A 132,043-nucleotide genomic window follows, 5' to 3' on the forward strand; every position below is an offset into this window, starting at 1 on the left:
TGCGTCCAGAGAGGGCTGGGAGGTTGCTCCCAGGCCGGCTGGTGCGCGCTCAGGGGGAGACCCTCGGAGTATTCAAGGCAGCCAGGCAGGCAGGTGGGGGCAGGGCGTGGGCGCGGACACACCCCCCGCAGTGCCCCCGGCGCCCGGCAGGGGGCGCCGCCCCGCCGGCCCACGCCCCGCCGCGCGCCGGGCAGGCCCCCTCGCGCAGGCGCGCTGCTGCAGGCGGAGGATCCGGGCCGCGCTTCCTCTTGCCAGGCCTGCAAGCTTCCTCCCAGCGGAGCCACGGGCGAGCCGAGGTTGGCCGCCGCCGCCGAGCCCGCCGCCGCCCTCTCGCTCCTTGTCCCACCCGCGCCTTGCCCGGAGGTCCTGCCGGGGCGGGGTCCGAGCGGGCGACCGCCCGGCCGCGCCGCCGTCCGGGCCGACTCCCGGCCCGCCGTCCCTCCCGCCCCAGCCAGTCTCTGGCCGCCGGAGCCCGCGGGGCGTGGGGCGCGAGGAGCCCCGCGGCCCGGATCCAGCGTCCGGGGCGGCCCCCGGCAGCCGGCGCGACGTTCCAAAATCAAACCTCAGTGGCGGCTCTCGGAAGCGGAACTCTGCCGGGGCCGCGCCGGCTACATTGTTTCCTCCCCCCGACTCCCTCCCGCCCCCTTCCCCCGCCTTTCTTCCCTCGGCGACCCGGGCGGTGCGGCCGTCCTCCTGCCTCTGCCTGGCGGTCCCTCCTCGCCTCTCCTCGCACCCGTACCTCTTTGTACCGCACCCCTTGGGGACCCCTGCGCCCCTCCCCTCCCCCCTGACCGCATGGACCGTCCCGCAGGCCGCTGATGCCGCCCGCGACGAGGTGGCCCGGACCGCAGTGCCCCAAGAGAGGTGAGTGCCTGGCGGTCCCGGAGTGTCCCCTGGAGGGAAGAGAGTGGAGGTCGCGCGTCTAGCCTCTGTTGCTGCCACCGTCGCGTCCACTCCCATGCCCCCCTCCCCCCTCCTTTACTCCCTGCTCGCGTTCGAATTCTCCCAGGAGCCACTGTCAGAATCCGGCTAGGAAGGGAGCGCACGAGGAAGGTACTGCCCTCCAGCTCCACGGACTTGTGTCCCCGCGTCATCCCGAGTCCCCCCCTTGTGGAGCTCAGAGTAGGAGGTGGCTGGAGTCTGGAGCAGAGGATCCGTATGAGCCAGGTCCCTAGAGAGTGGGCTGGACTCCCTGCCCTTCCCTGTCCAGGGCCTCCCTGCAGGTGCCCTGGCTTGTTTGATTCTGACCCCTTCCTCATTACCCCACCGGGACCCGGCGGGCTGCAGGCAACCCCAGGGCCCAGCCGCCTCGGGTGAGCAGTTAGAAGCCCAGGTCCTGGGACGGAGCCTATCACCCATGGCCTCTCAGAAGACCAGGCCTAAGCCAAGGGACCTGTGACATTTGGGTGGGAAACTGGGCAGGACTTGGGCCCGGTGGAGGTGACTGAGTATTAGCACCATGCCCCCACCTTCTGGCACTGTGGGCTGCACATTCTCCTTGGCTCTTTGTGGCCCAGACCAGGTGTCAGGAAGGGGTGTGTCTAGCCAGCAGATTTTTGGAGCTTAACTACCAGTTCACTTCCCCGCCCATTTTGTAGACCCAGAACTGAGGCTCAAAGGGAGAAATTGCTACTCCAGGCCTCTAGTGGAGTTAGGTGGACTCTCCTTTCATCCCCAGCTCTGCAGGGCTGCATGGCTGTGGATGAAGGAAACCAGGCAGGCACCGTCACCCACTGGAGACACAGGCCCCCAGCTTGGCCCTGGAGGGACCTTGTTGGGTGAACACGTGCTTCCCTGCAGAGGGCTGGAGGGAGTGAAAGGGCTTCCGGTCCCAGCTGTGGCTGGGTCCGCTAACAGGAGATGTGGGGAATGTGTGGTGTGGGACCATCTGTGTGGTGTGGCAGGAAGGCCTGGTCCTGGCCCCGGCTCTGAGTTGAAACAGCCTGGTGGTCAGTCCTCACCCAGCGCTCCTCATGGGCTTAGCTGACACAGGAGCAGCCAAGTTCAGAATATGAATGGGGTCAGGATGGGAAAGGTGGAAGCCCTGTCTCCACTGGCAGCAGGCTACAGAGTGGGGACACCCAGGGGGCCTATTTTAGGCTCCTAGTACTGGGAGTCCCAGTGTCTTTTCTTGATGTGACCACAGCAGGAACAGGGCAAGGGCAGCAGGGAGGAGGTTGGGCCCTGGCAGTATCCTCTGGCCCAGGAGAGCAGGCAGTGCCCTGAGGGGTGCTGAGCGGTGGCGGGGGCTCCCTTGGAGTTGCTGACAGTTTTGTCCTGCTCAGGTCCCTGCTGATGATGTAGGGTTTTCTTTTTGTTTGGTTGGTTGGGTTTTTTTATTTTTTATTTTTTTTCCTGGCTGTCCTGACATGCACAGTGGAGGGGACCCAGATGTCCTGGGACTGTGAGACTCCCCTCACATGGCCCCACACCCAGCCCTAACTTCCTTTTCAGCCTGAGGGGCTGAGGCTGGGGCCTGACTTGGTTGGCTCCCTCCCGCCCCAGCCAGCCATTTTTTTTTTTTTTTTTAAACCGACTGTGAGCTGTGAGGGTGCGGTCCAGGGTCCCAGGGCCTTTGTAGAAAGGAGTCTGGCTTCTGGCTAGCACGTGTACAGTGATGTGCTTTTCATCTGGCAAGCCTGGTGCCTTCCTCCCTCTCAGAAGTGGCTGCTCTTCTCTCTGCATTGGGTCAGGGGCAAGGAAAGACAGGAAAATGTTCCCTTTCACCACTGCAGGGAAGCCAGGCCCCAAGAGGCTGAGCCATACAGAGCGGCCCACCGCAAGGGTTGGAAATTTTGGGGACAGAATTCAGCTTCCTCCAAACAAGTACAGATAGGGATTGAGGCCCAGGATCTATAGTGTGACGTGGGTGCCCCCCAAAGAGGGCAGGCCCGCCTGGGTGTGATTCTGGGCTCCCATCTTTTGAAAGATTTTAAAACCTTGACTGGTTGTCTTCAAAGAACCAGGTATGTTGAGTCAGGGAGAGAGAAGGTAGGGACACATTCTCCTATGTCTGAGGGACTGTCCCAGATCAGTAAGGCATCCCCTGGCAGAAATTGTCCCAGACACCTGGGCCAGAGTTAGGGAGCAGGTGGGTCCCAGGGAAGTGAATCTGAGCTCATTATAAGGAAACTATGAATGTACTCGTTTTCTTGATTTAGAAAGTAACAAAACAGCACTCCAGAAAATTTAGAAAATGAAACAAATCACCCACTGTTTCTTCAGCAGGCAGTGCCTGCGTTAGAAGCATTTTCGGAGTTCCCTGCCAGTCTTTTCCCCATCTCTTTCCTTCATCGCTGTTGTCATTGGAGTGTGTGTGCCGTGACACCTTTTTTCATTTAATTCGGCATCTGTGGGCATTTTCTGTGGTGCTACACGAGCTAAGTAACGTTGCCTCTAAAAAGCTACAGAACAGTCCAAGCCGGCCTGCTGCAGTGCCATCACCCATACGCTGGAGAGTATGCGTTTTTCCTCTCTGTTGCTGTTGTGGTGGTGGTTACTCTGAGTCCCAAAAGCAGCCGGAGTGTTGCAGGGCACACGCAACTTGGTACCCTATTGAATATGGGTTCCAGGCCCAGACATGCCACTTAGGCCCAGGGTGGAGGGACCTTAGGTCACTGACCCGCTGAGCCTCCTTTATATAGATAACAGGATGGTGACACCTACTTCAGAGGAAAGTGTAAGGACAGTGTCAACTAACTAACCAAGGGACTCAAAAGTACCTGGCACAGCCCCTCCTCCACCCCCTCTGGGAGTAGGATTGGCATTGTTGACGGAGTGCCCACTGCTGGCTGCCTCAACCTATGGGAAGATGCCTGAGCCATGGGCTGATGTTGACTGACCATTCACCTGGCAAAGAGGTGGTCCCTGCCTTGGGAGCCCCTCTGAAACCCTGTGGCCCTGACGTTTTAGAATGCTATGGCCAGTGTTCTTCCCTGCCTTCCCTTCTTCCCGTCACCATGTGATTGGCTGGCCTAGGACCTGGGGCTGGCCCTGGGAAGATGGGCTACTGGTTAGGGTCCGGAACCTGACCTCACCCATTCCCCTTCCAGTCTCCCAGCATCAGAAGCATCAGAGCTGAATAGACAAGGCCTCTTCTGTTTTTGTTTTGTTTTATTTTGTTTTGTTTCTTTTTCTTTTTCTTTTGAGATGGAGTTTTGCTCTTGTTGCCCAGGCTGGAGTGCAATGGCACGATCTCTGCTCACCACAACGTCCGCCTCCCAGGTTCAAGTGATTCTCCTGCCTCAGCTTCCTCAGTAGTTAGGGTCACAGGGGTCCACCACCACTCCTGGCTAATTTTGTATTTTTAGTAGAAACAGGATTTCTCCATGTTGGTCAGGCTGGTCTTGAACTCCTGACCTCAGGTGATCCGCCTGCCTCAGCCTCCCAAAGTGTTAAGGATTATGGGTGTGAGCCACCGAACCTGGCCGACAAGGCCTCTTCTTTAAGAGGCTGCCTGCCCTTGCCTCCCATCTCTGGCTAGGCCAGCGCAGCTCAGCATTTTCCCAGAGGAAATAGAGGCCTACTTAGCCTGAGACTTGGACAAGGAACCCAGGCATTCTGAGCCCCAGCCTAAGAACAGCCATGCCAGCCTCATCTTCCCACCCTTTCCTGGTAGCCAAGGAAGGGAAGGAAGCTGGGGGACTAAGGGTAGGGGGATTCTGGAACTTCCTAGAACTTCCAGCAGGGAGCTCAACAGTCTACAAAGTCACTGGGAAACTCGTGTGTTAGCCTACCCCTCTTCAGCAGCTGTTCTCCAGGTCTAACCTGAGTGAGTGTGTATCACTCCTGCTTCCTCCTATTCGGCTTTTATGGAGACTGGGAGTGCCCTCCTAGAGCCACCCCGTGGACACTAGGAGGATACCAGTCTCTGCTTGGCAACCCTGGGCCTAAGAGACTGTAGCCCCAGATGACCCTAGGATGGCTCAGGACTAAGCTAGGAAGGGGTCCTCCCCCAGGTGGCTCATTCAGTACGGAGGGCCCTTGGGCACACAGCCTCAAACTCCAGCTGCCAGACTTTGGCCTGTGGAGTGTCTCCCTCCTCCCTGTTCTTAGTGTAAGGGAAGTGGGCATGACAACTGCCCTCCTGTCCCACAGCTTGGGCTGGGATGAGGTCACAGGGTGGGGTCTGCCCAAGAAGCTGGCCTGGCCTGGCTCAGATGAGAGCCCTTTGGGTGTTTCTCAGTTTCCCCCACCCTTGGTTGGGGACAGGATGGGCGGAGGAGCAGGCCACCCCCAACGCCCGGCAGGGAGCACTGCCTCCCTTCCTCCTCCCCTCTGGGTCCCTTCATCCAACGGCTGGAAATAGAATCCGCTAAGTAATGATTAAAGTCAAATTCAGACCTAAAAATAAAGAGCTGGTGAAGGAAGAGCTGGTGCTCCCTGCATGGCTGAGGGGAGAAGTGAGCAGGGAGAGACTGGCTTAGGGTGGCTGAGCGCCTGCTCCTCAGGATCAGGAATACTCCACCAGTTGAGGGGGCTGCTCTTTTATCTAGCTATGATGTAGCCCACAGTGCCTATTAAGTGTAGCCTGCACCAATCAGGGCAGACTAGCAGGACCCATTAGAAAAATTCCATTTTTCCCATGGGGAAACAGAGGCCCAGAAAGGAGAAATGGTTTGTCCGGCAACTATTTGGGAGCTACCCTCAGCAGGCCCCCAGGGACTGGAGAGCCCTGTGCAGCCCAGCCTGCCCTTTCTGCCTGCTCAGTTTCTCTTCTTGGTTTTGAGGTGCTGAGATGAGGGCAGCTTCTCATCACACACTAGCTGTGCACACACCCTCCAACCGCAGCTTCCCTCCGCCCCTCCTTCCGTGGTCTAGGCCCAGAGTTGAAGGAACAAGCAGAAGAGAGGCTCCTTGGTGCCCCCCTGGCTGCCCTCATCATGGCATGTTTGTAAGCCTTGTGGGCAGGTAAAAACCTGGTCATCATCTGCCCCCTGTGGACCCTGGCTGGTGCTTCTCAGCCCAGCCTCATGCAGACTCACACATCTATCTGTCTGCAGCTTGTGCTGTCTGCGCTGCAGGGAGACAGGAGGGAAGGATGGAGATCAAACCCTGAGAGCTCCCCTGCTGGCTGGCAGAGGAGACGAGGAGTCAGTGAGGGGAGGCCTGTGGTTCTCACTTCCTGGCAGGGCTGGTAGGAGCGCTGAAGCTGGGGATCTGCGTGGGCTGGGGCAGCCTGAAGGGCCTCCTGGAGGGGAAGGGCCACTGAAAGTCAAGAAGCATTTGAAGAAGCACTATGGGGACAGAGGTCCTTGTTTGGAGCTTCTGCCCTCTCTAGGGCTGCTGGCCATTGTCTGTGTGTTCCTCCACAGGCTCTTGGCCTCTCTGTGAGAGCGCGGGGTATGCAGACAAGCAAGAAGTGGGCACAGAAGTACCTCTGCTCCCTAGAGCAGAACAGCCAAGCTCTGGGCAGACCTCCCCTCAGTGTCCCCCACCTGTTCATTTTCAGGGTGTCATCTGTCCTGCCCAAGGGAAGGTGAGAAGAAAGGCCCCCTAACCAAGTTCAGACAGATCTGAGCTCAAGTCCCCAAAGAGATCAACAGTCCTTGCCCCATGGGGTGTTTTAATGATTAAGTAACTAATACAGTGCCCTGAACCTGGCTGGGACAGTGGGCTGTAACTCCTGAGTCCTCATTCTCAGCCCATTCTGCTGGAGGAGTGTGTTGGTAACGCCCTCATCTCCCTGAAGTGGTAGCAAGTCTGTCCTTTGTGTTGGTCCCCATAGCTTTACCTTCTGAGCTGTGTGTTCTGTAAGTCCTAGTTCTGAAGTGAGGAGACCAGAAATTTGGAGGCCAAAGTTCTAGACATCACATGGGCCTCCAGCCTTCAGTTTCCCACCTATAATGTGGCCAGGAGACTTTGGGGTGAGGGATAAGAACATTACTTTGAAGGGTTCATTGGAGGTTAGTGCTGAGAGGCTATATGTAAATGTAGGCAAATGAAGATGCAAAGACCACATCCTGTGCTTAGGGGATGGGGAGCAGAGTGGCCTGGGTTAGGGCCCTGGGGAGGCCCAGAGTCCCTGTTGCCCAGCGCTTGTAGGTAATTAGGCTCCTGAGCGGTAATTAGAAACCTTTCTGGGCCAGGAATGGCAGCCTCAAGCCGCAGCGGTGCCTGGGGAGGAGGCTCCCCATAAGCCTGCTCTAAACCCAGCCCCCACCTCTCCCAAACCACTAGATGGGATTTCCGGTCCCACTGAACCATTGGGGGCGGAAAAAAAAGCCAGTGAGTTGCCATAATTTGATGTTTTATCCATTAAATCTGCCCCTCCCCTTAGGTCGGAGTGCTGAAGGGAGCCCCGGGATGGGGGTAGGGCAGCGTGCGCTGGTCCAGAGCAGGCATTCTTCTGTTCCTTCGTGACCCCCTGGGACGTATAGGCATCTCTGAGGCCTGGTGTCCAATTCTGCTGCTGCCCACCCTGAGACTTGTACGGGGTGGTGGTGCTGAGGGACCACTGGCGTGGGCTGTGGGGGTCAGTGGAAGCCCTCCAGCACCCTTCCTTGCCTGATGTGCAGTGGAGAGTGTCAGTGCCATCAGCCTGGTGTCCTCTGCAGAACCAGAGGTGGGGCTAATTTTATTGCTGCCAAACTTGCCCAACTGCTGGTGGGTGCCCTGCCCTCCTCAGGTGCACTGCCCTTTCAGGGGCAGGCCCAAATCTGAAACTTAATTCTGTCTGTATCTGTACTATGACCATTAGGCCCTGCTCGGAGGCTCCCTGGGCCCGCATCCTGAGCCTTCTTCAGTCTTCATTAACTCACTCTGTACCACAGTTTGCAGTCTAAATCCAGGCCCACTCCAGGGCAACCTGGCGTGGGAATAGGGCAGCATGCCCTGGAGCCTGAGCAGGCATTCTTCTGTTCCTTCGAGACCCCCTGGGAGGTGTAGGCATCTCCAAGGCTTAGTGCCTAATTCTGCTGCTGCCCACCGTGAGACATCTGTGCAGAAATATGCTAAAATTCTTGTAGCTCCTTCTCCCCTCACCCTTCTTCCTGGAAGCCTTCCCAGCTGGCCCCTGTCTCGAAGTCTATTGAGGCACTGAACATACCATGCCATGGTTGACCAACCAGGAGGGCAGGAGCCAGGTCTGCATTTTGTAGGGGTTCCTAGCACCCAGCCCTGGCCTATACACAGAGTGGGGGCGGGTGAGTGGTGACCTTGGGTCCCCAAAGGCAGGACCTCCTGAGCCCTTTCCTTCTCCACCCATCCTGGTCTACCAAGCATGGCTCTGGGCACACAGGAAGGCTTCCAAAACACTGGGTCAAAGAATGAGAAGGCAAGGTGGACTTTGCTGATGCCTGTTGCCTCCAGTGGCTGTCCCCATCCCCCAGCGTTTCCAGCTCAGTCCTGTGGCAGCACTAGAATCTCTTGGGGCCATGGCCCTGAGTTCCCCCAGGTCTTTTATGTACTTCCCTTTTCAGTGGGTATTTTTAGCTGGGTGTAAACAGTTACTGAAGGCTCCCATGCCCCATTAGGCAGTAGAGTTTTGGGCCGGGGGTGGGGGCAAGGGAGCCCCTTGACCTCCCGTGGCCCTCAGCACGTGCCTGGCCTTGGGGGTCTACATCTGCTTCCAGGGTAGGAAAAGGGCAACCTAGGAGTTTCTGGGCTCCAGTTCCCCTTTCTCCCCACTCCTTGTCAGCCTAGGCTCCCAAGAAAGGCCTGCCTGAGGCTGCGGCCACTGACCTCAGCACTTGGGCACAAAGCCAGCCTGTTCTCGGGACCCCAGCACAAGGGCTGCTGGGAGCTGGGTTTAGGGCAGGAAGTCAGAGTGAAGCACTGGTCCTGCCACATCCCAAGCCCCTTGTCCCCTAGCTCTGCGGGGCTGGGGTGACAGCTGCTGTCCCTTTGGAGTTAAGTGTAGTCCCATTGGTTATGGGACCTCAGTGTGGTACTGCCAGCTTGGCTTCCTCTTTTGTCTGTTCGTTTGTTCATTCATTCAGTGCTCATTTACTGAGCAGCCCCTTTGGGTCCAGCCCATGCAGATGTGAGTCAGACCCTCACTTTCCCCCTGCAGAGCTCCCAGTCCACCCTAAACCACAGGCCACAACCAGTGAGGTTCTCACTGGAGCACAGGGATGTGTGAGGCCTTGGAGGCCTAGGCAGCCAGCACAGCTGAGGACCCAAGGAAGGCTCCAGGGAGAGGTGGTTTACAGGAAGTTTCTTATTTCTAATTTTATTTTAAGGGGGAATGTAATAGATGCATGTGGCTCAAAAAAAAAAAAAAAAAAAAAAAAAAGCCCAAAAAGACAAAATAGCAAATAAGCAGTAAAAAGTAAGTTTCCCTTGAACTTGATCCCACTCTCCCCTCCCATCCTAGAGGCAACCTCTGTTACCAGTTTCCTCTGTCTTTCCAGAGATAATCGTGGCATGTGTGAGTTTAGGGAGGTGTTGTACTAATACCTCTTTAAAAACACAACTTGTATTCCACGCACCTGGCTTTTTTTCACAGCCTTTTATTTTGGGTATTTCAAACCTACCAAAAAGTTGAAATGATAGTATAATGAATATTCATATATCCTTCATGCAGATTTGCCACTTCTTAACATTTTGCCACATTTACTCTACCTCTTCTTTTATATACATAGACATACGTGTGTATGTATTTTCTGCCGATTTGGGTGTTAGTTATAGGCATTGTATCTTACACTCTAAGAACTTCAGTGTGTATCTCTTTTTTTTTTTTTTTTTTGAGACAGAGTTTCACCCAGCCACCCAGGCTAGAGTACAATGGCACGTTCTTGGTTCACTGCAACCTCCACCTCTCAGGTTCAAGAAATTCTCCAGCCTCAGCCTCGAAAGTAGCTGGGATTGCAGGCACACACCACTATGTCCAGCTAATTTTTTTGTATTTTTAGTAACAACAGGGTTTCACCATGTTGGTCTCAAACTTCTGACGTCAGGTGACCTGCCCATCTCGGCCTCCCAAAGTGGTGGGATTACAGGCGTGAGCCACCGCGCCCGGCCACATGTATCTCTTATGCCATCACCATGTCATGATCACACTTTAAAAAATTGACATTAATTCCATGTTATCTATTCTGTCCATTTCCCCCGTCCCCAAGTGATTTTTAGAGCTCTCCCCCCACCCCTTGATACAGAATTCAATTCAGGATCATTCATTGAATCTTGTCATGTTTCTTTAGTGTGTTGTTTAATCTAGAACATTCTCCAGCCTTTTTTTTGTTTTGCTCTTTTATGACATTGACATGAAGAGTGTGGGCCAGTTGTGGATTTGTCTGATTGCTTCTTCCTGGTTGGAGTCAGGTGGAACAGCCTTGGCAGGAACGCGCCCCCAGGCGATAGAGTCCTCCACCAAGAGGTACTCAGTGTCGCCTTGCTGGTGATACTTCGTTGGATCACATGGTTCCGGGTGTCCGCACACCTCCCTGTAGTGCAGGTGTCCTTCCTGTTTCTGATTAGCCTGTGGGATGGGACTTGGAAGCTGTGTCTGCCCTGCTCCCCTGGCAATGACTTGCCATTTCCTGTGCTCTATCATGGGGGGTGTTCTGTATCGGCACCTGGAGATCTCCTCTTTCCCCATCACAACTAGAGCTATGCTGTCGCCTTGTAGGGATATCTTGTCATTTATCCACCCAGCCCCCCACTGATGGACATAAAGACTGCCTCCCCATCATCTGCTACTACAGACAGCACTGCAGGGACTGTCCTGCTATGTTTTTTTAAGGCATGGGTGCTCCAGAAGCAGTTCCTCAGCTTCACCCCCCCACAAGGTTGAGTGGAAATCCCTCTGTAAAGAAGGACAGAGTGGGGAGGGAATGGCAAGGCGAGGAAGGAAGCAGGGCGCAGGTGTCCTGGGAACAGCAGATGGGAAACAGGTCTGGCTGAGGCACAAGAAGCCAGCAAGTCCCAGAAACATCAAGTGACTTTCCCAAGGTCACACAGCAAGTTGATGCCAGAGTCGGGTACAGGACTCAGAGCCTCTGACACCCAGAACGATGTTCTTGCACTGCTCCTTAGAGTAGCCTGACTTTTTTTTTTTGAGATGGAGTTTCGCTGTTGTTACCCAGGCTGGAGTGCAGTGGCATGATCTCGGCTCACCACAACCTCCGCCTCCTGGGTTCAAGCAATTCTCCTGCCTCAGCCTCCCGAGTGGCTGGGACTACAGGCACGCACCACCATACCCAGCTGATTTTTGTATTTTTAGTAGAGATGGGGTTTCACCTTGTTGACCGGGATGGTCTCAATCTCTTGACCTCGTGATCCACCCACCTCGGCCTCCCAAAGTGCTGGGATTATAGGTGTGAGCCATCGCGCCCGGCCGCCTGACTCTTAAGTTTCAGTAATCCCAGGAAGGGCCCCCTCTCTGTGCCTGACCACCACTGGATTGTGGAGGCCTAAGTTTACAGTAGCTCCTCCCAGCCACTCTGGCTCTCAGCCTCTGATCTGGAGTGGAAGGGTCTCACCTTCTAGAGATGTTTTAAGGAGGGGACCCCAGCCTAGGCAATGGCTGGGAGGCTGCTGAGCCATCTTGGCTATGGCCACTGACCTCAGCACTTACGCACAATGCCAGCCTGTTCCCGGGACCCCAGCACAAGGGCTTCTGGGAGCTGAGTTGGGGCAGGAAGTCAGAATGAAGCACTGGTCCTGCCACATCCCAAGCCCCTTGTCCCCTAGCTCTGCGGGGCCAGGGTGACAGCTGCTGTCCCTTTGGGGTTAAGTATAGTCCCATGGGACCTCGGTATGATGTAGCCAGACTGGATTCCCCCTTTTGTTCATTTATTCATTCAGGGGCTCATGACCCCACCAGGGTGGAGCCATCCAAGAGCGTTAGCAGCTCCCACTCACAGGATGTCTGGCAAGGCAAGCACTGTTCTGGTGCTGAGACCACAACTCCAGTCCTCACAACAGCCCCCAGAGCCCAGGGTTATCACCAGTCCATTGCACAGATGGGGAAACTGGGTCCTAGAGTCATAGCCAGCAGAGTAAAGGTGATGAGTTGAGCCCTCTCCCCTATTTCCAGACCCTCTGAGGCCGTCAGAGCCCAGCTCCTCGAGGGGCCCACCCGGACCACTCCTGGGCTCACCCTTTCCTAAGCGCCCCCTGTGCCCCTCTCGTAACTGCTTCTCCCTCCTCCCTCCTCTCTCCTCTCTCTCTTCCCCCTAGGCTAGTGTGGTCCCCATGGCAACTCCTGGGGCATGTCAGGCAGGGAGGCACGGGGCTGGCTCGGCAGCTTAGGATTTTCACACTTGAGTGGGACAGGATGCTCACTCAAGGTGTGGCCTTCTGCACGCCCGCCTGGCCCCTGCGGGCCTCACTTGGAGTTCTCATCTGCAAAATGGGGATAATAATAGCTTCTCTGTCTCAGAGTTGTTAGAGGATGTGATGAGCCATAACGTGCCAAGGACAGGGCCTGGCACAGAATAAGTGCTCAGAAAACAGGACCTGTTATTATTTTTTTTATTATTATCAAGGCAGTGGGGAGGTGGCGGCAGTGGCAGCTGCAGGCCAGGATGGGAGTGTTTGCAAACTGACAGCTGGAAGGGTGACTAACAGCGAGCAGCCTCCCTGCCCTCCTGTGGTGGCAGGGAATTTGGGGAGGAAGCAGGGAGGCATGGGGATGTGGAATGCCAGCAGGGCCCCTATTCAGAAGAACCTAAAGGTTGAGGGCCCAGCCAGCCACAGTGGGACCCTAATTCAAGCTCTGGGCTGTCACCCCTAACTCGCTATATGACTTCAGGCAAATTCTTCAACTGGTTGAGCCTCATTTTCTGCTTCTGTAAAATGGAGGTGAGAGGGTAAGAAGAGCTCACAAGCCTCCTTCCCTCCCCGCCTCAGCTTACAATCCACGGGAGGCAGGGGTAAGGGGTGGTTCCTGTGTTCAGTGGTGGCTGAGTCGTGTGGATGGAGGCAGGTTCCAGGCCCATCCTCCTTGGGCCTCAGTGTCCCTGCCTACACAGCAGGAGCTGATAGGCTGGCCTCTGAGGACTAGAAGGGCCCTGTGTTCTGGGAGGAAGGGAAGCCTTTTTGTCCAGGGGATGGGGCAGGGGTGCACCAGACACTTCCAAGTTCAGGGTTTCATTCCAGCCCCTCCTCCGCCAGCTTGCAGGGGATCCCTGTTCTCCCCTTCAGGGTAAGGGACGTAAGGCTTAGAAGGGTTGAGTCATCCCAGTCACACACTCGACAGAGAGGTATTAAGCCCAGGCCTGACTATAGAGCCAGGTGTGCGGCCTGATAGTGGTGGTTCTCCCTGGCTCTCTCCTCCCCAGCTCCCTCTGCTCTCCACGATTGCATGTTCCCCTGCTGAAGCCCTCCAGGCCCCATTGCCCTCAGAATCAAACCCTGGTTCCTCACATTGGCAGTGGAAGTCCCCTTGCTGCCTAGCAGAGTGTATGCTGGGCCACTTGGAAATCATCCCCTACAGCATCCTCTGAGCAGTGGTGCTCGGGGTAGGCTCTGGAAGTTTGTGGGGTCCGAGAGCCCCAGATGGGCAGGGTCTGCCTCCTGCCTTCCCTCACCACTGGCTTCCGCCCAGGCCAGTTTCTCACACTGCGCTGGTCCCCTGCCTGACACCATTGCTCAGACTGCTACACCAACCCAGGGTGCCTTCCCTGGCCTGCCCTGTGCCTGTCTAAGCGCTGCAATCTTCAGGGCTCAGCCCCAGAGCTCCCTCCTCCAGGGAGCCTGCCTGAGCTCTGCAGCCCGTGCTCACTTCACACTCCCGGCACTTGCACTAAAATGTCTTCGCCCACGCCACTGCACTCCAGCCTGGGCAACAGAGCAAGACTCCATCTCAAAACTAATAATAAATTAAAATAAAATAGGCTTCTTCCACGGGGGTAGGTGGCAATATTTGTGACTATCAGCCTAACCCCAGACCTCATCCATTGTATCAAAGAGACCATCAAAGAGGCGTATGGAGGACTTTCTGTTCTTTTTTTTTTTGGAGATGGATTCTTGCTCTGTCACCCAGGCTGGAGTGCAGTGGCACAATCTTAGCTCACTGCATCCTCTGCCTTCAAGCAATTCTCTTGCCTCAGCCTTCTTAGTAGCTGTGACTACAGGTGCATGCTGCCACACCCGGATAATTTTGTTGAAATTTTTTTTTTTTAGTAGAGATGGGGTTTCACCTTGTTGTCCTGGCTGGTCTCAAACTCCTGAGCTCAGGCGTCCTCCTGCCTCAGCCTCCCAAAGTGCTGGGATAACAGGCATGAGCCACCACGCCCGGCCGAGGACTTTCTCTTCTAACACACTGTGACCACAAAGATGCCACTGGCCCTTTCTAAGCCTCAGTTTCCTCATCTGTAGAAAAGAAAACCGTAGTTCCAGGCCCTCTGCTTCCTGAGACAGGTCCAAGGGGACCCTGGGCTGGGACCACAAAGTATGTGTGTGCAGACAGGGGTAGGTTGCTGCCCTTAGGGAATGGGATTGGCTAGAGTAGCTTTTGTGGGGAGTCATCTTTCTTGAAGTTAATACACAGTTGACCCTTGAACAACCCAGGGGTTGAGGACGCCAGCCCCCTCCCTGCAGTCAAAAGCCTCACATGTTAACTTTTGACTCCTCAAAAACTCAGCTACTGATTGCCTATTGTTGTCAGAAAGCCTTACAGATAGCAAAGTTGATTGACGCTCATTTTGTTTGTTACATATATTATATGCTGTATTCTTAACAGTAAAGCAAGCTAGTGAAAAGAAAATCATATGGCCAGGTGCGGTGATCACACCTGTAATCTCAGCACCTTGGGAGGCCAAGGCAGGTGGATCACTTGAGGCCTCTAACTTGAGTTTGAGACCAGCCTGGCCAATATGGTAAAACCCTGTCTCTACTAAAAATACAAAAATTAGCCTGCTCTGGTGGCATATGCCTATAATCCCAGCTACTCAGGTGGCTGAGGCATGAGAATTACTTGAATCTGGGAGGTGGAGGTAGTTGCAGTGAGCCCTAAGTCACCCCACCACTGTACTCCAGCCTGAGCGACACAGTCTTGCTCTGTCTCAAAAAAAAAAAAAAAAAAAAATCATAAAGGAAGAGAAAATATACTATCCTTTTTTTTTTGGAGAGGGGGAGGGGACAGAGTCTCTCTCTGCCACCCAGGCTGGAGTGCAGTGGCGTGATCTTGGCTCACTGCAATCTCTGCCTCCCAGGTTCAAGCAATTCTCTGCCTCAGCCTCCCGAGTACCTGAGATTACAGGCACCTACCACCATGCCCTGCCAATTTTTTTGTATTTTTAGTAGAGAAGGGGTTTCACCATCTTGGCCAGGTTGGTGTTGAACTCCTGACCTCATGATCCACCCGCCTAGGCCTCCCAAAGTTCTGTAATTACAGGCATGAGCCACTGCACCGAGCCTGTACCTACTATTCTTTAAGTGGAAAGGGATCATCATAAAGGTCTTCATCCTTCATATTGAGTATGCTGAGGAGGAAGAGGAAGAGTCAGTCTTGCCATCTCAGAGGAGGCAGAGGTGGAAGGGAAGGCAGGAAAGGCAGGCACACTCCATGTAATTGTTATTGAAAAAAATCCAGCCACATGAGGTGGCATATGCCTGTAGTAACAACTGCTCGGGAGGCTGAGGCAGGAGGATTGCCTGAGCCCCAGGAGTTTGAGGCTGCAGTGAGCTATGATCATGTCACTGCACTCCTGCCTGGGTAACAGAGTGAGACCCTTTCTCCAAAAAAGGAGAAAAAAATCCATATGTAACTGGACCTGCACAGTTCAGACCCAAATTGTTCAAGGGTCAGCTGTACACAAAAAAGCGTGCCAGTCACAAGGGTGCAGCTCATGACTGGGCCCAGGCAGTCCGTACAGCCAACACCCAGAGGTCCCCTTGCGCTCCTTCTGGTCTCCTGTCACGGGAGCAGTTACCCTGACAGCATGGAATAGTTTGGCCAGATTTTGAACTTTATTCCAGTGGAATTACATGTATGTGCTTTTCTGTGTCTGGCTTCGTGGTTAGCATTTTATTTATTTATTTTTTAGAGACAGGGTCTTGCTGTATAACCCAGGCTGGAGTGCAGTGGTGTGACCTTGGCTCACTGTAGCCTTGACCTCCGCAGGCTCAAGCGATCCTCCCACCTCAGCCTCCTGAGTAGCTAGGACTATAGGCACGCACTACCACACCCAGCTAATTTTTGTGTCTTTAGTAGAGATAGGCTTTTGCCATGTTGCCCCAGGCTGGTCTTGAACTCCTGGGTTTAAGCAATCCACCTGCTTCGGTCTCCCAAAGTGCTGGGATTACAGCTGTGAGCCGCTGCACCTGGCCGTCATTATATCTAGCGATTATAAGGATTGGCCAGGTATGGTGACTCACACCTGTAATCCCAGCACTTGGGGATGCCAAAGCAGGTGGATCACTTGAGTCAGGAATTTGAGACCAGCCTGGCCAGCATGGTGAAACCCTATCTCTACTAAAAATACAAAAATTAGCCAGGTGTGGTGGTGCACACCTGTAGTCCCAGCTACTCAGGAGGCTGAGGTGGGATAATCACTTGAACCCAGGAGGTACAGGTTGCAGTGAGCTGAGATTGCGCTACTGCATTCCAGCCTAAGTGACAGAGCCAGACTCAGTCTCAAAAAAAAAAAAAAAAAAAAAACAGGAAATAAATTTGTCAGGGTTATAATGGTTGGAGTTTGTGTTTGCTGCTGTACATAGTCCCTTTTGTGAACATGCCACCGTTTATCATTTTCCTCCTGGTTGGCATCTGGGCAGCTCCCAGTTTCAGGTTTATTACAAGGCATGCCGCTTGTAGTCCGCCTCTGCCTGTCAGGTGGACACATGCCCTGTGTCCTCTTGGGTGTGTACCTAGAAGGGGGATCAGTGTACATTTAGAGATGCTGCCTGGGCAGGCTTTGGCAGGTGAAGGACCTGAGGGCCCACAGAGCATAAGGGACTTGCCCAGATCACACAGCCCCTTCTCAGAGCTGCCCCAGGGCCCCTTGCCCCACAGACCAGTAGCTGGCCCTGGGCCTTGGGCTGATGGGGCTGATGGGCAGGTGGTATAGTCCTGCTAGCCCTCTAAGCCCCCTTTGCTCCTTTCTGTCAGTCCTGGAAGGCCCCCTGTGGCCTTAGGGTTGGTGGCTCCTCTACCCCTGGCAATCCTCAGCCCTCATGCCCCTCTCTACCCAATGCCATCAGCCTGCCAGGACTGGAGAGAATGGCCTGTGTGCCAGATCCCAACCCAGGATGCTTTTGGCTCCTGTTCACACCGAGTGAGGAGCTGGATCTCAGTAGTTGGGGGGCATCTCTTTACACCCCTCCTCAGTCTTCGTGCTCTTCCCCACAGCTCTAATGGTACCAAGTGACAGGTCAGCTTTACTGTGACTCGGGGACGCCAGAGCTCCTGAGAAGATGTCAGCAATACAGGTACCACGGGGGTGAGAGTCTGAGACATGCAATCATTCCCACTGGCCTCAGGGGGGTGCTTAGTGGAGGAGAGAAGATGGAGCTTAGATCAACCCACTCCCCTTTTCCCAGCCCTCTGGCCCTGCCCAGGCCTTAATGAAGTCGGGTTCCAGCACTCAGTCAGACACAGGCTGGGGAAGTTGTGGAGTCTCAGCAGGAAGGGACCCAGGGCTCGTTCTCCAGGTAGAGCACCTCACCCAGTCTCACAGATGCCAGCTCAGAGGCTGTGACCACGAGGGTGTGCTGGCAGGTGGCTGGAGGGGACCCAGGCTGCACTTGCCCACCTGTCACCTGTCCTGCAGGCCGCTTGGCCATCCGGTACAGAATGTATTGCCAAGTACAACTTCCATGGCACTGCCGAGCAGGACCTGCCCTTCTGCAAAGGAGACGTGCTCACCATTGTGGCCGTCACCAAGGTAATCAGGTGCCGCCCACCCCACCCTCCCACTGCTGGGCCTTCCCTCTGCTGGGGGTGATGAACCTGAGAGCATGTCTGGGCTGTCCTCTCCACAGGACCCGAACTGGTACAAAGCCAAAAACAAGGTGGGCCGTGAGGGCATCATCCCAGCCAACTACGTTCAGAAGCGGGAGGGTGTGAAGGCGGGTACCAAACTTAGCCTCATGCCGTAAGTACCACGAGGCAGGGTTGGGAGGGAGGAGCATCAGGGACAAGGAGGGAGGCCAGAGTTGGGGGCTGGAGTGTTGGCGAGGGCTTCAAGAGGAGGTGCAGGGCATGGGTGTGGGACTTCACAGAGCAGGGCTGGGGGCAGGGGCAGGATCGTGGCAAAGAAGGGACAGGGAGCAGAAAAGGAGGGCCTGAAATGCCTGACTGAGCAAGTGCGAGCCAGGGGTGCCAAGCAGAGGGAGCTCCTTCAGAAAGGGGAGCCAGGGCCAGTACCTTTGGGCCACTGTGACCTCCAGCCCGGCTGCTCCCCAGTTGGTTCCATGGCAAGATCACAAGGGAGCAGGCGGAGCGACTTCTGTACCCGCCAGAGACAGGCCTGTTCCTGGTTCGGGAGAGCACCAACTACCCTGGGGACTACACGCTGTGCGTGAGCTGTGACGGCAAGGTGGAGCACTACCGCATCATGTACCATGCCAGCAAGCTCAGCATCGACGAGGAGGTGTACTTCGAGAACCTCATGCAGCTGGTGGAGGTGAGCTGGGCACCTGCGGGGCCTCGCTCCCACCCTCACACACCCTAACCCATCTGGGGCCTTTCTTTACACGTAGCCCTGGCTTCCAGCTCCAGCCCCACCACTTCTGCCTGGGAACCAGGCGTACTGGGCAGCTTCTGTGAGCCCTGGTTTCCTCACACCTTGGTGGAGCAGCTGCTGCGTGCCAGGACTCACCTTTGACCCCAGAGTGCCACTACGAGGAAGGGAGCCTTATCCTCATTTTATAGATCAGGAGTCGAAGGTTCAGAGCCGTTACAGGACCCACCTGAGTTCTATAAATTGGAGGTGCCAGGACCGGAATCTGAGTCTCTCTGATCCCAGAGCTAACCTTCCTGCAGCCACTCACAGATCTGCATGCCTAGAAGTGTGCAGAAACAGGAGCCATGCCCGTTGATCCCAGGGCTCCTGACTCTCCCGCCTGGCAGCCCTGGCCATGCCACACCTGCCATCCGGTAGCCACAGAGAGCCTCCGTGTCCCTCTGTGTTCACTCTTATCTCCCTCCCCTTCCAGCCTGGCTTGGACTGTTGCAGGTGAGGGTAGGGTCCTGGGTACTTGTGGCTAGAGGCTGGTGTCAGGACCAAGCCACGGGTTGCCCTTTGCATCAGATACCCATGGGGCCTAGAATGGTAGCAACAGCTGAGTGTCCAGCAGCCAAGTGTAGGGTCGCCTGGGAAATGGGCCATATGTCATAATCCAGGACTTCCCTAAACCCCTGCCCTGCCAGAAATCGGGAGCCCTCCCCACTCAGTGACTCCAGGCTGGGCGGGGCCGGCCTCTGCCGCCCTCTGGTGGTCAGGCCTGCGTGGTGCATATGGGGTACTTGGGGGCTGGCTCTGAGCACCCTGCCCCTACACCCTGCAGCACTACACCTCAGATGCAGATGGACTCTGTACGCGCCTCATCAAACCAAAGGTCATGGAGGGCACGGTGGCGGCCCAGGATGAGTTCTACCGCAGTGAGTGCACTCCACCCCAGACCTCCTGCCCACCCACCTCCTCCCACACAGGCTTCCTGGCACCGCCCCCACCCAGGGACCTCCAGAGAACCCCACGTGCCTGATAGTCCCGTAGGCCTCTGTCATCCCAGCCATGTCCCTCACTGGCCCCTCCCCACAGGTGGCTGGGCCCTGAACATGAAGGAGCTGAAGCTGCTGCAAACCATCGGGAAGGGGGAGTTTGGAGGTGAGCTGGGGTGGGCCGCCTAGGGGGCCGAGGGACTCGGAACTTGGGAACAAGCTCGCTTCTCTGCCCTCAGACGTGATGCTGGGTGATTACCGAGGGAACAAAGTCGCTGTCAAGTGCATTAAGAACGATGCCACCGCCCAAGCCTTCCTGGCTGAAGCCTCGGTCATGACGTGAGTGGGGGTGGGGGCGGGGGGCAGTTGGCCTGGGCTGCGGGGTGAGTGGTGGGTCGGCGTGGCCTTTCTGACCACCCTCATCCTGCCCCAGGCAACTGCGGCACAGCAACCTGGTGCAGCTCCTGGGCGTGATCGTGGAGGAGAAGGGTGGGCTCTACATCGTCACTGAGTACATGGCCAAGGTGGGCGCCTTCCCGGGACCCCCACTCACGCTTTCCAGCAGCTGAGAAACCCCGACTCTGCTCTGGGTCCCCTGCTCCCTCAGTCCCCCGACCCCACATGAGCTTTGAGTCACCAGGGCTGGGCTTTTTGTCCTGGTTTACTGCTTATTTACTGTGACCTTGGACAAATCTCATCACCTCCAAGCCTCAGTGTCATATCCAGGAAATGGAGGTAATAGCTGATCTCAGAGATCTGTGAGAATCACGGGCTAAGGCATGAACAACACAGCGGTGTCCTGGCCCCTCCCCACTCCTCCCCTCTCACACCTCCCTGGAGTGTCCCACTACCCCGCCCCAGCATGCTGTGTGAGAGGGCTACAGGGCCGTCTGACCTCTGGGACTGGTCTGTCCTTCCTGCCCCCAGGGGAGCCTCGTGGACTACCTGCGGTCTCGGGGTCGGTCAGTGCTGGGCGGAGACTGTCTCCTGAAATTCTCGCTGTGAGTGAAGCAGCCTCTTGGATGGGTAGGGTGCGAGGGATTACCCTGCCCTGCGAGGAGGGAGCCCTGGTCTGAGGGGACATGTGGCTGGACTATCCCCAGAGACGTCTGCGAGGCCATGGAATACCTGGAGAGCAACAACTTCGTGCATCGAGACCTAGCTGCCCGCAACGTGCTGGTGTCTGAGGACAACGTGGCCAAGGTCAGCGACTTTGGTCTCACCAAGGAGGCTTCCAGCACCCAGGACACGGGCAAGCTGCCAGTCAAGTGGACAGCCCCCGAGGCCCTGAGAGAGAAGGTGAGGCAGGCCTCCCCCGGGGCCTGCAGAGGTGGACAGGAGTCCTGGGTCACTCCCCACCCAGAGTCCCAGGATCTGATGCCGCTTCTTCCATCCACATGGCAGAAATTCTCCACCAAGTCTGATGTGTGGAGTTTTGGAATCCTTCTCTGGGAAATCTACTCCTTCGGGCGAGTGCCTTATCCAAGAATTGTGAGTATGGCCACTGGGTTCAGGGTGGCTCTTGAAGCCAGGGAGGAGTTGGCAGGGGTGTGAACCTCCTTGGGACCTGCCTCCCCAGTTGAGGCCTGGAAGCCTTAGGCCTGCCCTGGGGAGCTCACAGGCCACCCTCCGGGCCTGGGTCTGGGGCAGAGTTGATGGGGATCCCGAAAGGCTGCAGGGTAGATGTCCTCTTTGGGCCATGCCCTGGACTGACTCCTGCCATCCCCCTGGCCACAGCCCCTGAAGGACGTCGTCCCTCGGGTGGAGAAGGGCTACAAGATGGACGCCCCCGACGGCTGCCCACCCGCAGTCTACGAGGTCATGAAGAACTGCTGGCACCTGGATGCCGCCACGCGGCCCTCCTTCCTGCAGCTCCGAGAGCAGCTTGAGCACATCAAAACCCACGAGCTGCGCCTGTGACGGCCGGCCTCCGCCCGGGTCATGGGCCTGTGGGGACTGAACCTGGAAGATCATGGACCTGGTGCCCTGCTCATGGGCCTGAGCCTGAACTGAGCCCCAGCAGGCTGGCGGGCCTCTTTGCTGCGTCCCGGCCTGCACCCCTCCGGCCCCGTCTCTCATGAACCCACATGTGGGGCCTGGGGAGCCCACTGAGGGGCCAGGGAGGAAGGAGGCCACAGAGCAGGAGGCAGCGCCCCACCACGTCGGGCTTCCCCGGCCTCCTGCCACTCGCCTTCTTAGAGTTTTATTCCTTTCCTTTTTTGAGGTTTTTTTTCCGTGTGTTTTTTATTATTTTTCAAGATAAGGAGAAAGAAAGTACCCAGCAAATGGGCATTTTACAAGAAGTACGAATCTTATTTTTCCTGTCCTGCCCATGAGGGTGGGGGGGACCAGGCCCCTCTCTAGGGACCCCTTGCCCCAGCCTCGTTCCCCATTCCGTGTCCCGTGTCCCGTGTCTCCTCGGTCGCCCCGTGTTTGCGCTTGACCGTGTTGCACTGTTTGCATGCGCCCGAGGCAGACGTCTGTCAGGGGCTTGGATTTCGTGTGCCGCTGCCACCCGCCCACCCGCCTTGTGAGATGGAATCCTAATAAACCACGCCATGAGGACACCGCCGCCTGCCTCGGCGCTTCCTCCACCGAGCCTGCCTGTCCTGCCCGGTCGTCCCCCCCATGCCATCTTGTCCATCCCCCTGTCTCTTGTGAGCGGGGCTGGGTGGGGAGCATGGCCGGGAGATGTAGCCGCCGCTTTGTGTCAGCTGCACGAGTGAGTGTCCTGTGTCTGCCTTTGGGGAAGTACTCACCTCCCACCCCACTGTCCAGCCGGCTCTGGGGCCCCATCCACAGGATGCTGCTGAGGGTTCCAGCTGCCTCCCCTGCTGTGTTGTTCAAGCCCAAGCCTGCAGCACAAGGAGGGCCAGGCCTGCACAGATGGGAACAGGGTTCCAGTCAAGCCCCCTGTGCAGGAGTGAGAAAAAGCAATGGTTGGCCTGCTGGGCTTCCTCCGGTAGGAAGAGAAGTGTGTCCTGCCTGAGAAGAGGCTGACTGGAGGGGATGGGAGAGCTCCTCGGGCGTCTCCAGATTCACCCATGACCCAGTTTTGCCCTGTCCCCACCCGCCATGTGCCAGGCCTCGTGTCATACTGGACTTGGCAGGGGCAGAGGATGTGGGGCAGAGGGGAGATCCCCACACCTTCCAGTCAGGGGGAGTCCCTCCCTGCCCCAGCTATGGAGGCACATAGAGGGAATGTGGACCAGCCATGATATTTTCTCCCCTCACTCGGGTAGTCCAGGGTCAGTGGTCAGTACAGAAGCTCTGAAGGTGTGAGGAGGCTTCATGTAGCCCCTAAGACAGGCAGATTGGGTGTTCCCCCTTGTCCAGTTGTGGCCCTGACCCTCTCCCAGCCAACAGGATGTGAAATCCAGGGAGTTCTGACTGTTCCTCAGCCCCACTGTAGTTCCATTCACCGCGATCTGTCCTTGCCAGCTCCAATCCATCCTCTCTGCACACTGCCAGGCTAATTTTTCTGCATCCACACCATTCATTCAACAAATATTTGAATACCTGCTGTTTGCTAGGACTGGGGCTCAGCAGTCAGCAAAACAGATACTGTGGAGTTCGCAGTTGGGAAGGCAATCAAATAGTCACACATAGATGGCAACAAACTTAAGTGCTACACAAGGAACACAAAACATGGGAGTCTTTGTCCATCAGGGAGGGCTTCCAGGAAGAAGCAGCATTTAAGCTGAGATCAGAAGCAGAAGAGTGAACAGGTGGTAGGGCGGGAGTTAACATTCCAGGAAGGGATGCTGAGACTGGAGGGAGGGCAGCTTTGTCTCAGATCTCCAAGGTGGGTGAGGATGTACAAACAGCCAGGCCTGAGACGTGTGACTGTGGCAAAGACTTGGCTTTTATCAAACAGAATCATGGGAAGCCAATGACAAGTTTGATCAGGAGGCTGACTTGTCAGATAATTTTTTTTTTTTAGATGGAATCTTGCTCTGTCACCCAGGCTGGAGTGCAGTGGTACCATCTCAGCTCACTGCAACTTCCATCTCCCAGGTTCAAGCAATTCTCCCGCCTCAGCCTCCCAAGTAACTGGGATTACAACAGGAATGTGCCACCACACCTGGCTAATTTTTGTATCTTTAGTGGAGACGGGGTTTCACCATGTTGCCCAGGCTGGTCTCAAACTCCTTAAACTTTAAGTGAGCCACCACCTCGGCCTCCCAAAATGCTGGGATTACAGGCATGAGCCACTGCACAAGACCCAGATAAGTGTTTCTGAAATCACCCTGGCTACTGCTAGAGGAGTTTCAGAGAGTGCAGTGACGACTGGTCCAGATGAGAGACGGTCTCCAGAGAGATTAAGAGCTGGAATTGACTGAATTGGCTATGATTCAGTGTGAGGGTGGAGGAAAGGGAGGGGCCATAGCAAGGCCTGACTGAGCAGAAGGGATGCAGGGAGGGCAGCAGGGGGCATCCACCGAGCAGGGACAGGAGACTCATGCTTAGCAGGAAGCATCATGAGCTCTTAGCAGGAAGGGCATGTTAGGGTTTTTGTTTTGTTGTTTTGAGACAGGGTCTCGTTCTGTTGCCCAGGCTGGAGTGCAATGGTGCAAACACGGCTCACTGCAGCCTTCATCTCCCAGGCTGAAGCAGTCCTGCCTCAGCCTCCAAATTAGCTGGGACTACAAGTCATGACTAATTTTTTAATTTTTTGTAGAGACAGCTTCACCCTATGTTGCCTAGGCTAGTCTTGAACTCCTGGGCTCAAGCAATCCTCCCGCCTCGGCCTCCCAAAGTGTTAGGATTATAGGCGTGAGTCAATGCACCCAGTCACGTGTTGAGTTTTAAGTGAGGCTTTGAAACTGCCAAGAGCCCAGGCACAGTGGCTCACGCCTATAATCCCAGCACTTTGGGAGACCAAAGCAGGGGGGATCACTTGAGGTCAGGAGTTAGAGACCAGCCTGACCAACATGGAGAAACCTCATCTCTACTAAAAATACAAAATTAGCTGGGCACAGTGGTGCACACCTGTAATCCCAACTACTCTAGAGGCTGAGGCAGGAGAATCGCTTGAACCCAGGAGACAGAAGTTGTAGTGAGTCAAGATGGTGCTATTGCGCTCCAGCCTGGAAAACAAGAGCAAAAATCCATCTCCAAAATAAAAAGGAGGTTCACTATGCAAGTGCCACGTCATAAAAGCCAAGGGAAGAGAACTAGAGAACTTCAGGAGGAGGAAGCCACTAGGGTTGCCACCTCCCAGAAGGCGCAGAGACGGAGGCTGAGTCTGCCCCTTGGTTTTATTTTATTTTTATTTCTGTCGCCCAATCTGGAGTGCAGTGGTGCAATCTCGGCTCACTGCAACCTCCACCTCTCGGGTTCAAGCAATTCTCCTGCCTCAGCCTCTCAAGTAGCTGGGACTACAGGCGCGTGCCACCATGCCCAGCTAATTTTTGTATTTTTAGTAGAGACAGGGTTTCACCATGTTGGCCAGGATGGTCTCACTCTCTTGACCTCATGATCTGCCCGCCTCAGCCTCCCAAAGTACTGGGATCACAGGTGTGAGCCACTGTGCCAGACTGGTAGATTTGTTTTTAAGACAGCAGAGACTTGAGCAAATTTTGCTGCCGAAGGGAAGGACGTTGACCATTAAATTGTACTGAGTACTGAGAGTGAGGCAGGAGATATAGACAGGAGGGCTGATATGTAGACGGGAGAGCCTTCCTTAGAACAGGGGGTGGCTGGTGGGAACCCAGAACACAGGAACAGGCCTGAGATGGGAGAGGAACAGTCCCTCTGAAATTGCAGAGGAGGGAGACTCAGGCAGTGGTGCACTGGTGAATGTTTAATAACCAAATCCAGGGCAGGGGCTCAGTGGAGGAAGCTCTGATTTACAGCATTTGCTGATATCCATAGAAATAATACTCTCACCATGGTCATTGTCAAGCTGCCAACCTGACATCACCGAATACACAGGTGGGTGGGGATTCCAGCAATCAGCTCTCACAGCTGGTCCAAGTCAGCTGGGGGTCAGAAACCCAAAGTGGAGCCTGTGGCTATGGGGTCAGAGAAGTGTCCAGCCAAGCAACACAACAGAGATGGGCCAGGCATAAAACAAACGTAGTAGTGAAGGGACAAACAAAGGTAGTGAAGGGACAGGGCTCAACAGAGGGGACCCTGAGGGATGCAGGCCCAGGTAGCTGGATATTCTCATTTATCTTTCCTTTTTTTTTTTTTTTTTTTAAATCGAGATGCAGTCTCACTCTGTCACCCAGGTTGGAGTACAGTGGCATGATCTTGGCTCACTACAACCTCTGCCTCCTGGGTTCAAGCAACTCTCTTATCTCAGCCTCCTTAGTAGCTGGGATTATAGGCATGCACCACACCTGGCTAATTTTTGTATTTTTATAGAGAGGGGGTTCCACCATGTTGGCCAGGCTGGTCTCGAACTCCTGCCTGCCTTGGCTTCCAAAGTGCTGGGATTACAGGCATGAGCCACTGTGCCTGGCCTAGTTTTTTTTGAGGCGAAGTCTCACTCTGTCGCTCAGGCTGGAATGCAGGGTCGCAATCTCAGCTCACTGCAAACTCCACCTCCCAGATTCAATCTCTGTCTCAGTTTCTACTTGTTTTTTCCTTTCTTTCTCTCATCTCTCCCTTCTCTGCACTGGCCACTGGCTCATCTCAGATAAGCAAGATGTAGATCCTACCCTTAAGGAGCTTGTGGCCTGATGGGGAACCTTCTCAGGACTCAGTCTATTGTCCAGAAATGTGGGGCACTGCCCTCCGCCAGCACCCGGCCAATGGGGCAGAGATGGTGGGAAGTGCAGGGTAGCTTCTCAGACACTCAGAGAACAGGCAGGGACAGCAAGGGCATCTCTGGCAAAGGAAGGGCACTGCCCTGACAAACGTGGTGAGGTACGACAGTGTGCTGACCTCAGGCGCCAAGGGGTGTGGCCTGGGAGCCAGTGACGCTGAAGAGAAAGCAGGGAACCGGACCTCACCTGCATCTGTAGGCCCAATGAGGAGCTAAATTTTATGGGAACATAGCCAGGAGCATGGAAGGGCTTAGGACAGAGGTGTGGCATGGCCAGATCTGCATTTTATTTATTTATTTAGAGACGGAGTCTCGCTCTGTCACCATGTTGGAGTGCAGTGACACAATCTCGGCTCACTGCAACCTCTGCCTCCCGGGTTCAAGTGATTCTCCTGCCTCAGCCTCCTGAGTAGGTGGGATTACAGGTGCACACCACCATGCCCAGCTAATTTTTGTATTTTTAGTAGAGACCGGGTTTCACCATGTTGACCAGGATGGTCTCCATCTCTTGACCTCCTGATCTGCTTGCCTCTGCCTCCCAAAGTGCTGGGATTACAGGCATGAGCCACCACACCCAGCCTATTTTATTTTTTTGAGATGGAGTTTTGTTCTTGTTGCCCAGGCTGAAGTGCAATGGCACAATCTCAGCTCACTGCAACTTCCGTCACCTGAATTCAAGCTATTCTCCTGCCTCAGCCTTCCAAGTAGCTGGAATTATAGGCCTGCACCACCATGCCTGGCTAATTTGTTATGTTTAGTAGAGACGGGGTTTCATCATATTGGTCAGACGGGTCTCTAACTCCTGACCTCAGGTGATCCACCCTCCTCAGCCTCCCAAAGTGCTGGGATCACAGGCGTGAGCCACCACGCCCAGCCCAGATCTACATTTTAGAAAGACCTTTCTCACTGAGTCTGGGAGATGGTGGGTAGACTGCAGTCAGCAGGTAGGAGGAAGAGGAGGATGAAAGGGGCTGCTGTCCTACTGACCTGAGTGCTCACTGTCTGCCAGGCCCTGTTCTAAGTGCATTCCATGTAACTTTTCAAACAACTCTTAGAGGTATATACTGTTAAGGCAACCACTTTACAGATAAGAAAACTAAGGCTAGGCAAGATTAAGGAACCAGGTAACACAGTATGAGTGGCAAGAACAAATATAAGAACTTGCCTATGGCTAGATGTGGGGATGAGGCAGAGGGAAGGATGTGGGGGCAGTTCTGCTCTCTGTTGTAAGCGGGTGGTGCCACCCAAGAGACCTGAGACCTGGAGGAGGATGAAGGGGCTGGAGAAGAGGAATTCAGTTTGGAATTCCTGCGGGCCTTAGTGGCATCCAAGCAGAGATGTCCCCTGCAGAGAGATACATTCAAGTCTTCCAAGAGAAGCTGGCTGGAAGTAGATTTGAGAGTGGGCATGGGGATGTGCTTGAAGTCATGGGCATGGAGGAGCTTGGTTAGGGAGCGTGGGGTTAAGGTAGAGCAAGCCCTGAAGCTTAGGGGGGTAGGGAGGGAGAGCAGCTGGCACGGGAGTAGTGAAGGGAGCAGCCAGGGGTAGGGGGAGAAGCAGGTGGGCTCTAGGGAGACTCAGGGTGCAGGAGGGGTCAGGGAGAGCAGGTGGATGTCGGCAGCATTTCGAGCAGCAGAGACTGGGTTGAGATGTCTGCCAGGACAAAAGAACAAGCATGGCTGCTCAGGCCTTGTGAGAGCGTTTTCCATGGAGGGGTGGGGACAGGAGCGGGAAGCCAGGAGCTTGCGGGTCCAGTGGGGAGGCCGGAACGGGACCACCTATCCACCAGCGTGGCTGTGAAGGTTGGGGAGCAGGTGGAGGCAGTTGAGGGTTTGGTGTTGCAAAATGATTTCTTATAGCATGTCCTAACATTTCACATTTACAACCTTGATTTTAACCCACTTGTAGAGCTTCAGTCACTGACTCCTGCTGGGAACCTCCAAAGCACAGTAAAACTTCAGCTATCCAGAATTCCTGGTAAATGAGTCGTTCTGGAAAACAGACTTTTATTTGGATTAATATATTTGAAATATAGGATTTATTTCCTTCGAAAAAAAAATTTTTTTTTGAGACAGAGTCTCACTCTGTCACCAGGTGCCAGGCTGGAATGCAGTGGTGTGATCTCGGCTCACTGCAACCTCCACCTCCCAGGTGCAAGCAATTCTCCTGCCTCAGCCTCCCATGTAGCTGGGACTACAGGCGCACACCAGCCACCACGAGCAGCTAATTTTTTTTTTTTTTTGTATTTTTAGTAAGGACAGGGTTTCACCATGTTGTCCAGGATGATCTCAATCTCTTGACCTCATGATCCGCCCACCCTGGCTTCCCAAAGTGCTGGGATTACAGGTGTGAGCCACCATGCCCAGCCTCGAAAAACATTCTTAATGAAAATTCTCAAATATGTAAAAATCGGCCAGTGTTGTGGGCTCACACCTATAATCCCAGTACTTTGGGAGGCCAAGGTAGAAGGATCACTTAAGGCCAGGAGTTCAAGACCAGCCAGGACAACAAAGCAAGCCCTCTGTCTCTACAAAAATAAAAATAAAAACGTTAGCTGGGGGCTGAGCACAGTGGCTCACGCCTGTAATCCCAGCACTTTGAGAGGCTGAAGCAGGCAGATCACCTGAGATCAGTGAGATTCTATCTCAACAACAACAAAAAAAATAGCTGGGCACAGTGGTGGGTGCCTGTAGTCCTAGCTCCTCTGTGATCTCCCCATTGCACTCCAGTCTGGGTAACAGAGTAAGGCCCCGTCTCAAAACATAATAAAAGTAGAGAGAAAAGCCAGGCTCGGTGGCTCATGCCTGTAATCCCAGCACTTTGAGGGGCCAAGTCAGGTGCATGACCTGAGTTTGGGAGTTCGAGACCAGCCTGACCAACATGGAAAAAACCCCATCTCTACTAAAAATACAAAATTAACCAGGTGCGGTGGCTCATGCCTGTAATCCCAGCTACTCAGGAGGCTGAGGCATGAGAATTACTTGAACCCAGGAGGTAGAGGTTATGGTGAGCTGAGATTGCGCCATTGCACTCCAGCCTGGGCAACAAGAGCGAAACTCCGTCTCAAAAAAAAGTAGTGAGAAGATATAAGGAACTCCTGCCTCCCACCATCTGGCTTCAGCACTTACCAACTCAAGGTCAATCTGTCTCATCTCTACCCCACCTGCTCCCCACAAGCCCTGGAATATTATGAAGCAAATCCCCGACATTACAGAATTCATCTATAAAGCTGTAGTATGTTTCACCAAAAGACAAGACTGTAAAAACAATCATAAGCCAGGTGCGGTGGCTCATGGCTTTATTCCCAACTATTCAGGAGGCAGGAGGATCCTTTGAGCCAGGAGTTTGAGTCCATCCTGGGAGGCAGCAGAAGAAGGCACCACCTCTCATAAAAAAAAAAAAAAAAAAAAAAAAAAAAAAAAAAAAATTTAAAATCTAAAAATAACCACAACACCATATTAGTCCTAAATTTTTCTTTATTATTTTTTTAGATGGAATTTTGCTCTCATCATCCAGGCTGGAGTGCAATGGCGCAATTTCGGCTCACTGCAACCTCTGCCTCCCAGGTTCGATTTTCCTGCCTCAACCTCCCAAGTAGCTGGGATTACGGGCAACCATCACCATGTCCACCTAATTTTTTGTATTTTTTTTAGTAGAGACGGGTTTTCACCGTGTTGGCCAGGCCAGTCGCGAACTCCTGACCTCAGGTGATCCACCTGCCTTGGCCTCCCAAAGTTCTAGGATTGCAGGCATGAACCACCGCACCCGGCCCTAAAATTTTTAGCAATTCCTCCGTGTAGTCAAATATGCATTGTTCAAAAATATCCATTGTTCAAATTTCCCCAATATCTTTTCTTTTTTCCCAGTTGGGTTAAAATTTGGCTCCAAACAAGGTCTGCAGGTCGCATCTATTTGCTGTCTCTGAAGACCCCCTCACTTTTTTTCATGTAATGTGTTTGTTAGGGAACCAGGCTGCTTGAAAGCATGAGCCTGGGGAAATGCAGGAGAGAGAGAACGGGCAGGAAGGAGAGGAGGATGGTGGCCAGAATAGACAGGACATCCATGCTGGGGGACACAGGCAGGACATGGAGGCCTGTCTCCCTGACTGGGAGGGAAGGCCAAGGCTGCTGAAGGGTGGGGCCTGACCCTGAGCACCCCTCCTCCCCACTGCATCCAGCTGCAAGACGTGAGCCGAGATAGAAAGACAGCCTGAGCCAGGAGCAAGGGCAGACCTCAGGTTGTCAAGGGATCACGCTGCCCACGTCACACTGGAGGTAAGGGAGGGGCGGGACCTGAGACAGGCCTAGAAAGAGCAGGATGTCTATGCAGGAGAGGGAGGGAGAGGACAGTGCCACAACCCAGCTCCAGGCCAGTCTTCAGCTCCTCCCTGCCTGGCCCAATCTCAGGAGCCCCTCCCTGGCCTCCCAGCTATGATCTACCCCAGGGCCCAGACATCAGGCGCCTTCACAGTGCCGGCGGTCAATGGTCCAGTTTCCTTGTTCTGCCTTCTCCTCCTGCTCCTGACCCCCCACAGCCCTGAGGCGGGGCGTACTCCTCTTCGCAGGTTTGAATACAAGCTCAGCTTCAAAGGCCCAAGGCTGGCATTGCCTGGGGCTGGAATACCCTTCTGGAGCCATCATGGAGGTGAGGGGCAGGGGTGGGGACCCGCCATGCCCAGGGTCCCTCAAAGTGCTGGAGGGGCTGTGACTTGGTAGGGAGTGGGTCTGTCACGCCATCCTCTGTTCAGGGTGGGGCAGGGCCTGTGACAGTGCCAGGGGCCCCGGGACCTCTCCCAGGCTTGTCTCCTACTCCACCGCCTCAATACCCTCCACCCCCACCCAGGCTCAGTTTCTCCTCTGCATCTCTGCCCCAGGACTTCTCTCTTCTTCTCTGCCTCTCCTTGGACCCCTGGTCTTCCTCTGCCTCTCTGACCTGTGAACACACACACATGCTCACACACTAAGTCCCACACACAGGAACAAGGCAATGTGGACGAGCACAAACCTACACTCTCCCAGCTCCATCCCATCTGGCCTGCGGTTGTCCATGATAACTGGGGGCTACCTGGAGGGAGGCATCCTCATCCCAGCTGCGTGGGCAGCAGCCCTTCCCTGTATGTGGGTTGTGGGTGGAAGCAGGCATGAGAGCATCTTAGCCCACAGGTCTGTGATCAGGGCCTTCCAAACCCAGACCCACAGAGAGTGTGCCTGCTACCTGACCTTGTTCCAAAAGTATTTGTGATGACGAAACGACATGCTAGAGGGGAGCTTACATTAGGAGTGAGCAAGAACAATGAGGGTTAGAGTGGGGCCTGCAATAGTCTAGGAGCATGGCTTCTTTCCAAGCATACATAGTGAGGTCTACCCACCCCAGAGTCAGGCCATGGATTGAGTCCTGAGCTTCTTAGCAGGCAAAGCAAAGATAGAAAGCAGATCAGCTGTGGGTTTCTATGAGATGTGAGTGAGGAGAAATGGCATGATTCCTGACTAAGGCCAGGACAAAAATATCCCTTTTAGATGACAGAACCAGTCAGTAGGGTCTCTTCCGGTCCTCCTTCATAGAGATGCAGAAGGCAACAAAAGAGTGGGCTGTTTCTCACAGCACCAAGCCGGGCCCTGCCTCAGGACCCGGATGGCAAAGCCTATACAACACTCACTGCTCTGGGCCCGACCAAGTCTGGGTGTGACAGCTCATGTGAGGGAGCAGAGGCACCTTCTCCAAGGTCACCCAGTGATGTGTGCATTGTGTATGCATTCATTCTTTCACCCCGATGCTCCTCTGTGCCCAGCCCAGAGATACAGGGCCTCATAAGGCTGAAAGCGCAGTAGTCAGTGGACAATCCCTGCCTCCTGCAAGTCATTCAGAGGCAGTGGCAGCTTCCAGAGGCCCTGGGACCTGTGGCCTTGCAACTCTGCACCTCCCCACCCCCAACCCTGGCCTTTGCCGAGCAAACAGGCTGGATTAGCAGCCTCCGGAACATCCCGGCAGGGTCTGGGCCCTGGGCCAGGTTCCAGGCTGGCAGGCTGGAGGGAGGGGAGCAAGTTAGAGTAGGGCCTCTGAGTTCCCTGCCCCCAGTTCCTCCCAAGTCTGCCTCAGTTTCTCTCCCATTCCTCCTTCCCACCAGACAGAGCTCCTTCCTCCTCACCCCACCACCACCAGTGACAATCCTCACACACACGCTCCATCCTGCACTCTTTCTTCACCGGCCTGCGGGCCCGTTTTCACCTTCACACTTCACTTTCCCGCATTCCTCGCCTTGGAGTGTCCCCTTGGTCTTGTCCACCAGGAAGCTCTGGCCTCATTTGGCCACAGCCTGGAGTCCTGGGCCTCCCTGCAGTTACTCCCCCACTAAAGTCCTCTCCTGGGTCTCACTGTGGTGAGGTCTCACAGTCCTCTCTCTGTGGTCTCACATTGTTCGTAACCTGGAGTCCTGGGCCTCCCTGCATTTACTGCCCCACTAAAGTCCTCTCCTGGGACTTCCATTTTTGTCACAAGGCCTCAGTTTTCTCATCTGAGAGATGGGAAGAGTTAGACACAAATCTCTCTCATGGTGGAAAAAGCTTACACTTTGGAGTCATATGGAGCTGAATTCCAGCCAATCCACTTCGTTCCTTAACTTTTCTGAGCCTCGGTTTCCTCCATCTGTTAGATGGGGTCTTACAAAAACAGACCATACACACTGCAGTGAGGCCTCACCGATGCGGACGGTGCTGGCATTCATTGCCCTCTCCGGCAAAGGCCCCTCCAGCTGTGCCGGGCTCTGACTCCCAATTCCTATGCATCTCTGACTCCTGCTTCCCTGGCTGGCCTTGACATTGTCTATTCCCCTTCCAGAGCCCAGCCCAAGCCCATGAGAGTGAAGGGGGAGGGGATTTTAGTGGGGCCTAGAGCCTGAGCTGCCCTGGTCCACAGATGCCATCCTGGGCCTGGAGGAAGTGCGGCTGGCACCATCCATGAGGAACCGGAGTGGCGCCGTGTGGAGCAGGGCCTCTGTCCTCTTCTCTGCCTGGGAAGTAGAGGTGCAGATGAGGGTAACCGGGCTGGGCCGCCGGGGAGCCCAGGGCATGGTGAGTGTCCTCTCCCGGACCTGACAGAGCGGGGTGGGTCAGGAAGGCGGGTGAGGAGCCGTGGGGTCCCAGGATCCCTCACGGTCCCCTGAGCTAAAGGGCTGGGGACCTGCAGGCCGTGTGGTACACCCGGAGCAGAGGCCATGTAGGCTCTGTCCTGGGGGCGCTGGCCTCGTGGAATGGCATCGGGATCTTATTTGACTCCTCAGCAGAGAATACCCAGGTGTGTAGTGGTCTCCTACCTGCCAGCCCATCTGCCCGCCCACACCCTCCCCGTCCTGCCCTGCCCCTGGCTCAGTCTGCTTCTCACCTCCTGCAGAACAGCCCAGCCATCCGTGTACTGGCCAGGGATGGACACACCCACTCCGAGCAGCCCGGGTAAGGGCCTGTCTGGACTGACCCTCACCTCCATTCCTGCATTGGGAGGGTCCCACGCCCCCATCCAAGCCCCTACTCCAGCCTCCAGCAGGGAGCCCACCCTCCTGGGGCTGCCATCCTTGCTGGCCTCTCTCAACTCAGCCAGAAGCCTGCCTCCCTGGGGCTTGATTCCTTCAACCCAACAGCCCCAGGGGAAATCAATGACACAGGCTGGGGCCTGTGATGAGTATCTCTGCTCCCATGATCTCTTCCCATTTCCAACACCCTCCATAAGCGGGGATTATTTGTCCCGTTTACAGGTAAGGACAGAGAGCCCCAGAGAGCAGAAGGGATGCTGTGTGCAGAGCTGAACTTTGAGCTCAGACTTGCCCCTGGAGGGTCCCCGCCCTCCCTGCATAGCTCTCCCTTCCCTTTCCCCTGATGATTTGGCTTCTGTCCCTCCCTGGCCCAGCTGCCTCCTCAGTAGCTGGGCCGGTTTGTCAGTGTCTCTCAGCAACCTTCCTTCAGCTCATAACAATTAGAGTAATTGCCTGCATTTATGGAGTAAGCTGACGGTATGCCAGGCACAGCACCAAGTCCTTCTCATTCAGTCTTAGTTAACCCTCATAACATTGTTATGAGGTAGTTTCAATTACCATCCTCATTTTAGAGATGGGAACACTGGGGTTGGAGGGATGAGATGGCTTGCCCAAGGTCATACAGATCGGGGCACAAACCCAGGTGGCTGCTCTGGGCTGGCTTCTCCCCTGCCCTGTGCTGCCCCCCTCTTGGTGGAAGGCGGCACTGCCAGACACTCTGCTGTGAGCAGCCAGTGTGTCCAGACACTCAGGGCTCAACGCTCTTCTTCTGACTCCCCAGAGCCTGCTGTGAGCCCTGTTGGGGAGGCAGGCTGGTCACACTGTCCTTGGCTGCCAAGACATGTCCAGGTCATCCGTCCTGAGTCAGCTGCATTCTGAGCCCTGGCAGCTGAGAGAGGAAAGGGAAGCAGGAGGCACAAGGGACTTGGAATTTAAGAGAAGGAGGGGCTGGGTGCAGTGGCTCATGCCAGTAATCCTAGCACTTTGGGAGGCCAAGGTGGGCGGATCATCTGAGGTCAGGAGTTCAAGACCAGCCTAACCAACATGAAGAAACCCCATCTCTACTAAAAAAAAAAAATACAGAATTAGCTGGGCATGGTGACATATACCTATAATCCCAGCTACTTGGGAGGTTGAGGCAGAAGAACTACTTGAACCCAGGAGGCAGAGGTTGCAGTCAGCCGAGATTGCGTCACTGAATTCCAGCCTGGGTGATAAAGCAAGACTCCATCTCAGAAAAAAAAAAAAAGAGCGAGAGAGAGAAGGAGTGAGGGAAGACTGACAGGAGAAGGTGGTGGGTCAGGAGGATGGAGGGCAGAAACTGCAGCATTGGTCGAGGCCTCTGTCTCCTTGGGGAAGGGCCACAGGGAGGCCCCTGGCCCCTTCTGTAAATCCAAGCCCCAGCACTCCACCAGGCAAGGCTTGCTTCCCGGGGTTGCCATCCTTGCTGGCCTCTCTCAACTTCTTTCACTGCCCACCTCTTCTGCCAAGAGAGCAGGCTGCAGCAAGGGAGAGACTCAAGCTAGACAAGGGACACAACCCATGCCAGCTCGCCCAGTAGCACAGCAGATCTGGACAGAGCAGCTTCTGGGACTGCCCTCACCAGCCAGGCCTTGAGTCTTGTGTATCCTGGCTGGATTCCAACTGCCCACAAGGGCTGGGCGCAGTGGCTCCCCCTTGTAATCCCAGCACTTTGGGACGCCAAGGTGGGCAGATCACTTGAGGTTAGGAGTTTGAGACCAACCTGGCCAACAAAGTGAAATGCCATCTCTACTAAAAATACAAAAATTAGCCGGGCATGGTAGTACATGCCTGTAGTGTCAGCTACTTGGGAGGCTGAGGTGGGAGGATCACGTGAGCCCAGCAGGCAGAGGTTGCAGTGAGCCACAACTGCACAATTGCACTCCAGCCTGGGCAACAGAGGGACTCCTTCTCAAAAACAACCAACCAACCAAAAAACCCAACTGCCCACAGGGATGGGGCTGGCCGAGTGCTGGGCTCCTGTCATCGGGACTTCCGGAACCGGCCACACCCCTTCAGAGCACGGATCACCTACTGGGGTCAGAGGCTGCGTGTGAGTCACCCTTCCTGCTTGACAGGGCCCTGAGTTACAGAGCTGCTATGTGTGCATGCCCACAGCCCCAACACACCAGTGCTTGTGACACCACGTGAGGTCCCTGGTGCACACGGGCCAACATCCACAGGGGATCCTCCATCCCTACACAGAATCCTAACACTCACCCAGAGCGCACAGACGTAAGGGCTCCTGAGACCAGGAGCGCGGGTCACCTCCATGCCATTCTGATTCCAAGCCCTAGGGCCGCCTGCCCTCCCATGGCCAGGGTAGCCAGGGAGTCAGCGGTAGGGATGACCCCCCCCCAACTGCTTACTCCCTCGTGTCCCTCAGGTGTCCTTGAACAGCGGCCTCACTCCCCATGATCCAGATGAGGTCTGCGTGGATGTGGGGCCCCTGCATTTGGTCCCTGGAGGTTTCTTCGGGGTCTCAGCAGCCACGGACACCCTGGCAGGTGAGGATCCCACTGGGCAGTGAAGAACAGAAGGGCAGTGATGAAGGAATCACCCTGAGCCACCTTCTAAAGAGCACTGGGGTGGCGTCAGCTACTTTGCCACATGACCTGGGCCTCCACGACCCTCAGGAGAAGTCATATCTGCCTTGAGACTTACAAGTCTCAGATGGGATAAAACAAGAGAAGCTTTGATTTCAGTGCTGGGCCCATAAGTGCCTCTAGCTGGGAGCTGTGGGGCTAGTGGAAGAGAGACAGCAAGGAGGGACATTTAAAAAATGGATCAAAGAGACGTGATGCCATGGAGAGCCCACGGAGGGTCCTGCAGCGGGAAAGCTGAGGCAACCAGATGTGGGAGTCCTTGAATGCCAGGACCTTGGTGTGGTTTCTTTTTTTCTTTTTTTTTTTTTTGAGATAGAGTCTCACTCTGTTGCCCAGGCTGGAGGACAGTGGCATCATCTTGGCTCACTGCAACCTCCGCCTCCCAGGTTCAAGTGATTCTCCTGCCTCAGCCTCCTGAGTAGCTGGGACTACAGGCATATGCCACCAAGCCCAGCTAATTTTTTGTATTTTTAGTAGAGACAAGGTTTCACCATGTTCTCCAGGATGGTCTCTATCTCCTGACCTTGTGATCCACCTGCCTCAGCCTCCCAAAGTGCTGGGATTACAGGCGTGAGCCACCGTGCCCAGTCCTTTGGTCTGGTTTCTGAGGAGGAAAGAGTGACACACGGTCAGCCAGGCACAGTGGCTCATGCCTGCAATCCAAGCACTTTGGAGGCCAAGGCGTGTGGATCACCTGAGGTCAGGAGTTCAAGACCAGCCTGACCAACATGGTGAAACCCCATCGTAAAAAAAAAGAAGAGTGACACAGTCAGAGCTACGCTGGAGAGGTGGCCTCTGCGATGCTGCTACTACTGTATCTGGGAGCCTGAGAGTGTCACTTGGTTTGCTGCCACGAAACAAGAAATAGACTAGGTGCTAATTTGCATCCTAGCCCAGGATGTTTTGGGATTGTCCAGCTCTGCCACTCACAGGGGCCTACCTCTGACTGAGCGTGAGGTTCAGCCCTCACCACCCACCCATCTACCTGTCAACCCTCACACTTTTCCTATGAATTGAGCAAGACAGGCATCAGACAGTGGCCCAAAGTCACCGCTTTTTCCTGGGTGGGGTATCATGGCGGTGAGGATGAAGGCTGTGCCAAGGGGCTGCTGGGTGGAGGGGTCTTACTTCCCCTTCATCTGTCCCCTTCCAGATGATCATGATGTCCTGTCCTTCCTGACCTTCAGCCTGAGGGAGCCTGGCCCAGAGGTGATGCCGGCCCTGGCTTACCTGGGAGTGGCAGCCCAGTGTCCCTGTCCTCGCCCATGTCAGAGTGCCCTCAGACCTGCCATTCTAGCCCTTACCCCCAGCTGGCCTCTGAGCTCTGCTCAGGCCAGACCCTGTGCTGGGCAGTGCCCCGGGCCAGGCCCAGTCTGCAAGGCCTTGCAGGCTGGCTGCGTCAGGCTGTGACATTACAGTTCAGTCATCAGTGCCAGGTCTTGAAAGGTGCAGGGGGCTGTGGGAGGAGAAAGGAGGGGTCCCAACCAGCCAGGGGCTCAAGGAAGGCTGCCCAGAGGAGATGAGCTTAAAAGAGCTGCGGATCAGCATGTACAGGACTGAAGACTATATCGCAGGGAAGGAAGAGGGTGGGGATCTTCGTGAAGGCAGAGCTCAGAGTGCTGCAAACTGCAGGGCCAGGTGGCCGGGAGGGAGACTGCACTTGTGGGGAAGCCTGTGGGAAGGCTCCCCTTGCCTCTGGATCCCTCATGGGTTTAGGGCCTGACTTTCTGCCTTCCTCCCTCAGGTTCCCCCTCATCCCTTCCTGGAGATGGAGCAGCTCCGCCTGGAGAGGCAGCTGGAAGGACTGCGGGCAAGGCTGGGCCTGGGCACCAGGGAGGATGTAACTCCAAAGTCAGACTCTGAAGCTCAAGATGACGGTAGGGACAGAGAGCGCGGGCAGGTGACACCCATCTGAGTGTCACAGCATCCTCTACCTTTATAACCAGAAGTCCTTTAAGCAAAGGGGAAACTGAGGCCTGAGGAGGCCATATCTAAGCAGGTCTTGGGCCCAAGTGTTCTGTCGCATCCCCACCTTACCACCCAGACTCATTTTCCAGGAGAGGGTCCTGGAGGCAGCAGCCACACCTTCTGGCCCCCCTCTCCAAGAAGTCCCCTAATGATAATATAGGCTCTGTTGCCCACCATGGCTGGCTGCCCACCCCAGCTCTGCCCCAATCCCCAGGGGAAAGGCTCTTTGACCTGGAGGAGACGCTGGACAGACACAGCCGGATCCTGCAGGCTTTGCAGGGTCTCTCCAAGTGGCTGGCCCAGGCTGAGAGGCAATGGAAGCAGCTGGGGCCCTCAGGCCAGGCCAGGCCTGACGGAGGCTGGGTGAGTAGCCCCGCAGGCAGTCAAGGCTCCACCTTCGGGCCTGAAGGAGGAGCACACACTGTAGTCAGGAACTAGTCTCCCCCAAGGCCTGGAGGGAAAGGAGGGCAGGGATGAAATGCTGCAGGTCACAGGATAGGGCAGGGAAGCATGGGGGATGGCATCTCTGCACAAGCAAATGCACATGGAGCCAGGGGCTGGGGCTGGAGAGAGGAGATGCCAGATATTTGGACTCGGCTCTGTAGATGAATGACGGAAATAGACTAGGTGCTAATTTGCATGTAGCTTCACATGTGCTTTGTATACAGCTTGCTTAATGCTCAGTTGCACCAGAAGCCTCATTTCATATCCATTGCCATCTGGCTCCTCCCCCAGGGAGTCACACCTCAGGTCATGCCCAGCCTGGGGTGTTATGCTCAGCCAAGGTGTTAGATACTGGGCAGAGGAGGCCAGCAGCTCTTGTGGGCTTTGCTGGACTCTGATGGCTCAAGGTTTTAATCTTGTTCCCTCGGGCCAGAGCAGCTTAGTCTGGGCTGCTAGTGTGGGGAAGAGGGGAGGGGAACTCACACTCCAGGGCCAGGCCTCTCTGATCCTACCTCCAGGCCCTGGACTCTTCCTGTCAGATTCCATCCACCCCAGGGAGGGTTGGCCACCTCTCCAGTCACTCAATAAGGCAGGGACCCAAACACTGGGTGTCGGCCAGCACTGGCCCCAGCTTGGATGATGCCCTGGGCGAATCAGGGCAGAGAGGACTGGGCTGGGCCTCTGCCTCCTTCAGGGGACAGAACCACTTTTAGAAGGGAGAGGGATTTTGAGAAAACCCTAAAGTGGCCACTGTTGGGAGGGAACAGCCACCCCTGGGGAGAGGGGTGTGAGCCGAGGGGGATTGCGGAAGCCCCTATGGATAGGGTCAGAGAAACACAATGTGTCCAAATAAGGAAGCCCTGGTAATCTGGGAAGGCCTCTGGAATGCCTCTGGATGGAAGAGGCTGCAGCGCCCCTGGGAAGGTGGGCTCTGAGAAGAGAGGGGCTGTGTCCTGGGCCCTAGACAAGAAGCTGGCCCTCCTGCAGGACTCTGCCAAGCTCAGTGCCCTGCTCCAAGGACAGTGGACTCTGCTCCAGGCCCTGCAAAGGATGAGGTAAGGGACTGGGTGGGGACCCCTCCACCACCTTGCTTCTCTGCCTAAAGTTCCTCCACTAGCCCTTCATTCCTTCCCTCATTTTCTGAGCGCTCAGCATACAGCCTGTCAAATTGGAAGGGCTGGGAGTGGAGTTAGGTTTGTAGAGTTGACTTGACTTTAACTGAATCATGTTTAATGTTTTCAAGTCCTAGTTGAAAAGCAATTCTCCTTAGGAGAAGCTCATCAATGAAGGCCCCATCAGACATTCCCACCCTCAGGAGGGTTAGGAAATCTGAGTGCTCCTTCAGTGGCAGCCCCTGGGATGAGGGGCATTTTGATGGGAGCTCTTGGAGAGGGAACACAGCCAAGATCAGACCAGTTGGAGGAGGCACAGTCCGTGACTTGGTTTTGTGCCCCCACTAGCCTCCTGATATCCTGCTCTAGGCCAGGCCTCTGGAGCCCTGGGGCTTGGGGGAGACCTGGGGATGCTGTGGAGGAGGTGTGCATCCAGCCTGAAGCCTAACACCCCTCTGTACACACACGGCTAGATACCTAGGGTAGGGGGTGGAGAGGCGCATAGATGAGAAGGAAAGGAGTTAAATCCCTAGGGGCTGGGGATGGAAGGCAGAGCAGGGATCCTGGGGAGAGGGGTGTGAGCGGAGGGGGAAGGCGGAAGCCCCTATGAATGGGGTCAGAGAAACACAATGTGTCCAAATAAGGACTTTAGGGAGATCTCTATCTGAGCTAAAGTCTCAGGATGAAGGAAGAAAGCTCGAGGTGAAAAGACCAGCCCCAAAGAAGGGGCCCTATGGATGGTACCTGTTCCCCACCCACGTGCTGCCCCTGGGGGGATGAGAAATGATTAGGCCATTTGGGCGAAGCGGAAGAGGTAATGAGTCATCTTATTTGGTTTCCACCCCTGACTAGGGACACAGCTGTCCGCATGGCCACAGAAGCCCGAGTCTCCTACCTGCCTGTGGGCACTGAGCACCATTTCTTAGAGCTGGACCACATCCTGGGCCTCCTGCAGAAGGAGCTTCGGGGCCCGGCGGTGAGGGGGATGTAGTGGGGAGCATGGGGTCCCCAACCCTGATGTCTGGGCTCAGCCGCCTTTCTTCCAGCACTTCTGCAGCCCCAAGCCCTCCAGCCTCTGCCCTCCCCTCCCAGGACCACTGCCAATCACATCTGTGCCCGTGTCTGTGTGTGTGTGCATCTGTGCCAGGACACAGATATCTTCTCTCTGCCCTCTCTGCTCTTTGGAGAGTCCCACAGACTCAGCACCAGCAGTACCCTGGTCATCTCTCAATCCAATACCCAATGACCAGAGGAGAATGGGGTGGGTTGTGCCCAAGATCATTCAGAGTTCATTGGTGGAGTCAGTGCTTCCCATGCCCTGTCCCATCCTCGTTCCCTTGCCCCCACCCTGTCTTTGGCTGTCTACTTCTCTCTTTCTCTTCTCTTGAGCCTTGGGCCCCTTGATGATCCCAGGCCCCAGGCCCTCCCAGCTGTTCCCACAGATGCAGCCATGGGAGCCGAGGTAGGGGAGGCAGCTTTGTACACTGCCTCCTCTCCAAGTTCCCTGGATGAGAGCCAGGATGCCCCAAGCCTGGGGGAGGGAAACAGAGCATACACATGACCCAGATTCCAGGTCCCCCTCTCCTTATGGGTAAGAAGCTAGGCTGAGCTAGGACCTTAGACTTTCCCCTTTCAGAAGGCAGCAGCCAAGGCCCCCTGCCCATCTAGCCAGTCCCCAAGGGCCTCCTCGTGCCTGCAGCCTGGCATCTTCCTGTTCTTCCTCCTCATTCAGACCGTTGGCTTCTTCGGCTACGTGCACTTCAGGTGGGCCACCCCATGAGCCGGACTTCCCACAGCACTGGCATCTCCTGGTTCTCAGCTCTAGCCATTGGATTTAGGGACACTTCAGCCCTGACTGGACCTGCCCAGTCCCCAAATCGAAAAGAGCACAGTGCAGGATAGGGCCCCTTCTCTCACCAAGCACTACTGACCACCTGCTCAGCCCTCAGCCCCATCCGGGTCCTGCTCCCACGGAGCTCACTCACACAGGTCTAACTGACCCTCTGTGGTCAATGCCATAATGTCAGAAAGCTAAGGGGCTACAGGAGTGCAGGAGAACACACTTGACCCCACTTGGTTAGGGAATCAACCTGGAAAGGACATTTGATATGGACATTAAGGTGACAAGGAGTTTTCCACCCTGACAAGATAAGTAAAGGCATAGAGGCAGACGGAACAGCATGAGAAAAGGCAGAGAGGCGTGAGAAAAACATAGTATTTTAGAGAAAACATGCAAGTTTAGCAGTGTGGAGCAAAGGGCAGGACCAGTTTGTGAAAGTGGGCAAAGAGACCTGAAAAGGTGGGAGGAGGTCACTGGTTTTGCTGGTGTGTGCTTGCTGAATGAATGAATGTGCACCACTTAGAGACGCGGGGTGTGCTAAAGGCCTCAGCAACGAGACTGACGATCTTTGTTGGTGGAATTTCTAGACAAGAAGAGTCTGTGTGGGCTGGGATGGTCCTGGAGGAAGAGCGAAATGAGCTAGGCTTTAAAAAGCACAAGGTGGAAATGATCACAGGCTTGTGCACATGCACAGGAGGGCAGTGGTGACAATCAGCCTGGAGCCTCTGGGACAGACCTTACATGCCTGGGGGGGAAGCGTGGACCATATGTGGTAGGCCAAAAGAGCCACAGAAAGCCCCAGAACAGGGAAGGTTGTGGTGTAATCAGTGTAGCAAGGCGAGCATGAGAGACTTGGTTTTTCAAAAGCCTATAAAGGAGAGACATAAGTAACCTGTAACCTTCTCTTTGGCAGCAGGCAGAAGCTGGACAACAGCCTTCAGGAGTGTCTGTCCACAGGTAGCCTTCCTCTTTGTCCTGAACCACACACCCCTAGGGCCCCGGGGATTGTGAGGAGGCAGCCTCTTCCTGCCAGCATGCCTGCCTGACCCACCTCAGAGCCACTTCGCATCACTGGGAAGCAGGCAGTGTCTGGGATAAGGGCTTGGTCAGTATCCTCTCCATCTGCGTGCCCAGCGCCCACCTGGCGCTTTCAGCACATTCCCACCTTATTAAACATGATTTCCCTCTCCCCATGCTGTGACATGCTGGTCTTTCTTCCAGCCTCACCCTAATCTCTGTGAAGGCTTCCACCCCTTCTGAGTAGCTGGCTGGGAGTGCGCTCCAAGCAGGCAGGGAGGCCAAGGGCTGGCTTAACCTCCAAAAGACCAGATTCCCCACAGGCTTTGAGCCCTGGACTATGGAAGGACACGGAGCCATGACCATGTATAATTCTGTCCTCAAATTCACCCAGAACAGGGAGCAGTGTCTCCCAGTGTCCCTCCTGGCCCAGCCAGCATCACTGAGCAGCTCCCTCCCTCCCGACTCCCAGCTGCTCCGGGGGCAGCTGGAGAGGCTCGTGACAGAGGAACTCTGAGAGGCCAACTCGTGGAACCATAACTGGGATTCCCGCTCGCACCCTCGGGTCTCCCTCCCTTTTCCAGCGACAAGCTCTTTGGGCAGCTGGGTGCAGTGAGTTGGATGGGTAGGGAAAATGGGGGTCGCCCAAGGCTGGGTTTTACCCCTTGCTGCTACCTGGATCTCGCAGCTGAAATCCCAGTTATCAGCGGCCCAGGAGAGGAGAAAGTTGGAGGAGGCTGGGGAATAGGGTTCCGGGAGTGTAACAGCTCAGCCCCTCTCCCAGGGGAGCGACCCCACCACCGCAGGCCCTAATCCGCTGTCAGCAGTGCCCAGCGGAGCTCGGCGTTGAAGGAGGCACGTGGGGGAGGCGGGAGTGGTGAGCGGGCACGTGGTCCAGGCTTCTCAGCCCCGTGCTGCCCCCCGCCCCCCGTGAGGAGGGGTTTGGGGAGGTGGGGGCGGGCCCGGGAGGGGGCGGGCGGCGGGCGGCGGGCGGCGCCAAGCGTGGGGCGCGGGCCCGCTGCGGGAGCTGTCCGCGAGCCGTAGTGCTGAAGTAGGCGCAGACGTGTCCGGTGCCTGGCGCGTGGTAGCAGGCGCCCAGTGCCCCGGCCGGCGAAGACCATGGCGTTCATGGTGAAGACCATGGTGGGCGGCCAGCTGAAGAACCTCACCGGGAGCCTGGGAGGCGGCGAGGACAAGGGAGATGGGGACAAGTCAGCAGCCGAAGCTCAGGGCATGAGCCGAGAGGAGTACGAGGAGTATCAGAAGCAACTGGTGGAAGAAAAGTGAGTGGGATCCCTTTCCTGGCTCCAGCGACCTCCCCCTCCCTACCCCCACAACTGCTCAGTCCAACCCGGGGCCAGCCTCAGGTCCCAATTTCCTCTCCCCTACTTTCCTAGACGTGGTAAGAGACCGGGAGGTGTCCTTTACACTGCCCCCAGAGCCATCCCGTCTCAAACCTAAAACCCCGCTTCAGCTTCAAACGCCGGCCAAAAGGGAGTGGGGGGAGGGTTGGCCGGAGCCTGGGACAAGGAGGGGGATGCACGTGCATTTCTGATGAAACAGTAATCCCTTAATCCGATCTGGTCCCAGCCGCCTATGTCTTCCAACTGGGGCTCCTCTGAGCTTCTGAAAAAAGTGGTGCAACCAAGGAGGCTTAGAGTCGCATAGGCAGACCCTGAGATGGGGCACTCACAGACATTCAGCCTACTTGTGTGCCCACAGTGCTGGGACAGAGTTTGGGGCTGGACTCTGCTGCTAGGCTACTGGATTCAGAGCCTGGCTTTGCTTATTAGCTGGGTAACTTTAGGCGAGTTGCTTAACCTTTCTGTGCCTCTGTTTTCTTTTCTGGAAAATGGGGATGGTAATCAATACATACCTTGTATATTTATGAAGATTCGATGCCAGTGCATGTAAAATGTTTAGCACAGCCCCTGGCACAGGATAAAGCCTCATAAATGATAGCTATTATTTTGCTTAATCCTGATAACAGTTTTGTGGGTTGCAAAATTGCATCCCTATTTTACAGAAAAGGAAGGTAAGTGACCCAAGGATATATCTAAAATGGTAGTGGAGCTGGGATGTGAACCCAAGTTTGTCCTTTCCCCCACATGACACAGCTTGTCAGGGAGGGAACAACAGACCAAGTTTGAGGCCATGAGGGACAAATAATTAGGGTCTGCAGAGAGAGCCAGGCAGACTGCCACCCTGACCCCCTAGTTCCATCCAGCGGCAGAGATGACAAAGGGCACTGTGATGGGAAGAAGCAGCAAAGACCCGGACACAGGGACCAATGCAGCAATTGCCAGGACTTAGAGACCCCTTCTGTCCCTCCCTCAACGATCCCAACACTTTTCGCTCTGCCCTTGTGGTGACTCTGCCCCTGGTGACCCTGCAGGATGGAGCGGGATGCACAGTTCACACAGAGGAAGGCAGAGCGGGCCACACTGCGGAGCCACTTCCGAGATAAATACCGGCTACCCAAGGTAAGCTGGCTCCGGCTGCAAGGCAAGTCTGGGACCCTGAGCTCTGGGCTCTGAACTCCTTCGCTCCATTCTGGGCACCACAGCCCTCAGCTATAAGACTCACAGGGTGCTCGGTTAGATCCTTCATTCTCTCAGTCATCACTCATTCATTTGTTCATTTATTCATTCACTCACTCATAGTTAACCTGCGCCCACCAAGGGCCAGGGCTTAGTGCTGAAGGGACTCCAGTCATTGTGAGACTGAGGTTCGTATTTCTGGAGCCAATCTAGGCCTCTTCTATCCTCCACCCCCTGCTCCCCCACCAAGCCTAGGCCAGACCTGGGTAGAGGAAGACATGGAGGCAGAAAGCAGTAGATTTGACTGCCAAGGTGAGTGCTCCGGGGGCTTTTGAACCTACTAGAGGACAAAACTTAAGGTAGAGGAGAGAAGTCCTTTGTGTGTCAAGTACTTGAACTTCATGTCCTCATCTAACCCCCAATAATGCTGCCAGGCAGCTATCACCCACAGCCACAAATGACAAAACTGAGGCTCAGAGAGATGGAGGAACTTGGCTAAGGTCATACAGCCAGTGAGCCATGTAGCTGGGATCAGCCCTCAAGCCTGTGAATTCTGAGCCTGCCTTTGCTCCAGAGCCCCAGGCTGCTTTCCAGGGTATGAAGCCTGCCCAAGTACCCCCTTGGCCAGCCAAGCAGCCAGAGAGTATATCTCAGGAGATCCCTGCCCCCAAGCTCCCCTGGGCAGTGCAGCACCAGATGGGCATGTAAGTGTGCTGCTCCTGCTGTCTGAGGAGGGGACTGAAGCACAAACCTCTCCCAGAATATCACCCTAGCGCTGTTCTTCCTGTTCTTCCTCCTCATTCCAAAAAAGCGCACATAGACTTCTTTGGCTACGTGCACTTCAGGTGGGCCACTCTGTGAGCCGGACTTCCCATAGCACTGGCATCTCTTGGTTCTCAGCTCTAGCCATTGGATTTAGGAGAGGGAACACTTCAGCCCCCACGGGACCTGCCCAGTCCCCAAATCGCAAAGAGCGCAGTGCAGGATAGGGCCCATTCTCTCACCCAGAACTGTGCTGGACTCCGGGGAAAATAGCACAGGGCTATAGCATTCCTGACTTTGATCTTCCACTTGAATTGGAAGACCAAATATATGAACATCACATTTACTCATTCAATAAATATTTACTGAGTCCCCAGCTGCTTCTGACTCCCCACAGGGCACCAATCTTTTGGAAATCTCTCACTGGAAAAGCCAGTCCAGAAAGCCTGCCTCACTGCAAACTCTCCTGGGAATAAAATCATCCTTCAGATGCTTGCACTAAGCATGTAAGAGACATCTGCTATCAGGGAAGTTAGAGTTAAGCAGAAGAGGCAAGACTTGGATGCATCTGAGTAGGACATGGGTGGAAAGCCCCAGCACCCTCCAGAAGAACAGGGAAGGGCAATGTCCATCGTAGGTTCCATGCAAAAAAGCACAGATGTTGGAATCTAGTTGGCATAGGTTTGACTCTAGCTCCCCGACTTCCTACCTGTGTGACCTTGGACAATTTACTTAAGTAACTTAAAGTAAGTTACTTAAATTCTGTGAGCCTCGATTTCCTTATTTCTGAGGTGGAGGTAACAATACTTACCTACCTCCAGGGTTATTGTGAGAATTAAAAGCACCCAGCTCAATGTCTGCCATGTAATAGATGTTTGATGAAGTACCCATCACTATTTTTGGTTTACCCTTAAGCATAACAAGAGTCAAAACATGTCTTAGCTGACTGTAACAGTGTGACTCATAGGTATTTTCCTTTTGTCTTTACTCACTGTGCTTGTCCTTCCGTATCTCACAGTGATGTAAGGTAATATGAAAAGTCTCCATGTCCAAGCATCAAACACTTGATCCTGGGATGTGGGGTGGGACCTGAGCTCACTGGAACATGTAGCTTAAGAATATAGGGGGCCAGCCACAGTGGCTCACTCCTGTAATCCCAGCACTTTGGAAAGCCAAGGTGGGTGTATCACTTGAGCCCAGGAGTTTGAGACCAGAGTGGGCAGCACAGGGAGACCTTGTCTCTACAAATAATAAAAAAAAAAGTAGAATCGAGGGGCCTGGAACCCAGTCCAAGCCTCCTCCCTGCCCTCTCAATTCTGGGTCCTCACAAACTTCCACCCCTCCCCCTGCCCTCTTCCCTTCAGAACGAGACAGATGAGAGCCAGATCCAGATGGCAGGTGGAGATGTGGAGCTGCCCCGGGAGCTGGCGAAGATGATCGAGGAGGACACAGAGGAGGAGGAGGAGAAGGCCTCAGTCCTCGGGCAGCTGGCCAGCCTCCCTGGATTGAACCTGGGCTCACTCAAGGACAAAGCCCAGGCCACACTGGGAGACCTCAAGCAATCAGCTGACAAGTGCCACGTCATGTGACCACTTCCCCGGGGTTACCCACTGGGCTGGCCAGAGGGCTGGACCCCCATGAGGGCTAAGAGTGTGTCAACTTCCAGGGACCCATACTCCATTTGGGGCTTTGTTTTCCCTGCCCCATCCTAGTTCCAAAACCTGTCTCATCCATGCCCCAAGCCTGTCTTCTGGTTTCCTCCCCTCTACAGGGAGCAAAGTCCCCATCTTCACCCTACTGTTCAGGACCCTCCCCACCAGCTCAGCCTGTGGAGGCCTCACAAGATTGTAGGAACAGGCCCATCCCTCTCTGACCGTGGGCCCAAATTCCTGCACCCATAGAGAGACACACAATGACACAAAACCCCTGGCACATTCAGAGACAGAAGCCACAGATGTATCCCAGCACACATAGACACACACACACAGGCCAGCTCCCTTGCGTGTCCAGCCCCTTCAGATGCCAACACTCAAGGTACTCTCAGAGAGAGCTTGGGCAGATAACCTCAGCAGACAGGAGGCTGAGCCTTATTTCATCATCTGTAAAATGGGAATGGCCTGAATGATTTCTAAGGCTCTTTCTGGCTTGGCCCCTCAGAGCCAAGCCCACACCCCACCTTGGGCAGGGTAGCAGCTGCCACCACAGCCTCCAGCGGCTGCCACTGTGGGCTCTGGGAGCCGAAGCGATGCTATGTGAGAGGCAGGGTGCCAAGGATGAAGCTGGCACTGAACAGTAAGCCCAGGCAGCTCCAGGCCTTCTCTGGGCCCAGGGCCCAGCCAATTTCTGTTCTGTTCCTGTAGAACTCTCTCTGGATTCCATAGCTGGAATCTCCTCTCCTAGCTCAGTGAAAAATAAAAGTCCCAAATGGTGTGCCTACCTTTCCACTTCTTACTGGCTTCCAGGAGTCTTAGAGTTCACAGCCCCCTGAGCCTGCCTTAGAGGAGTGTCCTCCACCCCCCACCTACAGCTTCACAGGAGGAAGGAAGCATTCAGCGCTACGAGTGGAAGTGTCTCCAGCTCTGTTCTCTTGGGGCCCTGGGTGGGGTCTGGGGCCTATGAAGTAGGTCTGGGCTTTGAGGAGGATGGAGCAGCCCCAATACGTGGGGAAGACGGGGCCTCTGGAATGTCACTGAGACCACAGGTGGGGCCAGGGCTGGAGTGCAGCTGTCTCAGGTGCCTGTGCCTACACCCCTCCTCACCCTGCAGATGGAAGGTGTGCAAAAAGAAAGAAGGCAGAGCAGCTGCATTCCAGCCCTGCACTGTGATGACTCTGAGCATGTCCTTTCCTTCCTCCAGGCTGTCTTGCCCCCTGTAAAATGAAGAATCCCCCTCTCCCCCAAATAGTAATAATACACGTTTCAAAGCGTGACCATTTATAAAGCCCTTGGCATATGACAGACCATATCAATAAACGTAATTCATTCTTCCAAATAAATGAATAGCACAGATCTCATGCCGCTCACCTGTGGCAGGGGCCAAGGGGCAGGGGGTAGGGGAGGTTTGTTTAAGAAACCAGCCAGGAAGCTTGCCAAGCTGATTGCGCCCTGGGGCTCAGGCAGGAGGAAGGTGCAACAGGCTAATTCCAGGTGCCCACTTTGGAGTCCTGGGCCCGGCCTGTGGGGAAGCCAGCCAAGGTTTACAGGCAGGAGCAGTCATCTGAGGATTGGGTTTCAAGGGCAAAGTTTCCATGAGGTCTTCTTTGTAAAACAAGAACAAGGCACATCCAACCTGTTCAGGAGGACATGCGGAGCTGGAAGAGGGGAGACAGTCCAGGGAGGGACACAGGCCCAGCCCCATCTGCTGCTTGGGCTGTCATGCTTGGTCTCACTCTCCTGAGTGTCCCCAGGGAACAGGCCTGGGCCTCAGCTGCTCCCAGGCTGCCCCCAGGCCAGGGCCTCCTCCTGACCTTATCAGAGCTGGAGGAGACCCAAGCCAGAGCCCCAAGCCGGGTAGGGGGGTCATGGGCTGCCTCCGCAGCATCAACAGCGAGGCCCACGTCAGCACTCCACCCTCTGGGGCCTTCTGCCTAATGGGATTAGACAGACCCCTTCCCCCTCAGTGCTTTGGAGGGCCGAGAGGGAGAGGCAGGGGTGGCGGGCAGTGGGGGCTGGGGGACTTGCACTTACTGAACCCTGTCAAAGCAGGGCTGGTTGTAACCTGGATTAAGGATCGGGAGAGGGCTAAGCCCCCATATTTTTCCCCTTCACCCTGGGAATGGAACCCCAAGAAGCCCTGACTGCTGTGCACTATCCCTGGAATAAGATGGAGGAGGCTGTGGGGCTCAGGCAGAGATGGACAATGAGGGCAGGCGGAGGGGTCCCCAGATCTGTTGGGCATACCTGGCCTCCCCTATTGCTTCCCCTCCCCATCAGCCCTACAGTTTGGGTCTCTGTCAGTCCGCACCACTCTCACCTGTGTGCCCTCAGCCCGCTCTCAGAGCCTGTCCTGCACCTGCCTGCAGTTGGGGGCTGACTTGACCCAAGTGAAGCCCGTCCTCTGCACCCGCCCCCACTCCCAAGCCCGCGGGCCCTGAATACATCGACTACTCCTCCCTTCCCAAGCTGTTCCTACCCTCTCTTACTTAGACAATCAAATGTCTAAATCGGACATTTACACATTTGTCCTGTGACTGGTCCACCCACCTGGTGCGATGTGAGGGCCACAGCCATTTGCTGTCACAACTTCGCATTTCACCCTCTGCCTAGAACCCCATTATACCCCGTAGTTAGGACTCTGACGTTCCAGGCCCTCTCCTACCCCCTCTCCCTCCCTCCTTTTCTTTTCCCCTTTCCTTCCTCCTTAGTACCCTTGCTGGCAGTCTGAGCATACACGAAATGTTAAAAGGTGATTAAGACCAGGCTCGGTGGCTCATGCCTGTAATCCCAGCACTTTGGGAGGCCTAGGCAGGCAGATCACCTGAGGTTGGGAGTTTGAGACCAGCCTGACCAACATGGAGAAACCCAATCTCTACTAAAAATACAAAATTAGCTGAGCATGGTGGTGCATGCCTGTTATCCCAGCTACTTGGGAGGCTGAGGCAGAAGAATTGCTTGAATCTGGGAGGCGGAGGTTGCAGTGAGCCAAGATCTCGCCATTGCACTCCAGCCTGGGCAACAAGAGCAAAACTTCGTCTCAAAACGAAAAAAAGGAAAAGAAAAAAGTGGTTAAGAGAGCCCCTCCAACTCCCCTAAACCCCTTCAGCGGGAGAGAAGAGTCAGAGATGGTTGCCTGTCCCGCCACCTCTTACTCTCAGGGGCTCTGGTTTCACAATGCACAAAATTTCAAAGAAACTCTACCCAAGGAGCCTACAGTCCCCTGCCTTCCTCCCACCTGGACAGCACAGGCCCAGTTCCCAGCAGGAAGAGGGCACCAAGAGAACAAGCGACTTTCCCAAGGCCAGCTGGTCCCCAGGGAGGAACTAGGGAGGGTGACCACGGCTTGAAGCACGGAAAATCTCCCATTCCCTCAACAGCCAGATGTTTCCTCCTCAGACACCGGAGGCTCCAGGCAGGTGCTGGGGACATCTAGGACATGCTTGTTAGCTGAGCTGAGCTGCTGACAGTGCCTGTTGACCCAGCTGACACTCAGCTGTGAGGCAGAGCTTCTGTCTTCTCTCCCACAGACCTGAGGTGGGGCTGGGGGTGTAGTCACAGGGCCCACTGCCGTGCCTCCAACCCAGTGCCCACCAGACAGAGCTGTCCCCAGAGGCCATTTAAGGTTTGAGAGCAGGGGAGCAGCAGCACCACCGAGGTGGCCTTAGCCTCATTCAGCAGGAGCTGCACCTGCATTTGTGCTCATGAGGGTAAGTGTGTGGGGAGCCAGTGGGTGTTTGTCAGCCTGCACATGGCTTTCTTGTGTCTGTGGGATCTGCTGCGTGTAGGTGCAGGTATGCCCTCCTCTGGGGAAGCTGTCATTGATGTGCTCCTTCCCTCAGGCCCCAGCCTGCTTGTTGGACCACTGCCCTTTCAGGGACAGCTGGGACAGCAATCTGGCCTCTAGGGACAAGAGCCTTTCTAGACGATCTTCCGCAGGAACAAGGTTCTATGTCCTTTCCCACATCCAGGTAAAGAAGGTAAGGAAGGGCCAGTTGGACACAGGGATGCTGGGGTCCCTTTATCTGCTCCTGAGGCCCAAGTACATCTTCCAGGGCTGGAGGTTAGAAAGCTCAGGATCCCTGGCTTGGTGCAGGGCTGGCTCTGTGCTTGGGTGACTGATGGAGGTAGGAGGACAGGGCTGTCCCCTGAACGTTGCTGGGAGGTAGCCATCCAGCTTTGGCACCTTTGGAGTGTTGAAAGTGACAGGTAGAAACACCTCTGTCCCCTGAGAAGGAAAATATGACCTTCGGAAAGTGGTCTGCACATTTCCTACAGGCCTCTGCCATTAGAAGCAAGCCCACCCTGCCTCACCCCAGCCTCCGACTGGACTGCCTCCCTGCTTGGCAGGCAGCTTGGACACAGAACCAACCTAGAGGCCATCAGATGCTTTGTTCAAGGAAGGCCACTTCCCAGGGGCTCCTCCAGCAGCCTCAGTCCCAGGTCTTTCACGTACTGAATCCTCTCTGTGGGGGCCCACTGCTCTCCACACCTACCTTCATAATAACTTCAGGCCTCTGTTCTCAGCCAGCCGATGCAGTGACCACAAATAAACAGCTAGAATTAGTGGGCCAACCCTTTAGCCATTGCCCTTCATTCAATTCTCTAGTCTTCCATCTCATTTTTCACTTCCACTCCTCCTCCCATTATTATTATTATTATTATTATTTTTTTGAGACAGAGTCTCACTCTGTCACCCAGGCTGGAATGCAGTGGCACAATCTTGGCTCGCTGCAACCTCTGCCCCCCAGGCTGGAATGCCGTGGCACAATCTTGGCTCACTGCAACCTCTGCCCCGCCGGGTTCAAGTGATTCTCCTGCCTCAGCCTCCCGAGTAGCTGGATCACAGGTGTGCACCACCACATCCAGCTAATTTTTGTATTTTTAATAAAGACAGGGTTTCACCATGTTGGCCAGGATGGTCTTGATCCCCTGACCTCATGATCTGCCTGCCTTGGCTTCCCAAAGTGCTGAGATTACAGGCATGAGCCACTGCATTCAGCCCCTCCCACCTTCTCAATTCATCCACCCAACCAGGTCCATTCATTCCCCTCCTGTTCCCTCACTTTATGTATTGAGGCTTTTTTGTCTGGCCCATTTTCAGAGATAATCCAAAGTACATTTCTCTCCCTAGATCTGAAAATCACATTTTATTGTATTCTTACTGTATGCCATGCCCAAGTGCAATATCTCATTGCAAATTCTCATGGGGCCCTTATCCTCAACCACATTTTATGAAGAAATAAGCTAATCAATGGATCCCAAACTTCAAGTCCAAGTAGCAGAGCCAGAATTCTAGCAGCTCCTCCTGCCCTCAGGACACTGCTCCACACTGCCCCTCAATGGCCAGGCCAGGGCTTTAGGGAAACTAGTTCCCAGAGTCTCTTCCAGTCCTGGTATGGGAAACCCCGGGATGACTGAGCAACGGGGGTGGGGTGGGGGACACAGGGGTAAGTCTAAGGAATGGCTCCCCTCCTTAGGGGAGTGCTGGTCAGACTGACACCTGGGAGTGTGTGAGGTTGGGGGAAGGCTGGGGTACAGAGCTTAATGGAAATGAAGTCCCTGGGGGCTGGGCGTGAGCGTGACACCTCAAAAGATGCCCCTTCCTGGCTGGGCACGATGGCTCACACCTGTAATCCCAGCACTTTGGGAGGCCAAGGCAGGTGGATCACATGGTCAAGAGTTGGCCTGGCCAACATGGTGAAACCCCATCTCTACTAAAAATACAAAAATTAGCTGGGTGTGGTGGTGGGTGCCTGTAGTCCCAGCTCCTCAGGAAGCTGAAGCAGGGTAATCGCTTGAACCCGGGAGGCAGAGGTTGAAGTGAGCCCAGATCGTACCACTGTACTCCAGCCTGGGTGACAGTGAAGATTCCATCTCAAAAAAAAAAACAAAAATGCCCCTTCACTCCAGTCCAGCTCACTGCTCCCTTACTGGCCCAGGGCAGGAGGGGGTAGGAGGCCAGGAGATCCTGTGTGGGGTGGGACAGTGTGTGGTGTGGAGGGCAGAGCACTTTAGAAGATTGCAGTCCTGGAGCCGAGCTGCGCAAAGCTCCTCAGGCCTGCAACCCTCTCCAAGACAGTCTCCTGGGTGTGGGCAGGAATGACCCTGGTCAGACTTCCTCCTGGATCCCTGGGGGCTGAGGGCAGACATAGCTATCATTCCCAGCATCCCCCTCCAGCCCGAGGCCTCCCCAGCCCTACCTCAGCTTCCCCAGCTTTTGCTGCAGTCTTTCTTGCCCCAGCCTGCGGGCAGCAGCCACCCGTCTTGTTCTTGTTAGGGCAAGAAGAAGCACAAGTAGAAAAAATAATTTAATAGAGAAACAATGAGTTACAGTCTTCACGCTCAGCCTCCTGCAGGGAGGACAGACAACTCTTGCCCAAGAAGGCATTTAAGGGCAGAAGGACTAGAAATCACCAACACCTGCTGATTATTTAAAAGAATCTCAAATACATTCTTTCTTTTCCAAGTTAAATTCACTTTGTCCTCATAAGTGCCCATGTTGTGGGCTGTGGAGGTATCGGCCCCATTGAAGAGATGGGGAGACCCAGACCCAGAAAGAAGAGGCTTGCCCAGGGCTTCACACTGGGGTGGTGACAAAGCAGGCCTAGAAGTAGGTAGCCCGGAGTGCGCTGGGTCAGACCGTCCCCAGGTCTCCCTGTTCCCAGGCTCAAACCCCAGCAGAAGGCCTGCACTGTGGCTAGTGTGGTCTCAAAGAGGAACGGAGCTGGGTGGGATGAGGACCAAGGACCCCTCCTCAGTGCTCCCTAGGCCAGGGCAGGAACAAGGCATGGGTTTCTTAAATGTGCCCCGCCCTTACGACTCTCATGCTTGGAGGATTAACTTAAAGTACCCAAATGGCGGGCAGGTGTGCATTCTCAGGAAGACTGGTGGGCTCTGAGGAGTGGGTGGTCCCTGAGGGGTGCTGGCGGGCCCCATTCCAGTGCAAGGAGGAGCTAAGATGGAATAAGAGGTTCTGGAAAGGGCAGGCCAGGGGCACAGCTGCCTGCTGGCAGGGCGAGGGCAAGCACAGAAGTGCCCTGCAGGGCCCCCTGCCCACTTCTCAGAGCAAAAAACCATAGACAGCTGCATGCCCCAAAACGGACCGACACAGGACCCAGTAACCAGCGAATAACAAAGGTCTCGTGAAAGAAATGCTGTTCTCCCAGGGTCCTGCCCTCCCCTCCAGCTTGCAGCATGGCCATCAAACCCTCTGCGGGGTACAGAGTAATTTGAGGGAGGCTGGGGACTCTGGGATGAGGGGGTCTCAGCACTATGCATCCAAGAAGCCTGCTTGCCAGGGCTGCCGTGGGCTGCTTCATCCTGGGCGCCAGCCTGGGTCAGGCTCTGCCCCAGATGGTTCGCATCTGTCCAGTCATTCTTCTGGGGTCACTGCAGGGAACAAGCTGGGAGGAAGGGGGACAATGAAGGAGGACCAGTTTCAGGTCTTTGGTAAGGGAGGCAGAGCCCAGGGCCCCCAGCCACCGCCCCTCCTTGGATGGAGGATCGACCCCAGGGCAGAACCCACAGCTACGAACAGACTCCGACAGCCCCTCTTTGTCCAGGGTCTCAGCTTCCCAGCGAGATTCCCTCATCTGTGGGATGTGAAGACAGTGCAAGGGGTGAGAGGCAGCCAGAGGCAGCCACAGCACACAGTGCTGAGCAAGTGAGAGAGTGAAGGACAGAGACGGCGACAGGGAAGCCTTCAGAGGGGGCGGGAGAACAGACACACACTAACAGGACGGGGATGACAGCCACAAGCAGAAGCGATCAGAACCCACAGACCCTGGCCCCAGCGTGGCCCCCACGTGCCCACCTTGACCTGCTCCTTCAGGTATTCAGCTCGGGCCATAAGGTTCTGAACCTGCCAAGGAAAGATATGCCCTTGGGTATGGAGGAGAGTGGTGGGGAGGGGGGTTCAAAGGGAATTCCTCCTCACCCCTGATGCTCACCAGAACCCTTTGCCCCATCAGAACAACCTGCCTCCTGAGTCCCTTATCTGCTCCTTCCTCCAGGAAGCTTCCCCAGACTTTTTGCCGCTGGGTTCCCAGATCCTCCACTGCCCTGTCTGAGCACCCCAGCCCTATGGTTCAACTTCCAGACTTGGAACACCCTGAGGGTGGTGTATTCCAGAGGAAACCCAAAGAGGTCTCCACAGATAAGAGCAGAGACAAGGGGAAGAGGAAGCCCCCCAACCCTCTCAAGCTCAGTGGGCACCTCAGTGTGAAGCAGCTCCCGCCTCCGGCCCGGGGGCTCCGCTGTAAAGAGAGGGCATGTGGTGAGGGCAGGGCGGCCAGGGGCCATGTTGGGGGCAGAGATGGCGGCCCTCACCTGCCAGCAGCAGCAGCAGCTCCCCCAGGCTATGCTGGTACAGGTCTAGGGCATCCTGCTCCCCGCCGGCGGCCTCCTCCTGCAGCCACATGAATACCAGGCCACTTAGGGTCACGGCCGGGATACCTTCCCCCCAGACCCCTCCCACTGGCACGAACCTTGGCCATAGCAGCCGAAGCCACTTCCAGGGCTGCTAGGAGGCGTGGCTTATCCCGGGCCATCTCTGGGATGAGAGGAAAGCCTCAGGGTGAGGGAAGCCAAGGCTTCGGCTGTTTGCTGAAGGATGCCTCTCCCCACCTGCCTCCCACTCAGGCTGTGGGGAGATTTGTTGGGGGTCCTGGGGTCAGCCAGGAGCCAGAGTCTACCTCTGAGCAGGTCTCGGGCAGAGGTCCCCTGCCTCAGCAGGGCCTGATTGGAGGAGGAGACGATGGCCTTGAGCTCCTCAGCCCGGGACATGTACTGCCCCACCTGTAGCAGGAAAAGGGCCTGAGGAGGGGCTGCCCCACCCGCTGCCCTTGCCAGAACCCATGTCCAAGTTCTGCCTGTGTTGTTAGTGACTGCCCCAAGCTATAAACACATCAGGGGGCAAATGAGACTGGCCTGACCCATTCCCAGCTCTGTGTTGCAGGAGAGGAAGCTCCAATTCTAAGAGAGCCATTCCCCAGGGGCCCCGAAACCACTGGGCCCTACCCCCTGACCCCCCACTTCCGCATGGCGACTCTCACCCACCTTTGCCTTAATTGCCTCCTTCTGCTGGGCATCCACTTCATCTGCAGAAAGTGGGGCTTCATATGAGGAATCTGGGGGAACCCCTGCCCCACACCGAACCCTCCGGAATCCCTCAAAACACAACATTCCAGGTTTATGCTCTGCTTTATCGCCTACAAAATTCTCGACAGAGAACTTCTGGAATCCACCTACTGCAGCCACAGATGACTCCCATCCCTGCTGCACACAGGGGCTCAGACATGGCCTATGACTCACAGTGCAGGGCAGGTACAAAGAAGTCCAGAGCCTTGCAGTAGAGCGATAAGGCAGCTGCTGCGTCCCCCTCCTGGTCTTTCTTCACAGCCTGCACCACCAGCGCGGTCTGGGGGATGGGCAGATCACGGGTCAGGTTCACCTCCCTACCTTCCCACGCTCACCAGGATGAGAGATCAGCCCCCTGAGCCCGCCCTCTGTCTCTGTTGGGCAAGTCACCTATTCACCACCAGAGTGGGGAATGAGACTTCCAGCCCACCCGCAGCCCACCCCATCCCCACCCGCCTGCTCACTGCTCGTGCCAGACTCTCCCTGCTGGGCATGTGCTCCAGGTCCACCCAGGGGTGTGCAAAGAAGTCCTGGAAGGAGATGCGCCGACTGGGGTCCCGCTCCAGGAGCCGCTGCAGTAGGTCCCGGCAGTCTCGGGACAGCAGGGGCCGGAGGGGGAGCTGCAGGAAAGGGGACGGCAGGGACAGATCACACTGGGCTCCAGCACCTCCACCCCTAGCCCAGAGGTCTGTGAGGAACCCCAGATGTACATGTTGGACAGGTGGGGAACCTGAGACCAGGGAGGAACAGGGTGGGTCAAGATGATGGCACCAATGGGGAGCCAGGCCTCCATCCCTGGGCTCCTGGTGCACCCATGCTGGAGACCTGAGCTGAGCTAGAATTGTGTTTATGGGTCCTTAATCCCTCCCTGGACTATGCTCCTGGGAAGGCTGGGCCTGGCTCTGCTTTGGCCTTCTCTCCACAAGGGCCTGCAAAACAAGCCCTGTGCTGCCTACTAGGGGCTGATCGGAATCCCTGGGACAGTCCCGCACCTCGACTTCCAGCCTAGAGCATGCCCCTCCACTACGAAGGCAGCCTGGAGCCCATACTCCAGTCTGTGCAAGTGAGACGGAGGTCTACCCACTCCAAATGGTTGCTAAGGCCCTGCTAGACCCACCTCGATGACCCGGTTGCTACGTATCTTCTCTTCCAGCTCCGAGAACGACCTGGAGGCAAAGGGGGGCTGCCCGAAGAGGGCTTCTGTGGAAGGGAGGCAGAGCAGATGCTGGGAGGGGATGTGTCAAGCCTGGCTCACACCTGGGGAGGAGGGGGCCTGACACCCCTCAGCAAGGGCCCTGAGCCAGCAGTCAGTTTTCATCAGAACCCTTCATGAGTGGCCCAGAGAGGAAACAGCGTAGGCCTCAGGGTGAGAGGCAGGGAAAAGGGGACTCACCATAAAGGATGACCCCCACGGACCAGAGGTCCACACGGGCATCATACTGCCGCTGGCACACCATCTCGGGGGCCATGTAGAGGGGGGAGCCACGGAGCACGTGCTTCTCATCCCACGGGGACATGTGCTGTGCGAAGCCAAAGTCTGCAGGCAAGAGGCCAGGCAGCAGGGCTCAAATTCCAGCTGCTTCTCTGCTCCTGGCTTGTAAAGCCTCACTCGGGGCTCCTCTCCACCCTCCAGACCCACCCGGATCAACCCTATTTCCAAGCCTCTGCTCATCATTAGCCTGGAACAACGTCCTATATTTGCCTCTGGGGTGTAAAACCTACCCATCCTGCACAGCTCCCTCAGGCACCTTTTCCTAGGAGGCCCACCTGATGACACCAGCTACATGGATAAGCCTCCACCCTCTCACTGTCCCCCCAGGCTAGGTTCTACCACAGTCTCTGGCCTCCAGCATCAATTCCTGTCCAGATTTTATCAAAGGTCACCACTTCCTACTCTCCCACCACAAACCCTCCTATGTGGCCACAGACGGGAGTCACAGACTTGAGCCCCAATTCTGATGACAGACTGAGTCCTGACCCTGAGCAGAGATCCCTGATGCTGGTCCCTGGCACTGTTCCCAGACTGGGCTCTCAACCTAGACACACAGTGAGTCCCACCTCTGGCCACAGACTGAGCCCTAACTCCACCCATTATGCTGCTAGATTTGAGCATGGGTAGCCTGAGAAAACTTCTGCCTTTTGATGACAGAGCCCAACCCCAGACTTCCCATCTGTTTGAGGACTCAATAGAGGGCTCCATGAGAACCAGGGCTGCTGAGTGAGCCCAGGCAGAGGGAGGCCTCTGCAGTCTCCAGACCTCAATCCCTGCTGTTCCAGATAAAGACCTGCCAGTTTTAGGTGGGGCTTCTCCAAGGAGCTCAGCAGAATGTTCCGTGGCTTCAGATCCAGGTGAGAGATATTCCGTTCGTGCAGGAACTGCAGGGCGCTAGCTGAGGAGCAGGACCCATGAAGAGAGACAGGTCAGAGCCCATTCCCACTTGCCTCTCACCTCCTGAGCTCACATCTGCCTCCTCACACATCTGCTTTCTCAAGCCTACACAACCCCAGTTCCTGCCTGGCTGGTCTAATGTTTTCCATATAAGCACAAGGACCTCACCACTTCTAGGATTTTGCCACCCCACCCAGAGTGCCCACCCTCCTCTCCTCTTCCCCTTCACAAGTCTCTCCACCTCCCAGAAGCCTCCCTGGATGCCCGGCCCTTGAGAATCTTGCTCTTTTCCTTGGCACAGCACTTGAGTCCTACTCACAGGGCTCTGGAATGTTCTGCAAGGTCCTTATATTATGTTCTACATGTGGAAGCCTGAACACCCCACAGGGGAGGGCTCCTCTCTCATCTCACCCACGGCATCCTTGAGCAAGGGTTGAGTGTATGAGATAAACAGGACCCTAAAATTCCAGGCTGTACAGGAGGCAACTGCAATGTATGCCAAGTCTCTAAGCCTGGGGGAGGGGTGTGATGGTGCAGGGGGGATGCAGAGAACAAGGAACAGAGTGTCAGGCTGGGGTACAGGCCTTTACCTAATTGCTGCATGAAGACACGTGCCACCTTCTCAGGCAGAATCCTGCAGGTATGGATGAAGCGAGACAGGTCACCCCCTGCGCAGAACTCCATGATGAGGTAGATATTGTCACTGTCCCACTGTGGTTAGAGGTAGAGAGGCAGCCTGAAGAGAGTGTCCCTTCTCCAGCTCCCTTTGGCAGCGGCCCCGCCCCAGGCTCGCACCTGAAAGTCTTTCAGCTGCACAATGTGGGGGTGTTGAATGCCCTTGAGGATCTCAATCTCTGTCAGGAGGTTCTCCACCGATGCCTTGTTCAGACTTTTCTTGGCTACACACTTTATGGCTACCACCTCACGAGTGTCCTTCTGTGGGACAGGAGATTTGGGGGCTCTGTCTGGAGGGGGCCCGGACCCTTGCCTGGCTGGAAAGGCTCCGTTTAGTTCCCTCTATGCCCCCACCCTGCCCTACTGCACACCAGCACCGGGCTTCCCAGCTTTCCCTTATGAGGCCAGTGAGGCAAGTGGCCTCTGGAATCTTGGCTTCCCGACCCAGCCTGGTCTTTTCCAACCCTCGGCTAGAAGATCTATTTCTTTGCATTCTAGAGTGCCCCTGACAGAGGCCTGTCACTCAGGGGTCTGGAAACGCCCACTCTGCCTCCTAACTGGCTCCAGTCCCAGACTCCTCCCAGCCCACCAGATAACCTGTTTTGAGCCTGTTCTTCAGCCACTGACTCTGCAGGTGGATGCAGGTGCGCCCGTTTTTTTAAGAACTAAGCGTGGCGGTCGGCTCCAACCTCCGCCGAGGATCAGGCTGGAGCGAGGCCGGCCTCCCGCCTCTAACTGCTCCCACGCTATCGCTAACCTCTCGGAGTCTCCCCTGCTGACGCCAGCCGGGCTCGCTCCGGGTTGGCGGGCACGGGGCCAGCGGCCGGCACCCACCTTGGCGTAAGCCTTGTACACTGTGGCGTACGTGCCGCTGCCCAGGCGCTCGGTGAGGATGAAGCCGTCCAGGCGCGGGGGACCCCAACCGGGCCCCGCCATCCCGGCCGCCCGCGCCCGCGCAGGCGCTTCCTCGCTGCGGGCGGGGGTTCCGGTTGTGGGGGCAGGGGGCGGGGCGAGCGCGGGGCGGCTCCACGCGGACCACAGCGCCGCCCGCCGGAAGTGCAGCGCGCAGTGGAGACGCTGCTCCGCCCAGCTCCCGGCGCCCTTCCCTGGTCCACGTGTCTCACTGGGTTACGCGCCCCTCCAGTTCCTTTAAGGCCCACGAGGGGACACGGAGGCCCCTGCGAGCCGAGAAGTGAGCAGAGGACGGCCGGCGCGGCCTCCGGGGACTCCCAGCAGGCGCAGAGGCATCTAGAGATCGCTCACTTGTGGGCGCGGGTGGCTGAGTGGGCGTGTGGCGGCGCCGCCTCAGGACCTGCAGCTCTGAAAGCCGAGGTACTGGGACGAGAAGGCGCCTTTGGAAGAGACCGCGTTGGCTTCCCCGGGCTTCCAGCTGCTTTTCACTCTTCTGAGGAAGGGCCTTGACGACCTGTTTATTGCATCTCAACTGTGCCCGCTCTCCAAGCCTAGCAGCAGCGCCCAGCCCTGAATCCTGTGGGCTGCGCCGCCCTCTCAAGTCCACCAGACATGAGAACCGGTGTGGCCTGAAAATGTCTTTTTATTTTTATTCAAGCACAAAAATTGAGACATATACATTTGTACATGGTGGCGGGGGGGGGGGATACCAGAAAGGAGTTTATAAAACCCCAGCCCCTGCCAGTATCATTCATTGGCTGGGGGACTGCTTAAGCAGCTGGAGGCCTACGGCTGCCTCGAGCCCAGGGCAGGAGGCTAGTTTTGTGGAAAGGCCCCCCCAGTCCACACAGCCGGTCGGCAGCCTTGAGGGATAGGATGCAGGTTTTAAGGATGGACTTACTAGGTGCCCATCACAGTGACACACCCCCTGGGGTGTCCACTCGGCAATTAGGGGGCCTTCCAAGAGATGGCTTGTAAGTCTCCGCTAAAGGATGCTGTTCTGGACTGGCCCTGCCATTCCTGAAAGTCTGGATCCTGCTGATGGGGGGCATGGGTGGGGCAGGTGGCATCTGAGGCAGAGGCAAAGGCAGCTGTCCCTCAGAGGGAGGGGAAGTCACAGCAAACGGCCAAACCAGCCACATCAGGACAGGCAGACCCCACCCTCCTAGAAGACGCTGGGCAGGACAGCTTGGGGTCAGTGTCCTTGGTTCCTCCCAAAATCCCACCAACCACATTGCACGTTCAGAAAGTCTAAAGAGAGTAAGGCTCGGCAAGGGAGCTCCAGAGGGCTCAAAGTGCTGTCCCCAGCAGAAGCGTGCAGAGGGCTAAAGGACTATGAATCCGTTTATGAGGACCATGAGACAGGGAAGAACTTGAGACAACCAGCCTTCTCTGGAAGCCTGGAGACGACGCCAGTGACCTGGGGAGCAGAGCTGTCTGCCAGAGCCTCTGAGAGGCTTATTCCCAGTCTGGGCAGAAAGGGTTGGGCTGTGGCTGAGAAGCCAGGTTCAGGCCAGGCCTGCAGGGTTCGGGGAGTTGAGGCCCAGGACCCTGGCAGAAAACTCCAGCTAGGGTGGGCCCAGGTCAGCCAGTGATCCCAACTGTGGGGGCATCTGTGTGTCTACAAGGGTAAGAGAACTTCAGTCCCACTGCTTCCAGAGACAAAAGAATCCTACCAAAGCACCACCAGAGAAGGAAAGATGGCTTTGTTTTTTTGTGTGTGTAAAAAAAAAAAAAAAAAAAAAAGTCCCTGTCCCTCCCTCTCCTTCCAGGGAGAGCTGGTCACTGAGGAAGGAGGAAGAGCCACAGCAAGACCTCCTCAAGGTCTGTGCTGGGCACCACCACCACCAGATAAGGCACCCACGGATAAGTGCAGCTCAAGGCAGGTAAGAGAAAAGCTGAAGTGGAGAGAAGAGAGTCAGAAGGACTAATTTCCCTGGAAGGCTCCTTGGGCAGCAGATGAAGCAGCTCTGTGGAAGGTTCTGCTGCTGAAGATGCCCTGGGAAAACTCCTCCTGAGCCTGCTGGAAGCTGGCCCCTGTCCGGCGGTACAGGGAGTGCACCTGGTAAAGAGGGGTGGGGTGAGAGGAGCCTGCCCTTTGGGCCCACCATGAACCTAGATATCCAGGTTATACTCCCAAAGGGGTCACCAGGAGCCCAGCACTGCCTGACCTCCCACCCAGAGCCCTGGAGAAAGGTGCTGGACCTTTGGGGGGCCAGGAGGTCCAACCGCAGTCGTGAAGAACATCTCATGAGAAGGGCAGGAAACAGGTACCTGCTTCCTCCCATTTGCTGTCAGCCCTACCCACACCACTCACCCGCTGCAGGAGGAAGACTGAGAGCACGGCACAGAGGGTGAAGAAGCCAGCCACCACCATCATGATGACTGATACGGCCAGGGCATCCTGGCCCAGTGTAGACAGGGCTGCAATCCAACCGCTACAAAGGGAGGAAGAGGCCAAAGGGAGCAAAAGTGGGAGTGGGTCCCAGAGTCAGCATAAGGGGCTCTTCTCTAAGTGGCTGCTATGTCCTGATCATCACTTTGGCATCTCCCCACAGCACAGGGAGTCCTCTGAGCCAGAAGCCCTTGGCCTGTTAGAGGCCAGACCTCCTCAAAGGCTGACAGGCCCACACTACCCCATTCACACAGGGAATCTTCTGATTATGTGAGGTCTGAAAGGGGGATGTGGTTGCTGCCTTTGCAGACTCAGAAGCAATACTGGGCTGGGTGCTGTGGCTCTTGCCTGTAATCTCAGTACTTTGGGAGGCTGAGGCAGGAGGAGTGCTTGAGCCCAGGACTTTGAGACCAACCTGGGCAACAGAGGGAGGCCCTGTCTCTACAAAAAATAAAAAAAGGCTGGGTGTGGTAGTTCACTCCTGTAATCTCAGCACTTTGGGAGGCTGAGGCAGGAGAATCACTTGAACCTGGGAGGCAGAGGTTGCCGTGAGCCATGATCACACTACTGCACTCCAGCCTGGGCAACTGAGTGAGACCCTGTCTGAAAAAAAAAAAAAGGTAGCACTGGGCTGGGCCTTCTGCTACAGCTTTGGGGGTGGGGAGTATGGAAAACATGGCTGCTCAATCCTGGGGATCCACCCTCTGGGAAGGAGGATCACTGGCCAACTTGCTGTCACCTTTCTGAGCCCCATGTCCTCATCTGTAAAAGGGATAGCCTCATATTTCTTGACTTCAAAACTTACTACAAAGCTATAGTCACTAAAATGGCATAAAGATAGACATAGATCAATAGATAATGGAAGAGAACTGAGATTCCAGAAATGAACCCATACACCTATGGTCAAATCATTATTATTATTATTTTTTTAAAAAGACGGAGTTTCACCATGTTGGTCAGGCTGGTCTTGAACTCCTGACCTCAGGTGATCTGCCCACCTTGGCCACCAAAGTGCTTGAATTACAGGCGTGAGCCACCACGCCCAGCCAATTATTATTATTTTGAGACTGAGTCTTACTCTGTAGCCCATGTTGGGGAGCAATGTCACGATCTCAGCTCACTGCAACCTCTGCCTCCTGGGTTCAAGCAATTCTGCCTGAGCCTCCAGAGTAGCTCAGATTATAGGCACCTGTCACTGCTCCTAGCTAATTTTTGTAGAGATGGAATTTTGCCATGTTGGCCAGGCTGGTCTTGAACCCCTTTCTGACCTCAGGTGATCCACCCGCCTCACCCTCCCAAAGTGCTGGGATTACAGGTGTGAGCCACCGTGCCCAGCCGGTCAATTAATTTTTGAGAAGGGTGCCAAAACCATTCAAAAGAGAAAGAATAGTCTCTTCAACAAATGGTACTGGAACAATGATATCTACATGCAGAACAATGAGGTTAAATACTTATTTCAACCATATACAAAAAGTAACATAGGCCAGGCATGGTAGCTCATGCCTATCATCTTAGCACTTTGGGAGGCCAAGGCAGGAAGATCACTTCAGGCTAGAATTTGAGACCAGTTTGGGCAGCATAGCAAGACCCCATCTCTACAAAAAATTTAAAAAATTAGCCAAGCATATGGTTGTACATGCCTGTAGTCCTAGCTACTCAGGAGGCCGGGGCAGGAGGATCACTTGAGTGAGCTATGATTTTGTCACTGCACTCCAGCCTGGGTGACAGAGCAACACCATGTCTTTTTTTTTTTTTTCCAAGACAATGTCTCGCTCTGTCACCCAGGCTAGAGTACAGTGGCACAATCTTGGCTCACTGCAACCTCCATCTCCCAGGTTCAAGCGATTCTTCTGCCTCAGCCTCCTGAACAGCTGGGATTACAGGCCTCTACCACCAAACCTAGCTAATTTTTTTTTTTTTTAATATTTTGTAGAGACAGTTTTGCCATGTTGGCCAGGCTGGTCTTGAACTCCTAACTTTAGGTGATCTGCCCACCTTGGGCAGGGTGGGGGGGCTTGAGTCTTCAAATTCAATCTGGTGGACTCTCGCCATGCAATACCTTCTGCAAGAAAGCCCTCAACAGAAGCAACCCCTCAGTCTTGGACTTCCCACCCTCCAGAACCATGAGCCAAACGAACTTCTATAAATTAACCAGAAGGCCAGGCGCAGTGGCTCACACCTGTAATCCCAGCACTTTAGGAGGCCGAGGAGGGCAGATCATGAGGTCAGGAGTTTGAGACCATCCTGACCAACATGGTGAAACCCTGTCTCTACTAAAAATACAAAAATTAGCTGGGTGTGGTGGTGCGCACCTGTAGTCCCAGCTACTTGGGAGTCTGAGGCAGGAGAATTCACTTGAACTGGGGAGATGGAGGTTGCAGTGAGCCAAGATTGCACCACTGCATTCCAGCCTGGGCAATAGAGGGAGACTCCATCTCAAAAAAAATAAACTAAGTAAATTAATTACCCAGTGGGTAGTACTCTGTTAAAGCAGCACAAAACAGACTAAGACAGTAGGTGAGGACATGGAGAAACTAGCATCCTCATATGTTGCTGGTGAGAATGTAAAAGCCTCAATAAGTTAAATATAGAATTACCATATAACCCAGCAATTCTACTCCTACCTAGATAGATATCCAAAAGAAGTCAAAACAGATAAGCAAAAACGTGTACACAAATGTTCATAGCAACACTATTCACAACAGCAAAACGGTGGAAAGAACCCAAATGTCCATCAACTGACAAATAACTAAAATGCAGAATATCTATACAACAGAATATTATTCAGCTGTTAAAAGGAGTGAGCTGCTAATACATACTACAATGTGAATGAATCTTGAAAACATGCTAAGTGAAGGAAGCCAGAAGCAAAAGCCACATATGGTATGATTCTATCTGTAGAAAACATCCAGAATAAGTAAAGCAGTGTAATAAGTAGTGCCTGCTTTTGGGGTGATAAACATTTTCTAGAACTAGATAGTAGTGGTGATCATATGACATTGTGAATATACTAAATGCCAGAGACTTACATAGTTTAAAGTTATTTCAGTGGTAAATGGTAAAGTTTATGTATATTTGACAATCAGTTAAAAAAAAAAAAAAGTGGGATTATATCTACTCACCCATGGGTCTTATAAGACATAATGAAAAAAAATGGTCATGGAAGGGCTTTGGAAAGGCATTAGGAGGCTGCAGAGCTTGGCAAGGTGGACCCAGGCAGGGCAGTGAGGGCAGAGCCAGGGCTGGAACTCAAGCCCTCTGATTCCCATTCCAGGTGCAAACAGCAGTCATGAATCACAGCTTTTCTACCAGGGTCTCATTTAGGTAACGAGTAATGAAATTGGGTCACTGGTCAAAAGGGACCAGATTAATGACAGCAGAGCAAGAAGCCTGAGAGGTGGTGGGAGGGCAGCGTGCACTTGCTCAGAGGGCAAGGGGAGGCAGCCCTTCTCTTCCCCACTGCTCTGGACTTGCCAGCTCTGCCAGAGGGAGGGGACCAAAATAGCACCGCCCTTCCAGGCTCAGGCTGTCAGCCAAGTGCCAGTCTGACCTTTCTGCAATGCTCCCTGTGCACTGGGGCAGAAAGGAAAACATAGCCATCAGCTTTTCTTTTGAGATTAATTTTGAGCTGAAGACTGAAGTACCCTGGAAACTCAAACCAGCCTTATGCTCAAAGAGGGCAGCCAGTAGAAGCCTGTCCAGGGGAGGTGAGAGCCCTGTCTCCTTAAGTTACAAGGCATCTGGAAAAAGTGGCAGCTCAGAGTCTACAAAGGCCTGGGCATTCATCAGCCTCCAGGAGGGTGTGGCAGGAGAAAAGAAAGAGGCTGCACTCCAGGGCAAGACACAGTCATGGCAGCCTAAAGATTCAAGCCAAGTTCACCCACAACACCCTAGAAAATGGAGAGCAAGGAAAGATAGCGTTTTTGTGGGTTTTTTTTGTTGTTGTTGTTTTGAGACAGGATCTCACTCTGTCACCCAGGCTGGCATGCAGTGGTACAAACATGGCACATTGCAGCCTCAACCTCCTGGGCTCAAGTGATCCTTCTGCTTTAGCCTTCGAAGTAGCTGGAACTATAGGTGCATGCCACTGCACCAGGCTAACGTTTTTATTTTTGGTAGAGACGAGGTCTCCCTGTGTTTCCTAGGATGGTCTCGGCTTGAGCAATCTGCCTGCTTCGGCCTCCCAAGTACTAGGATTCCAGGCATGAGCCACTGCACCCTACTGATAGTGAGTGTCTTTTGATGCCTTTAGTATCAAAGAGAAAAAAAAAATGAGTGGCTACTGAGGAAGAACTGGGGAGAAGGCCCAAAGCAGATCCGAGCTGGCCCACTCACCCACTCCCTGCCACGGGAAAAGCAGGGTCACTGGCGGGGCTCTCTGGGAGCTAGAAAATGGCAAGAGAGGCTGAGACCCACATCCAAAGCCTCATTCCCTCTGTGACACCCAGGTCTCACCTGTCCCCCAGGCCAGGGATGCCAACCAACTGGATGATGTAGATCCCTATTTGACAAAAAAATACAAAGAAGAACACAAAGAAGCTGAAAGAGTTGTCGGACCTGTGGAGAGAGGGAAATGAGAAGTCACAAGAGGGCTTGGCCATGTTCCTCATCACCCTTACCTGGTGTGACATTTCTCCTCACCAGGAGCCAGGAGGCAGCATGGGCAAGAGACAGAGCTCCAGAGGCCCAGCCACACCACCCATAAGGACACACACCCCACCCCACTCCACCATAATCAAGAAGAGCTTGCCTTTCACTGCCTTCCAACTTAAGGGGTCAGTGCTTGACCCCGTCCTCAAAGAGCTGATAAAGTTGCTCCCCCAAAGGACAATATAAAGAGCCTAACAATTCTGCAGTGAGCCAAGATGGCACCACTGCCCTCCAGCCTGGGCAACAGAGTAAGACTCTATCTCAAAAAAGCAAATAAATAAAAAATAAAGAATCTAACACTCCATCTCCTGGAGTAGCTGCGTTTCATAATACTCAAAAAAAACTAAGCCAAAGGTATAAATCTCTAATAATAAAACTGTATTAGATCAGGAATTTGAGACAAGCCTGGCCATCATGGCAAAACCCTGTCTCTATTAAAAATGCAAAAATTAGCTGGGCATGGTGGTGTGTGCCTGTAATCCCAGCTACTTGGGAGGCTGAGACAGGAGACTCACTTGAACCTGGGAGGTGGAGGTTGCAGTAAGCTGAGACTGTGTCACTGCACTCCAGCCTGGGTGACAGAGTACAATTCTGTCTCAAAAAAATAAAACAGGCCAGGTGCAGTAGCTCACACCTGTAATCCTAGCACTTTGGAAAGCTGAGGCTGGTGGATCCCTTAAGGTCAGGAGTTCAAGACCAGCCTGGCCAACATGGCGAAACCTTGTCTCTACTAAAAATGCGAAAATTAGCCAGGTGTGGTCACACATGCCTGTAAGCCCAGCTACGTAGGAGGCTGAAGCAGGAGAACCATTTGAACCCAGGAGGAGGAGGTTGCAGTGAACTAAGATCGTGTCATTGCACTCCAGCCTGGGCAACAGAGTGAGACTCTCTCTCAAAACAAAACAAACAAACAAAAACAATTGAACTTGAGGATATTGGTAATGAAAACAAAACAAAACGCATACATCTGAGTGGAAGAAAAAATATTTGGGCAATAGGGGACACCAGACAAAACTCTCTCAAGAGCTGAGCACCTCCATCTCTGTGTCCTTGAGGGCAAGATCACAGTGAGGGCTCAGGGCCTCCCATGGTACACGGATGGTTCTGCTGCTACCCCACCCCCTCCTTCCCAGGGCCTGCAGGGCTCCCAGCCCTGAAAGCACCAACCCTGAGGTACAAATCCAGAACCCCCAGGGGTCTGTAAGGTGTATCCATTCATGTGCCCAGTATCTAGCTTAGGTGTTGGCACTCAGTGAGTTATTGGGGAGCACCAATGGTCATGGAGAGAGAGCCCTGGAGAGCACTTATCTGACACTACCAGGGAAGCACACCCAGAGCCTCCGAAGGGAACTCCCCAAAGGGTGTCCCCTCCCTCTTCCCAGTAACGGCATCAGCCAGACTGGGACCAGTAGGATGGATGGTCCCTTCTCTAGGTCTCCTGTGCCTGGTCCAAGGACAGGGCCCAGAGCAGACTTGCTCTAAGACTTGGATATGGTCCCAGGGCCTAGAACCCTTAGCCTGCTACCTTGGATGCCAGCCACAAACTTTCACCCGTTGCCCCAGCCTCACTCACCTAAAGGCCTTATAGATGGGTCGGTACCAACAAAGGAAGGCACAGGGAGTGAAGATTAGAAACCACAGGATCGAGAGGCCAAAGTCCACTCCCTTGGAGCTGTTGCTTGAGAACCAGGCCAGGCAGGCAAGCAGGTTCAGAAACAGAGTCACTGAATGCACTGGGGAAGGGGACACGACAGAGTTATGACTTGTGCCACAGTCACTGAAGGGCTCCAGTGTGGCGGCCGCTCCCTTGGAGAGGTGAGGTTCTTGCTGCGAAGGCAGCTGCGGAGACAGAGGAGCCTGCTGTGTACCCAGGCGGGGACAGCTCCCAAATCCTGGTTTTATGGGACTTCAAAACCAGGGATCAAAGTAAGTTTCTGAGAGGTGATGGGCAGCCCGGGTATCTGAGGGGAGGGAGTGGAAAGAGGATGCAGAGCCTGGTCCTTGGGGAAGGAAGTCTTTCTCTCGGCAATGCTTTTCCCTGACCCTGGATGGCCCCCAGTGGAGCTGCAGGGAGAGTCTTCTTCCTCACCTTTCAGAGTCCACAGGCCTGTGGGCAGGGGAGGCCCTCACCCAAGGAGGGCCTTTTAGTGCAGTGAGCTCTGAAGGAGCTTGGAAGCCTCTAGTTAGTCCCACCCCCCCATCCGTGGTCTGGACTGCCCCTTTCAAGGAGGTTTCCAGACAGGGAGCAGCCTGTGGGCAGAGGCATCTCCCCAACCGAGCCCAGGCACTGAGGAAGGCTGGAGTCTGCTGAAAGCCAGTAGACCAGGGAGGAGCAGCCAGGCCAAAGATGGGGGCTCTCAAGTCATACCCAATTCGCCCTTGCGCTTGGAGGGCAGGAGTGGGACTCACACATCCACAGATAGTAGAGCATCTTGCATATCCGCTGGTAGTCGGCAGGGATCTCTGTGGAGAAATCCTGATAGAAGCAGGGCTTCACAGGGCACCACGAGGGCAGGGGTGGCCAGTTGTTCTCTCTCACTGTGCAGGAGAAAAACAGTGATGAGGTGAGGGCCCCGCCTCAGAAGGGGCATCGAGGTGTGTGCACGCCAGCACAGTGTACGGGCCCAACCAGGGCTTCCAGAGGGGCTCCAGCAAGCAGGGCTTGGAGTCTGCGTGGAGCATGGAGTCAGAAAGAACAGGATAATGGAACCCAAAGAGACACCAACAAGCTCACACTGAGACAATGGACCCCAGGAAATACAGAGAGCTAAATGGCCTAAATGATTATTTTTATTAACAAGCAGCCCGTAAGTGTGATACCTCAGTTCATCACCATTAGCAAGGAATTATGGGACCGATGCCCCTCTATTATCAAAGAGTCAAGGAATTTTAGAGCTAGGAAGGAGTGCAGAAGTAATTGACAGCCATTACAACCACACTGCTGTTCTGCCTTGCAGCTGCTCTACTGCTCTCCCCAGGACCAGCGTCCTGCCATAAGAAGAGCCCCACAAAGCTCTGAGGCAGCCCAGGAAGAAGGCAGCTCAGGGTGAATGCTGGAGGCCCTCTGCACAGGGCTCAGGACACTCTTCTGTGCCAGGCGGGCAGTCCCAGGCCCCAGCAGCCTCCCTTACCACGCAAGTTGGCCACAGTGTTCTGCAGCTCCCGCTCCTTGCGTTCTAGCTCAGAAGCTTTCTTGTCCAGTTCTTCCTGCTGTCGGAGCAGGCCTGCCTGGGCTGCAGACACCACGGCCTGGAGAGAACAGGGGAGGTACAGGAACAGTCAGACACAAGAAACAGAAACAGAGAGGCCTTGCCCCAGGCAGGGACAACCAGCAGGGTGTCCCAGAAGCAGTCCCTGCCCCACAGAGTGTCTTGGGTACCAGAGACCACCACAGAGAGGCCAACCTGTCTTCCACTGCCCTGCCTTCCTGGCCCCTTGGCCATGGCTAGGCTCCCCTCTCCCTTCATCCCTAAGCTTGAGTTGGGAAAATTATCCCCAGTGGCTTCTCTACTTCTCCCCGATATCAGAGTCAAGGTCATCGATTGTGACCTCTGGGAAAAAGGCTTCACAAGAAACTAAACGGTAATAAGAAACCCACAGACCCAAGTCTCATTTGAAGAGCTGGGTGTGTGAGAGAAGGAAAACTGTGCAAGCCTGCTAGCCGTGAGTGGAAAGAGGAGACACGTGAGGGTACCTGGTGTGTACCTAAGCCTCAGGATCTGTACAAGCACCCTGCCCCCTGGCCTGCCCCCGGAAACTGCCTCCTGAGGTCCCCCTAAACTGAGACTGGCAATGCCCCAGGACAGCCCCTTAGGTGTGGTCCTGCCCTGCCTGGCTTAGTGGCAGGCAGAGTCCATGCTTATCTCCTCTCCAGGCAGGGCAGAGCCTCTGAGTGACGGTAAGGGACTGACTGTACGTGAGGCTGAACAGACGTGGCCCCGGGGCCCTACATCTGCTGGCAGCTGCTGCCGTTTGGGTGAGATTCCTCCTGAAGGATGAGACTGCAGTCCTTTTTAGGGAGAGATCTCAAACTGGGCCTCTCACAGGATCACAAACCAGGCGCACGTGTACACAAACACATCAACCTCTCCAGAAGCTCTCCAAAGACCTAAGGCTGCCTTTGGAAGGTTAGTTTCAAGGACTGGGGGCAGAAGCAGGAGCAGAACCTACTCCCCTGTGCCATGCTGGGGGTCTTAACCTCCTCCAACTCTGTGACTCAATCAAGAAGGACCCAGCTCCCTACAGCCCACCACCCAGCTGCACAGAAAGGCACCCTGCACCTGAGGCCTGCCTCACTTCCACAGGCCTCTGGGGCCTGGGAGGGGCACAGGGCAGGCTCCAGGCACCCTGCCCTTCCTCCTGCTCATCTATAACTAGGCCTGCCTTTGGAAGGCTTTGCATGTAGCTGTCTCTGATACTATCTCCTCCTAGGGGCATCTACCTCTCTGAGAGCTCGCCCACTGCCAGGAATTGGGCAGGCAGGACCTTGCTGGCCTAAGCAGGAGCTGCAACACACAACTCCACCGTGGGTCACACTCATGGGGGCAGTGAGGTGGCGCAGTGGGGCGCCAGGCACAAAGCAGACAAGATTCACAGTATTTAGTGAAGGGAGGAAGGAAGGTGAGAATTAATGAAGTTTAAAAAAAAAAAAAGAGATTCTGGGCCCTAGGAAGAGGGAACAAGCCAAAGGCCTGAGAAGGACCTGGAGGGGCACAGCAGGGACACATGCTCTCTCTGGAGGCAGCAAGTAGCCCAGCTGGTGAGCAGAGCTTATTTCTCTGTGGTGGTGGTGGTGGGTGGGATGGGGGAGTGAGGATGCTGATTGGCACAGCAGCCCCTCTACTTGTAGGTGACCAGATCCAAAGAAGTTAGTAAGAGGGCCCCTGGTGGGGCCGAGGGTGGAAGCTGGCTGCTTGCCCCCTGCCTCAAGTCTCAGCAACAGGTCTGGTATTTCCCTCATGGGAGGGAAAAGGCAAAGAGTTCTTTGTCAGCAGTACCTGGGGGGTCGGCTGGGTGGGCTCCACTGAGGGCTGGAGAACCGCTGGCTGCGAGGACCCAGGGAGTTGTGTGACAGGAACTGTTGTTGCTGCATTTGTCTACATGGAACAGATCAAAGGACAGAAGTGAGTGGGACTCCACTAGTTGGTGACTGGGGGGCAAACCCACAGCAGGATGAATGATGTGCCCTGCTGTGAGGGGACTCCCTCGAGGCCTGCACTGGGCCTTCCCCTGTGGCTTCCTAGCCAGCAAGCCTCAGGTTCAGGCCATCTGATCCCCAACCCAGCACCCCTGGCTTCGCTGGGTCCAGTGCCCTCAGGCACTGCCCTGACCTCCTTGGGGAGGGGCCGGTCATGGATCCCAAGGGGAGAATTTCACAGAGCACCTGGTGGCTTTCCCATCCTTACCCCGCCTCCTGGGTTCATGTTAGGACTGTCCCTTTGAGGACTGCTACTTCTCAGAGCTCCTTCTGTCCTTGCCAAGTCTCCCTGCCCCAAAGGCCCCAGCACCACCCCAGAGGGCCACGGGACCCGGAAAGAAGGCATGCTCACCAACCTCTGAGAATGGGTTGAATTCTGCCAGGCCGCCCTGCGGGGCATTGGTCAGCTGGGTCACAGAGGGATCCTGAGAAGGTGAGAAAGAGCCCTCAAACACGGAAGAGAAAATTCTGGCCAGGGGCCACAGGGGAGCTGGTGATGCCTGGCTGAAGTGGGGCTGCTGATCATCTTCCTGGGAACCTGAAAAGCCTCTTTGTTTTTTTGTTTTTTTTGAGATGGAGTCTCGCTCTGTTGCCTAGGGTGGAGTGCAGTGGTGTAGTCTCGGCTCACTGCAACCTCTGCCTCCAAGGTTTAAGCGATTCTCCCTGCCTCAGCCTCCCAAGTAGCTGGGATTACAGGTGCCTGCCACCACGCCCAGCTAATTTTTTGTATTTTTATTGGAGACAGGGTTTTGCCATGTTGGCCAGGCTGGTCTCCAACTCCTGACCTGATCCACCTGCCTCAGCCTCCCAGAGTGCTGGGATTACAGGCCTGAGCCATCATGCCTGGCCGAGAAGCCTCTCTGGAAGGGTCCTGTGCTTGCCCTTGCCACACCACAGTTGCAGTCCCTTCTGCCTTCCTGGAAAAGGTTCAGCCCAGAAGAGACCCAGAGCAAGCTTCACCCTGAGGCCTGAGAGTACGCACCACACAAGCTCCTGTTGGTTCCCTGTGCAGACTCAAAATAGTTCACAGTATTTACCTCTAGGGAGTGGTTTTGTTTTTTGGCTGGGTGGAGTGCTGAGGGGGCAGAAACTTACTCTTGACTTTATAACCTTTCTGTACTATTTTACTTATAACTCCTCTTATTTTTTAAAAGATAATCTAAGGTGGCCAGGAGTGGCAGCTCATGCCTGTAATCTCAGCACTTTGGGAGGCCAAGGCACGCGGATCACTTGAGGTCAGGAGTTCAAGACCAGCCTGATCAACATGAAAAAACCCCGTCTCTACTGAAAATACAAAATTAGCTGCGCATGGGGCATGCCTTTAATCCCAGCTATTCAGGAGGCTAAGGCAGGAGAATCGCTTGACCCCTAATTTTTGTGTTTTCAGTAGAGACAGGATTTCACTGTATTGGCCAGGCTGGTCTCCAACTCCTGACCTTATGATCTGCCCACCTTGGTTTCCCAAAGTGCTAGGATTATAGCCCACCTGGCCCGTGAAACCCCATCTCTGCAAAAAATACAAAAATTAGCTGGTGGGCATGGTGGCAGGTGCCTGTAATCCCACCTACTCAGAAGGCTGAGGCACAGGAAGAGCTGGAGCCTAGAAGGCGGAGTGAAAACACAAAAATTAGCCAGGCATGGTGGTAGGCACCTGTAGTCCAAGCTCCTTGGAAGGCTGAGGCAGGAGAATCACTTGAACCCTGAAGGTATAGGTTACAGTGAGCCAAGATCACGCCACTGCATTACAGCCTGGGTGACAGAGCAAGACTCTGTCTCAAAAAAAAAAAAAAAAAGAGAGAGAGAGACGGGGGTTTCACCATGTTAGGCAAGCTGGTCTCGAACTCCTGACCTCAGGTGATCTACCCACCCTGGCCTCCCAAAGCGCTGGGATTACAGACGTGAGCCACCACACCCGGCCTCCAGTTCTTTTTTTCTTTTCTTTTTTAGAGACAGCGTCTCACTCTATTGCCCAGGCTGGAATGCAGTGGTACAATCATAGCTCACAGTCGCCTCAAACTCCTGGGCTCAAGCAGTCCTCCCACCTCAGCCTCCTGAGTAGCTGGGATTACATACACGAGCCACCAGGCCTGGCTCATTTTTAAAGATTTCTTTTGTAGAGATGGGGTCTTGCTTTGTTACCCAGGCTGGTTTTGAAGTCCTAGGCTCAAGTGATCCTCCCACCTTGGGCTCCCAAAGCGCTAGGATTATAAACGTGAGATACCTCGCCCCATCCAGATCCAATTCTTAAATACGATGCTAATATTAGACACACTCACAGAGTGACCCCCTTAGTTTATAGATGTAGAAACTGATATTTACCATGATCCTAGGACTCAAAATGAGAGCTCTCTCCTTACTCTGAGCATTTATAGAGCTGGGGGTCAGCATTGAATATGTTTTTATCACAGATACTACCTCTTATCTTCCCACATAAGCCACCAGTTCCTAGTGGGTATGACTGTCTCACCAGCCCAAGGCATACAGCCAGGACTCACTCTGTGTCTGGACGGGCCTCATCCTACAGCCTCCACCCGCTTCCAACCTGCTCTGTGACAAAGAATGTGGCTATGTCCTTCCTGCTGAACACCACTTCTGCTCCTGCAACTTGGACAAAGTGACAGGGTGACGTTCAGGAGGCTCTGTGTGGCTGAGGAATTGGCCCTGAGGTTTTTTCATACGTGAATGGCCAGTGGTTTACTCCCAGAATGATCTGGCTTCCTGCGCGAAAGTTTTGGGGCTTGGTATTGGTTCCCCTTTCAGACGCGGCAGACACCTGGCTACCGCTGAAGTCACTGAAATCGGATCTACCATCCACTCTGGCTCCTTGAGTCTGAGTCACCACAGGACAGAGGAAGAAGGGCCGCTCTGGTAGCAGTTTCAGGTGCTGGCATATAGACATCTGGCCAGAGTACACATGTTTACTAGGTGACCTCCAGGCCCACAGAGGTGCCATTTCCTTTACAAATGGCAGACAGAAAGGGACTATGGATGGGGATGATAGGGTGACTGCCCTGTCCACTCTGACCCCTCCTCTTTTCCTACAATCTTATTATTATTTTTTTTTTAGAGATGGGGTCTCGCTATGTGAGTGCAGTGGCTATTCACAGGCGCGATCCCAGTACTGATCAGCACGGGAGTTTTGACCTGCTCTGTTTCTGACCTGGGCTGGTTCACCCCTCCTTAGGCAACCTGGTGGTGCCCCACTTCTGGGAGGTCACCATATTGATGCCGAACTTAGTGTGGACATCTGATCGGCATAGCACACTATAGCCCAGAACTCCTGGGCTCAAGCAATCCTCCCACCTCAGCTTCCCGAGTAGCTGGGACTACAGGCATGCGCCACCGCACCCAGCTCCTACAATCTTAAAGACATGGCCATGGACCCCCTCACCAGGCTCCTCATAAACAAATCCGATCTCCACTGGTAAGCTAAAAACTCTCTGCCACCACGTGCATCTGTGTCTAGTTCATACTTTCGTTCCCTGGTGCTTGGTGACGAGCCTGCGGCAGCACAGCAACTCAGGGAAGGTTTGAGAGGACATGCGGCACGCTGTAGGGCCTTCCACTTCTCTAGGAAGCACTGCCCAAGAGCCAGGGCATAGCCAACAGGGGGCACCTGCACCACAGCAGCAGCCCAAGGGCCTGGAAGCACGCTGCCCAGGAAGAACCACCTAAAATGCGGGTATGTCCCATCTAAGAAAACCTAGGCTCTTGCTCAGAGATATGTGTGGCTTTAAGATAAGCTGAGTCCTGGCAAGAAAGGGAGGGAGGAGGAGGAACTGGGGAAGGAAGCTGACATTTACTTAGTGTCTCCTGTGTGCCAGACTCACCACACAATGATGCTTCTGTGAAATTCTAGTCACCCCAGAACTGGCCACTGTGTGAAGTTGTCAAAAAGAGGGTTTTGCTGGCCTTCCTTGGCCTGGTTCGTTGAGACACTTATGACTCCCTACTCCAAGGAATCCACTATTTATGATGACTTTCCTTCTCTCCTGGTACCTAGGAAGGTACTCATTATACCCCATACATGAGAGAACTGAGAGAGTCATTCCAATCAGCTTCTCTGTTCTGTGGCTCAGCTCAGGACCCTGGCTGAGAAAAGCTACAATACAGCTCCTCATTTAACCCGCACAACAGTCTTATGAGGGTTTTTTTTTTTAATTTATATTTATATTTGTATTTGCATTTGTACAAATGAGAGAAGGGAAGTAGCCTGTTGAAGATCTCAGGGGTAGTGGCTCAGCCGGCTTCTGAATCCAAGTCCGTCTCCAGTGGCACAAGACGGTAAAGCCGAGAGGGCACAGCTTCCTGAAGCCTGGTAAGGAGCCTGACAAATTGAAGGTGCTCAGTGAATATGTGACTGAATGAATGAACTCCACTCCAGAAGGGCACAAGGGGTTCTGTTTGTTTCCTTATGAGACTTTGAAGAGCAGGTTCTTGAGGAACACCTTTGGTAAGACATATGCACAAAGAGCCTTTTGAGTAAGGACCACACTGACTGGCCTAAATGAGGACCATGAGCTTTTACTCCGAGTCACAAATAGGAAATCAACAGCACAAATTTTCTTTCTCACTAACTGAGCATCAACTAACGGGCTCTTAAATAGGTCAAGTGGGATGGTGAGGGGTAAGTTTCACCTACGAAGAAGGAGTAACTTGAAACCCCCTGCAGTGGCCAATGCCCTTTACTGAATTTACAACAAATAAAAGGCTCTTAACCTCAGTTCTTTTCATTCAGCAACCAGTTATAGTGTGAGGAACCTGCCACAATGAATTAGACACAGCTCTCGCCCATCTGGAGTCCACAATTTGGTATCTGAGACAAGTGGACACCCCCTGAGGGAGTGCTGGGGACCATGGCAAAGTACAGAGCAAAAACAGAAGGAAGGGGAGACAGCTCGGCAGGGTTTGAGAAAGGGAAGACAGAGAGCAAAGGCCCAGATCAGTAAGGCCCCCCACCACTGCAGGGCAGGCGGGCGCTTCAACATAGCTGGAGGCTACAGGCACTGAGGGAAGAGAGGCAGGCAGAGTTCTGCTGCAGATTTGCCGGGGAGGGCCAAGAAAACCACACTTTTTTTTTTTGAGACAGAGTCTCGCTCTGTTGCCAAGGCTGGAGTGCAGTGGTGTGATCTCTGCTCCCTGCACCCTCTACCTCCCAGGTTCAAGCGATTCTCCTGCCTCAGCCTCTGGAGTGGCTGGGATTATAGGCATGAGCCACCACACTAGGCTAATTGAAAGCCACGCTGGTCACTGGTTTGGAAACCTCCCTCCACGTGTTTCACAGGCTGAGTTCTCTGTGACTTTTCCTTGCTTTCCCTTCCTGTACTCCACCCAGGCTCCCAGTGTGAGGTTTCTTTCAGGCTCCAAATAAACACATTATGTAAGTATCTCATGGACTAAAAAAATTCAGGGCCAGCCGGGCGTGGTGGCTCATACCTGTAATCCAGCACTTTGGGAGGCTGAGGTGGGAGGGCTGCTTGAATCCAGTTTGAGATCAGCCTGGGCAACATAGCGAGACCCTGTCTCTTCTTTTTTTTCATATTAAAAATAAAAAATAAGTTTAGGCCTGGCATGGTGGCTCACGTCTGTAATCCTAGCATTTTAGGAGGCCAAGGCAGGCAGATCACCGGAGACTAGGAGTTCGAGACCAGCCTGGCCAACATAGTGAAACCCCGTCTCTATTAAAAACACAAAAATAAGCTGAGTGTGGTGGTGCACCCCTGTAATCCCAGCTAATTGGGAGGCTGAGGCAGGCAAATCACTTGAACCTGGGAAGCAGAGGTTGTAGTGAGCTGAGACTGCACCACTGCACTCCAGCCTGGTCAACAAGAGTAAAACTCAGCCTTAAAAAAAAAAGAGAGAGCGCCAGCCGGGCGCAGTGGCTCGCGCCTGTAATCCCAGCACTTTGGGAGGCTGAGGCAGGTGGATCACGAGGTCAAGAGATCGAGACCATCCTGGTCAACATGGTGAAACCCCATCTCTACTAAAAATACAAAAAATTAGCTGGGCATGGTGGCGCATGCCTGTAATCCCAGCTACTCAGGAGGCTGAGGCAGGAGAATTGCCTGAACCCAGGAGGCGGAGGTTGCGGTGAGCCGAGATCCTGCCATTGCACTCCAGCCTGGGCAACAAGAGAGAAACTCCGTCTCAAAAAAAAAAAAAAAATGCTGGGCGCGGTGGCTCATGCCTGTAATCCCAGCACTTTGGGAGGCCGAGGTGGGTGGATCACGAAGTCAAGAGATCGAGACCATCCTGGTCAACATGGTGAAACCCCGTCTCTACCAAAAATACAAAAGATTAGCTGGGCACAGTGGTGTGTGCCTGTAATCCCAGCTACTCAGAAGGCTGAGGCAGGAGAATTGCCTGAACCCAGGAGGCGGAGGTTGCGGTGAGCCGAGATCCTGCCATTGCACTCCAGCCTGGGTAACAAGAGCGAAACTCCGTCTCAAAAAAGAAAAGAGCCATAGTTGACCTTGGTGCTTTCTAACCTGGTACCTGAGAATCCGTCCTAAGAAAATATCACAAAAACATGTAAAAATCTGTACCTGCAATGATAGTCATAGCAGCAGGACTTACAATAGGAGAAAAAAGCGGGAGAGACAAACATCCAAGACAGAGAGCACAGTATGTTTTGGTACATGTCCCCTTGAAGGCCTAAACGGCTATTAAGGATCACAGCTATGAAGACAGTGCAGCAATACAAAAAACGCTGTTACATCAATCCCAAATTATGGGCCAGCCACAGTGGCTCATCCCTGTAATCCCAACACTTTGGGAGGCCAAGGCTGGCAGATCACTTGAGGTCAGGAGCTCCAGACCAGCCTGGACAACATGGTGAGACCACCCCCGCCCCCATCTCTACTAAAAAAAAAAATACAAAAGTTAGCCGGGCGTGGTGGCATGTGCCTGTAATCCCAGCCACTCAGGAGGCTGAGGCAGGAGAATCACTTTAACCATGGAGGCGGAAGTTGCAATGAGCTGAGATGGCACCACTGCACTCTGGCCTGGGCAACAGAAAACTCCATCTCAAAAAAAAAAAAATACAAAAAAATACAAAAATCAGCCAGGTGTGGTGGTGGCACCTGTGGTTGCGGCTACTCAGGAGGCTGAGGCAGGAGGACTGCCTGAGCCCAGGAGGTCGAGGCTGCAGTGAGTTGTGATTGTGCTACTGCACCCTACTCTGAGTCACAGAGACAGACCCAATCTCTAAAAAAAAAAAAAAAAAAAAAAAAAAAAAAAAAAAAAAAGAGAACCTACAAACCCAGTAAGATAGCAAGGTACACTCTCAGACCTCGCTTCCTGCCACAGGCTGTGATGTAAGGAACCATCCGGAAAAGCAATTCTAAATTACCTGGCCTGGCATTCAAGGCCTTCCAGGATCTGGCACCACTCCTCTAAAGGACTCTACCGCCAAACTGGGCCCGTTGCTATCTCCTCCCACCCCTGTCTAGTCTCTCCATACACAAACCATTCCATGCCAAGCACTGGGCTAGGGACACCTAGAAAAAGTCTGGATTCCTGCCTTTGAGAAGCAAATAGTACAGAGAATCACACAGAAGCCAGGGCAAGAGGTGATGGTACATGATCAGCACTGTAATAGGGTGAGAGCAGACACAATGGGATCATAGAGGAGTGAGCAATTAAGCTGTCTGCCAGAGTCAGGGAAGGCTCTGCTGAGCTGGAATCTCTGTTGTATCTTGAGAGACGAAAGAAACTTAGCAGACAGTAAAAAGGAAGGCAACCACATTTGCAAAGCCACAGAATCTTTAAAAAGAGCTTGCACATGTTCAGGGGATGGGGGAAGGTTATGGAGGCTGTGGATGGGGTATGCGGAGAAAAGGGTCTGGAGTATCAGGGAACCAGTCTGAAGAGGGTGGGGCCAGACTGTAGGATTTTGGATGTGGCTCTACAAGCAACGGGGAACACCTGGAGATTTGCAGGCGGAGGTGCTGTGGTCATTCTCACAGCAGTGAAGGGAGTGCAACAGCGTGGAAGGACAACAGTGGGGAGACTGCCTGGGGCACAACTGTCAATATGAGTGAAGTGAGGACCAAATTGAGGGACGGCAGCTGGGGATGGAGAACAGGAGGAACGTGAGGGACTGCGGAGACCTTCCTCACATCAATACCACAGGCTCAGCAACTCTGGGTTGGCCTGAGAATTGAAAGACTGCAGGGCAGGAAAGGGAAGGGAAAGAAAAGAGTTGAGGCTGGGAATGGTGGCTCACGTCTGTAATCCCAGAACTTTGGGAGGCTGAGGCAGGTGGATCACTAGAGGTCAGGAGTTCAAGACGAGTCTGGCCAACATGGCGAAACCCTGTCTCTACTAAAAATACAAAAATCAGCCAGGCATGGTGGCACATGCTGTAATCTCAATTAGTCAGGAGGCTGAGGCAGAGAATCGCTTGAACCCAGGAGAGGTGGAGGTTGCAGTGAGCTCAGATCATGCCACTGCACTTCAGCCTGACTCTACCTCAAAAGAAAAAAAAGAAAGGAGTGCTCGAAATAAGTGATTGTGGGAGAGGAGGAACAGGTTTATCAAGGGTGGGTGTGGTGGGGTGGGCAGAGGATCTGAGAAGATACTGAGTCAGATTGGAGACAGCTGTGGAATATTTCCGGTTGGAATGACTGGGAAGGTGCAGGTGTGAGCTGGAAACAGTGGTTTGAGGCTCAGGAGGAGGCTGAGAACTACAGATCTAGATCTGGGATCGCTGGTATGTGGATACTATTCTGAAGCCACAGAAACAAAGGTATAAAGTGAGAACAGGGTAATCCCAGCACTTTGGGAGGCTGAGGCAGGATTGCCTGAGTCCAACAGTTCAAGACTAGCCTAGGCAACAAAGTCAGACCCCGTCTCTAAAAAAAAAAAAAAAAAGCCAGGCATGGTGGTGTTTGCCTGTAGTCCCAGCTAGTTGGGAGGCTGAGGTGGGAGGATTGCTGGAGCCTGGCAGATTGAGGCTGCAGTGAGCCATGACTGTGCCACTGCACTTCAGCCTGGAAAACACAGTGAGAGGGATGGACGGATGGATGGACGGACAGAAGGAAGGGAGGAAGGAAGGAAGGAAGGAGTTTAAGTTCTGAACTTCCAATAATGTGAATAAAAACAAAAAAAGAACTCTGGACTCTGGAATACTCTTAAATGTACGAGACAGGAAATGAAACGGGCTGAGGAAGGTGAGAATTAGCAGGATAAAAGAGGCCAAGGATGGAGAGAATTCAAGAGACTGGCGAAACAAGCATGTGAGTCACAAGCAGCAGACGCATCCCAGGCTCATGACTCCCCACGCGACCACAGGATTGTTAGGTGCGTCGCTCGTGTAAAAGAGACCACCAGGCAGGCTTTGTATGAGCAACATGGCTGTTTATTCACCTGGGTGCAGGTGGGCTGGGTCCGAAAAGAGAGTCAGCAGAGGGTGGTGGTATAGGAGTTGGTGTTATAGGTTGGGGCAAGTGGTCAGTTAAAGGTGGTAATCTACTTTAGGGAGGGGAAGGGCATCACCGGATGCATGGTCACAAGGGTAGGGGTATTTATTGTAAACAGGTATGATCATAAGGGTAGGGGTTATCAATAGCAAGCAGAGGGGAGGGTGAGGTAGAGGGGGATCTTGAGAAACCTACTGTCCAGCAGGGAAGCTTTGCAAGGCTGAGCAGGAACAATGGTTGCAGGTTGCAGGGAGAGAGCAAGTAGTTGAGGCAGGAACAAGTTGTTTCACTTCTTTCTGTGGCCACCTGTGGTTACTTCAGACTTTCTGGCTCCTGGGGACCATCCAGAGGTGTATGTGCGGGTCACCAAGGCTGTAATGGCCAGGCTTGGACTTGGAGGCCTGACATTGATCTAAGAGTGCGGATATGCCTGGGGGTGCAGGGGTGAGGGTGGAGTGCAGTGTGACACCAAGCAGGAGCGACTTTTGGTTCTTGGCACTCCTTCACCCAAAAATAGCATTTTCTGGCTGGGTGTGGTGGCTCATGCCTATAATCCTAGCATTCCAGGCCAAAGAGGGCAGATCACCTGAGGTCAGGGGTTTAAGACCTGCCTGACCAACGTGGTAAAACCCCATCTCTACTAAAAATACAAAATTTAGCCAGGCATTGCTGGTACATGCCTGTAATCCCGGCTACTCAGGAGGCTGAGGCAGGAGAATTGCTTTAACCTAGGAGGTAGAGGTTGCAGTGATCTGAGATCACGCCACTGTACTTCAGCCTGGGTGACAAAGCAAGACCCCATCTCAAAAAATAAACAAACAAACAAAAATAAATGAACAAATAAATAACCCTGTTTTCCCATCTGCCAGGCCTTCTGCTCTCAGCCCAAGCCCTCTGTGCCACAGGGCTGTACCATTCCTCCTGAGACCCCTCCCCCAACTCCTTTGGACAGTGCCCTGATCCCACTTGTGGTATGCTGTCACTCTCAGTAAGCATTTTTTTTTTTTTTTTTTGAGACACAGTCTTGTTCTATTGCCCAGGCTGGAGTGCAGTGGCATGATCTCGGCTCACTGCAGCCTCCACCTCCCGCGTTCAAGCGATTCTCCTGCCTCTGCCTCCCAAGTAGCTGGGACTACAGGTGCCCACCACCACACCCGGCTAATTTTTGTATTTTTAGTAGAGATGCAGTTTCACCTTATTGGCCAGGCTGGTCTCGAACTCCTGACCTTGTGATCCACCTGCGCTGGCCTCCCAAAGTGCTGGGATTACAGGCGAGGCACCACACCCGGCCTCAGTGAGCATTTCTTAGCTCTCCTGCCGGAGGCCATTGACCACATAATGTGCTCATTTACCATGGTCTCCTGCACAGGCCTGCGGGGCAGCTCAGCCTCAGGGATGTACACTAACATGTGAGCATCTCAAAGCGGCACTTGCTGATGAGTCACAACTTGCAAATGGGCACGGCACTCTTCTCTGAATGAGCAGCAAGTAGCCCTTGTTTGTCCTGGTTAAACGTTACTGTTTCTCTGAACACAAGATTATCTTACACCAAGTGTTTCTAAAGAAGACTTAGAAGAGTCAAAGTTCACCTGTCTGTCTACCCAAGTTTTAACACGAAGCCTGGCTCCGGGTGCCAAGCATAAAGGCAGGAATCCTCCCATCTGGGCAGCTGTCTGGAGTCAAAGTGAAGCTTTAAGAACCTTGCCATTTTCGAATTTCCTGAGACAATGCTCTGTTACACAGGAAAGTTCTCGCAGGTCCAGCTCGTGGTTCCGAGAATTCCCAAAGTTACAGTCAAGCTGGGGCTGACCCTCTCTGGGAAGGTACCAGAGTCTGCACAGGGAAATTCAAGGAACTTTGTTAGCACTCAAATCATGTTTCTGCCACCACTTTCTCTTCCCACAGGAGAGAAGTATTTCCAATCCTTGGGAAGCAGCCACAACACCGAGATTATCTTTTAACTGCAAGGAGGCAATGTGTGAAAGTGATATCGTGTGACTTGGCAACTTATAAACACTGAAAGGCTTTCTCTGTTCAACACCACCACAGATTCCACTTCCTCTCCTTAAGATCAACGCCGTCTGCCTGGGATAATCTGGCAGAAGTGTCGAGTGGGAAAGCAGCCCCAGCACTTGCCTGGGTGGTCTGATTTTTAGTGGACTGCTGAAAAATGGACGGTACAATCCTTCCCTTTAGCTTTCCACCCCTTCATCACCTTACAAGACTTAGTGAGAAACTTTTGGGAGCAGACACCCTGGATCATTCTGAAGCAGGATGGAAATAGAGGATACAGAGCAGCCACCATAACCAACAGAGGAATTAGGGTGTGCCAGTGGAGGCTGTGAAATCAACAACACTTGGCTTGCAGTTTCCTGCTTCCTCCTAGGAGGTGGGCAAACCTCTGTGGCACACTCATATCTTAACTTCCCATTCATAGCTCTTTCTGTGCAGTTTTCTCATAATCCCAGTTACAACCACCCGCAACAAAGAGGCAATAAAAGCCCATGCCCACAGTGCGAGATGGAAGCTGGCACTTAATAGTGAACCTTGGAGCTGGGCATGGTGGCTCATGACTGTGATCCCAGCATTTTGAGAGGCTGAGGCTGGCAGATAACTTGAGATCAGGAGTTCAAAACCAGACTGACGAGTATGGAAAAACCCCATCTCTACTAAAAAAAATACAAAATTAGCCAGGCGTGTGGGCACATGCCTGTAATCCCAGCTACTCAGGAGGCTGAGGCAAAAGAATTGCTTGAACTCGGGAGGTGGCAGTTGTGGTGAGCCGAGATCGTGGCACTGCACTCCAGCCTGCCCAACAAGAGAGAAACTCCATCTCAAAACATAAATGAAAGAATGAATGAAACTTGGATGAGGAAATCAACTTAATGGTGCGCTGGGAGTTTCGAAGGATATAATGAGTGAGCAGAAAACAGATTTCATGGTCGAGTAACTGTGAGAAATGCTAGGTCAAATAAAGCTGAGCCAATGTCTTTCTGTAGGATTTATCAGAGCCTTTAACACACTAACAAGCCTTGTGAATCTTTATTTTGCTTTGTTTTCTGAGACAGAGTTTCGCTCTATTATCCAGGCTGGAGTGCAGTGGCACTCTCTCAGTTCACTGCAACCTCCACCTCCCAGGCTCAGGAAATCCTTCTGTCTCAGCCTCCTGAGTAGCTGAGTCTACAGGTGTGTGTCACCACACCAGCTAATTTTTTTTTTTTTTTTGGTAGAGACGCGGTTTTGCCATGTTGCCCTGGCCATTCTCGAACTCATGACCTCAAGTGATCCACCCGCCTTGGCCTCCCAAAGTGCTGGGATTACAAGTGTGAGCGATCATTCCCGGCAAGCACCTGTTTGTTTTTTCAACAATTCACAAGGCTTGGCCAGGTGTGGTGGCTCACGCCTGTAATCCCAGCACTTTGGGAGGCTGAGGTGGGGGAATCATGAGGTCAGGAGTTGAAGACCAGCCTGACCAACATGGTGAAACCCCATCTCTACTAAAGATACAAAAAAATTAGCTGGCGTGGTGGCACACACCTGTAATCCCAGCTACTCAGGAGGCTGAGGCAGGAGAATCACTTGATCCTAGGAGGTGGAGGTTGCAGTGAGCCGAGATTGCACCACTGCGCTCCAGCCTGGGTGGCAGAGTGAGACTCTATCTTAAAAAAAAAAAAAAAAAAAGAAAGAAAGGAAAGAAACAACAAACTGGCTGGGCATGGTGGCTCACACCTGTAATCCTAGCACTTTGGGAGGCTGAGATAGGAAGATCACCTGAGGTCAAGCAAGAGCTCACGACCAGCCTGGCCAACATGGTGAAACTCCGTCTCTAGTAAAACAAAAATTCTGGGCGTGGTGGCAGGTGCCTGTGATCCCACCTACTAGGGAGGCTGAGGCAGGAAAATTGCTTAAACCCAGGAGGTGAAGGCCGCAGTGAGCCAAGATCCATACTGCCATTGCACTCCATACTGGGGCAACAAGATTGAAAAACCGTATCAAAAAACCAAAAATGGAACAGGTAGCAATTCCCAAGCCTATTTGACCACAGAACCCTGAGCACCTTTCAGGACTGGCGTTACTCATGACACATATTGACTTAAAGAACTGTCTTGGCCGGGCACGTGGCTCATGCCTGTAATCCCAGCACTTTGGGAGGCTAAGGCAGGTGAATCACTTGAGGTCAGGAGTTTGAGATCAGCCTAACCAACATGGTGAAACCCTGTCTCTATTAAAAATACAAAAATTAGCCTGGTGTGCCGATGCACGCCTGTAATCCCAGCTACTGGGGAGGCTGAGGCAGAAGAATTGCTTGAACCCAGGAGGTGGAGGTTGCCCTGACTAAGATCCCACCACTGCACTCCAGCCTGGGTGACAGAGCGAGACTATGTCTCACAAAAAATAAAAATAAAAACCTGTCTTGGCCAGGTGTGGTGGCTAACGCCTGTCATCCAAGCAGTTTGGAGGCCAAGGCGGGCGGATCACCTGAGCTCAGGAGTTCAAGACCAGCCTGACCAACATGGTGAAACCCCAAAATTTTAAAAATAAATAAATAAATAAAATTTTTTAAATCTGCCTTAAAAAGCCCAAGAACTGTTTTCCAGTGGCAGGGCGGGGGGGATGACAGGGAAAAAAAAAACCCCAAAGAAACAAACAATAATTAAAATATTAAAAATTTAAAAATTCAAAAAACAAAGCAGAAGCACAAGAAGATCTGTATTATTCCATTTCCTCATGCTGGAGAAAAAGGTAGCCTAGCTAATACTAATTTGTTACTTTCACCACTACCAGTACTCTCTCGAGAATGGTGACAACATGATAATGTTACATTCCACTCTTTCCTTAGCCAGCAATAGCCCCAGTGCGGTTTAACACTAATGTGTGAGCTTCAAAACCTTTAAAACAGCACTGTCCTGGGAATGAGATCCAGGTCAGCCCCTTCCTGCTGCTAATCAGCTGATGACTCTGGCACAAATGATCCCCACTGAGGTCTTGGTTTCCTCATCTCTAAACTTAAGAAGTTAGAATAGAGTTCTGGGAATATTCTCAGCTCTAACCGTCAACCGTGGACTCTGAACACTAGGTCTATTTTTGCAATCCACCATTACACTGCGTGACGGAAATAAAAACGACTGTTCTAGAGAGTGACTAGGTGTGACAGTTTCTGAGTCTATCGCCTCTGCACCTGCTCTCTCCTGAACTTGGTGCCAACACCCTGAGTAAATGAAGCTGGGCTCACACCCAGGCACCCAAGGGCTGCACCTCCCAACGTCACAGCCCTGGCAGTCAAGGAAGCAGACACCACCGTCTCAAGGAAACGACTGGCAGCTCTGACCAGAAGGAGCTCAGAGGTCTCACATCCAAAGCTGCTTCTCCCCACACCACTGAGTGCCAAGAGGAAAAGCCCAGCCCAGGATGAGGAGGAGCAAATTGCAGCCAGCCAGCCAGCTGTCTTCTTCCCACCCAGGACTCCCCACCAGATGTGGCTAGGTGACAGGACCACAGCTGCTTCCGGTCATGCCATATCCTGGGGCTGCCTGATGGACAGACTGTCCTGCTAAAATGCAGAAGTTACTTCTACCACAGTTTGAAGTCATTTTTAGGGCTAGAGATGAGGTTGAAGACTTTCAAGCAGCTATTAATACAGGGTAGAACTGTCTTTTCCACTGCTAGCACGGGAGAAAAGCTCTCTGCATCTTTAGACAACTGACTCCCTCTGTCAGACAGCAGCAGACTTTTTATTTCTGATTCTGACACACACACACACACACACACACACACACGAGAGAAAATCATCACATACCACATACCCCATAAGTCTCCAAGATCCTACTAAAACCCAAACCCCAGTATTATACAGCAGTTTTGTAGTTAAAGTCTGTTACCAGAAGACATTGGCAGGAAAAAAAAAATGCAAATGTTCTTCCTTTACTCAATGGATAAAGGTGACTGTTACTTAAAAGACAAGGTCCTTGCGAAAGCTCTGTCAAGAAGCATTAAGCGGCGCCGGGCGCAGTGGCTCACGCCTGTAATCCCAGCACTTTGGGAGGCCGAGGCGGGTGGATCACGTGGTCAAGAGATCGAGACCATCTTGGTCAACATGGTGAAATCCCGTCTCTACTAAATATGCCAAAAATTAGCTGGGCATGGTGGCGCGTGCCTATAATCCCAGCTACTCAGGAGGCTGAGGCAGGAGAATTGCCTGAACCCAGGAGGCGGAGGTTGCGGTGAGCCGAGATCGCGCCATTGCACTCCAGCCTGGGTAACAAGAGCAAAACTCTGTCTCAAAAAAAAAAAAAAAAAGAAGAAGCATTAAGCTACAAGAGGAATGTTCAAAATTCCCTGATGTTCTAAGAAATGAGTTATCAGAATTCGCCCTGAGGGCTCCTGTTGGCTAAGACACCTTGAGACCAATAAAGAAGCAAAACTTTTCACTCTCCTGACAGCATATAATTATTTAGTTCAGGTCTCCTTTCATTTTGTTCTGACCCTTGAAGTGATTCAAAGTGGAAAAACTCATGCTGTGAATGGCAGGAAGGACTCCTTCAAGAACTTCTCTGACACCTGCAGGAAACTTAAAAGCTGCCAATGACCAAAATAAAGGACAAGAAGGGTGAGTTATGTGCCTGGTGACATCCTGACAGAGCAGAACGTCAGGGCTCATAATTTCACCAGCCAGCGCAAACAAGCTTCCCTAGAACGGGTTTTGAGCAGATGTGAAACAAGAGGCACAGGAGCTCTGGTGTTAACGGGAGAAAAAGATCATCCCTGTGCTCTCAGCTCAAAGGCAGAAAGGTGTGGGCTTTAAATAGGAAGACTGTGCTGTGGCTCATGCCTGCAATCCCAGCACTTTGGGAGGCTGAGGCCAGAGGATTGCTTGAGACCAAGACTTCAAGACCAGCCTGGCAACAGAGTGAGACCTCTTCTCTATAAAAAATTGTTTTCAAAGGAGTTAGGCCCAGTGGCACATGCCTGTAGTCCCAGCTACTCAGAAGGCTGAAGTGGGAGGATTATTTGAACCCTGGAGGTCAAGGCTGCCATCACCTCTACTGTGCTACAGCCTGGGCGACAGAGTGAGACCCTGTCTTAAGAAAGAAAGAGGCCAGGAGTGGTGGCTCACACCTGTAATCCCAGCACCTAGGGAGGCCGAGGTGGGTAGATCACCCGAGGTCGGGAGTTCAAGACCAGCCTGACCAACATGGAGAAACCCTGTCTCTACCAAAAATACAAAATTAGCTGAGCATGGTGGTGCATGCCTGTAATCCCAGCTGCTCGGGAGACTGAGGCAGGAGAATCGCTTATACCCAGTAGGCAGAGGTTGCGATTGCACTCCAGCCTGGGCAACAAGAGTGAAACTGTCAGAAAAGAAAAGAAAAGAAAAGGAAAGAAGGAAGGAAGGAGAAAGAAAGAAAGAGAAAGAAAAAGAAGAGAAGAGAAAAAGAAAGAAAGGAAAGAAGAGGAGCCTAGGCATGGTGGCTCATGCCTGTAATCCCAGCACTTTGGGAGGCTAAGGTAGGTGGATCACTTGAGGCCAGGAGTTTGAGGCCAGTCTGGCTAACAAGGTGAAACCCCATCTCTACTAAAAACACAAAAATTAGCCGGGTATGGTGGTGCACGCCTGTAATTCCAGTTTTTTGGGAGGCTGAAGCACAAGAATCACTTGAACCCAGGAGGTTGAGGCTGCAGTGAGCCAAGATTGTGCTACTACACTCCTGCCTGGGCAACAGAGCAAGACCCTGTCTCAAAAAAAAAAAAAAAAAAAAAATGCAGGGCGGCTGTTTCTTCCTCAATTGCTGTTCAAAAGGTCAGGCCAACTCACAGGTCAGTGCATCTCAACTATGCTGCCATCACACACGGGTCCATCAGATTAACGTTTCTTGTGGGTCCAGACTCTTTTAGAGCCACCCTCATCTCTCCTCCCTTCCTAACTCGGGCTCTCGGGTCAAAACCCACTCCAAACTAGACCCATGGCCAAAGTGTGGAATTTTTATCAAGGTCATTTTTCAACTTAGGCTACTTCGCGCCCTCTCCCAGCCTTCTTTCCCTGACAAATCTCAGGGGTTCTCCTGTATTTTATACACTAGTTTGGCTGGTGGTGGAGCGGTGGCAGGTGTCCTGGGCTTTTCCCACCCCACTAGAGGCTTTACCAACTCCTCATTATGTGGCTGTCACCCCCCTCCTAAGGTGACTCAAGACAGGTGTCTACCCAAGAATGAGGGAATGTGATAGCCACATTTCGATTCTCCGTCAAGCTAGGGGACCTCCCTAACGGTCCGACCGTGGCTGCTCCAGTCACCTTCCCCAGCACAGCAAAGTCGGACCAACTACGTCTCTGGGTACTGGAAGACCCCACTCCCTCCAAGGCTTCAGCGCCCCGCCTCCTCTGCAGTTCCACCTGCTGCTAGTCCCGCCCTCCACGCGTTACGATAGGTCACACCTCAAAGTCCGCTCTCCCATTGGGCATATGACCCGTCCGTCCTAGCCGCGTCTCCCGGCTCTGGCAAAGTAGGCTCGGGCGGCGGCCCTTGGCCCTAGAGAAATCTGGGAGCTGGGTGGAGCGGGAGGGCTCTACCTGGAAGGGGTTTACGTCCACTGGGTCCGCGAAGGGGTTGGTGTCGAAAACCGACATGGCGATCGGGGGCCGGCGGGCAAGCTCCTAGAACGCTGCTGCCTCCGGGCACCCAGACCCAGCGACGCTTCGTGTTGACCCTCCACTTCCGGGATCGAGGCAGCAGTTCTGGCGTTGGCCTGGCGCCCTCCCCCCGAGGGGCGTGGTTCTGTGACGTCACCGAGTTCCGCTCCGCCCCCATGCCCAGGCCACAATAGTGCGACGGACGGGTGGGTATTCGGCTTCCGTCCACAACTTCGCTCTGCTGGGGTTTTGGGGGTCTCGGCCGAGGGTCTACGGAGCCAGAGGCGTGGCTGGAGTCCTTCCCAACTGCCTATCAGTCTGATACCTTACAATTTTATGTTTCTAAAGCAAACTCTGAAAAATGGGACAGTAAACAGCCCCTTCACTTCCCTAGAGAGCAAGTTTCCAAGGGCCGAGGACAAAAGTGACAGGTGAGCGAAAGGCTTTGGGAGAACCAGGAAAGCGTCTCCTCTGCAGAACGTGTTCCGGGAGAGAGAAATGCAAGGACCGTCCAGCAGCCCTGCACCCAAACTGAGCCTCCTTCTTTTAGGGCTGCTCGTTCTCTGATGTCGTTTCATCGTTTTAGGGATGAAGGTTCCTGGGCGCATCAGCTTTGGGACCTGAGTTGGGACTTGAACCTGGGCATCAAGCATTTAGTAAGTGAATGAAGGAATTCAGCAACAGAGCCTCCTCAATCATTGGGGTGGTGGCTGCTTCACTCTCCATACCTCCGTTTTGTTTTTTTTGTTTTATTGCGACAGGTTCTCACTGTCGCCCAGGCTGGAGGGCAGTGAGGCGATCACGGCTCACTGCAGCCTGGAGCTCCTGGGCTCAAGCGATCCTCCCACCTCAGCCTCCTGAGTAGCTGGGACTACAGCTGGTCGTTACCATACCAGCTAATTTATGGATGTTTTGTAGAGATGGGAGTTTCACTGTGTTGCCCAGGCTCGTCTCAAACTCCCCAGCTGAAGTTATCTCCCGCCTTGGCTTCTTAAAGTGCTAGGATTATACTCAGGTGAGCCCCTGCCTGGCCAAATCCACCTGATTTATTTGGATCTCTCTGGTATTATTCTTCTCTGCTGTCATCGAATCCCAGCCACTGTCATTTTCACCCTGGACTAATACAGTGCTGTTAATTGCTGTTAATCTTTTATTGATTGATTGATTGATTGATTTAATCTATTGTTTTTATGTTGTAATCAAATATCTGTTTAAAGGGGGCAAAATTATCACAAAACTTCATTAAAATTTTTCAATTAATTTCCATGAAGAGTTGGGTGTGTGGCTCATGCCTGTAATCCCAGCACTTTGGGAGGCAGAGGTGGGAGGATCACTTGAAGCCAGGAGTTTGAGACCACCCTGGGCAACATATCAGGACCCTGTCTCTACAAAAAAAAAAAAAAAGAGGCCAGCCTTGGTGGCTCACACCTGTAATCCCAGCACTTTGGGAGGCCGAGGCAGAGGGGATCACCTGAGGTCAGGAGTTCAAGATCAGCCTGGTGATCAACATGGTGAAACATCGTCTATACGAAAATACAAAAATAAGCCAGGCATGATGGTGAGTGCCTGTAATCCCAGCTACTCAGGAGGCTGAGGAAGGAGAATCACTTGAACCCTGGAGGCAGAGGTTTTTGTGAGCCGAGATTGCGCCATTGCACTCCAGCCTGGATGACAGAGCAAGACTCCATTTCAAAAAAAAAAAAAAAAAAGGTGGCCTGTGCCAGTACTCTCAGCCACTCAGGAGGCTGAGGAAGCAGGACTGTTTGAGCTCAGGAGGTCAAAGCTGCAGTGAGCCATCACTGCACCACTATACTCCAGTTGAGTGACAGAGTGAGACCCTATCTTAGTTAAAGGAAAAGAAAATCAGGCCAGGCATGGTGGCTCATGCCTGTAATCCCAGCACTTTGGGAGGCAGAGGCAGGTGGACCACCTGAGGTCAAGCATTCAAGACCAGCCTGGCCAACATGGTGAAACCCTCCTGTCTCTACTAAAAATACAAAATGAGACAAGTGTGGTGGTGCACATCTGTAATCCCAGCTACTTGGAAGGCTGAGGCAGGAGAATCACTTGAACCTGGGTGGGGGAGGTTGCAGTGAGCTGAGATCATCATACCACTGCACTCCAGCCTGGGCAAAAAGAGAGAAACTCCATCTCAAAAAAAAAAAAAAATCCATAAAGGCCCAAATTCTTTTTTTTTTTTTTAAGAGATGAGGTTCACCATGGTGGCCAGGCTGGTCTTGAACTCTTGAGCTAAGGTGTTCTCAGTTGATCCACCCACCTTGACTTTCTAAAGTGCTGGGATTCAGGCGTGAGCCACCGCACCCGGCCCCAAATTCTTAGTTTGTCTTCAAAGTCCTAAAGGACCTGCCCCTGCCTTTCTCTCCTTCTGACCCCTTCTGGTGCCCAACCCCCAGCATTCCAGCCATGCTAGTGCTTTTCAGATCCACAAACCTTCCTTGTGCCCTCCTGTCTCAGGGCCTTTCACATGTGTTCCCTCTACCTGGTATCCATTTAACCCATGCCCCACTATCATCCTCCAGTTAACCTCTCCTTACCCTTCAAATGCAAGTTCAGATGCCTTTCTTCAGGGGTAGCTTCCCTTCATTCTCCTGTTTACATCAGCAGCTCACACCCAGCAAAAGCTCTCCTAACACCCTGTACTTTTCCTTCACAATACCTATTGCAGATTGTAATTAATACTTGTATAGGTGGTTCTCTACTCCTGTCTAGGTCTCCTTCACTAGACTGGAAGCTCCATGAGGGTAGGGCTGAGGTCTGTTTTGCTCACTCTTATATTTCTGCCACTAACATAGTATAAAGCACATGATACGCGTTTATTTTTTGTGTGGATTTTTTTTTGTTTGCTTTTTCTGAGACAAAGTCTCACTCTGTCACCCAGGCTGGAGTGCAATGACATGATCTCAGCTCATTACAGCCTCTGCCTCCTGGGTCCAAGGGATTCTCCTGCTTCAGCCTCCTGAGTAGCTGGGATTACAGGCATGTACCACCATGCCCAGCTAATTTTTTTTTTTTTTTTTTGCAATATTAGTAGAGACTAGGTTTCACCATGTTGGCCAGGCTGGTCTTGACCTCAAATGATCTGTCCACCTCAACCTCTCAAAGTGCTGGGATTATAGGCATGACCCACTGCACCCAGCCCACATGCATGATACACATTTAGTAACTGATTCCCTCATCCATTTCATTTGTTTGCTTGCTTGTTTGTTTGCAGACAGGGTGTTGCTTTGTTGCCTAAGCTGGTGTTGAACTCATGGCTTCAATTGATCCTCCCACTTTGGCTTCCCAAAGTACTAGGACTATAGCTTCACACCAGTGCACCTGGCCATCCATTTCTTTCACCTTCCTCTCTCCTATCTAAATCCTATCGTTTAGGGTTCAGCTCAGCTTTACTTCAGGAAATATCTGCACACAAGTGGGAGGATGCAGAATAATTCATTTTGTATCCCCTTAGAAATTGCCTGTCCTGCCTGGGTGTGGTGGTTCACACCTGTAATCCCACCACTTTGGGAGGCCGAGGTGGGCGGGATCACCTGAGGTTGGGAGTTCAAGACCAGCCTGACCAACATAGAGAAACCCCATCTCTAAAAAAATTTAAAAATTAAAAAGTAAAACAAAATTCTCTACTAAAAAAAATACAAAATTCTCTACTAAAAATACAACATTCACCAGATTTGTTTTATTCACCAGATGTGGTGGCGCATGCCTGTAATCCCAGCTACTCGGGAGGCTAAGGCAGAGAATTGCTTGAACCTGGGAGGTGGAGGTTGCAGTAAGCCAAGATCACACCACTGCAGTCCAGCCTGGGCTACAGAGCAAGACTCTGTCATAAATACATATTACGTATATACATACATACATACTCTGACGCCTGAATGCTCAGGAAGACTGATTTGAGTGATAATAAAACTATCTTCTGCACAGCTGGCTTTGCATGAGTTTACTCTTTCCCCATTGCAGTTTCGCTGTCTCAATAAATTGGCTCTGTCTCGGCAAGGGGAAACTGTTGGGCGGTTACAATCTCACAGGGTTGTTTTGAGAGTTGATGGAAAAAGCAGTGTCTTGTTCTCCCTCACAACCACAGACTCCCTCAACAGTCATCCACCACAGTACGTCCGACACCTGCTGTGTGGGTTGTTTCTCCACAAGTCAAGCAGTTCTGCAGCAGACACTAACTGGGTGTCCTTCAATTTAATTTAGTTCCCACACTTTCTACCTGGAGATGGTGTCAGATTGCGACTGCAGTAAGTTCATTACCAGATGCACAAATCAGTATGCTGAGGCACCGGGTTGCAGCAAAGAAAGGTTTGTTTAATCAGGGTGACCTAATGAGGGCTTGGGAGAAAACCCTAAATCTATCTCCCCAAGGAGTTTAGGGTTAGGGATTCTTTTTTTTTTTTTTTTTGAGATGGAGTCTCACTCTTGTCACCCAGGGGCATGATCAAGGCTCACTGCAACCTCTCCCTCCCTGGTTCAAGCAATTCTCCTGGGATTATAGGAACCTGCCACTGTGCCCGGCTAATTTTTTTAGTAGTGATGGGGTTTCATCATGATGGCCAGGCTGGTCTTGAACACCTGACCTCAGGTGATCTGCCTGCCTCTTCCTCCCAAAGTGCTGGTATTACAGGCATGCGCCACCATGCCTGGCCGGGTTGGGGATTTTGTGTTTGTTTTTTGAGAGTCTCGCTCTGTCGCCTGGCTGGAAGGCAGTGGCGCGACCTCCCAAGTAGCTGGGACTTTAATCTCCACCTCCTGGGTTCAAGCGATTCTCCTGCCTCAGCCTCCTGAATAGCTGGAACTACAGATGTGCGCCACCACGCCCAGCTAATTTTTTATATTTTAGTAGAGACGGGGTTGCACCATGTTGGCCAGGATGGTCTCCATCTCCTGACCTCATGATCCACCCACCTCAGCCTCCTAAAGTGCTGGGATCACAGGCCTGAGCCACGGTGCCTGGTCCTTTTTTTTTTTTTTTTTTTTTGAGACAGAGTTTCATTAAAGGCATTCGGTTTTAAAAGAAGCAAAAAAAAAAAAAAAAAGAGAGAGAGAGACAGTTTCACTCTTGTCGTACAGGCTGAAGTGCAAAGGTGCAATCTCGGCTCACCTCCTCGGTTCAAGTGAGTGAGTCTCCTGAGTAGCTGGGATTACAGGCATGCACCACGACACCTGGCTACTTTTGTATTTTTTCAGTAGAGACAGGGTTTCTCCATGTTGGTCAGGCTGGTCTCAAACTTCCAACCTCAGATGATCCGCCCACCCTGGCCTCCCAAAGTGCTGGGATTACAGGAATGAGCCACGACACCTGGCTTGTTTTTTGTTGTTGTTGCTTTTGTTTTTTTGAGACAGTATCTTTCTTGCTCTGTCACCTAGGCTGGAGTACAGTAGAGCAATCTGCAGCTTCAACCTCCTAGACTCAAGCAATCCTCCCACCTCAGCCTCCAGAGTAGCTGGGACCACAGGCGAATGCCACCATACCTGGCTAATTTTTGTATTTTTTGTAGAGGCAGGGTTTTGCCATGTTTCCCAAGTTGGTCTGAAACTCCTGGGCTCAAGTGATCCTCCTTCCTTGTCCTCCCAAAGTGCATGAGCCACCTGACCTGGTCAGGAGTCTTTAAACTGTTTGGCATCACTTGTTCCCCTGGAATTAAGGATCTAAAAAACATCTTAAGCAATTCTTAAACAAAAGCTTTATGATTCTAACATCAGACATTCTATTATAGGAACAGTGGATGCAGATGGTCAGTATCTAGGGCTGCGGCAACTTTTGGTTACAAGGAGGTGAGCCTAAGTGTGGCCTGATTAATGCTTAATTTTATTTTATTTATTTAAGACAGAGTCTCTGTCTGTCTCACCAGGCTGGTGTGCAATGGTTCGATCTTGGCTCACCGCAACCCCCACCTTCCGGGTTCAAGCGATTCTCCTGCCTCAGCCTCCTGAATAGCTGGAACTACAGATGTGCACCACCACGCCCAGCTAATTTTTTATATTTTAGTAGAGACGGGTTTTCACCATGTTGGCCAGGCTGGTCTCCATCTCTTGACCTTGTGATTCACCCACTTCAGCCTCCCAAAGTGCTGGGATTACAGGTGTGAGCCACCACAGCCAGCCAGCCTGATTAATGCTGAATTTTAAATATATGTCTGTCTAGTATTCTTGTTAACCCTGTGAAGACAGCTTCAAGATTTCACAAGGTCAGTCCCACCAGGCTGCCCCACTATTTCATATGCCAATTTCAAGCCCTGGGTTGTGACCTCTCGCTTCTGACTGACTGGTTATAAATCAGGATTCTTATGGCCACCCGCATTTGTTTGAATAATTTATTTATTATTTTTTTCTTTTTTTCTTTTTTTTAGACAATTTTAAAGTTGTCTAAGTTTCCTTTCTCTTTAAGTCAACAAAATGTACTACAAAAGATACAGGTAAACAGCCAGACGGAAGAGATGCATGGAGCAAGGCCCATGGGGAGGAGTGTGGCGTCTCCATGCCCTCTCTGGAGGACCACCCTCCAGTGACCTCCCGGGACCATATGTTCAGCCATCTGGGAGCTTTTTGTTTCTTTTTTGAGGCAGAGTCTCATTCTGTTGTTCAAGCAGTTCTCCTGCCTCAGCCTCCCAAGTAGCTGGGATTACAGGAGCGCATCAGCATGCCCAGCTAATTTTTTTTGTGTTTTAGTAGAGACGGGGTTTCACCATGTTGGCCAGGCTGGTCTCGAACTCCTGCCTCAAGTGATCTGGCTGCCTCTGCCTCCCAAAGTGCTGGGATTACAGGCATGAGCTACCTACCACACCTGGCTGTCATATGCCCTTGAGTTGTTTTCCAGAAACCCAGATCCCTATCAGATGGAAAATGCCTACTGCTGTCACATAGACCCCAGATAAGTGGGAACTAAGGCCTGACTCTGGCCGTACCCAGTGTATAACTGATGCAGGATTTTTTTCTCAGCCACTTTGCCAGTTGAAGGCCTCCAGCTGGTGACACCCTGCCCAGGCCTTGCTCAGGCCTGGGCTTGCTGCAGGATGCCCCATCTACTCAGCCCACTGTGCCATGCTTGGCTTGCACTCCAGTATGGATCCCTGCACTCAGCCCCTGGAGGAAGGAGGTGAGTCGGTGAGGAAGTATGGAGTCTGGCCGCCATACCAAGTGCAGACACAGGAGTTGGCTCCATGCAGGGCTTGCAGCTGGACCAGGGGTGTCATATTGAGGGGAACACGGTGGTGTCTGAACAGAGATGCCTGTGACCCCAAAGCCCCAGAAGGCATGTTACAGCATGCTAATAGCTCTTTTTTTTTTTTTTGAGACGGAGTTTCGCTCTTGTTACCCAGGCTGGAGTGCAATGGCGCGATCTCGGCTCACTGCAACCTCTGCCTCCTGGGTTCAGGCAATTCTCCTGCCTCAGCCTCCTGAGTAGCTGGGACTACAGGCCTGCGCCACCATGCCCAGCTAATTTTTTTTATTTTTAGTAGAGACAGGGTTTCACCATGTTGACCAAGATGGTCTCGATCTCTTGACCTCATGATCCACCCACCTTGGCCTCCCAAAGTGCTGGGATTATAGGCATGAGCCACTGTGCCCGGCAATGATTTTGCTAATAGCTCTTTTAGTCCTGTTGTCTAGAGCTCAATGGACAGCGGCCAGTGTGTTAACAGCTCTGTCAGTCCCATCGCCCCATTCCAGCCTGCAGTTCCAGGACTGGCTTGGCCCCACCACTGCTTCCCATCACATGAGGCAGCTGACCTCTGCCAGTGGAAGGAAGAGAATGAGTGATACAGCCTTCTTTTTACCCATGTTCAGTGCGTCCCAAGTTCTTGTCCCACATCCAAGAAGAATGAGGTTACATTGATAATTGAAGGGTGAGGAGGACAAAGAGCTTTATTGAGCCATTAAACAGCTCTCAGTGAAAAGGAGGATGCAAGGGGGGTCGTCCACCTGAAGTAGGGTGGTCTTCCTCTCAGTGTGGCTGAGTTTAGGCTTTTATGGGCTCAGAATGGGGGAGTACATGCTGATTGGTTTGTGAGTATGCAAAAAAGGCTAAAACAAAGGCAGCACTCAAAGATAGGCACAACGGTGTAAGAAACCAATTAAGGAAGGGTTGGCATATGAAAAATAGGTGAAGGGTGGGGATCAATCAGAGGAAAGTGCACCAAACAGGAAGAGAAATTCTCAATCCAGTCCATGAATTTACCCAGAACTTGTAGCTTAGCTTTCAGGCTTTGAAGGTTTGTTTTCATTGGGGACCTGTCCCTGTCTGCCTAAGATTTGTCTGCTTCCTGCCATTATTATAACAATAAAATTTACCTGCAGCCAGGTGTCGTAGCTTACATCTGTAATCCCAGCTCTTTGGGAGGCTGAGGCCAGTGGATCACTTGAGCTCAGGAATTGGAGACTAGCCTGGGCTATGTGGCAAAATTCTATCTCTACAAAAAATACAAAAATTAGCCAAACGTGGTGGTGTAGTGCCAGCTATTCAGGAGGCTAAGGTGGGAGGATCACTTGAGCTCAGGAGGTGGAGGTTGCAGTGAGCTCTGACCTTGCCACTGCACTCCAGCCTGGGAGACTCTGTCTCAAAAAAAAAAAAGGCTGCTATTATAGCTTGAACCCTCAGCTGGGCACTGGCAGAAATGCGAAGCTGAATTAGACATATCGTTTAGAAGGGAAGAGAGAGAGGAAAGTGTATTGTCACTAGATAATAGAGTGTGATCAGTTCTACTAGATTCTTGACCTAAAAGGAAGAGGCTGAGTCACAAAATATAAAGTTACTAGATTCACTACTAGCGAGACAGCTGTCCATAAGACTCAGACCCAAGTAACCTTGGATATGAGCTCTATTAGGCCTTTGTTACAAGGTTTTTGTTTTTTTTCTTTTGAGATGGAGTCTTGCTCTGTCACCCAGGCTGGAGTGCAGGGTGTGATCTCAGTTCACTGTAACCTCCACCTCCCAGGTTCAAGCAATTCTCCTGCCTCAGCCCTCCTGAATATCTGGGATTACAGGCACACACCATCACATCTGACTATTTTTTTTTGTATTTTAAGTAGAGACCAGGTTTCACTATGTTGGCCAGGCTGGTCCCACACGCCTGACCTTGTAATCTGCCCGCCTTGGCCTCCCAAAATGCTGGGATTACAGATATGAGTCACATTTTTTTTTTCTTTTCTTTTTTTTTTTTTTTTGAGACAGAGTCTCACTCTGTTGCCCAGGCTGGAGTACAGTGGCATGATCTTGGCTCACTGCAACCTCCATCTCCTGGGATCAAGTGATTCTCTGGTTTCAGCCTCCTGAGTATGGGATTACAGGTGCCCACCACCACCCCACACTGGCCAATTTTTGTATTTTTAGTAGAGATGGGATTTCACCATGTTGTCCAGGCTGGTCTCAAACTTCTGATCAGGTGATCTGCCTGCCTAAGCCTCCCAAAGTGCTAGGATTACAGGTGTGAGCCACTGTGCCCAGCTATTTTTGCAATTATAGTAGAGACAGGGTCTCACCATGTTGGCCAGGATGGTCTCAATCTCCTGACCTTGTAGTCCACCTACCTCAGCTTCCCAAAGTGCTGGGATTATAGGCATGAGCCACCATGTCTGGCCCACAAGTATGTTTTTAAAGGCAAAAGTCGGGGACAAGGAGTGGGCTGATACAAAGTCTTCTGTAAGGAATTCTCATTGGTTTACTGAAATAGCACTGACTAGTGATTGGCGATATACTGTTAAGCCCTGGGATACGGGTTACAGTATCCTCGTGGTATTATCAGGTTAATTTATACCTAGTTGTGGCAATAGCAAGCAGTTTGAAGAGACAAATAAATAGCTCAAAAGGAAGAGAGAATGTGGTTGTGGTCTCATTTTAATGTTGTTACTGAATTGAACTTGGGTCTGCTTTCCTAGTGTGCAGAAAAAGCCAAACACTGGCCAGGCACATTGGCTCACACCTATACTCCCAGCACCTTGAGTGGTTGAGGTAGGAGGATCACTTGAGGCCAGGAGTTTGAGACCAGCCTGGCCACATAGTAAGACCCAATCTCTCTCTCTCTCTTTTTTTTTTGTTTTGTTTTGTGGAGACGTTGTCTCACTCTGTCATCCATGCTGGAGTGCAGTGGTGCAATCTCAGCTCACTGCAACCTCTGCCTCCTGGGTTAAAGTGATTCTCCTGCCTCAGCCCCCTGAGTAGCTGGGCTTATAGACGGGTGCCACCATGCCTGGCTAATTTTTGTATTTTCAGTAGAGACGGGGTTTCACCATGTTGGTCAGCCTGGTCTCAAACTCCTGACTTCCTCGGCCTCCCAAAGTGCTGGGATTTCAGGCGTGAGCCACTGCACCCAGCAGAGACCCAATCTCTCAAACTAAAAAATAAAAAATTAGCAGGGCATAGCAGCATGTGTCTATAATCCCAACTACTTAAGAGGCTGAGGTGAGAGGATCACTTGAGTCTTGGAAGTAGAGGCTGCAATGAACTGTGATTGCCACTGCACTCCAGCCTGATGAGCAACAGAGGAAGACTCTGTCTCAAAGAAAAAAAAAAGGCCAGCCGGGCGCGGTGGCTCAAGCCTGTAATCCCAGCACTTTGGGAGGCCAAGGCGGGTGGATCACGAGGTCAAGAGATCCAGACCATTCTGGTCAGCATGGTGAAACCCCGTCTCTACTAAAAATACAAAAAATTGGCTGGGCATGGTGGCGCGTGCCTGTAATCCCAGCTACTCAGGAGGCTGAGGCAGGAGAATTGCCTGAACTCAGGAGGCGGAGGTTGCGGTGAGCCGAGATCGCGCCATTGCACTCCAGCCTGGGTAACAAGAGCAAAACTCCGTCTAAAAAAAAAAAAAGCCAAACAGTGACACTGAGACTTGCAGCAAAAGAAAGTGAGACAGCTATTGCAGGTGCCAAGCAAGGAGAACCAGGCAGCTAAAGCTTAAGCCCTGAACTCCACAATGGCTTACAAGCAAGGGTTTCTTGTTTGTTTGTTTTTTGTTTTGTTTTGAGACAGAGTTTCACTGTTGTTACTCAGACTGGAGTACAATGGCACGATCTCGGCTCACCCCAACCTCCGCCTTCTGGGTTCTAACAATTCTCTTGCCTCAGCCTCCCAAGTAGCTGGGACTACAGGCATGCACCACCATGCCCAGCTAATTTTTGTATTTTTAGTAGAGATGGGGTTTCACCTTGTTTACCAGGATGGTCTCTATCTCTTGACCTCGTGATCCACCCGCCTCGGCCTCCCAAAGTGCTGGGATTATAGGCATGAGCCACCGCACCCGGCCGCAAGGGCTTTTAAAACCCAGGACGCGGAGGTTGCAGTGAGCCAAGATCATGCCACTACACTCCAGTCTGGGCAATGGAGCAAGAACCCTTCTCAAAAAAAAAAAAAAAAAAAAGGTGGCTTAATTGACTCACAGTTCCACATGGCTGGGGAGGCCTCAGGAACTTATAATCATGACAGAAGGTGAAGGGGAAGCAAGGCAGGTCTTAGAAGGCAGCAGGAGAGAGTGAGAGTGAGGAAGTGCCACACTTTAAAACCATCAGCTCTGGCAGGGCTCGGTGGCTCATGCCTGTAATCCCAGCACTTTAGGAGGCTGAAGCAGGCAGATCACCTGAGGTCAGGAGTTCAAGACCAGCCTGGCCAACACGGTGAAACCCTGTCTCTACTAAAAATGAGAAAATTAGCCAGGTATGGTGGCGAGCGCTTGTAATCCCAGCTACTTGGGAGGCTGAGGCAGGAGGATTGCTTGAACCTGGGAGGCAGAGGTTGCAGTGAGCCGAGATCACGCCATTACACTCCAGCCTGGCGGACAAGAGCAAGACTGAGTCTTAAAAAAAAAAAAGGAAAATAGAACAATCAGCTCAGGTGAGTGAGAACTCACTATCATGAGAACAGCATGGGGAACCACCCCCATGATCCAATCACTTCCCACCATGTCCCTCCCTCGACATGTGGGGATTACAATTCGAGATGAGATTTGGATGAGGACACAGAGCGGAACCATATCACTTGGGGAGTGGAGATGAGGGGAAGGTGTGGTATTCCAAAGTAGAAGTTATTGAGCTACGTTGTTTCATGAGTCTTGTGTTAGCCATTTTATTATTCTTTAGCGTGTAGTAAAGCTTCCTTTGAAATGCAGGCTGATTTATCTGAGCCAGAGGACTCAGGGGAGGTGAGGTAGATACCCACACCTGGACAGAGCATTACAGGGAAAACAGCACCCCCTCTTTCCCCTGGGCACATGAGGTAGAGGCGGTGGGAATCAGGGTATTGCCAGAGTGATGAGGGTAGAGTCGGGAACGGTAACCCCTCATTCCAGGTTCCCTGGAGCTTTTACTGCTGTGCTCCTGAGTCCCTCCAGCAGACTGCCCTCCTCCTAGGAAGCTGTTGACTGAGGAGGTCTAGATGTCAATGCCTTTCTCCACAGGATATAGCAAGATTACAGCAGAGCCAAGGCCCAACCCCATCCTTCCCCATGCATAGCTCTTGGTAACTCCCCTGACTTCTGTGTGTGTGACTTGTAAGCAGCTCAGCCTGGAGGAGGAGTTGGGGTTCTGACTTTCTGCAGTACCTGGGACAGGAAGGATCAGAGGAGCACAGAGCATTGACTACCTTACAGGTGTCCCACATCATCCCATCTGACCCTCCAACAAGCGTATCAGGCTGGCATTAGTTACCCCATTCTACAAAGCAGAGAAGTGAAAGGCCTTGCATCATCACTAGTATGTTCCTACTCACATCACAGCAATTCTTTGCTCAAATCTCTAACTCCTGAGAGACTGAGTAAAACCCAGTCCTCACAATAGCCTGCAAAGCTCTGCCCTTGCCTCTCCTCTCTGACTTCCTCACTGCCCCTCTCTTGCTCACTCTGCTCCAGCCACAGTGGCCTCCTTGCTGGTCACTCCCGAACATGCCCGGCACAGTCCCACATTGTCGCCTTGCTCTGGCTCCCGCTGTGGCTGTTTCCTTCCCCGCAGAACACTCCTGCCTTCCTCACCGCCAAGTCTGGGCTCAAACCTTACCTCCTCAATGAGGCTTGCCCAGACAGCCTTTGAAATTCTGCAAACTGCCTCTCACTTCTTCTACCTGCCCCCCCTTACTTTTTGTGGCCTTGATCTTTCAACACACTACGTGATTTGCTTGCAATACCTGTCTGTCTTGCCTTCACCAGAATGTAAGCGCTCTACAAAGGCAGAGGGAAGGCTAACTTGCTTTCTGATGTATCCTCCAGCCCTTAGAACTGTCCGTGGTACTTAGCTAGTTTTCAATGCATCTGTGTCCGGCGACCGAAGGAATGAATGAATGCAGAGACCGAAAATTGCGGCCGGAAGCCTCTGGGCGGGTGCCCAGGGGCGGGGCGGAACGCTCAGGGAACTACATTTCCCATGACGCTCTGGGAGCAGAGGGCCGCGGGGTCTGCCGGGAAAGGCTTACGTGCTTAAGCCAAGCGTTAAGGGGCGAGTATGGCCGTTCCGCGAGGTGAGTCATTGGCCGTAGTGTCGGCGAGTGTGGTGGGTGGGGCGCGTCCTGGGGACGAATCCTGGGATGGTCGGCCAGGTCGAGTCCACTCCTGGGGCTCCGCGGAAAGATGGGTGGGTGCCAGGCAGAGGAGGGGCCGCCTGCAATGGGGATTGACCTCCGACGGGAGGGGGCCTTCCAGACTGGGTGCCGTGGGATGGATACCGCCCGCTCCCTCCTTGCCACCCGGCCTCAGGTCAGCACAAGGTCCTTGCTGCCCATCTGACAGCTGGGAACCTGAAGGCCTGCAGCGGAGGCGGGTCTCGCCCAACAGCCTACCAACCCCTTAGTTGACTCTGTTGCAAGTGAGCACCCCCAGCTCTTGCCTGGTTTCCCGGGACACTGAGGTCGGGCCTGAGGAGTGGAGTGGCAGCTGACCCTCTTTCTGTACCCCCAGTATTCCCACTTTCCTGTGCGGTGCAGCAGTATGCCTGGGGGAAGATGGGTTCTAACAGCGAAGTGGCGCGGCTGCTGGCTAGCAGTGACCCACTGGCCCATATCGCAGAGGACAAGCCCTATGCAGAGGTGAGCCCGGGCCCTATTTCAGCCTACTCTCCACGCAGGTCAGGAGAAAGGGCCCGAGACAAGTCATAACAATTCAGCAGGGAAGGGTGAGGCAGCAAGGAGGGAGGAGGCCCACTTGGCTCTTCAGGCTGATGAACTATAGTGGTACCACAAGAAGAGAGGTTTTATCATAATAGACTGAGATTTCCAGCACTCTCCTCCCCCAACCACTCTTAGCACTTAGTGAATTTTAATTCTGCCCTCTTCGACAATTAAGTTTTTTTACTTCGACTTTTTTTTTTTTTTGGCATTTTTATTAACCTAAAATATTTCTTCTGCCTATTTAGAGGGGAAAAAGCCAAAGCATAGGAAGGCTTTCGCCTCTGCTTCTGAAACTGGAAGATGTATGTTAACCCCTCACAGGGCCTGGGTCTGCTGCCTGCCTGTATGTCCATGATGGCATGAACATTTGTATTCAGACCTGGGAGGCCGTTCCTAGGACTCAGGTGCCCTGTGGGGAGCATAGCATAACCATTTGGAACAGGCCAACTTGGGGTGCCAGGTTTCTTGCCCCTCCCCTCACAAGTTTTCTGTCTTTCCAGTTGTGGATGGGGACTCACCCCCGAGGGGATGCCAAGATCCTTGACAACCGCATCTCACAGAAAACCCTTGGACAGTGGATTGCTGAGAACCAGGACAGCTTGGGCTCAAAGGTCAAGGACACCTTTAATGGCAACCTGCCCTTCCTCTTCAAAGTGCTCTCAGTCGAAACAGCCCTATCCATCCAGGCACACCCTAACAAGGTAAAAGACAGAGTGGGGTACAGAGGTCAGGGTAGAGTAAGGCTTGTGCTAAGGCCCTCCCATGACTTTTACTGCCGCTTTTACTCTACCCATGCCAGGCTCCTGCCCAAGGCCAAATCCAGGCTGACAACTCCCAATTTAGCTCTGCAAAGCAGATGGTGGTGACACATGCGGCAACTAAGTCTAAGCGAACAGCTGACTGGCCTGTGCCAGGGGTTTCTCTAAGCTCATTCCAAGGGGCTTGTTCCTGGTCTTCCCTCACCTAGCCCAGGTCTATTCATATCTGCCGTTTACTCATCTGCTTTCAGGAAGAGTTCAGCTTGCAGGGCAGGGCAGTTACCCTCAGCTCCACCCCATGGAGTCTCCCTACACAAACCTGAGTCCCGTCCTAAGTAACTGTGGATCTAAACTCCTTTTTGTTTTTTCTGAGACGGAGTCTCGCTCTGTCACCCAGGCTGGAGTGCAGTAGGGTGATCTCAGCTCACCCTACTGCTGCCTCCTCCTGGTTCAAGCAATTCTCCTGCCTCAGCTTCCCAAATAGCTGGGATTTACAGGGACATGCCACCATGCCTGGCTAATTTTTGTATCTTTAGTAGAGATGGGGTTTCACCATGTTGGCCTGGCTGGTGTCAAACTCCTGACCTCAAGTGATCTGCCTGCCTCAGCCTCCCAAAGTGCTGGGATTACAGGCATGAGCTCTGCACCCAGCCAAAACTCCTTATTTCTAGATACACAAAGTAAGACCCAGAGAATAGAGGGATTTGCCCAAAGCCACACAGCTTGTTCATGTCAGAGCTTGGCCTGGTGTTTGGGTTTCCTGAGTCACAGACCAAGCCTCTTAGAATCCACCCCAGCTCTCCCCTGGATTTGGCCCATTTCCCTACCCTGGGTAGGCTGAACTCCAAGTTTCTGTATCATGCTTTGACTGGGCTCCTTCCCGGAGGTAGGCAGCCACTGCCTTCCTTCGACTGAGGAGGGTAGAGAGCAGGGGCTGGGTAGCACTGGTGTCCCTGCTAGTTAATGGCTACCCTCACCATCCTTCTCTTCCCCTGGCCACCCCACAGGAGCTGGCAGAGAAGCTACACCTCCAGGCTCCGCAGCACTACCCCGATGCCAACCATAAGCCAGAGATGGCCATTGCCCTCACCCCCTTCCAGGGCTTGTGTGGCTTCCGGCCAGTTGAGGAGATTATAACCTTTCTGAAGAGTAAGTTGGGCAGAATGCTGAGGGCATGTGTATTGGGCCAGGGATACCTAGGGAACCCAGATGATAGTAGGAACGTTGGCAGAGAACAGAGGTCACATGTCACAGGCACTGAAGGGCCTCATGAAGCAGTTTTTTGGAGCCAGTGGGCCAGACCAGGCTCAGGTGTGGTTGTGGTTGCAAGGGCTCGTGGTGAGTGACTGGTTTCCACTGCAAAGTTTGCTTAGTACTGCTGGCTCTTTGGTTAGGGCTGGGATGGGAAGGCCTCTTCTAACTCCCTACTTGTGTGGGTTCCATCTTACCATTCCTGATATGGGCCCTGGGCCTGGCCTTCCTATAGAGGTGCCTGAGTTCCAGGTCCTGATTGGAGATGATGCAGCAACACGCCTGAAGCAGAGCATAAGCCGTGACTCCCAGGCTGTGGCCTCTGCTTTGAAGAGCTGTTTCTCCCACCTGATGAAGAGTGAGAAGAAGGTGGTGGTGGAACAGCTCAACCTGTTGGTGAAGCGGATCTCGCAGCAAGGTGGGCATGGTTATATTCCTGGGTGGGTGCTGAGCTCTGGCCTGAGCTCCCTACAGATACCAGACTCTGGGGACAGGGTTCTCAACTCCTCTGCCCAAGTGGAACACTAGAAGGGGCCCAGCTTAGATGACCTGTTGGCAACTTAGCATTGCTTTCCTAGTCTTTGTGGAGCAGGGCCCTTGACTGAGTGCTGTGTCCCAACCAGTCATCTTCTCCAGATGGCTAGAGGCAGACTGGCATAGAAGACTTTTTTTTTTTTTTTTTTGAGACAGACTTGCTCTGTTGCCCAGACTGGAGTGCACTGGCGCAATCTCAGCTCACTGCAACCTCTGCCTCCTGGGTTCAAGCAATTCTGCCTCAGCCTCCTGAGTAGCTGGAACTAAAGGTGCACACCACCATGGCCGGCTAATTTTTTGTATATGAGTAGAGATGGGGTTTCAACATGTTAGCCAGGATGGTCTCGATCTCCTGATCTCATGATCTGCCCACCTTGGCCTCCCAAAGTGCTGGGATTATAGGCATGAGCCACTGTGCCCAGCCAGCATAGAAGACTCTTAGGATGCCTTCCACCTAGGCATTCTGAGATTTTCCCCAACCTCACAGCTGCCCTCCATGGAGGGACTTGTATCTTGGGGCTAAAGAGGCAGGAAGGGGACAAGAGCATCCTTCCTCTCCTGGAAAGGCCTGATGCCTCTAGCACTCAGTCATTTGATCTTTCCTTTACCTGCTGTGTGCCTGACCTTGTGCTAAGAAGAGTTCAGGAAATGACTGTGATGGGTGTGGTCATGTCACCCCAAATGTGGGAAGTCAACACAAGCAGTAAGAAACACAAAGCAGAACGGACTCCCAGCAGTGAGCTTATGTGGCGCAGGTGATGAGGTCAACTTCTTTCCCTGCTACCTTTGAGCTTAGGGCACCATTTATTTTACCCAAGCATATTTTTTCCTGTTCCGTGTGTGTGTGTGCTTTATTTTTTGAGACTTATTTTTTCTTGTTCGGTGTGTGTGTATATGTGCTTTCATTTTTTGAGACAGGGTCTTTCTCTGTTGCCCTAGGCTGGAGTGCAGTGGTGTGATCTTGGCTCATTGCAACCTCTGCCTCCTGGGTTCAAACAATTCTGCTGCCTTAGCCTCCTGAGTAGTGGGATTACAGCCATGTGCCACCATGCCCAGCTAATTTTCTATATTTTAGAAGAGATGGGGTTTTATCATGTTGCCCGGGCTGGTCTCAAACGTCTCAGCTCAGGCAATCTGCCTGCCTTAGCCTCCCAAAGTGCTAGGATTACAGGCATGAGCCACCATGCCAGACCCCCTGCCTCACTTTAAAGAAGCCTGACTGGGCGTGGTGGCTCATGCCTGTAATACCAGCACTTTTGGGAGGCTGAGGCAGGTGGATCACTTGAGGTCAGGAGTTTGAGACCAGCCTGGCCGACATGGTAAAACCCCATCTCTACTAAAATGCAAAAATTAGCCAGGCAGGGCGGAAATTGCGGTGAGCCAAGATTGTGCCACTGCACTCTGGCCCGGGTGATACAGCGAGGCTCCATCTAAAAAACAAAAACAAAATTGGCCAGGCTTGGTGGCGTGTGCCTGTAATCCAAACTACTCAGGAGGCTGAGGCACGAGAAGCACTTGAACCTGGGATGGGGAGGTTAGAGTGAGTCTAGATCACACCACTGCACTCCAGTCCGGGAGTCAGAGCAGGACTGTATTAAAAAAAAAATTTTAAAGCCTGCCCTTGGCCGGGCGCGGTGGCTCACGCCTGCAATCCTAGCACTTTGGGAGGCCGAGGTAGGTGGATCACCTTAGGTCAGGAGTTGACTTCAAGACCAGCCTGGCCATCATGGTGAAACCGCCACATCTTTATTAAAAAAAAAAAAAAAAAAAAAAAAAAAGCCTGCCCTTGCCACTCTACCCAGGCTGAGCTCATTTCCCCCTATCGTTTCAGGGCACATTTTGGCCCTTGGTGCATTCTGCTTTATGCTGTCTGGAGCGGCCTAAGATGGCATTTGTATAAAGTGGAGTATCAAGCAAGGCTGAAGCCCAGAGGGCTGAAGGTGTGGCCAGAAGGACAGGGCTACTTTGGCTTCTGGATTCCTATGGGGAGGGAACTTTTCCCAGGACTCCCTGGCTACGGTGGGGCTATGAACAGCACTGAGTATCCGCCTAAGTGACCTTGGGTGCTCTGTGACCCTCAGTGGCTGCCGGAAACAACATGGAGGACATCTTTGGGGAGCTTTTGATGCAGCTGCACCAGCAGTACCCAGGTGATATCGGCTGCTTTGCCATCTACTTCCTGAACCTGCTTACCCTGAAGCCTGGGGAGGCCATGTTTCTGGAGGCCAACGTACCCCACGCCTACCTGAAAGGAGGTGAGCCTCATCCCTCCTTTCTGCCATCCCTGCTGGGCCCTGTTTCCCTATCTAGACAAAAGAGGGAGAAGGGTGGCCAAGGAGACCTCCAAGGACCACGCAGCTCTGACCTCTGAGGGTTCCTGGGCGCAGCAGGAAACAGCTGGTAGGGATGATGAATGCATTTAGCATAGAACACAGCTTGAATCCTGCCACCAAACCTGTGATGTCATGCTACTATGATTTTAAGCCCTGCTAGCCAGTGTGGGAACTACGCTTTGAACCCAGGCTAGGCTGGATCAAAGCTGTTGTTCTATTTCACAGCCTTTGTCTGTCTGTCCTACCTAACCAGGGATTTTGACACTATAATATGGATGTTGCCACAGAAGGATGCCACCTTTTGACTGTTGGCTGCTTATCCACACATGCCTCATGCACAGGATTCTGTGCTAAAAGTTGGAGATGAGAGTTGGGCTCCCCAAACCCCAGGGGTTAACATGACTCCCCTCTGACAATAGTGGGTGACTTGTCACCTGTTTTTGGTATTTGATATCTTAGCCCCATTATCCCAGAGAATACAATTCATGGAAGTTTTTGCCTAACTTGGCCTGGGGTTCAAGGAGCTCAGGTTAAGAGGCCCAGAGCTGGAGAGCCAAGTCATACTTCACCAGCTTAGCACACATGATTTCTCTCCAGACTGCGTGGAGTGCATGGCGTGTTCAGACAATACAGTGCGTGCTGGCCTGACACCCAAGTTCATTGACGTGCCAACCCTGTGTGAAATGCTCAGCTATACCCCTAGCTCCAGCAAGGACAGGCTCTTCCTCCCAACACGGAGTCAGGAAGACCCCTACCTCTCAATCTATGACCCCCCTGTGCCAGACTTCACCATTATGAAGATGGAGGTGAGTGAGGGGCCATGGCAGGTGTCTTTCGTGTGCTATAAAAATCTCTGGCAAGGGTCATGATGTGGAGGACACCTGGGATTGGGTTTCCTGTCAAGCCCACTTGCTGGAGGGTGGCCCCAGGGCCTGCCCCCTCCTCCCTGTACCAGGGACCAGGCCTCCATGCTGACTGAGCCTGGAGGAGATGTGGGAGAAGATGGCAGAGCTCTCCCTTCTGCCCTGGGGACTGTCCTGGGCCCATGAACTGATGAGAGCAGAGTCTATCGTTTCTCCCTGCCCAGGTCCCTGGCTCTGTCACTGAATACAAGGTCTTGGCACTGGACTCTGCCAGCATCCTCCTGATGGTACAGGGGACAGTGATAGCCAGCACACCCACAGCCCAGACACCAATCCCTCTGCAGCGTGGCAGCGTGCTCTTCACTGGGGCCAATGAGAGTGTCTCACTGAAGCTTACCGAGCCGAAGAACCTGCTGATATTCCGTGCCTGCTGTTTGCTGTAGAGGCCATGGCCTCCCTAGCTCTCCTCTGTCAGTCACCCTAGCTCTCCTCAGCCAGCCTCACCTCCTCAGGCCCAGCTCAAGCCCCCTTCCTTGCTCTGGACCCCTTAGGTACACCCTGGAAGAGCTGGGGTGGAGGAGGGAGCGTGAAAGTAGTGACTCCTGAACACACCTAGATGGAAACATCTTTGGGGAGGAGAGGCCTGTGTGAGGGGTCTGACACTCCCCCTGTCTTCTCTCTCCACTCTTTGCTACACCTGAGCCAGGCTCTTGCCAATTCTGCTCTAGCCTATGGCTCCAGGCTAGCCAGCAAAATCTGTGAACCATTAGTTCAGCATCTGTCAGAGCAAGAGGTCAGGTAATTTTCAAGAATAGTGTTCTTGCCCTGGGACTACCCATTTCCTCAGCTGCAGAGGAGGAAAGGGAAAGGGCAGGCCTGTGGACTCACATTGTTTACACCCTCTTGTTCTGCCAAAGCAATTAAAAGTCACTTGTGTTGAGGCTGTGGGGTAATGAGCACTCAGCCTTTGGGGTACCTGTTCCTAAAATGGGCCAAAAGTGCCCTCCTTGCATGATGCCCCAGTTTAGGTTTATTCCTACTTCACAGTTTCCTGGGGAGTGGGTAAACTATACTCCAACACTTGTATGGGAAGGAGTGGAAGAGGAAGCCAACTTCAGCCTCAGAGGCACAGCTTGCAAGCAGGCCTTGGGTCCTCCAGCCCTACAGAGGGAAGGTGGCTCAAAGGATACAGCAATCACCAGTGCAAGATTCTTTGCTCCCGTTATTCAATTGGCCCTAGAGCAGCGGTCAGCAAACCGGGCTGGCAGGCCAGTTCTGGCCAAACCTGTTCATTTATATACTCTCTGGCTGCTTTCAAGCCACAGGGGCAAAGTTGAAGAGCTGCACTAGACTGTACGGCCTGCAAAGCCCAAACTACTGATTGTCAACCCCTTCTCTAGAACATACTCAACTGCTGCAGATTACAGGGACTCAGGAACTGAACTAGCCAGTTTTCATTGTGAGAAAAAGCCCAGTTAGCTTTCCTAAGCTGGCAGGAAATACGTAGGAGGGAATCTCTTCCCGATGCCCTGCTCCAGGGGTGGGACACACCTGTGAGAGGCTGTTGGCTGTCTGACCTGCAATCGTAGATACTGTCATCTGAGACTAATCAGTCTTAATCCACTGGCTCCTTCCTGTGAGGTAAAGGTTTAAATTCATACAAAAGAATCTTTTTGGGCTTCTGCCCACACTAGAGGTCCCTGTACAATGGAGTTCAGGGAAACCACCTTCAAAATATCTCCTGATTTTTTTTGCCTTCAAATTTTCTTCAGCTAAAAAACAATAAAGATGAGCTGGAGGCCATGTGTGGTGGCTCACACCTGTAATCCCAGCACTTTGGGAGGCTGAGGCAGGGGGATCATGAGGTCAGGAGTTCGAGACCAGCCTCACCAACATGGTGAAACTCTGTCTGTACTAAAAACAAAAATAAGGCGGGCGTGGTGGCACGCACCTGTAATCCCAGCTTCTTGGGAGCCTGAGGCAGGAGAATCACTTGAACCCAGGAGGCAGAGGTTGCAGTGAGCTGAGGTTATGCCACTGCACTCCAGCCTGGGCAACAGAGCAAGACTCTGTCTCAAAAAAAAAAAAAAAGCTAGAAAAAGTCTGCTAAAGGGAACCCATTTTAGAGAAGTGACTTGCAAGGGCCTATTTCACTCACGCTGTCCAATGAAACAGGCCCGAAAGTGGTGCCTCCTGGGAAGAGCAGAAAGGGGAGGGAGTTTCCAGAAGGAATTGCTGTAGTGGGCTATTAAGCTATTTCTTCATTTCAGGATATCCAGGCCTTTCTTTAAAATTCTAATGCAACATAGACACAGCTCAACTAGTGTGATTGCATTTATTCTTATAAATGTACAGGGCTGTAGAAGTGCAAGCCAAGCATTTGGTAGAGTAGTACATAAACACCGTATGGTACCACTCATGTCTGGGAGGTAGGCCTGGACACACCCCTCTCCCCAGGAAACTGTCACCTGCAGAACACCCAGCACTCTGAATTAAGGCAGTTTGGCCCTGGGCACATTGGTGGTATTTTGGTATGTGGCTACTGGCCCTAAACAACTGACCGTTTCTACCATGCCTCACTGCACACTGTCCCACCAGGTCCCTCCAGCTTTTTCTACAGGGTAACACCCTCCTACGTAGGACCCAGCTTAGAAACCTCTTCTTCAAGGATACTTGCAGCTGACTATGCCAGAGTTGATACTACAACAGAGGGCCTTGGTTTTGGGGTCCTGCCACTCTCACCCCTAGCAGCTGCTAAACACCCAGGCTACTCTGCCCTGACCACCTCCAACAGACATGTGGCTCTATACTTAGCTTCCACAGCCGCCTCCTGGCAGGCGCTGGGTCCTTCCACCCACACCGCTGTCTTTACACTGTGCTACGTTTGATCCCTTTCCACATGTGCACTTCACCTCTGCAGACACAAGGCCCCCATCTCTGCGGATGGCGAAGGGGTTCAGGATGGAGATGTTCTTGCTCCCCGCAAGCATTTGCACGAAGTGCTCAGAACGTTAGCCACCTGCGTAGAGTTGCAGAGTCCCATTCCAGAACGGAGTAACCATCTGCCTCCTCTCCCCCAGGCCCCAAGTTGGCATGGCTCTGGTCTCTGTCCTGTCTCCCTGCCATGATGCTGCTAGCTAGGACAGTAAGTCATCCCCAGATACTGTATATTCCTCTCAACCTTCCATGGTTTGAGAAAAACACAAAGATGTCCATCAAGCACTCAAAGGATTACCAGCGTGAGGACACTTGTCTGACAAATAACGCCGTACCTTTTTATTAGGCTTTCTCATCTTCCAGTCAGCCCTTGTGGCAGAGCAAAAAGAGTGTGCTGTCCCTCATATGCCTCCAGTGATCACAGAACACTGAGTAAAGCAAGAGACTGGACACTTCCCCATGTGGAACCTATACCCCAATCCCGACTACTGGGCTGGGAACCCTGTCTATTCCCATTCACAGCTCACCATGTGGGAGGGCTGCTTGGGCCTGAGAGGTGGAGGCTGCAGTGAGCTATAACTGCACCACTGTACTCCAGTCTGGGTGACAGAGAGACCCTGTCTCCAATAAAACAAAGTGGAACACTCACCATGGTCCTGGGTGAGGTCAAAAAACAAAACAAATCAAAACAAAAAACACCTTTGAAAAAAATTCTAGAAAGAGGCTTGATATACTGTATAGCAAGAGAAACTCTCCAGTATGGGGGCATGGGGTGTCACAGCAGAAATTATGTCTATTTCTGCTGTGTTTGGGCTGGGGGCTGAAAGAGGCTGTGTTACACCCAGAGGTCTGCTTAAAGCCCAATCCTGATTATCCAGTGAGGTCCATGCTATGACCAGAAGAATCTGGCAATGGAATGGTCCATGCTGGAAGGAAGGGAGGCCCTTTACACTGCCCGACTGATCTCCTCAGCCAAGGGCCTAGGAGCTGGCTTAGGTCTCTGCTCCCATTCCTGTCTGTAAGCCTCAGTCTAGGACAAAGCCCACACTGCTCTATTCCCACTCTCACCCATTGCTCCTTTTCAAAAGTTTAAAAAGCGAAACCAATAGGAAGGCACTGGACTGCTCCCCTGTAGCTCCCTCTGCTGGTAATAACAAAAACTGCAACCTTCTGGGGCCAGCCCCAGTACCTTCCACCCAATCTTTAGCTCAAAGACTGGGAAAGAAACAAGCCCAGACCAAGGAAATACAAATAAATAAATATGAACATGTTGAAGCAGCTTTTCTCTAACTAGGGAAGGGCAAACCAGAGTCACTAAACTCACCCGGACAGTTGGACCGGTTGGGGATGCCCCAGGTCCAGGGATTCTGGAAGCCAGGATCATGCTGTGTCATTAAGCAACTTGCTGTCCCTGTCATAGACAAAAGGACTCACTTTATGCTCTCCTGAAGGTCAGGCCTGCAACCCATCTTAGAGCTAGGAAGAATAGGGCAAATGGAATTTCCTGAACTGGTCTCAAAACAGTTAAACTCTTTTTTGGATTGCCAGCTATAAACCATAAAGTGCTATTTTCTGCCTCCATACAACACTATCTAGCCCAGCCTGGCACAAGAGTTCTTTGTGCCTCCCTGAAGCACCATGACAAACACCAGTCAAGCTGTCTGCAACTGTTTTCCTTAGTTACCTTTGTCACCCACCACAAGAACCAGAATTCCTCTGTCCTGCCCTTATTAAAGTGGCTTCTCCAAACTCTGCTCCAACAGCAGAGGAAATCTGCAGGATTCTACCTATCACCCCACAGCCCAGATGGGGGCCTCTGGCCTGAGAAGCAACAGGTAAGGGCTACCTGCAGGTCACTTTCCAGGGGTCAGTGACCCCAGTGCTCACTGCACTCTGTGAGCTGAGTGGCCAGCAGGGCCTCATAGTGAACAGGGCCCGTTTTGGAGGGTAATGTCTACTGGAGGGTACAGGAGGAAGAGTCCCCAAGACAGCACCAGCAGCAGGAGCATGTTGAAGAAGCCATTGGCTTAGGGGGGATGAGGTCTAAGTCCTCGTCATCTGGAATCTCATCCAGGTGATACCCATCCTGGAGCAGCTGCCGGCTCACATCCTGGTTCACCTGCTAAGAGAAGGAGAAGAGGGCACTATAGGCCACAATGCAAAGCAGAAATAACCGCTGCCCAAAAGACAGGCCCACATTCCCTTATCAGGGCTTCCTGTCCATGCCCACTCCCCACCCACCAGGCCAACCCCACACATCCCTGGACTACAGGATAAAGTGCCACTTTCTCCTACTTGTGCCTCAGCCAGCAATAAGCCTTAGTGCTGTCCAGGCTTCACTGTCACTGACCCCCAGGGGATCTGTTCTCACTAAATCCTGAGGCATTCATAGAAATATCAAGTTCCCAATTATGTGTGAAAATCAGTGCCCTGACCGTTTTCACTGGGAGCCCAGACTAGTCTCTATCAAGGCTGAAGAGTATGGGATAAAGATCACAGAACAATGGGCTAGCATAATAGAGCATGGGCTACGGTGGAAGGGTGTGGTGAGCAGCTTTGTCTACGCACTGCTGGTTAGACTTAGACTTATCCTTTGAGGCCAGCAGAGCCGGGTCCCTGCAAAGTAGAATCTGTTGGTTGGTTTCATCAGTTCACTGAGCCTAAGAAGAATAAATAAGGCTGGGGAAAGTGTAAGACTTCCTCTTAGACACAATCTTTGACAGTCAGACATTTAAGGAGGACACAATTTGCAAACTGCCTCTATTCTCTGTGGCAGAAACTCAGAGATTAGCCAAGATTTCCGGGAGAATAAGAAAAACCAGTGATGTAGGACGGGCGTGGTGGCTCACTTTGGAGGCCAAGGAGGGTGGATCACCTGAGGTCGAGAGTTCAAGACCACCCTGACCAACATGGTGAAACCCCGTCTTTATTTAAAAAAAAAAACAAAAAAAACAGTGGTGGAGTCAGGTCCCCAGGGCTTTCACCTCTGTCAAAGGGAATGACCTGTGAACACCAGGACTTTACATCCCTGGGTTTCTATCTGGGACAGTCACTCCGGAAAAATGGCCACATGGCTATCCCAGTAGTGTTGCAGCCTGAGTGTTCATAGCTGGAGCAACTGAAGAAACAGAAGTTGTTCGGTCTGGAAGAAAGCAAGCTTGGTGGAAGATGGCAGGGGAGAGACAGAAATGCTGACCTCAGAGAGACTGGAGTTGCTGTGTGACACTGGAAAGCAGAACAAGGACCAATGGACCCAGGCTGTAAGAACCATTTCAGATTAATAAGGAAGATCTCTCTAAGAGCTACTCAAAGTTGTGTGTATGTGTGTGTTGAGGGAAGAGTGGGCAGCAAGCCTTCTTGGAGGTGCTGTGTACCCAATTACAAAAAGCATTCAAGTAAGCACAGACTAGTAAACACTTAGCTAAATTCTATCAAAAAGATTCCTTTTCTAAAAACAAACAAAAAAATAAAACAACAAAAACAATAAATAGATAGATAGATAGATAGATAGATAGACAGACAGATAGATTCCTTTTCTAAGCTGTGGCCTAGAAGACTTTAGAGTCTTATTTTAGAGACAGGGTCATGCCATATTGCCCAGGCTGGTCTTGAACTCCTGGGCTCAAGCAATCCTCCTGCCTCAGCCTCCCTAGTAGCAGCTTACATGACTTTTGAGATCATTTCCAGCCGTGAGTGTATATGGTCTCCTGGATTCTCAACAGCCCTCCTTAGTCACCTACACCTCCGCAGGGGGAAGAGGGCAGAGTGGAAGATTGGAGAACAGACCAGAAGTCTGGCACAGTGCTGTGCTCACAGCGGGCACCAAACAAGCATTTGGCAGTGCTGGTAATGCCGCCTGCAGCCTGGCCCTGCGCAGAAAGGTGCTCTGGACTTGCCTCTGCAGAGGAATACCCGGAGGAGTATCTGGATTCCAGCTCCCCATCACTAGGAGAAGAGGAAAAGAGTCAGTTTAGGGAGGCACTGTGGAGCACGGCTGTAAATCACAAGGTGGAGAGCATGCAAAGGCATCTGGAAGACTTGTGAAGCAAAGGCCACGCACAACAGAACTCAAGCCCAGAACAGGCCTTGAGTAATAGTGGTTCCCTCAATTCGTTCTGGCAGGGACAGGGTCACTCTCACTAACAATGCAGACATAATAGGGCAGGATGATCCCCCAGACATTGGTGCTCCGAATTCTAGAGCGGCATGATTACCTATGAGTCTTCTAACCAAGCCATCCTGGGAAGGGATATTGCTCAGAAGAGAACAGCCCTGGAATATACATGAAGGGCCTTGGAGGAGACAGGGAACAAGCAAAGACATCAAGCGATCTTCAGTTCCATCTAAGGTGCTTTGCGAGGGTGTATTTCCAAGGGGAGCACTCACCTGTCAGAGTCGAGGGACACCAGGTTTTCATCTGGACTCTGGCTAAGAGCAGTATAGCCCTTGTTAAACTTCACTGACCTGAAGGGAGATGGGGGAGAAAAGACCAAGCATAGATGAAAGCCTAGGCATTTCACAGGGGAAGCCAGAGCCCTCACTCTGAAGGAAAAGGAATTGACTGCACTACTGACTTGCCTTCTCCCTGGTCACAGCCACCACTGCCTGCAGCTCCATGTACCTGGCTACAGCGCCTTAGAATGTGTATGTCCTCTTTTTTTTTTTTTTTTTTTTTTTGAGACAGAGTCTGGCCCTGTCACCCAGGCTGGAGTGCAGTGGTGTGATCTCCGCTCACTGCAATCTCTGCTTCCCGGGTTCAAGTGATTCTCCTGCCTCAGCCTCCCGAGTAGCTGGGACTACAGGCATGCCCAGCTAATTTTGTATTTTTAATAGAGACAGGGTTTCGCCATGTTGGCCAGGCTGGTATCCAATACTTGACCTCAAGTGATCCAACCACCTTGGCTTCCCAAAGTGCTGGAATTACAATTGTGAGCCACCGCGCCCAGCTTGTATTCTACTCCTCCCATAGCTCTTGGGAAAAAGCACACTTCCCCTTTCCTGAACCAGGAAAAGCCCACTCTTCCCACATACTTAATCAGAGGACACAAAAACTGCAAGTCTTTGAGCAAAGGGTTAGGGTTAAGTCTAACATTCACTTCTGAGTTTCAACCCTCATCTGTAAAAGGGGGCACTGAATAAGGTTCTATTCAGCTCCGAGTTTACTATTCTGTTACAAACGAACAAACAAAAACAGGTCTAGCCGTTCCCACACTGCTCTTCGTCATCCTCCTCCTCTCGCGAATGAGCCTGTGCACACACAGAACTCCCTTACTCCGAAGCCCTTTCCCTGATCCTATCACATCCTTAAAGGAAAAGAGGAGATTGTTCCTCTTCCCATTTTAAAGATAGGTTGTATCAGGGGAATCGCTAGCTCGGCCTCAAACCAGAGCACCCTCTCTCCCGTCCTGGGGATTAAGGCCTTCTCTACAGCTGCTGGCACAGAGGAGGTAGCGCCTGCTGAGACCTTTTCCCTGAAGAGTCTGGCCGGTTCGGCGAGGCCCCCAGCATGCCTTTTCTCCGCAGAACGGCCTTGGCCAGGTCCCGGTGCTTTTCTGGAAGTTAAAGGGCCCGAGTCAGCCGGTCTTCCCCACTCCGCCGCGTCTCCCGAAGGCTTGGAGGCCGCTCTTTCCAAACGGATTTTGAGAGGCGGGAGCAGGCTGCAGCTAACCCCTTCTCTCCGGGGCCGAAGCCCAACGGAGCTCCGAAGCCCGCCCTGGGTACGTGGCAGCCCGCCCAGGGACAGACCACCCCGGACCATCGGACCACACTCACGCAGCTTGGCTTGAATGGAGGGTGCACGCGCCACCATATATGGACCCCGCTTCTCCACGGCCGCGGGGGTGCGCCCCACCAGCCGGAGGGCTCTGTTACCGATCTGTCCGGAGGGTGGCCCGGCAGCTCCCGGCGCGCGGTCCCGAGCCCCGCTGGGCTGGGATCCCGGGGAAGACACCCGCACCGCGCGCCCGCTGGGCTCCGCGGTCGCCATGGCCGGGCCCCGCCCTGCCGAAAGGTGCGGCCCCGCCCGTGGCAAATGAGCTACCCCCCGAGGGAAAGTGGAGACTCTTTTAGCAAGATGGAGACGCGCAGGCGCGGGCCGTCCCCTTCCGGAGCTCTCCGTGTAGGTAGTGTGGGGACTTGGGCCAAACGTTCCGCCCTTCTTTCCGGGGAACGGGGCAGTTCCGGTCTAGCTTTTGGAGTTCGCTGCAGATCTTGTAGGAGGCTTGAGTCTGGTGATGATTAGGCTCAATTCTGTCTCTACTGGAAATTAAATACTGATATTGTGGGGCTGCGCGTGTGCGTCGGTCCGGCGCCCACGGTTTTGAGTACTCACGTTCGCACGCACGCTCTCTGCTTCTCGCAGTGTCTCCTTGGGGGTCTTCCCACATCTGGAGCTGTCAAAGAGCGGACTTGGGTTGAAGAGTTACACGATGACAAGAGTTATCAGCGACCTTTCCTAGAAAAAGAAACGCTCCGGGCGCGGCGGCTCACGCCTGTAATCCCAGCACTTTGGGAGGCTGAGGTGGGTGGATCACAAGGTTAGGAATTCAAGACCAGCCTGGCCAACATGGTGAAACCGCGTCTCTACTAAAAATACAAAAATTAGCCGGGCGTGTGGTGGCGGGCGCCTGTAATCCCAGCTACTCAGGAGGCTGAGGCAGAGAATTGCTTGAACCTGGGAGGCAGAGGTTGCAGTGAGCCGAGATGGCGCCACTGCACTCCAGCCTAGGCGACAGAGCGAGAGTCCGTCTCAAAAAAAAGGCCCCAGATGTCCAAGAACCTTGTGAAGGTGACACATCTAGAGGCAGTGCCTATGTTGATCCATCTGAAGTCAAACCCCTCCTTTCCAACACCAAGAAGTGCGTGACCTTGGACAAGACCTGACCCTCTCTAGGCCTCAGTTTCCACATTTACAAATAGAACCGGCCCGGCCTGTGGCTCAGGCCTATAATCCTAGCACTTTGGGAGGCTGAAGTGGTTGGATCACCTGAGGTCAGGAGTTCGAGACCAGCCTGGCCAACATGGTGAAACCCTGTCTCTACTAGAAATACAAAAATTAGCTGGGTGTGGTGGTGCATGCATGCCTGTAATCCCAGCTACTCGGGAGGCTGAGGCAGGAGAATCACTTGAACCCAGGAGGCGGAGGTTGCAGTGAGCCAGATGGCACCATTGCATTGCAGTCTGGGCAACAGAGCAAAACTCTGTCTCAAAAAATTAAAAATAGAACCAATGTCACTACTCATTGTACAGCAAGGCAAATAGGCATTGAAAAGGAGGGTGAAAGTGCACTCAGTCTGTGTGTGGTAGGCTATGTGTCAGGGCTCTTGACTTCTCCATCCCCCAAGGGATGTTCTTGTGGCTGGCTGGAAAGAACTCCAGATCCTTGTGAAACTGCCAAATCTCACGAGGCTGTCCCTTGACTACTTATTGGCCTCAATAGGGTAGGTCAACAGAGTGCAACCTCCAAGCTACCAGGGCCACGCAGACCATTGGTAGACACTACACGTTGGGCAAGAGAGGTGAAAAGGAAGAATTTAGGGCTGAAGTGTTTCAAAAGTCAGAAGCACAAAGGAATCCTTAACATTCTGGTAGATTACCCCCACTCCCAATGATCTGTTAGACTGTTTTTGCCTCCCGAAGCAGCAGGTTCATATGGCTCAACTTAGTATTTAATTGTTATAACCTCCCAATGCCAATAGTTATTCTTGTTAAACAAATGAAGCTTTGACTTGGTCAAGTTTGCCAGTTAAGTGATAAACCTGGAATTTGTAACCAGTTCCCTGTGGACTCCAAATAAGTAGTTTTCTGGCTGGGCGCAGAAGCCCACATTTGTAATCCCAGCACTTTGGGAGGCCGAGGTAGGCAGATCACTCGAGGTGGGGCGTTCAAGACCAGCCTGGCCAACATGGTGAACCCCCTCACTCCCATCTCTACTGAAAACACAAAAATTAGCCAGCGTGGCGGCGGGCACCTGTAATCCCAGCTACTCGGAATGCTGAGGCACGATGATTGCTTGAACCCAGGAGGCAGAGGTTGCAGTGAGCTGAGATTGGGCCACTGCACTCCAACCTATGCAAGAGTGAGACTTTGTCCCCAAAACAAACGAACAGAAAATCCTCAAAGAAGTGGTTTTCTCCTGGTTATGCTGATGGGGATTACACCAAGGGCCAAAGAAAATGTGATTTAAATCAGCAGTCCCCAACCTTTTTGGCACCAGGGGTCGGTTTGGTGGAAGACAATTTTTCCACAGGGTGGAGACATGGTGGGTGGTTTCGGGATGATGCAAGCACATCACATTTACTGTGCACTTTTTTTTTTTTTTGAGATGGAGTCTCACTCTGTCGCCCAGGCTGGAGTGTGGTGGTGCGAATTTAGCTCACTGCAACCTCTGCCTCCTGGGTTCAAGTGATTCTCTTGCTTCAGCCTCCTGAGCAGCTGGGATTACAGGCACCTGCCACCACACCCGGCTAATTTTTTGTATTTTTAGTAGAGAAGGGGTTTCACCGTTTTAGCCAGGATAGTCTCCATCTCCTGAGACGATCGACCTGTCTCAGTCTCCCAAAGTGCTGGGATTATAGGCATGAGCCAATGCACCCGGCCATATTGTGCACTTTATTATTACATTACAATATATAATGAAATAATTATACAACTCATCATAACTTAGAATCAGTGGGAGCCTCAGGCTTGCTTTCCTGCAACTAGTCCCATCTGGGGGTGATGGGAGACAATGACAGATGATCAGGCATTAGATTCTCATAAGGAGCCCACAAACTAGATCCCTTGAATGTGACGTTCACAATAGGGTTCATGCTGAGAATCTAATGTCAAGGCTGATCTGACAGGAGGCTGAGCTCAAGTGGTAATGTGAGCGATGGGGAGCTGCTGTAAATACTGATGAAGCTTCGCTTGCTCATGGACCAGTATCTGTCCATGGCCTGGGGCATGGGGATCCCTGACCTAAACCCACTTAATGTCACAAAATCACTAAGAACTTGTAGCACAAATATGAGAGGCTTCATGCACACTCCTTCCAATCTTCCGTCAATACTGCTGTTAATTGTTAGTGATTGAACATAGACCCTGAAGCAAAATTACTTGCTCTGTCACCTACTGGTAAATTATTAAACCTCTTTATGTCTGTTTCTCAAGCCAAGTGGAGATAAGAGCACCTATCTAATGGAAGTGGAATTGTGAAGTTCAGTTGTAAAATGTTTAGAATGGCACCTAACATATAGTAAGTGTTCAAGAAACGTATGCTATTATTTACACAACTTACAAGGTATTACAAGGATTTAGTGTTCATTTTCTCATTTGACTTTACACTCCCCAAGGACAGACTGCCTTATTCACTTTTTAACATAAGGTTATAGTAATAAATATTTGTTGAATTAATATCCTATTTCTAGTCAGGTGCGGTGGCTCACGAGCCTGTAATCCCAGCACTCTGGGAGGCCAAGGTGGGTCGATCATTTCAGGTCCAGAGTTCAAGACCAGCCTGGCCAACATGGTGAAATCCCATCTCTACCAAAAATACAAAAATTAGCCACATGTGGTGGCGCACATCTATAATCCCAGCTACTCAGGAGGCTGAAGTGGAACAATCACTTGAACCTGGGAGGGGGAGGTTGCAGTGAGCCGAGATCGCACCACTGCACCACTTACATAGTAGTCTGGGATTTGAACACGAGTCTGAATCCAAACCCCATTTCTCATCTTACTGCTACATTATGCTAACTTCCATCAGCTGGTAGGCATATGTCAGAAAAAGACACGAGGACAAACTGACATCATGTCCCTCCTGAGGGGATACTATCGGAATTTCACTTATTTTTGCCAAAAATGTTTAGCTAGATTTTAATACTTAGAAAACAGACACATGCAGATTATAGGACATTCTACAATACAGCCTGCGTGACAGAGTGAGACCCCATCTCAAAAAAAAAAAAAAAAAAGAAAAGAAAAAAACCAATATTCTATTTCCCCTCTGAACTTTTAGTTCACTAGGATCATAGAACTTCAGGCTGGAAGAGATCTTAGAGATTATATAGTTTAAATTCATTAATGAAATTGTGATCTTGCGAGATCCTGGCCTGGATGTGGGCAGTTCCCTTTTCCACGTAGGAAATTATGTTCACTAGGACTCGTGCCTGTCATCCCAGCACTTTAAGAGACCAAGGCGAGTGGATTCAAGGGCAGCCTGGGCAACATGTCGAAGCCCCGTCTCCATAAAAAATAGAAAAATTAGCTTGGCATGGTGGTGTGCACCTGTGGTCCCAGCTACTTGGGAGTCTGAGGTGGGAGGATCACCTGAGCCCAGGAGGTTGAGGCTGATCTGACAGGAGGTGGAGCTGCAGTGAGCTGTGATCACACCACTGCACTGCAGCATAGATGATAGTGAGACACTGTCTCAAAAAATAAATAACTTGTAATTTAAAAAAAGAAATTATGTTCACTAGGAACCTGAGAAAAATAAATACCTCCCCCACATACACACACACACACACAAAACCCAACCAACTCTATGTTGTAAGGGGATGAGGCTCCAGAATAAGAATTGCCACAACAGAAAGGGCACAAAGCCCCTCTTCCTTGCCCCTGCTACTCAGACCTCAACCCAGTGCTTGTGCTGGCTGCCCTCTGGCCTGGGGCTCCTCAGCTCCTCCATTCAGCATAGCTTTATTCACCTTTATTCATTGGAGGTGCTAAGCTGGGTTCTGCAAACCTAATGATGACAAACAAGGCATCTCCCAGTTCCCAGTCTTGTTCCTTTGTTACTGGGGGGTGGTGAATCCTTGGGGAGAGATTATTGGCTGTTGGGAGCAAGGACTAGTACCCTGGCTTCTGGAACCCTCTTGGGCAGTTACTCTTTATCCTTGGCTCTAAATCATAGGAATCCCACCTATTCCCTAAACTTTCTTGGCCCTGGGACAGATACATCTCTGTCATTAGTTGAGAATTCTAGTTCTGCTGTTCGCTGGAGCTGAACTCCTTTACATCCGCCAAGTATCTGGAGTTAAACATTAAAACGGATGGAAAATGGTGATTTTTTTTTTAAATCCTGCTCCTTCCCTTTTAAGCTCTCTTCTCATCTCAGAAGCCAGTCTCACCAGGTTGTGGCCTCTAGCCCAAGGAACTTCTCTCATTACTGGTAGAGCACAGATAACTGACAGATGGAACCTACAAATCTGCAAGTCCTTCTGGGTTCCTAGGTCACCAGCCCCACCTTTGTCCTCACATTAGTTACATGCAAGGTATGGCCCTATCGGTGGAGAGCTGCTGTGGTTTACGTATAGTTTCTTTGCCCCCACCAAACCTCATGTTTAAATTTGATCCCCAGTGTTGGAGGTGGGGCCTAATAGGTGGTATTTGGGTCATGGGGTGGACCCCTCACGAATACATTAATACCCTCTCTGAAGGTGGGTAAGTTCTTACTCTATTAGTTCCTGAGAGAGCTAGGGTTTTAAAAATATCAATTTTATATATATATAGTGGGCCATAAAAACTATTTCTGCTTTCAGCTGGACACAGTGACTCATGCCTGTAATCCTGGCACTTTGGAAAGCTGAGGTAGGTGGATCACGAGGACAAGAGATCAAGACCATCCTTGCTAACGTGGTGAAACCCCATTTTTACTAAAAATACAAAAATTAGCTGGGCATGGTGGCACGTGCTGTAATCCCAGCTACTCAGGAGGCTGAGGCAGGAGAATCACTTGAACCTGGAAGGCGGAAGCTGCAGCGAGCTGAGATCGTGCCACCGCACTCCAGCCGAGCAACAGGAGACTCCAACTCAAAACAAACAAACAAAAACAATCTCTGCTTTCTTGAAGTATGGATTTAGCTGAGGAGACAAATAACATATAAAAAGCATTGCAGTGAAAACTTAATAGTCATAGGGATAGTCTTAGATGTATGGGTAGGGATATATATTTATGTGTGAATATAAATTATCTGCAGATATATAACTAGGTATTGTCACATAAGATGATGTGACCACACACACACACACACACATATGTGCTGAGAGTGAAAGAGAGAGGGAATTCAGCCACATGGTGTAGGCGGGTTAATTCCTTGAGATAGATGAGAAGCAGGTAGGTCTGTGCTGAGCTGTGTTGTCAGTGAAGGTCACACTTGGAGGTGACACTGAAGCTGATTCCTCAATAGGAAGAAGAGCGAGGAAGGAGGCATGTGGAGACCCAGACAGGCACCATCAGAGGCTCCAGAAAGAGCAGGGCCCAGAAAAGTCTCAGTCTGTTCTTCAGAAAGGAGTGACCACTTTGTCGATAGGGTGTAGGGGGAGGCAGAGGAGGAGGTGGAACAGAGATTCAGGGCCTTGGTGGATTCAGAATAGGTCAAGGAAATGAACTGGCCAGGAAAAGGTGGCCCCATCATCTTAAGACAGCGGTTTATTAAAGAGGCTGGTATCTCCCCTTCCTCTTGCTTCCTCTCATCAAGGGATTTCTGCTCAAGCTTGCCCCACTCTGCCTTCAGCCATGAGTGGAAGCAGCCTGAGGCCCTCACCAGAAGCTAAGTAGATGCCAGTTCCATGCTTCTTGTATAGCCAAAGAACTGTGAGCTAATAAAACTTTTTTTGTTGTTAAGAGATGGGGTCTTGCCCTGTTGCCCAAGCTGGAATGCAGTGTTGTGATCATAGCCTCACTGTATCCTTGAACCCCTGAGCCCAAGCAATCATCCCATCTCACCTTTCTGAGTAGTTGGGTGCCTAACACTGTACTCGGCTAATTTAAAATTTTTTTTTGTAGATATGGGGGTCTATGTTGCCCAGACTGGTCTCAAACTCCTAACCTAAAGCAATCCTCCTGCCTTGGCCTCCCAAAGCCCTGGGATTACAGGCATGAGCTACTGTGCTTGGCCTCTTGACTTTATAAATGACCCAGCCTCGGGTATCCCTTTACAGCAACATACTCAACCGGTTAAGACAAGGGCCAAGCCCAGCACAGAGACATCTCACTTTTGGTGTTCAATCAAACTTCTACAATGCAGGAAAACAGCAAACTCAACAATGCTACTGCAAGATGTGACTACAGACTAAGAGCATGAAGGACATTCTGCTTTCCTAATTGAAAAAAAAAAAAAAAAAAAGGACAAGCTCTGTGTCATCCAGTTAAACAAACAGCCAGGAAAAACTGCAACGAGAGTTAGCAAAGCTTAGAAGACAATGGCTAGGCTTAAGCCATTTTCCCAAGCACAACCAAAATGATTGTTAACAAATAGGACATAATCTGCTAAGCGTTCGTTCTTGTTATGTCCCTGTAAGGTAGCTCCCATTTTCAGATAAGGAAACCAAAGCCACAGGAAGGGTGGGCAACTAATACAGTCATATGGCTGTTACATAGTAGTCTGGGGTTTGAACACGAGTCTGAATCCAAACCCCATTTCTCATTTTACTGCTACATTATGCTGCCTTCTATCAGCTGGTAGGCATATGTCATAAAAAGACACAAAGACAAACTGACTTCATGTCCCCCCTGAGGGGATACTCTCGGAATTTCACATATTTTTGCCAAAAATGTTTAGCTAGATTTTAATACTTAGAAAACAGACACATGCAGATTATAGGACATTCTACAATACAACTGGTCTGGACTCTTCAGAAATATAAACTGTATGTATTTGATGCTAAACGTATTGAAATAGAACAGAATTGTGTTTATGTAGGAGGCAAAAGTCCTTTTTCTCAGTTTTTGCTGAAGTGTTCAGGGGTGAAGTGATGTGTGTAGATATATAACATACAAACAAATGTGACAAACTATTAATTGCTTTGAAATTTATTAAAACAAAATGTAGGAAACCAAAAGGCTAGAGACCCCATCCTGGTAGGGTAGAAGCCCTGTCCAACCAGGTGAAGCCGTAGAAGGATCCTCATACTTAGTATCTACTACTTTTTTTTTTTTTTTTGAGATGGAGTCTCACACTGTTGCCCGGGCTGGAATGCAACAGCATGATATTGGTTTACTGCAACCTTGGCCTCCCAGATTCAAGCAATTCTCCTGCCTCAGCCTCCCGAGTAGCTGGGATTATAGGTGCCTGCCACCATGCCCAGCTAATTTTTTCTATTTTTTTTAGTAGAGACAGGGTTTCACCATGTTGGCCAGGCTGGTCTCGAACTTCTGACTTCAGGTGATCCACCCACCTTGGCCTCCCAAAGTGCTGGATTACAGGCATAAGCCAACACGCCCGACCAAGATGTACCTACTTTCTCCAACACAGCTAAAGAATTGATTCAATTTACCTAATGGGTGTGTGTGTGAGGGGGAAGGAAGCAGAAACAAAATCTGATGAGACACATTCACCAGTAGACTGAATTTATCTAGTCACTTTTGCCTCCTAGTGATTTTTATCAGTTTACATGTTTTGAAAATTATTTCTCTGATTTTAGATTAAGGGTGGGCAAACTTCCTGTAAACAGACAAATAGCAAGTACTTTTGACTTTGTGGACCATGTAATCTCCAGGCTAACTATTCACTCTGCCATTTTAATGCAAAAACAGCCACAGACAATATACAATGTTGACTGTACCTAATGCCATGCAACTGCAAACTCCAAACTGGTCAAGATGATCAACTTTATATATGATCTTACCATAATTTATTAAAAAGAAAAAAAGCCAGGCGCAGTGGTTCACGCCTGTAATCACAGCACTTTGGGAGGCAGAGACAAGAGGATGACGAGGTCAGGAGATCCAGACAATCCTGGCCAACGTGGTGAAACCCTGCCTCTACTAAAAATACAAAAAAATTAGCTGGGTGTGGTGGTTCGTGCCTGTAATCCCAGCTACTCAGGAGGCTGAGGCAGGAGAATTGCCTGAACCCAGGAGGTGGAAGTTGCAGTGAGCCGAGATCACGCCACTGCACTCCAGCCTGGCAACAGACCAAGACTCTGTCTCAAAAAAAGAAGCCACAGATAAAATGTAAATGAATGAGTGTGACCGTGTTCCAATAAAACCTTATTTATGGACACCATATTCTAAATTTCATGCAGTTTTTATATATTATGAAATATTTTTTGTGGATTTTCCAACATTTAAAAACATATTGACCTGGGCAATATGCTCTACAAAAAAAATACAAAAATTAGCTGGGTGTGGTAGCATGCACCTGTAGTACCAGCTCCTCAGGAGGCTGAGGAGGAAGGATTGCTTGAGCCCAGGAGTGGGGTGGCAGTGTGCCGATATTGCACCACTGTACTCCAGCACTCCAGCATGGGTGACAGAGCAAGGCCCTGTCTCAAGAAAAAAAAAAAAAAAAAGTAAAAATTCCTAGAGCAGGCCAGGTGCGGTGGCTCATGCTTGTAATCCCAGCACTTTGGGAGGTGGATCACTTGAGGCCAGGAGTTCAAGATCAGCCTGGCCAACATGGTGAAACCCCATCTCTGCTAAAAATACAAAAAATTAGCCAAGAGTGGTGGCGGGTCCCTGTAATACCAGCTACTTGAGAGGCTGAGACGGGAGAATCACTTGAACCTGGAAGGGGGAGGTTGCAGTGAGCCCAGATGGAGCCGTTGCACTCCAGCCTGGGCAACAAGAGTGAAACTGCATCTCAAAAAAAAAAAACTCCCACCACAAACAAAATTCCTAGAGCAGAGTGCAATGACTTATGCCTGTAATCCCAGCTACTTGGGAGGCTAGAGGATAGCCTGAGGTTAGGAGTTTGAGATCAGCCTGGGCAACATATAGGTTGCAGGTAGTAAAAAAACAGGCAGTGGGCCAAATTTGGCCCATAGGCTGTGTTTGCCCATCCCTTCTTAGAGACAAAGGAAATACATAATGTGAGCACTCAAGCTAAAAGAGAGGGCTGGGCCAGGCACGGTGGCTCATGCCTATAATCCCAGAACTTTGGGAGGCCGAGGCAGGTGGATCACTAGGTCAAGAGATCGAGACCATCCTGGTCAACATGGTGAAACCCCCTCTCTACTAAAAATACAAAAAAAATTAGCTGGGCGTGGTGGCACACGCCTGTAGTCCCAGCTACCTGGGAGGCTGAGGCAGGAGAATTGCTTGAACCCAGGAGGAGGAGGTTGCGGTGAGCCACTATCGCACCATTGCACTCCAGCCTGGGTAACAAGAGTGAAACTCCGTCTCAAAAAAAAAAAAAGAGGGCTTTTTTTGGGGGGGATGGAGTCCTGCTGTCACCCAGGCTGGAGTGCAATGGCAAGATCTCGGCTCACTGCAAACTCCGCCTCCTGGGTTCAAGTGACTGTCCTGCCTCAGCCTCCTGATTACCTGTGACTATTGGCCTGCACCATCATGCCTGGATAATTTTGTATTTTTAGTAGAGATAGGGTTTCATCATGTTGGCCAGGCTGGTCTCGAACTCGACCTCAGGTGATCCAAAGATAAGGCTTATTTTTGCGGTCTAAAGAGCAGCTGTAACAACCTTTAAGGGATTTAAAAGTCAGCATGTACAAAATACTTACCAGAGTGCCCATCTCTTTCTAAGGGTATAGATGACTGACTTAGGTTAAACAAAACTTTGAAATCTCAACCTTACCTAAGATACAAAGGAGGCTGTGTGTGGTGGTTCATGCCTGTAATCCTAGCACTCTGGGAAGCCACGACAGGCAGGTAGCTTGAACTCAGGAATCTGACAGCAGCCTGGGCAACATGAGACCAAAACCACAAAAATCAGTCGGGTATGGTGGTGCACGCCTGTGGTCCCAGCTACTCCAGAGGCTGAGGTGGAAGGACTGCTGGAATCTGGGAAGTCAAGGCTACAGTGAGCCATGATCGCGTCACTGCACTCCAGCCTAGGTGACAGAGCAAGACTGTCTCAAAACAAAACAAAAATACATTAAAAAAAAAAAAAAAAAGATGCAAAGGCAACAATAATCACTTTCCATCTACTAGTTCTATCCAGCTACATACTAAATCTTCTGCTTCTACAAGAAAGGCCAGTGCCTTCAACCCTTGCCATCTTTCGAATCACCCTCATTGCCTAAGATCTCCCCTTTGCCTTCTGCAGTTTGACCTCAACTGCCCACGAATACCTGGCTAAGAAACTAAAATCTGCTGAGCATCTGGTTGGGTGTGGTGGTTCATGCCTACAATCCCTGCACTTTGGAAGGCCGAGGCATATGATCACCTGAGGTCAGGCGTTCGATACCAGCTTGGCCAACATGGTGAAACCCGGTCTCTACTAAAAATACAAAAATTAGCCGGACGTGGTGGCGTATGCCTGTAATCCCAGCTACTAGGGAGGCTGAGGCATGAAAATTGCTTGAACCTGGGAGGCGGAGGTTGCAGTGAGCCAAGATTGCACCACTGCGCTCCAGCCTGGGTAACAGAGTGAGACTCTGTTTCAAAAAAAAAAAAATTGTCGAGCATCTGTATATGCTTACTAGCTTCACTTAGTGTCATTTAATCCTCACAAAAATGGCTCTTAAAAGTCCTCCATTCAGCATATCACAGGTATACACATGTAAAATCTCAAGCTACATACTTTAAGATTTGCATACTTGGCTACATGTAAGTTATACCTTACTAAAGTTGTTCTCTTTTTTTCCCTCTAGATGTACCTGCTTCCACAATTTTAGCCTTCAACCTAGTTACATCTGCTTCCAAACAGCCTCCTTGGAAGTCTCACTTTTTGCTGCTTCAAACCTTAAACTCTTTTCTCTAGTCTCAGTCTCTTTTCAGAGCTCTTGGCCTAACTTGCCTACTGAAGCCTGAAATTTAAGAACCAGAATCAAATGTAGCCATTTCTCCACTCTGTGCCGAGCTCCTCTTTTACTGACTCCTATATGAATGGCATCACCATTCGAATCTCAGAATGGCCTTCCCAAAGTTCATTTCCCCTCATCAATTAATCAACTACACCTCAATAATGTGATTCTCAAAATTCATCCCTTTCCATTTCTATGGCTACCACTGTAATTCAAAATCCTAAGTTATAACCACACTGTACAACTGCCTAACTTTTATCCCTACCTCCAGTGTCTCCAGTTTCCAATATTCACTGTCTTTCCTGTTCATTGCTCTATCCTCAGTGCCTGGCATGTTTGATATACAGTAGGTGTTTG

General features: G+C 52.4%; 7 protein-coding genes and 1 long non-coding RNA gene across 28 annotated transcripts; 5 read left to right on the plus strand and 3 right to left on the minus strand.

The window, feature by feature from the left end:
- The first annotated feature begins 224 nt into the window (after positions 1-224).
- CSK (C-terminal Src kinase) lies at positions 225-22,124 on the plus strand. The gene is made up of 13 exons (XM_002753342.8): positions 225-864; positions 17,240-17,319; positions 17,661-17,774; positions 17,872-17,984; positions 18,296-18,515; positions 19,399-19,492; positions 19,653-19,718; positions 19,792-19,891; positions 19,986-20,076; positions 20,480-20,553; positions 20,656-20,851; positions 20,957-21,043; positions 21,290-22,124. Exons 2-13 carry the CDS (start codon positions 17,305-17,307, stop codon positions 21,470-21,472), a joined length of 1,353 nt encoding a protein of 450 aa, XP_002753388.1. The 5' UTR covers positions 225-864; positions 17,240-17,304; the 3' UTR covers positions 21,473-22,124.
- Positions 21,371-43,031, plus strand: LMAN1L (lectin, mannose binding 1 like). 3 transcript variants are annotated; one of them, XM_035261838.3, is made up of 14 exons: positions 21,371-30,601; positions 30,892-30,971; positions 33,240-33,394; positions 33,510-33,617; positions 33,714-33,772; positions 35,824-35,923; positions 36,257-36,377; positions 37,630-37,685; positions 38,221-38,353; positions 38,659-38,807; positions 39,876-39,943; positions 40,853-40,976; positions 41,637-41,764; positions 42,754-43,031. In XM_035261838.3, exons 3-14 carry the CDS (start codon positions 33,281-33,283, stop codon positions 42,884-42,886), a joined length of 1,293 nt encoding a protein of 430 aa, XP_035117729.1. In that variant the 5' UTR covers positions 21,371-30,601; positions 30,892-30,971; positions 33,240-33,280; the 3' UTR covers positions 42,887-43,031. The 3 variants fall into 3 exon arrangements, with proteins under 3 accessions (XP_035117729.1, XP_035117727.1, XP_035117728.1); XM_035261836.3 differs by lacking the exon at positions 21,371-30,601 and having other exon boundaries at positions 30,647-30,971; XM_035261837.3 differs by lacking the exon at positions 21,371-30,601 and having other exon boundaries at positions 30,647-30,971; positions 42,757-43,031.
- An 868-nt stretch (positions 43,032-43,899) lies between these two features.
- On the plus strand, positions 43,900-49,154 carry CPLX3 (complexin 3). The gene is made up of 3 exons (XM_002753343.7): positions 43,900-44,140; positions 45,253-45,340; positions 47,524-49,154. The coding sequence occupies exons 1-3, from the start codon at positions 43,977-43,979 to the stop codon at positions 47,746-47,748; spliced, it is 477 nt and encodes a 158-aa protein (XP_002753389.1). The 5' UTR covers positions 43,900-43,976; the 3' UTR covers positions 47,749-49,154.
- A 4,955-nt stretch (positions 49,155-54,109) lies between these two features.
- ULK3 (unc-51 like kinase 3) lies at positions 54,110-60,990 on the minus strand. Of its 5 annotated transcripts, none has more exons than XM_078333705.1 (16): positions 60,851-60,990; positions 60,137-60,277; positions 59,932-59,975; positions 59,238-59,342; positions 58,346-58,489; positions 58,070-58,152; positions 57,417-57,572; positions 57,127-57,232; positions 56,872-56,912; positions 56,508-56,610; positions 56,301-56,365; positions 56,143-56,221; positions 56,029-56,069; positions 55,628-55,675; positions 55,340-55,406; positions 54,110-55,217 (listed from the first exon to the last, which is right to left on the minus strand). In XM_078333705.1, exons 3-16 carry the CDS (start codon positions 59,942-59,944, stop codon positions 55,201-55,203), a joined length of 1,068 nt encoding a protein of 355 aa, XP_078189831.1. In that variant the 5' UTR covers positions 59,945-59,975; positions 60,137-60,277; positions 60,851-60,990; the 3' UTR covers positions 54,110-55,200. The 5 variants fall into 5 exon arrangements, with proteins under 5 accessions (XP_078189831.1, XP_035117749.1, XP_035117750.1 ...); XM_035261858.3 differs by having other exon boundaries at positions 55,350-55,406; positions 59,932-60,052; XM_035261859.3 differs by having other exon boundaries at positions 59,932-60,052.
- Positions 60,991-61,552: 562 nt separating this feature from the next.
- SCAMP2 (secretory carrier membrane protein 2) lies at positions 61,553-91,325 on the minus strand. Its single transcript, XM_002753344.6, has 9 exons — positions 91,159-91,325; positions 73,527-73,595; positions 72,971-73,069; positions 71,105-71,222; positions 70,383-70,511; positions 69,547-69,706; positions 67,779-67,880; positions 63,246-63,366; positions 61,553-62,990 (listed from the first exon to the last, which is right to left on the minus strand). Exons 1-9 carry the CDS (start codon positions 91,213-91,215, stop codon positions 62,856-62,858), a joined length of 990 nt encoding a protein of 329 aa, XP_002753390.1. The 5' UTR covers positions 91,216-91,325; the 3' UTR covers positions 61,553-62,855.
- Positions 91,326-91,390: 65 nt separating this feature from the next.
- Positions 91,391-95,159, plus strand: LOC144577301 (uncharacterized). 3 transcript variants are annotated; one of them, XR_013520832.1, is made up of 5 exons: positions 91,391-91,424; positions 91,567-91,649; positions 91,805-91,874; positions 92,137-92,233; positions 94,927-95,159. It is a non-coding gene; the product is annotated as an uncharacterized LOC144577301 (long non-coding RNA). The 3 variants fall into 3 exon arrangements; XR_013520830.1 differs by lacking the exon at positions 92,137-92,233; XR_013520831.1 differs by lacking the exons at positions 92,137-92,233; positions 94,927-95,159 and adding an exon at positions 91,980-92,111.
- A 9,494-nt stretch (positions 95,160-104,653) lies between these two features.
- Positions 104,654-112,991, plus strand: MPI (mannose phosphate isomerase). 8 transcript variants are annotated; one of them, XM_078333707.1, is made up of 9 exons: positions 104,654-104,793; positions 105,117-105,244; positions 105,571-105,729; positions 105,826-106,026; positions 107,091-107,232; positions 107,570-107,752; positions 109,950-110,123; positions 110,799-111,007; positions 111,289-112,991. In XM_078333707.1, the coding sequence occupies exons 3-9, from the start codon at positions 105,685-105,687 to the stop codon at positions 111,505-111,507; spliced, it is 1,173 nt and encodes a 390-aa protein (XP_078189833.1). In that variant the 5' UTR covers positions 104,654-104,793; positions 105,117-105,244; positions 105,571-105,684; the 3' UTR covers positions 111,508-112,991. The 8 variants fall into 8 exon arrangements, with proteins under 8 accessions (XP_078189833.1, XP_078189832.1, XP_054095420.1 ...); XM_078333706.1 differs by having other exon boundaries at positions 105,647-105,729; XM_054239445.2 differs by having other exon boundaries at positions 104,654-104,680.
- Positions 112,992-113,385: 394 nt separating this feature from the next.
- On the minus strand, positions 113,386-120,006 carry FAM219B (family with sequence similarity 219 member B). Of its 6 annotated transcripts, none has more exons than XR_008474221.2 (6): positions 119,774-120,006; positions 119,466-119,553; positions 118,388-118,465; positions 117,898-117,946; positions 115,326-116,123; positions 113,386-114,083 (listed from the first exon to the last, which is right to left on the minus strand). XR_008474221.2 is itself a non-coding variant. In XM_002753346.7 (5 exons), exons 1-5 carry the CDS (start codon positions 119,985-119,987, stop codon positions 115,956-115,958), a joined length of 594 nt encoding a protein of 197 aa, XP_002753392.2. In that variant the 5' UTR covers positions 119,988-120,006; the 3' UTR covers positions 113,386-115,955. The 6 variants fall into 6 exon arrangements, 2 of the variants coding, with proteins under 2 accessions (XP_002753392.2, XP_009003519.1); XR_013520829.1 differs by having other exon boundaries at positions 117,666-117,946; XR_013520828.1 differs by having other exon boundaries at positions 113,386-116,120; positions 117,666-117,946.
- Between the last annotated feature and the right edge of the window lie 12,037 nt (positions 120,007-132,043).

Source organism: Callithrix jacchus, chromosome 8 (assembly GCF_049354715.1).
Source record: "Callithrix jacchus isolate 240 chromosome 8, calJac240_pri, whole genome shotgun sequence".
In the NCBI taxonomy this organism is placed as follows: domain Eukaryota; kingdom Metazoa; phylum Chordata; class Mammalia; order Primates; family Cebidae; genus Callithrix; species Callithrix jacchus.

What these genes read in the sequence shown, in the direction of transcription:
- CSK (XM_002753342.8), top strand. An exon ending in ACCAAACTTAGCCTCATGCC is followed by an intron (nt 17,985 to 18,295) that starts GTAAGTACCACG and finishes GCTGCTCCCCAG; the next exon opens with TTGGTTCCATGGCAAGATCA. An exon ending in GAGTGCCTTATCCAAGAATT is followed by an intron (nt 21,044 to 21,289) that starts GTGAGTATGGCC and finishes CCCTGGCCACAG; the next exon opens with CCCCTGAAGGACGTCGTCCC.
- CPLX3 (XM_002753343.7), top strand. Translation starts at nt 43,977, where the DNA reads ATGGCGTTCATGGTGAAGACCATGGTGGGCGGCCAGCTGAAGAACCTC. An exon ending in AAGCAACTGGTGGAAGAAAA is followed by an intron (nt 44,141 to 45,252) that starts GTGAGTGGGATC and finishes GTGACCCTGCAG; the next exon opens with GATGGAGCGGGATGCACAGT. An exon ending in ATAAATACCGGCTACCCAAG is followed by an intron (nt 45,341 to 47,523) that starts GTAAGCTGGCTC and finishes TCTTCCCTTCAG; the next exon opens with AACGAGACAGATGAGAGCCA.
- MPI (XM_002753345.7), top strand. An exon ending in CCACGCCTACCTGAAAGGAG is followed by an intron (nt 110,124 to 110,798) that starts GTGAGCCTCATC and finishes ATTTCTCTCCAG; the next exon opens with ACTGCGTGGAGTGCATGGCG. An exon ending in TCACCATTATGAAGATGGAG is followed by an intron (nt 111,008 to 111,288) that starts GTGAGTGAGGGG and finishes CTCCCTGCCCAG; the next exon opens with GTCCCTGGCTCTGTCACTGA.
- FAM219B (XM_009005271.6), bottom strand. Translation starts at nt 119,987, where the DNA reads ATGGCGACCGCGGAGCCCAGCGGGCGCGCGGTGCGGGTGTCTTCCCCG. An exon ending in CCAGACTCTTCAGGGAAAAG is followed by an intron (nt 118,466 to 119,465) that starts GTCTCAGCAGGC and finishes ATCTCCCTTCAG; the next exon opens with GTCAGTGAAGTTTAACAAGG. An exon ending in CCGGGTATTCCTCTGCAGAG is followed by an intron (nt 116,124 to 117,897) that starts GCAAGTCCAGAG and finishes TCCTTCTCTTAG; the next exon opens with CAGGTGAACCAGGATGTGAG.
- LMAN1L (XM_035261836.3), top strand. Translation starts at nt 30,758, where the DNA reads ATGATCTACCCCAGGGCCCAGACATCAGGCGCCTTCACAGTGCCGGCG. An exon ending in CCTCAGCAGAGAATACCCAG is followed by an intron (nt 33,618 to 33,713) that starts GTGTGTAGTGGT and finishes CACCTCCTGCAG; the next exon opens with AACAGCCCAGCCATCCGTGT. An exon ending in TGAGGGAGCCTGGCCCAGAG is followed by an intron (nt 37,686 to 38,220) that starts GTGATGCCGGCC and finishes TTCCTCCCTCAG; the next exon opens with GTTCCCCCTCATCCCTTCCT.
- SCAMP2 (XM_002753344.6), bottom strand. Translation starts at nt 91,215, where the DNA reads ATGTCGGTTTTCGACACCAACCCCTTCGCGGACCCAGTGGACGTAAAC. An exon ending in AATTCAACCCATTCTCAGAG is followed by an intron (nt 73,070 to 73,526) that starts GTTGGTGAGCAT and finishes TGTTCCATGTAG; the next exon opens with ACAAATGCAGCAACAACAGT. An exon ending in ATCCCTGGCCTGGGGGACAG is followed by an intron (nt 63,367 to 67,778) that starts GTGAGACCTGGG and finishes CTCCCTTTGTAG; the next exon opens with CGGTTGGATTGCAGCCCTGT.
- ULK3 (XM_035261858.3), bottom strand. Translation starts at nt 60,952, where the DNA reads ATGGCGGGGCCCGGTTGGGGTCCCCCGCGCCTGGACGGCTTCATCCTC. An exon ending in TGTACAAGGCTTACGCCAAG is followed by an intron (nt 60,278 to 60,850) that starts GTGGGTGCCGGC and finishes CCTGTCCCACAG; the next exon opens with AAGGACACTCGTGAGGTGGT. An exon ending in AAGAGGGGCTGTCGGAGTCT is followed by an intron (nt 55,218 to 55,349) that starts GTTCGTAGCTGT and finishes CCTTCCTCCCAG; the next exon opens with CTTGTTCCCTGCAGTGACCC.